The sequence below is a fragment of the Oncorhynchus nerka genome, linkage group LG17 (assembly GCF_034236695.1).
Source record: "Oncorhynchus nerka isolate Pitt River linkage group LG17, Oner_Uvic_2.0, whole genome shotgun sequence".
NCBI classification, from domain to species: domain Eukaryota; kingdom Metazoa; phylum Chordata; class Actinopteri; order Salmoniformes; family Salmonidae; genus Oncorhynchus; species Oncorhynchus nerka.
In genome coordinates, this window is record NC_088412.1 from 34,447,573 (window position 1) to 34,588,394 (window position 140,822).

General features: G+C 43.8%; 9 protein-coding genes across 19 annotated transcripts; 5 read left to right on the forward strand and 4 right to left on the reverse strand.

Annotated features, from left to right (window-relative positions):
• Positions 1 to 12,546: 12,546 nt before the first annotated feature.
• Positions 12,547 to 26,718, forward strand: exoc1 (exocyst complex component 1). Of its 5 annotated transcripts, none has more exons than XM_029686435.2 (19): positions 12,547 to 12,715; positions 13,315 to 13,480; positions 13,693 to 13,823; positions 14,013 to 14,172; positions 14,416 to 14,433; positions 16,352 to 16,539; positions 16,726 to 16,953; positions 17,789 to 18,031; positions 20,495 to 20,644; positions 20,838 to 20,949; positions 21,837 to 21,881; positions 22,529 to 22,692; positions 22,847 to 22,948; positions 23,045 to 23,124; positions 24,481 to 24,709; positions 24,811 to 24,994; positions 25,131 to 25,330; positions 25,513 to 25,707; positions 25,914 to 26,718. In XM_029686435.2, the coding sequence occupies exons 2-19, from the start codon at positions 13,357 to 13,359 to the stop codon at positions 26,064 to 26,066; spliced, it is 2,706 nt and encodes a 901-aa protein (XP_029542295.1). In that variant the 5' UTR covers positions 12,547 to 12,715; positions 13,315 to 13,356; the 3' UTR covers positions 26,067 to 26,718. The 5 variants fall into 5 exon arrangements, with proteins under 5 accessions (XP_029542295.1, XP_029542294.1, XP_029542297.1 ...); XM_029686434.2 differs by having other exon boundaries at positions 13,349 to 13,480; XM_029686437.2 differs by lacking the exon at positions 21,837 to 21,881 and having other exon boundaries at positions 13,349 to 13,480.
• Positions 26,719 to 26,966: 248 nt separating this feature from the next.
• Positions 26,967 to 43,147, forward strand: cep135 (centrosomal protein 135). 5 transcript variants are annotated; one of them, XM_029686441.2, is made up of 24 exons: positions 26,967 to 27,223; positions 27,586 to 27,710; positions 27,825 to 28,015; positions 28,186 to 28,353; positions 28,531 to 28,672; positions 32,756 to 32,969; positions 33,167 to 33,382; positions 33,486 to 33,551; positions 33,753 to 33,903; positions 34,024 to 34,259; positions 34,415 to 34,570; positions 38,290 to 38,508; positions 38,728 to 38,879; positions 38,978 to 39,093; positions 39,210 to 39,364; positions 39,471 to 39,526; positions 39,660 to 39,828; positions 40,008 to 40,118; positions 40,326 to 40,511; positions 40,716 to 40,925; positions 41,663 to 41,865; positions 41,987 to 42,091; positions 42,224 to 42,402; positions 42,556 to 43,147. In XM_029686441.2, exons 2-23 carry the CDS (start codon positions 27,598 to 27,600, stop codon positions 42,381 to 42,383), a joined length of 3,495 nt encoding a protein of 1,164 aa, XP_029542301.1. In that variant the 5' UTR covers positions 26,967 to 27,223; positions 27,586 to 27,597; the 3' UTR covers positions 42,384 to 42,402; positions 42,556 to 43,147. The 5 variants fall into 5 exon arrangements, with proteins under 5 accessions (XP_029542301.1, XP_029542299.1, XP_029542302.1 ...); XM_029686439.2 differs by having other exon boundaries at positions 42,224 to 42,379; XM_029686442.2 differs by having other exon boundaries at positions 40,734 to 40,925; positions 42,224 to 42,379.
• A 109-nt stretch (positions 43,148 to 43,256) lies between these two features.
• chst14 (carbohydrate (N-acetylgalactosamine 4-0) sulfotransferase 14) lies at positions 43,257 to 46,557 on the reverse strand. The gene is made up of 2 exons (XM_029686443.2): positions 46,115 to 46,557; positions 43,257 to 44,437 (listed from the first exon to the last, which is right to left on the reverse strand). The coding sequence occupies exons 1-2, from the start codon at positions 46,406 to 46,408 to the stop codon at positions 43,610 to 43,612; spliced, it is 1,122 nt and encodes a 373-aa protein (XP_029542303.1). The 5' UTR covers positions 46,409 to 46,557; the 3' UTR covers positions 43,257 to 43,609.
• Positions 46,558 to 57,847: 11,290 nt separating this feature from the next.
• On the forward strand, positions 57,848 to 75,887 carry cracd (capping protein inhibiting regulator of actin dynamics). The gene is made up of 10 exons (XM_029686444.2): positions 57,848 to 57,863; positions 58,313 to 58,385; positions 67,575 to 67,746; positions 69,886 to 70,018; positions 70,216 to 70,371; positions 70,535 to 70,795; positions 70,932 to 73,275; positions 73,440 to 73,633; positions 73,776 to 73,935; positions 74,133 to 75,887. Exons 2-10 carry the CDS (start codon positions 58,331 to 58,333, stop codon positions 74,291 to 74,293), a joined length of 3,636 nt encoding a protein of 1,211 aa, XP_029542304.2. The 5' UTR covers positions 57,848 to 57,863; positions 58,313 to 58,330; the 3' UTR covers positions 74,294 to 75,887.
• A 40-nt stretch (positions 75,888 to 75,927) lies between these two features.
• On the reverse strand, positions 75,928 to 81,370 carry aasdh (aminoadipate-semialdehyde dehydrogenase). Of its 2 annotated transcripts, XM_029686446.2 has the most exons (13): positions 80,935 to 81,370; positions 80,537 to 80,657; positions 80,150 to 80,418; positions 79,824 to 80,016; positions 79,495 to 79,736; positions 79,064 to 79,343; positions 78,679 to 78,955; positions 78,414 to 78,532; positions 77,430 to 78,309; positions 76,965 to 77,128; positions 76,760 to 76,885; positions 76,494 to 76,625; positions 75,928 to 76,387 (listed from the first exon to the last, which is right to left on the reverse strand). In XM_029686446.2, exons 1-13 carry the CDS (start codon positions 81,192 to 81,194, stop codon positions 75,995 to 75,997), a joined length of 3,456 nt encoding a protein of 1,151 aa, XP_029542306.2. In that variant the 5' UTR covers positions 81,195 to 81,370; the 3' UTR covers positions 75,928 to 75,994. The 2 variants fall into 2 exon arrangements, with proteins under 2 accessions (XP_029542306.2, XP_029542308.2); XM_029686448.2 differs by lacking the exons at positions 80,537 to 80,657; positions 80,935 to 81,370 and having other exon boundaries at positions 80,197 to 80,412.
• Positions 81,371 to 81,416: 46 nt separating this feature from the next.
• Positions 81,417 to 86,737, forward strand: si:dkeyp-117h8.4 (uncharacterized protein LOC572032 homolog). The gene is made up of 10 exons (XM_029686454.2): positions 81,417 to 81,713; positions 82,867 to 82,924; positions 83,114 to 83,172; positions 83,299 to 83,332; positions 83,423 to 83,469; positions 83,764 to 83,890; positions 84,030 to 86,119; positions 86,213 to 86,249; positions 86,338 to 86,383; positions 86,481 to 86,737. The coding sequence occupies exons 1-10, from the start codon at positions 81,636 to 81,638 to the stop codon at positions 86,509 to 86,511; spliced, it is 2,607 nt and encodes an 868-aa protein (XP_029542314.2). The 5' UTR covers positions 81,417 to 81,635; the 3' UTR covers positions 86,512 to 86,737.
• Positions 86,738 to 86,749: 12 nt separating this feature from the next.
• On the reverse strand, positions 86,750 to 95,236 carry ppat (phosphoribosyl pyrophosphate amidotransferase). Its single transcript, XM_029686451.2, has 11 exons — positions 94,979 to 95,236; positions 90,649 to 90,715; positions 89,982 to 90,188; positions 89,786 to 89,898; positions 89,537 to 89,682; positions 89,003 to 89,075; positions 88,761 to 88,912; positions 88,280 to 88,407; positions 87,863 to 88,084; positions 87,587 to 87,707; positions 86,750 to 87,458 (listed from the first exon to the last, which is right to left on the reverse strand). Exons 1-11 carry the CDS (start codon positions 95,107 to 95,109, stop codon positions 87,289 to 87,291), a joined length of 1,530 nt encoding a protein of 509 aa, XP_029542311.1. The 5' UTR covers positions 95,110 to 95,236; the 3' UTR covers positions 86,750 to 87,288.
• On the forward strand, positions 91,143 to 100,081 carry paics (phosphoribosylaminoimidazole carboxylase, phosphoribosylaminoimidazole succinocarboxamide synthetase). Of its 2 annotated transcripts, XM_029686449.2 has the most exons (15): positions 91,143 to 91,569; positions 92,049 to 92,549; positions 92,640 to 92,693; positions 92,789 to 93,364; positions 93,656 to 93,727; positions 94,378 to 94,529; positions 95,848 to 95,884; positions 96,085 to 96,282; positions 96,922 to 97,100; positions 97,312 to 97,491; positions 97,644 to 97,757; positions 97,909 to 97,992; positions 98,804 to 98,984; positions 99,249 to 99,407; positions 99,525 to 100,081. In XM_029686449.2, exons 1-15 carry the CDS (start codon positions 91,158 to 91,160, stop codon positions 99,689 to 99,691), a joined length of 3,066 nt encoding a protein of 1,021 aa, XP_029542309.1. In that variant the 5' UTR covers positions 91,143 to 91,157; the 3' UTR covers positions 99,692 to 100,081. The 2 variants fall into 2 exon arrangements, with proteins under 2 accessions (XP_029542309.1, XP_029542310.1); XM_029686450.2 differs by lacking the exons at positions 91,143 to 91,569; positions 92,049 to 92,549; positions 92,640 to 92,693; ... (1 more) ...; positions 93,656 to 93,727; positions 94,378 to 94,529 and adding an exon at positions 95,671 to 95,759.
• A 23,546-nt stretch (positions 100,082 to 123,627) lies between these two features.
• LOC115145494 (GTP-binding protein REM 2-like) lies at positions 123,628 to 138,264 on the reverse strand. The gene is made up of 5 exons (XM_029687030.2): positions 137,992 to 138,264; positions 136,692 to 137,007; positions 136,384 to 136,457; positions 126,555 to 126,732; positions 123,628 to 124,541 (listed from the first exon to the last, which is right to left on the reverse strand). The coding sequence occupies exons 1-5, from the start codon at positions 138,043 to 138,045 to the stop codon at positions 124,249 to 124,251; spliced, it is 915 nt and encodes a 304-aa protein (XP_029542890.1). The 5' UTR covers positions 138,046 to 138,264; the 3' UTR covers positions 123,628 to 124,248.
• Positions 138,265 to 140,822: the final 2,558 nt, after the last annotated feature.

Here is a 140,822-nt window from a genome sequence, read left to right on the forward strand (position 1 = left end):
ACCAGTTCGTAGCTGAATTCTTCACCAATCTTTTATACTTTGTCCGGAACATGAAATTTGTTCGTACCTCAAGTTCTGTGAGGTGGAAGAAATTCCTTTGTGCTCTATGAAAATTTACTCTGCCTCTTATACTGTGGGGCCATCTGGCAGGGTCTTCTCAGGAATTTACGACCTCTCTCTGACCACAGCAGCCTAGTTGAAGGAGGCAAGGGGGAGGCAGGGAGAGGGAGATGGGGCTTGCTATAACCAAAGAGGGCAACGTCATGACAGATAGGACGTCTAAACTAATTACTGCGAAGGAGCAAAAAACACGCTCGTAGCAGCATTACATCAAATTACAAAATTATCTAAAACGTATTTTTGTACAAAATGAACACATTCCGCCACCTTGCTTATTGTGAATATTGATAATGGGCACCGATGAAACAATGACAGAGACAAGACACAATTGTGTCTGTAGAAAACAAAACATAGCAACCTCTGCACTACCTTGCTATATTACACTCTCTATCTGACCAACCCACATAATTGATTGAATCAAGCGATGTCTCTGAGGGACAAGTACAGTATGTGGATGGGGTTTACAGATCCCCCTCCCCCAAAACTAAAGATGATGCAGACCACCCACTTTGATTTGGTATATATATATAATAGCTTGTCTAGTGTATCCTGGGCACAGAGACAAAATAATGTGTTTTTGAGATATTTCAATATTCATATTCAGCTATTTGAAATTATAGATAATAAATAAGACATTTGTTATTGTAGATAGTTAACAATATGACATAACCCACTGAGCACACACACTGGTTGAATCAACATTGTTTCCACGTCATTTCAATTAAATTACATACATTGAACCAATGTGGAATGGACATTGAATCGACATCTGTGCCCAATAGGAGTACGGAAACAGATGAATGTTGCCACCTGGTGTTCTTAGACGGTAATTGGGTCCTGTTGTGAGTTATCAGAGGTGTAGGTAGAGAGGTGAGAGTAATGTGTTGTGTCATTTCCACAGGGATGAGCTAGCCCGTAAAAGTGGTGTCTGTTTGGTTCATTCTAACACTTCATCAGAAATCAAACAAACCAGCACCAGGACCATGCCAGTCATAGAGATTCAGGAACAGTCACTAGCACACAACCATACTCAATAAATTATATATTTTGATTTCACTGAGTAACATCAGAGCTACATGTTTGAGGTTTTGCCAGTTTATGAAACCTCCTAATTCCTCACAACCACTGAAATGTGATTCTTCACTAATAACATGGAAAACTAAATAATTCCCACTTCTTTCCATAAATCAATTACAGTATGTGTAAATCTCAATTGGATTAGATTTTCTGGGGATTGATTCCTCACATTGATGTCTGTAAACTACATGTAGGCATATGTAACCTACAGAAAACGTACAGCCTACACACTAAAAATAGAAAATGTCCTACATATTTATTCAAAGTATGTTTCTTCATGAATGGTGGAAAAGGCATCACCAATGGCAAGACTGAAAAAGACAGGTTGTGTCAATGACTGCATATATGGGTTGTGCTGTTGTGCATCAGCAAGTGTTGTCAATTTAGCGACTTTGTCGCTGGGGAGTTTTCAGACCCCTCCAGCGACTTTTATTGGTAAAAGAGTATAGCAACAAATATGGGTACTTTTTGAGGCTGCCCCAGGATGAGAGCTTTCTGCACAAACCGTCTTAGGGAAGGTAATCTGAGTGCTCGTCATCCTCACCAGGGTCTTGACCTGACTGCAGTTCGGCGTCGTAACCGACTTCAGTGGGCAAATGCTCACCTTCAATGGCCACTGGCACGCTGGAGAAGTGTGATTTTCACGGATGAATCACAGTTTCAACTGTACCGGGCAGATGGTGTCATGTGGGCGAGCGTTTAGCTGATGTCACCGTTGTGAACAGAGTGCCCTATGGTGGCAGTAGGGTTATAGTATGGGCAGGCATAAGCTACCCATTGTTGTGACATTCATCCGACGCCATCACCTCATGTTTCAGCATGATAGTGCACGGTCCCATGTCGCAAGGATCTGTACACAATTCCTGGCAGACTGATCAACTCTATGCGAAGGAGATGTCACGCTGCTTGAGGCAAATGGTGGTTACACCAGATACTGACTGGTTTTCGGATCTACTCCCCAACCTTTTGCTTTTAAAGATATCTGTGACTAACAGATGCATATTTGTATTCCTCGTCAAGTGAAATCCATAGATTATAGGGCCTAATGAATTTATTTCAATTGACTGATTTCCTTATATGAACCGCAACTCAATCAAATCTTGGAAATTGTTGCGTTTATTTTTTTGTTTTGTGTAATTGAGAAGGTTATAGGGAAAGTAAAGCTGTCAACCCACAGGATGGTTATCACATCAACTGGCTCCAGGGGTGCAAATTTGGTTTTAGAAGTAGGGGGCATAACCTGGCGGGGGGGTCTGGGGGTCCTCCCTCAGAATTTTTGGGGGCATCTAAAAACAATCTTGGTCAGATTAGTCTTTTCCTGGGCTCCCGAATGGTGCAGCGGTCTAAAGCACTGCATCTCAGTGCTTGGCTTTATCACACCCAGCCAGGCTGTAGGCTGTCATGGCTGGCTGTATCACTGGCTGTATCACACCCAGCCAGGCTGTAGGCTGTCATGGCTGGCTGTATCACTGGCTGTATCACACCCAGCCAGGCTGTAGGCTGTCATGGCTGGCTGTATCACTGGCTGTATCACACCCAGCCAGGCTGTAGGCTGTCATGGCTGGCTGTATCATTGGCTGTATCACACCCAGCCAGGCTGTAGGCTGTCATGGCTGGCTGTATCACTGGCTGTATCACACCCAGCCATGATTGGGAGTCCCATAGGGCGGCACACAATTGGCCCAGCGTTGTCCGGGTTTGGCTGGTGTAGGCAGTCATTGTAAATAAGAATTACTTCTTAACTGACTTGCCTAGTTAAATAAAGGTTGTATTTAAAAAAAAGTATAATCTCAAATAATAAACTTTCGATTAGTAAACATTTTCAAAGGTGTATTTTTCGCTATACACTACCAGTCAAAAGTTTGATCACGCCTACTCATTCCAGGGTTTTTCTGAATTTTTTACTATTTTCTACATTGTAGAATAGTAGCGAAGACATCAAAACTATGAAATAACACATGTGGAATAATGTAGTAACCAAATAAGTTTTAAACAAATCAAAATATGAACTCAGCAACAACAAAAAACGTCCCTTTTTGGGGACCCTGTCTTTCAAAGATAATTAGTAAAAATCCAAATAACTTCACAGATTTTCATTGTAAAGGGTTTAAACACTGTTTTCCATGCTTGTTCAATGAACCATAAACAACGAATGAACATGCACCTGTGGAACGGTCGTTAAGACACTAAAAGCTTACAGATGGAAGAAAATTAAGGTCACAGTTATGAAAACATAGGACACGAAAGAGGCCTTTCTACTGACTCTGAAAAACACAGAAAGAAAGATACCCAGGGTCCCTGCTCATCTGCGTGAACGTGCCTTAGGCATGAGGACTGCAGATGTGGCCAGGGCAATACATTGCAATGTCCGTACTGTGAGACCCCTAAGACAGCACTTACAGGGAGACAGGACGGACAGCTGATCGTCCTCGCAGTGGCAGACCATGTGTAACAACACCTGCACAGGATCGGTACATCTGAACATCACACATGTGGGACAGGTACAGGATGGCAACAACAACTGCTCTAGTTATACCAGGAACGCACAATCCCTCCATCAGTGCTCAGACTGTCCGCAATAGGCTGAGAGAGGCTGGACTGAGGGCTCATAGGCCTGTTGTAAGGCAGGTCCTCACCAGATATCACCGACAACAACGTCGCCTATGGGCACAAACCCACCATCGCAGGACCAGACAAGACTGGTAAAAAGTGCTCTTCACTGACATGTTGCAGTTCTGTCTCACCAAGGGGTGAGATTCACGTTTATCGTCGAAGGAATGAGCGTTACACCGATGCCTGTACTCTGGAGCGGGATTGATTTGGAGGTGGAGGGTCCATCAATGATCTGGGGCGGTGTGTCACAGCATCATCGGACTGAGCTTGTTGTCATTGCAGGCAATCTCAATGCTGTGCGTTACAGGGAAGACATCCTCCTCCCTCATGTGGTACCCTTCCTGAAGGCTCATCCTGACATGACCCTCCAGCATGACAATGCCACCAGCCATACTGTTCGTTCTGTGCGTGATTTCTTGCAAGACAGGAATGTCCGTGTTCTGCCATGGCCAGCGAAGAGCTTGGATCTCAATTTGGTGCAGTCCATGAGGAGGAGATGCACTGCAGTACTTAATGCAGCTGGTGGCCTCACCAGATACCGAATGTTACTTTTGATTTTGACCCCCCCCCATCTTTGTTCAGGGACACATTATTCCATTTCTGTTAGTCACAGGTCAGTGGAACTTGTTCATTTTATGTCTCAGTTGTTGAAACTTGCTTTGTTCATACAAATATTTACACATGTTAAGTTTGCTGAAAATAAACACAGCTTACAGTGAGAGGATGTTTCTTTTTTAGTTGAGTTTATTATATATTTGAGATTCTTCAAAGTAGCCAGCCTTTGCCTTGATGACAGCTTTGCACATTATTGGCATTCTCTCAACCAGCTTCATAAGGTAGTCACTTGTAATGCATTTCAATTAACAAGTTGTACCTTGTTAAAAGTTCATTTGTGGAATTCCTTTCCTTCTTCATGCATTTGAGCCAATCAGTTGTGTTGAGACAAGGTAGGGGTGGTATACAGAATATAGCCCTATTTGCTACAAGACCAAGTCCATAAATAAACAATATACAAAGAGGAATCACAGTCCATCATTACTTTAAAACATGAAGGTCAGTCAATGCTGAAAATGTCAAGAAGTTTCTTCAAGTGCAGTCGCAGAAACCAATAAGCGCTATAATGAAATTGGCTCTCATGAGGACAGCCACAGGAAAGGAAGACGCAGAGTTACCTCTGCTGCAGAGGATAAGTTCATTAGAGTTACCAGCCTCAGAAATGGCAGCCCAAATAAATGCTTTACAGAGTTCAAGTAACAGATGCATCTCAACATCAACTGTTCAGAGGAGACTGCGTGAATCAGGCCTTCATGGTCGAATTGCTGCAAAGAAACCACTACTAAAGGACACCAACACTAATAATAAGAGACTTGCTTGGGCCTGCTTGGGCCAAGAAACAAGAACAATGAACATTAGACCGGTGGAAATCTGTCCTTTGGTCTGATGAGTCCAATTTGAGATTTTTGGTTCCAACCGCGTGTCTTTGTGAGATGCAGAGTAGGTGAACGGATGATCTCTGCATGTGTGGTTCCCACCATGAAGCATGGAGGAGGAGGTGTGATGGTGTGGGGGTGCTTTGCTGGTGACACTGTCAGTGATATTATTTAGAAGGCACACTTAACCAGCATGGCTACCACAGCATTATGCTGCTATATGCCATCCCATCTAGTTTGCGCTTAGTAGGACTATTATTTGTTTTTCAACAGGACAATGACCCAACACACCTACAGGCAGTGTCAGGACTATTTGACCTAGAAGGAGAATGATGGAGTGGTGCATCAGATGGCCTGGCCTCTACAGTCACCTGATCTCAACCCAATTGAGATGGTTTGGGATTAGTTGAACCGCAGAATGAAGGGAAAGCAGCCAACAAGTGCTCAGCATATGTGGGAACACCTTCAAGACTGTTGGAAAAGCATTCCAGGTGAAGCTAGTTGAGAGAATGCCAAGAGTGTGCAAAGCTGCCATCAAGGCAAAGGGTGGCAAAGGGATTCTACTTTGAAGAATCTCAAATTTAAAATATATTGATAAATGATGTTCCTCGTCCCCAGTGAAAGTTGCACCCCTGACTGGCTGGCTCCACACAGAGTAACAGTAATAGACAAAAGCACGCACCACACAGACAGACAGGTAATATTGATGGAAATTAATTGGCAGATATTGTTAGGTTTGGCTTCTTAAGACAATAGTGGCTAACCAGGGGTGGGATAATGTAAAAAGTTGCATTGATTCGATTGTAGCTGGGAGCTTGTGTGGTGGATACTTGTGAGATTTATTTATGAGAGTAATGCGGTGAAATTCGGTCAGTGTGCAGTATAACTGCAGTAAACTCCAGTATACCTGCAGTATAACTGTAGTATGCTGCAAATACTGCATCCAAAATAAATTTAAAAAAAATAAATAATATTTTTTACTGCAGTTAGAGTGCGATTACTGCGTCCAGAAAATCACAGTGAACTGCACTTTCAAACCTGCAATCTTTTTTTTGTAAAGGAACTCTTAAATTGCATGTATTTTTAGAATGTTTTGGTAAGCTAATCATAGGTGGGCTGCGATCAACCTGTTTGAGACCCCTAGGCATTATGAGCCTCCCCCGCCCCTCTTCGCTTTAGCCTCTCGTGCGATGGGGCGCTGTGGGATTATTTAAAATAGTATTTGAAAAGGTAGGGTTTGATGTTTTCAGAATATGTGCAAGGATTCTGCTGTCCTAGCTTCATGGGCAAGCTGGTTCCATCATTTGGAAGCTATTAGTGCTCCTGTGTAGAATGGGCACCCCTTTGCTTGGTGGGCGAAAATACGAAAAGCGCTGCCTGCTGGAGGGAGACATGTTTTTCCACCGAGTTGGGCCTCTCTCAGTAAAGGGGAGCCCATTCTACTCAGGAGCACTTCTAGTTTCCAAAAGGTGGAATCAGCTTCCCCCTCAAGCTAGGGCATCAGAGTCCTTGCCCATCTTCTGAAAACATCAAACCCTACCTCTTCAAAAGAGTAGGAAGACGAAGAGAGAGTCCCAACTCGGTGGAAAATCTGTCTCCCTCCAGCAGGTGCCGTTTTTTGGTTGTTTCGCCCACCAAGCAAGGAGTTTTTGTATGGAGGTCAATGAGTGTCGAATTTGGTCAATAAAAACATTAATGCATATTTGCTACGTGAGATTTATTTGATCGAATATACGTTTCGTAATGCTTAAATTGTTATGGGTGTTGTTTTGGTAATCAGTGGCTGTATTGGAGGGGGAGTGGTTTCTCCTCTCCAAAGCAACTAGTACCGGGAGGTGTGCTCTTGATCTATACTTTCACACACCAAGTAGGCTACTGGGAAGACAGACAGCACTTAAAGTAGTTGGCCCTAGCTAGCAAAAAGACAATGCTAGACAACAGATTAAGACAAAAATGAACCTTATCACTCCTGGAGATATCAGGAGTGTGCTAGCTATAGATTGAAGTACACTGAGTTAGAGCCTGAGAAACTGGTTATAGACTCAAAAAGAGGTGAAATCACTCCCCCTCCAATACAGCCAATGATTACGAAAAACAAAAACAGTCACAAATTGCTTTACCCATTAATCCTGGTTGATGTGTAATACTTGTGTTATACTTATCACTCCTGGAGATATCTGGAGTCCTCTAGCTTTAGACATTATATTTAGTTGTTGGATAATATATCATTGCATGAGATTGAAGGACAGCATAAACATTAAAAAAATAGAATACACAAATATTTTAAACATTCTGTTTAGTTTTGCTTTGATAATTTCTCATTTCCTGAGACTTGACGGACATAATAAACTTGCATAAAATGTGCAAATTAACATTATTCCAGTGGGTTTCTTTGCCTCTAACCCTATTACAGGGGCTGAGTCACTGGCTTACTGGTGCTCTTTCATGCCGTCCCTAGGAGGGGTGCGTCACTTGAGTGGGTTAAGTCACAGATGTGATCTTCCTGTCTGGGTTGGCGCCCCCCCTTGGGTTGTGCCGTGGCAGAGATCTTTGTGGGCTATACTCGCCTTGTCTCAGGATGGTAAGTTGGTGGTTGAAGATATCCCTCTAGTGCTGTGGGGGCTGTGCTTTGGCAAAGTGTGCGGGGTTATATCCTTCCTGTTTGGCCCTGTCCGGGGGTATCATCGGATGGGGCCACAGTGTCTCCTGACCCCTCCTGTCTCCTGGCTGCAGTAGTTTATGTGTCTGGGGGCTAGGGTCAGTTTGTTATATCTGGAGTACTTCTCCTAAGTATGCTCTCTCTAATTATCTCTTTCTTTCTTTCTCTCTCTCGGAGGACCTGAGCCGTAGGACCATGCCTCAGGACTACCTGGCATGAGGACTCCTTGCTGTCCCCAGTCCACCTGGCTGTGCTGCTGCTTCAGTTTCAACTGTTCTGCCTGCGGCTATGGAATCCTGACCTGTTCACCGGACATGCTACCTGTCCCAGACCTATTATTTGACCATGCTGGTCATTTATGAACATTTGAACATCTTGGCCATGTTCTGTTATAATCTCCACCCGGCACAGCCAGAAGAGGACTGGCCACCCCTCATAGCCTGGTTCCTCTCTAGGTTTCTTCCTAGGTCTTGGCCTTTCTAGGGAGTTTTTCCTAGCCAAAGTGCTTCAACACCTGTATTGCTTGCTGTTTGGGGTTTTAGGCTGGGTTTCTGTACAGCACTTTGAGATATCAGCTGATGTACGAAGGGCTATATAAATACATTTGATTTGATTTTGATTTGATTAGGTCACTATTACAAAATGACGTCATCTCGCGACAAATGTAGAAACCAGCAGCCAACATTTATTTTGTTAATAAAATATATAAAGATAATACATTTAAAAAGCAGCAACCAACAGCTAATTTCCTTGAAAAATAGTTGGCAACAATGTGCAGCATTGGGTCACATGACTGGTCCATCCCAAAAACAGGAAACTGTAGGGCAGAGGCTGGGTCTTGGCTCGAAGGGATACTGATTTTGTAAAAGTTACGTCATAATCTCGTTCACTTACATTTACATTTAAGTCATTTAGCAGACGCTCTTATCCAGAGCGACTTACAACTTCAATGAGAGTTTGCGTTTTACACAGCTTCGAGTTCTACAGCAGACTGGACTTGATATATACAGTCATGGCCAAAAGTTTTGAGAATGACACAAATATTAATTTTCACAAAGTTTGCTGCTTCAGTGTCTAGATATTTTTTGTCAGATGTTACTATGGAATACTGAAGTATAATTACAAGCATTTCACAAGTGTCAAAGGCTTTTATTGACAATTACATGAAGTTGATGCAAAGAGTCAATATTTGCACTGTTGACCCTTCTTTTTCAAGACCTCTGCAATCCGCCCTGGCATGCTGTCAATTAACTTCTGGGCGGCCACATCCTGACTGATGGCAGCCCATTCTTGCATAATCAATGCTTGGAGTTTGTCAGAATTTGTGGGTTTTTGTTTGTCCACCCGCCTCTTGAGGATTGACCACAAGTTCTCAATGGGATTAAGGTCTGGGGAGTTTCCTGGCCATGGACCCAAAATATCTATGTTTTATTCCCCGAGCCACTTAGTTATCACTTTTGCCTTATGGCAAGGTGCTCCATCATGCTGGAAAAGGCATTGTTCGTCACCAAACTGTTCCCAGGTGGTTGGGAGAAGTTGCTCTCGGAGGATGTGTTCTTAGGCAAAATTGTAAGTGAGCCCACTCCCTTGGCTCAGGATGCTTTACTGTTGGCATGACACAGGACTGATGGTAGCGTTCACCTTGTCTTCTCTAGACAAGCTTTTTTTCTGGATGCCCCAAGCAATCGGAAAGGGGATTCATCAGAGAAAATTACTTTACCCCAGTCCTCAGCAGTCCAATCCACGTACCTTTTGCAGAATATCAATCTGTCCCTGATGTTTTTCCTGGAGAGAAGTGGCTTCTTTGCTGCCCTTCTTGACACCAGGCCATCCTCCAAAAGTCTTCGCCTCACTGTGCGTGCAGATGCACTCACACCTGCCTGCTGCCATTCCCGAGCAAGCTCTGTACTGGTGGTGCCCCGATCCCGCAGCTGAATCAACTTTAGGAGACGGTCCTGGTGCTTGCTGGACGTTCTTGGGTGCCCTGAAGCCTTCTTCACAACAATTGAATCGCTCCCCTTGAAGTTCTTGATGATCCAATAAATGGATGATTTAAGTGCAATCTTACTGGCAGCACTATCCTTGCCTGTGAAGCCCTTTTCGTGCAAAGCAATGATGACGGCACGTGTTTCCTTGCAGGTAACCATGGTTGACAGAGGAAGAACAATGATTCCAAGCACCACCCTCCCTTTGAAGCTTCCAGTCTGCTTTTCGAACTCAATCAGCATGACAGCGTGATCTCCAGCCTTGTCCTAGTTAACACTCACACCTGTGTTAACGAGAGAATCACTGACATGATGTCAGCAGGTCCTTTTGTGGCAGGGCTGAAATGCAGTGGAAATTATTTTGGGGGATTCAGTTCATTTGCATGGCAAAGAGGGCCTTTGCAATTAATTGCAATTCATCTGATCACTCTTCATAACATTCTGGAGTATATGCAAATAGCCGTCATACAAACGGAGGCAGCAGACTTTGTGTTATTCTCAAAACTTTTGGCCACGACTGTACAGAATAACATGCTAGCTAGCACGGAACCATTGGGGAAAAGCTAGCTACTGAACACACATAAACGCCACATGCAACAATTTCAAAGATTTTACTGACTTACAGTTCATATAAGGAAATCAGTCTACTGAAATAAATACATTCAGCCCAAATCTATGGATTTTACATGACTGGAAATACAGATATGCATATGTTGGTCACAGATACCTTAAAAAAGGTAGGGCGTGGATCAGAAAACTGGTCAGTATCTGATGTGACCACCATTTGCCCCATGCAGTGCAACACATCTCCTTTGCATAGAGACGATCAGTCGGTTATGATGCCAAACTGCAGTCAGGTCAAGACCCTGGTGAGGACAACGAGCACACAAATGAGCTTCCCTGAGATGGTTTCTGACAGGTTGTGCAGAAATTGTTTGGTTGTGCTAACCCACAGTTTCATCAACTGTCCGGGTGGCTGGTCTCAGACGATCCCGCAGGTGAAGAAGTCGGATGTGAAGGTCATGGGCTGGTGTGGTTACACTTGGTCTGTGGTATGTGAGGTCGGTTGGACATACTGCCAAATTCTATAAAACAACGTTGGTAGAGACGGCTTATGATAGAGGAATTTAAAATAAATTATCTGGCAACAGCTTTGGTGGACAATCCTGCAGTCAGCATGCCAATTGCACGGCCCTTCAAAATTTGAGACATCTGTGGCATTGTGTAACGTGACAAAATTGCACATTTTAGTGTGGTCTTTTATTGTCCCATGTGCAATCATCATTCTGTTTAATCAACTTCTTGACATGCCGCACATATCAGGTGGATGGATTATCTTGGCAAATGAGAAATGCTCACTTCTAGGGTAGAAATACATTTGTGCCCAAAATTTGAAAGAAATATGTGTAGCCTAGTGGTTAGAGCGGTGAGTTCAAACCCCCGAGCTGACAATATACAAATCTGTTGTTCTGCCCCTGAACAGGCAGTTAACCCACTGTTCCTAGGCTGTCATTGAAAATAAGAATTTGTTCTTAACTGACTTGCCTAGTTAAATTAAGGTAAAATAAAATATGGAACATTTCTGAGATATTAGGGACTGACACTTTACATGTTGTGTTTATATTTGTGGTCAGTATAGAAGTGCTCCTGAGTAGAATGGACCCCCCCCCCCCCCCTTTTTACTGAGACACAACGTACACAAAATTGTGTAGGGTGCACTATGTATGTCCAATATGAAAAGACGATTGGATTTATGCTTATGGCCACTCTTTAAGGGCCGCAAAATGAGCAGCGACACTCCTCTGGGTGTAAACTCTATGGATTTGGAAACTTGAAGTGCTCCTGTGTAGAATGGACCCCCTTGTACAGAAAAGCATGTACAGTGCAATACATGATAGAAGTATCACACCAAAAACATTTAAGGTTAAAAAAAAATGATTAAAAAAATCACATAACATTTCATAGAAATACATTTACATTTAAGTCATTTAGCAGACGCTCTTATCCAGAGCGACTTACAAATTGGTGCGTTCACCTTAAGACATCCAGTGGAACAGCCACTTTACAATAGTGCATCTAATAGTGCATCTATAAATCTTTCAAGGGGGGTGAGAAGGATTACTTTATCCTATCCTAGGTATTCCTGAAAGAGGTGGGGTTTCAGGTGTCTCCGGAAGGTGGTGATTGACTCCGCTGTCCTGGCGTCGTGAGGGAGTTTGTTCCACCATTGGGGGGCCAGAGCAGCGAACAGTTTTGACTGGGCTGCGCGGGAACTGTACTTCCTCAGTGGTAGGGAGGCGAGCAGGCCAGAGGTGGATGAACGCAGTGCCCTTGTTTGGGTGTAGGGCCTGATCAGAGCCTGGAGGTACTGAGGTGCCGTTCCCCTCACAGCTCCGTAGGCAAGCACCATGGTCTTGTAGCGGATGCGAGCTTCAACTGGAAGCCAGTGGAGAGAGCGGAGGAGCGGGGTGACGTGAGAGAACTTGGGAAGGTTGAACACCAGACGGGCTGCTTATTATTAAATACTTGTAATTATTATATGTATGATAGCTAGTATAAATATCTAATAATAATTGTGCATATTTTCCATCATTTGACCCTCATTATTAATTTACAAAGTATACAGAACGGGACTCTTATTCTGAAGGACTCCAAAAATACGTCACCCGGAAGTAGTTAGTTATTCTTGCCTGTTTTATAGCAGTGGAGGAGATTGCTTAATATTTTGCTTTAATAGCGCTAAAAAAAGATCACGTTTAAATGACAATAAATAGTGATTAAGTGTAGAACATCCCTAGTGCATTAGATTCTCTATCAAAATTCAATTTAAGGTACGTATGTTCTGTATAAGACACCAAGCTAGCCTTACAACTTTGCTAGCTAACCTAGTAACGTTAGCAGTTAGCCAGGAAGAATGGCCTGCTTCTCATGCTTTTCTGAAGGACACTGTCTTCACTTTGCAGAACGATATAGCTAACAGAATGGCCCTTTTGTTTACATGTAAAGCTGGCTGGCCTGTATAGCTAGCTGTCAATCGCTAGACACGTCCAGAACCATTTTGGCTAACTACATCAAGCTAGCTAACCGTTGTTTACTTATTTTGACTGCACCATTGACCAGCAATACTGTGATGTAAACGGTGCAGACGTTCTCACCATAATGTTAATGTATACTGTAGGAAGGTCGGAAAATGACCAGGTAGACTGGTACACATCTTGAGTAATATGGTACTATACTATAGTTGTAATTTATTTGTAAATTATAGTGTCATAGTCTGTGTCCCACTGGGAGGAATAAAATGGTGTGTAAAACGGAATTATATGAAGGTTGCATTGAGTTTGCCTGGCTACCCAGACTTCTTGCTCCTGCCAAACGCTACGCGCACGGACGTTCGTTTCTTGTAGCAGACGAATTTACTGCGAGCCGTCAGGCTAGCATTATGTCTGCCTGATTTGTATTTACAGTAACAACAATGACAGCCATCAAGCACGCCCTCCAGAGGGACATCTTTACGCCCAATGATGAGCGTCTCCTCAGCATCGTCAACGTCTGCAAGGCGGGGAAAAAGAAGAAGAACTGCTTCCTGTGTGCCACAGGTGTGGCATAAATGCCTTTAAAGTCTAACATGAATCAGCCATTTTCACCATCTCACCAGTGTCATGATGTAAACATTCCGAACTTGAAAACCACTGTCAGAGATTTAACATCAGAAACAGTGATTTCACTGATAAGGCTTACAGAAATGGATCCACATATCACTTTTACCCCATTATTAGACTATTATAACGGTTTGATGCTTCTACCTCAGTCACCACAGAGAGGCCGGTGCAGGTGAGAGTGGTCAAAGTGAAGAAGTCAGACAAAGGGGATTTCTACAAACGACAGATGGCCTGGGAACTGAGGGATCTGGCTGAAGTGGATGCAAAAGATGCCAGCAAGGTCAGGGAAAGAGTCATTTTTCTCAACTTCCTCTCACTGCCTGAATGTAATTTCGCATACAACCTTTTCTCTCCCTCTCTTCCTCCTAACGTGGGTATTCTTCTTTTCCTTCCTTTCCTCATATGCTTTATCCTCCTGCTAATTTTATTGATATTCACATATGGCATTTCTTCTGCTCTTGTCATTCAGGAGAATCCAGAGTTTGACCTCCATTTTGAGAAGGTGTATCGATGGGTGGCCAGCAGCACAGCTGAGAAGAATTCCTTCATCTCCTGCATTTGGAAGCTGAACCAGCGTTACCTGCGGAAGAAGGTGGAGTTTGTGAATGTCAGTTCCCAGCTGCTCGAAGGTATGACAGCTCTCTAACTATGGGGGAGGATCAAAAGCATGTATGTTTTTCTAGTGACCCTCGCTGATCCCTGTACCTTGCATCTGTGATACTTTTCTTTCTTGCCTGTTCCCAATCTCCTGAACTCAACCTGAAGTGTTTCCAGATAAATCTATTTAACCTGTGAGTTGACCTTTGGTGTGGCTTTCTGTGGCTTAACACGTCTTTATTCTCACTCTTCTCTCTTAAACTGTCAATGGCCAGAGCTTCCTAAAGCGGAAGGTTGGTAGCACTTAACTTCTTTTCCCATTTCCTCTTCATTGTGATTTCATGGTGTTGATTCACTATTCTCATAGTAGACTCGCACATCTTTGAAAGTTGTTGCTATTGTTTGCCTTATTTGGATATTGAGTGAGTGGCTTCTGAATGGGTGTTACTAGAGGTTTATTACATTTTTTAACATTTATTTAACTAGGCAAGTCCGTATGAATATCAGTCTGTTCTGTTTTTGTATAGACACTTTCTATAGTGTATGCACTACCGGTCTTTTTTTATTTTTAGAACACCTACACATTCAAGGGTTTTTCTTAATTTTATACTATTTTCTATATTGTAGAATAATAGTGAAAACATCACAACTATGAAGTAACACATGGAATCATGTAGTAACCAAAAAAGTGTTAAACAAATATATATTTTATATTTGAGATTCTTTAAATAGCCACACTTTGCCTTGATGAGAGCTTTGCACACTCTTGGCATTCTCTCAACCAGCTTCACCTGGAATGATTTTCCAAGTCTTGAAGGAGTTCCCACATATGCTGAGCACTTGCTGGCTGCTTTTCCTTCATTCTGCGGTCCAACCATCTCAATTTGGTTAAGGTTGGGTGATTGTGGAGGCCAGGTCATCTGATGCAGCCCTCCATCACTCTCTTTCTTGGTCAAATAGCCCTTACACTGCCTGGAGGTGTGTTGGGTCATTGACCTGTTCAAATACAAATGATAGTACCACTAAGCCCAAACCAGATGGGATGGTGTATCACTGCAGAATGCTGTGGTAGCCATGCTGGTTAAGTGTGCCTTGATTTCTAAATAAATCCCTGACAGTGTCCCCAGCAAAGCACCATCACACCTCCTCCTATATGCTTTACGGTGGGAAATACACATGCAGAGATCTGTTCACCCACACCGCGTCTCACAAAGACACAGTGGTTGGAACCAAAAATCTCAAATTTGGACTCCAGACCAAAGGACAAATTTCCACCGGTCTAATGGCCATTAATCATGTTTCTTGGCCCAAGCAAGTCTCTTCTTATTATTGGTGTCCTTTAGTAGTGGTTTCTTTGCTACACTTCGACCACGAAGACCTGATTCACACAGTCTCCTCTGAACAGTTGATGTTGAGATGTGTCTGTTACTTGAACTCTGTGAAGCATTTATTTGGGCTGCAATTTCTGAGACTGGTAACTCTGATGAACTTATCCTCTGCAGCAGAGGTAACTCTGGGTCTTTCATTCCTGTGGCGGTCCTCATGAGAGCCAGTTTCATCATAGCACTTGATGCTTTTTGCGACTGCAAAATTGAAGTTTTCCGGATTGACTGACCTTCATGTCTTAACGTAATGATGGACTGTCATTTCCCTTTGCTTATTTGAGCTGTTCTTGCCATAATATGGACTTGGTCTTGTACCAAATAGGGCTATCTTCTGTATACCACCCTACCTTGTCACAACACAACTGATTGGGACAAATGCATGAAGAAGGAAAGAAATTCCACAAATTAACCTTTAACAAGGCACACCTGTTAATGGAAAAGCATTCCAGGTGACTACCTCATGAAGCTGGTTGAGTGAATGCCAGGAGTGTGCAAAGCTGTCATCAAGGCAAAGGGTGGCTATTTGAAGAATCTCAAATATAAAATATATTTTGATATGTTTAACACTTTTTTTTGTTGTTGGTTAATACATGATTCCATATGTGTTCTTTTGCAGTTTTGATGTCTTCACTTTTATTCTACAATGTAAAAATAAAGAAAAACCCTTGAATGAGTAGGTGTTCTCAAACTTTTGACCGGTAGTGTATGCGTTTTTGATTGTATATTTGTTCAAATGGAAGGGTGACGTTTGTTTGTGTGAATGTGTGTGTACTGTACTGTATGCGCTGTGCACAATGTTAAACCATCCTCTCCGTCCTTGGTTTAGAGTCAGTCCCCAGTGGTGAGAGCCAGAGTGTTGCCGGGGGCGACGAGGATGCTCTGGATGACTACCAAGAGCTGAATGCCCGTGAGGAACAAGACATTGAAGGCATGATGGAGGTGTGCGAGTATGCCATCTCTAACGCAGAGGCCTTTGCTGAGAAACTCTCCAGGGAGCTACAGGTTCTGGATGGGGTAAGTAGACAGCGCCATGGAGACTTGGGTCTTCTTGAGGACAACATAGACTTGAGTTGCCTGACATGCGCAGACTACTGCCCTTTGTGATTTATGGTTGAGCACATTACAGTGTGGTTTGGCTCACCGTGATTTGATGAACAGTGTAGTTAAAGTGACCACCTCCAATAATCCCCCCAATCCCAGGCCAACATCCAGTCCATCATGGCATCTGAGAAGCAGGTGAACATCCTGATGCAGCTGCTGGACGAGGCTCTGTCGGAAGTGGACACCATCGAGGGCAAGCTGAGCAGTTATGAGGAGATGCTGCAGAGCGTCAAGGAGCAGATGGACCAGATCTCCCAGAGCAACCGCCTCATCCAGATCAGCAACACCAACAATGGCAAGCTGCTGGATGAGATCCAGTTCCTGGTGGTGAGCATTGTGGTTGATGTGGGGGGAGGTTTCCTGTTGCTGTTGGTTTGTTTGGATGGATGGTTTGCCTCTATTTGGAACGATTACAATGCAGTACCACAATATATGGCACGTTTTCTTTGACTTGTTGGTTTGGTTTAATGAGGTGATGTTGAATGATGAGGGGTGGACAGGTAGCACAGCGGTTAACAGCGTTGGGTCAGTAACCGAAAGGTCGCTGGTTCGAATCACCAAGACTACTAGGTGAAAAATCTTTTGAGTTGCGCTTGAGCAAGGCACTTAACTCCAATTGATGCTGTACGTGGTTGATTAGAGCATCTGCTAAAGTGGTGGTTCAATGTTTTTTTTTTTTTTTTTTTTTCCAAAAGTCAGTCTGGCTTATAATAGTAGAATGCACAAGGTGCGATTTCGAAATTGGATAGTGCAGCATCACTTCGTCTTGTCATGTTACTCATTGCAAACCTTAGAGAGCTATTTATAACTTGTCAGAAAGTTATAAAGATCAATTAGCACATGTCAGCTAATGTTTTTTTGGCTAGGTTTTTTAGCCCATAGATTTTGTTGTGATGTTTGAGTCACTCAGATATCACATGAATAAACATTAGACATGGAAATGTTATAGAATTGCCAGACAATTAGGTTTAAAACTGCAACATTTTGTGTCACGTATGAACAGTTTATGTCATGAACAGTGCTTGTGACCATACAAATAGACATGGTGCGCTCGCACAGGGGGGACGGAGGATGTTCCCCAATGCTGGAAAGGGGGACTGAGTGGAAAAAGTGTGCTAAATGACTACAATTTAAATGTAAATGATGAATACCTGTCCCTCAGAATTATATGGACTTGTCGAAGGGACACATCAGGGCCCTGCAGGATGGAGACTTGTCCTCGCCCAAAGGCATTGAGGCCTGTATCAATGCTTCTGAGGCTCTACTGCAGTGCATGAACGTGGCACTTAGACCAGGTCATGAGAAACTGATGGCTGTGAAACAGCAGCAGCACCTGTTCACTGAGCTCAGAGATACCTTTGCCCGGCGCCTCACCAATCACCTCAACAACGTGTTCGTCCACCAGGTAATCCACACAACACAGTAACACTTCACTAGTCCTCTAGGTAATTTAAACATGGTCTCAAGATGTATATTCAGATTCGTATTGAACAACATTTATGACTAGAAATGAGGCATAACAGAGTGCTGTACACATTTCTTGTTACAGAATTTGAATGTTTCCTGCCTTTGGCAGGTGGCTTTTTCTGTCCTCCTCATCCACTTCCTAGTTTAAGCTCTGTTTCCTCTGATCGTGTCTCTTCCTGTCTCTATGCTGTTTCCCTCCTGTACTACTCTTGTCCTCCTGTCCTTCACTCTCTGCCTCACTCTGAACCACCCCACTCTGCTCTCTGTCCCTGTCAGTTCAACCACTTCAGTCACTTCAAAATGACCATCCCTCAGTTCTATAGGTCCTCCTGTATGTCGCTCCCAGTGAGTAGTACCCTCACAGCAACCCCATTGACCCTTCCCCTCTTACCGCTGACCTTTCCTACTTATCTACACGCCCCTGATTTCTTCACAAATGCATTACTGACCGCATGAGTTGTGCTGCTCATGACTTCCTAGCTAACCCTCCTCTCTTTCATCTCAACGGGTCTGAACGCCTCAGAAACGTCTCAGACCTTGCTCCACTACCTCCATTGAAGGATTGACCGGGCTCCCCTTTCACTTTGCTTCCTTCCTGTGTCAGAGTGCTGCTGTGACTTTGCTGTGCTGAGGTGCCATGTCATAATACTTCTGCCTGTCTGCATGATTGGTAGCAGCCCTAGAAGCAAGTGAATTAACCTATTTGGGCTGAGATCCCGCTAACGGGATCGATATGACAACAGCCAGTGAAAGTGCAGGGCGCCAAATTCAAAAGAACAGAAATCCCATAATTAAAATTCCTCAAACATACAAGTATTTTACACCATTTTAAAGATACACTTCTTGTTAAACCCACCAGTGTCCGATTTCAGAAAGGCTTTACGACGAAAGCAAACAAAACGATTATGTTAGGTGAGTGCCTAGTCACAGAGAAACACAGCCATTTTTCCAGCCAAAGAGAGGAGTCAAGAAAAGCAGAAATAGAGATAAATCACTAACCTTTGATCTTCATCAGATGACACTCATAGGACTTCATGTTACACAATACATGTATGTTTTATTCGATAAAGTTCATATTTATATAAAAAAAATCTCAGTATACATTGGCGCATTATGTTCAGTAGTTCCAAAACATCCGGTGATTTTGCAGAGAGCCACATCAATTTACAGAAATACTCATAATAAACATTAATAAAAGATACAACTATTATGCATGAAATTATAGATACACTTCTCCTTAATGCAACCGTTGTGTCAGATTTTAAAAAAAGCTTTACCGAAAAAGCACACCATGCAATAATCTGAGTACAGCTCTCAGAGACCAAAACAACCCAAACAGATATCCGCCATGTTGTGTAATCAGAAATAGCATTATAAATAATCACTTACCTTTGATGATCTTCATCAGAATGCACTCCCAGGAATCCCAGTTCCACAATAAATGTTTGATTTGTTCGATAAAGTCCATAATTTATGTCCAAATACCTCCTTTATGTTTCCGCGTTTAGCCCAGTAATCCAAATTCATTTCGCGCATTCACTAGGAGCAGACGAAATGTCAAAAAATTCCATTACAGTCCGTAGAAACATGTCAAACGATGTATAGAATCAATCTTTAGGATGTTTTTAACATAAATCTTCAATAATGTTCCAACCGGAGAATTCCTTTGTCTGTAGAAATGCAATGGAACTCAAGCTAACTATCACGTGAACGCGCGTGGTCAGCTCATGCCTCTCTGGCAGACCTCTGACTCATTCCCTTCTCATTCGCCCCCACTTCACAGTAGAAGCATCAAACAAGGTTCTAAAGAGTGTTGACATCTAGTGGAACCCTTAGGAAGTGCAAAATGACCCCATAGACACTGTGTATGCAATAGGGAATGAGTTGAAAAACTACAAACCTCAGATTTCCCACTTCCTGTTTGGATTTTTTTCTCAGGTTTTTGCCTGCCATATGAGTTCTGTTATACTCACAGACATCATTCAAACAGTTTTTAGAAACTTCAGAGTGTTTTATATCCAAATCTACTAGTAATATGCATATATTATCAATTGGGCCTGAGTAGCAGACAGTTTACTCTGGGCACCTTATTCGTCCAAGCTACTCAATACTGCCCCCAGCCATAAGTTAACTGAGAAAGGGAAAAAAGCTTGAAAATCTACAAATGCCGGGATGTTCTTGTCGATGAGGTTATTTGAATGTTGAGGTTGAATATCTGAACAGTTAATCTTGTACTACCTCAGTGGTCCATCGGGCCACACAAACTGTCCCTATGAATGCAGGGGATGTCCTTAAAGGGACCAAGATGGTTCAAGAAAAAGTCTCTCCCTGCCTGTGTGTGTGTTTGAGAGGGTGTTTCTCTATATGAGCTGTGTTAACTACCTGTGTTCCCTACATCCAGGGCCATGACCAGAGCTCCACGCTTTCCCAACACACGGCAGAGCTGACCCTGCCTAAACACAGCCCCCTGCACAGGGACCTGCTGAGATACGCCAAGCTCATGGAGTGGCTCAAGAACACCCAGAGAGAGAAGTATGATGGCCTGTCCAGGGTGAGTGGCTTCCTCTCAAAGATCATCATCATCATCATCATTATTACTGCCCTTGCCCTAGCTATATTCTATTGTTATCACCATTACCACCACTACTATAACAGCTCCATCACCAGCAGCCCTACCATCATCGCTTACTGTGTCTCATAACAAGTAGACAGGTATTCATGGATTTTTCTCCCTCTGTTTTCAGACCTATGTTGATTACATGACCAGATTATATGAACGAGAAATAAAAGATTTCTTTGAGGTGGCGAAGATCAAAATGGCGGGCACAACCAAAGAGGGGAAGGGAAATAAGTTTGGTAAGACCTTGGCGTGTTTTTAAATGTGTGATGTTTGTGTGATTGTTTGGCTTTTCTTTTCCCTGTGAGAGCTTGTAGTTGCTGTGGGGTTTGTTTGTGGTGTTGTTTAGCCAATTAGGTGCGGTTTTCTTCCCCTTGGGTTTTTGCGTATGGTTTGTATTTGTGGTGTGTGTGTACTGTATTTATGTGATTTGGTTTTGAGGTAAGTGTGTGTAATTCTGTTCAATATTTGTCCATCTATACTGTAACATCACCAGCTTTTTCTGCATGGTTCCCCTTGCGGTATTCCTGGACTATATGGTAACAGCAAACACAACTACATGTAGTTAACTGCCCTGTACTGCTTCCTGTGTCATAGCTTTCACTGCCTAGGAAAGGCCCCTGTGTGATGTCATTGTTTTGCTCAGTGTTGCTAGCTGGTGTTTTGCTCATTGTTATTTCCCTATTTGTCTGTTTACTGTATGAAGAGCCGAAAATTAACCCTGCTACTCATTCTAACTGCAGAGTATGACTTCACTAATTTAGTGTTTTAAGACTAACTGGGGAGCCTAAACATTACATGGGGAATGAAATCCCTCATTTAAGTTTACCTGTAAAGTAAACTGAAATATACTGTATTTAATGCTCTAAAAACAGTCCTTTCATTTGGGAGGAATATAAGGCTCTGCTTCCTGAATTCTGAATTTCAGTCTTAGCTTTTCTCTCTAGAAAACAAAACGAGCAAAACTGTTGTTTTCAAAAAGGCTTTCTTAAGGCCAACCACAGCCTCTGCAGTGCATTTCAGTCTGTTACCTTTGACTCTCACCTCCTTAACGTGCCCCCATTCTTCATGTCATGAGCCTAACATGTCTCTGTCTCTGATGCCTGCCGTTCTAACTGGCCGCCAGCCACGCTTCCACGGAAAGAGAGTGCTCTCAAACAGGAAACGGAAAGTAAGTATCCCATACGGGTCACGCAGTGAGACCCCTGTAACCTGCCACCCACACCCACCCCTACCCACCTGCTCCCCACTACTGTGTCCCTGATACTGTTGCACAGCCAGGGCCCCCTCCCTCAGCCCTCCACCTAGAGTAACCACAATCTGCCATCCATAGAACGATCTACAGGCCACTTTTTAAAGAGCACCTAAACTAACACCGATCAGACATTTAAAAACAATGAGCATGTACATTCTGTATGGCATAGGATCCTACTACTCATCCAGCGAGGTTCTCTGATAATGAATGTCCAACATCCATAATAAGATATTTAATGGTCTTTATCACCGAGCACGCCTTTCAACGTTTCAATGTTGCATATGTTCTTGTCTCTCAATTGTTTTCAGCTGTTCATGTTATGTGTAATTACCGCTAAACTAACATGTTTTAAAGATGCATATTCACGTGGGCTTTGTGGCACACTTTTTTTTGAGATGCCACAAAGTTCTTTATTTTTAACAGCACAGTTGCTCTGCTTTGAAAATAAGTCCATGTGAATGCAGCTTTGGTCTCATGGGCTATAGATAGGGAAATGTTCCACAGACTAGTATTTAGCCTGTGGTTAGAATGTGCCTTCAACTGTTTCCCCTCTGGTGCCCCAGGCCTGCATGGCAGCTCTGGGAAGCTGACGGGCTCCACCTCCAGTCTGAATAAGCTGGCAGTGCAGGGCTCCAGCAGCAGGCGCTCCCAGTCCTCCTCTCTGCTGGACATGGGCAACATGTCTGCCTCAGACCTGGATGTGGCCGACAGGACCAAGTTCGACAAGGTGATGCTCACAGACAGGGCCATACTACAGTCTATATATTGCACATACTACCCGTGTTTTTTTTGTAGATCTCTTTATCGTTTTAGATGCGCCATTTGTTTTGTGTGTTTTATTTATGTTGGATCAATTGATGTAGGGGTCTCTCTTTCTGTAGATCTTTGAGCAGGTTCTTAGTGAGCTGGAGCCTCTCTGTCTAGCAGAACAAGACTTCATCAGCAAGTTCTTCAAGCTACAGCAGCACCCCACCCTGGCTCAGGTGAATTCCATGCTAGTCTGACTGGCTGAGTGTTTGCAAGTGAGATTATGAGTAACTTCTAAATGATTAACCACAGTTTTCTGTTTGTTCTATCAGGGAGAAGTGGAGTCTGATGGAGGGGTGCCCTCCAGACAGCCCCCTGCAGGGGAACACAGACACTCAATGTCATTGACTGAGTGAGTAGCTAGCCTCTCATCTCTTACTGACATTTACTGTATGCTCTGAATGTCCATCAATAGTGCTAGGGCAGTGGTCACCAACTTTCTCTGAGTCAAGATCACTTTCTCAGTCAAAAAGTAAGCCATGATCGACTGCTCAGATTAGATTTTTTTAACATGACTTAAAAAATGTAACATTAACCTAATTATAACAGTTATGTAGGAATGAGGTTTGTGCAGTAGGCCAAATACATTATCACAGCATATTGGCTATATGCCTGGCCTTACAATATTTTTTATTCTCAGATCATATTATATTTCAAAACTCACGCTTTGATAACAAAATAGATCAGTTGGTGTAGCACTTGTGAGGCACAGCTGAGTATAAATTGAAATAATTTGCAAATAATTTGCTTTTTTATTTTACTGGACTGGTGGTACCTGCATCTGATGGTCATGGTTCTTTCAAGACAACTGGGAACTCATGTCAGTGATCTTCAGATCGGAACTCTAGAAAGATGCCAGAGTTTCCTACTTGGAATTCCGAGTTGGATGACCTTTCAAAACAAGTCGGAGATGTCCTAGTTCACAGTTGTTTTGAACACATTATTAGTCTTAGCGGAGGGAGAGCGCAGCAGAGGGTTCGCCTCTCACGGTCCCTGCTCTCTCAATCCTTTCCTCCAGTGAGACTGACCAGAGGGGACACAAGTCTTCCACCTGATGGCAAAACTCGAGTCTCACCGCATCTGCCTTGTGCACAAAATAATACAAATACAGGGCTATCGATACACCTGGCTACTAATTCATTGCAGCGCAAGTGGTAGTATGGAGAACCATGTTTTTTGTTTTGTAATAGTGTTGAATAAAAAGTGTTGTCAATGCTGAATAAAAACACAACATGAACTCACTCTTAAAAACAGCAGCACTTTGCTGTATTCTTCAGTCTCTCTCTAGTCATGGCTTTTAAAATGTTAGGAAATCTTGTGTAGGCTAGTATCACACTTTGCTGGAAGCTGTAGGCTGTGAGCTATCCGATTGGCCAGCGCAGTAGGCACACTTGATTTAGCCACAGAGCTCCCAGAGTTTTGTATTTTCAGACTTGGGGCACCTCCCGCCAGCAGTGAAAAAATCAATTGAAAAAGGAGCGCAAGCCTTTATTGTTGGCTTTTCTACAGAAATGTTTGGTGATCGACTAGGAATGCCTTGAGGATCACAATCGACCGGTTGGTAACCACTGTACTTGGGGCACTAAACATGCGACAAATATGACAAGTCCAAATACCATCTTTCATGGTCCACTTCTATCCTCCTCTTCACTTTTACCATATTATTATCTTTCGTTCTGTGTCTTATCACCCGTCTGGTCCTCCTCAGGAAGGACATGGTGCGATTGATGATGAACAAGATCTTCCAGAGCATTGAGACGGAACTCAACAGCCTCATCGCCCTGGGAGACAAGATCGACAGCTTCCACTCCCTGTACATGCTGGTGAAGATGAGTCACCACGTGTGGACAGCCCAGAATGTGGACCCCACTTCCTACCTCAGCACCACCCTCGGCAATGTGCTGGTCACTGTCAAGAGAAACTTTGACAAGTGCATTGTGAGTAGAATTCAGGTTAACAGTTGAGTCTGTTGATCTGTGTATCTAGTACTGCTACAGACTGTTGGATGTGTGTGTGAAGCTGTTCATGTTTCTCTCAGTCTGGTCAGATCAGACAGATGGAGGAGGTGAAGATCTCTAAGAAGAGCAAGGTGGGCATCCTGCCCTTTGTCACTGGGTTTGAGGAATTTGCTGAGCTGGCTGAAACCATCTTCCGTAATGCAGAGCGCAGAGGGGATCTGGACAAGGCATATGTCAAGCTTATCAGAGCCGTCTTTATGAATGGTAGGTCTAATACTTGCCCTGTGTTGTCAGGAAGATCGAATATTATGATTGGTGAATGTTTTGTGTGTATGTTGAGTAATGTGGTTGGCTGATAGTCTGTGCTGATTGGTGTTTGTCTTGCTGGGGGTGTATCCAGTGGAGAAAGTGGCCAATGAGAGTCAGAAGACGCCCCGGGACGTGGTGATGATGGAGAACTTCCACCACATCTTCTCCACACAGTCCCGCCTGAAGATCTCCTGCCTTGAGACAGAGAGGCGAGAGGCCAAACACAAGTACACAGACCATCTGCAGTCCTACGTCATCAACTCCCTGGGCCAGCCCCTGGAGAAACTCAATGTGAGAGAGGGGGTTTACACTTGACAAAGCTAATGTAAATTTGAATCATGTTTATATGTAACATACATGTTATATGATAACTGTAACGCATTGTGATTTCACATATTACATGGCATGCATACTTGAATGTACAGAATTTAAAAACGCACAAAGTTGATCAAGTACGCCTCTATGCTTTGCAGCACTTCTTTGAGGGAGTGGAGGCGCGTGTGGCCCAGGGGGTGCGTGAGGAGGAGGTCAGCTACCAGTTGGCTTTCAATAAACAGGAGCTGCGTAAAGTTATCAAGGAATACCCCGGCAAGGAGGTGAAGAAGGGCCTGGACAACCTGTACAAGAAGGTGGATAAGCACTTGTGTGAGGAGGAGAGCCTGTTACAGGTTAGTGATAGAGAACCTAGAAGTTTGCAGTGTGTCTATTCTAGATTATTATAATGATCATTTATTGTATTGATCTATTATAGATCTGTAGATATGTTATCTTAACAGTTGGTAGTTTCACTAGTTTCACTTAACAGCTGGTAGTTTCAGTGGTTGATCCTGGTCTTGTTTTTTTGTTGTTGTGTACTTTTCAATTTCTCCAATAGGTGGTGTGGCACTCCATGCAGGATGAGTTCATCCGTCAGTACAAACACTTTGAAGGCTTGATTGGCCGTTGCTACCCTGGGTCTGGTATCACCATGGAGTTTACCATTGGAGACATGTTGGAGTACTTCTCAAGCATTGCCCAGTCCCATTAATTACAAACATACACATTATAACTTTACACATGCTCTCTATTGCTTCATAGTGCCACACACAGAAGAACCACTATTTACTGAAACCAATCCGTCATTGCTGTGTGGCCAATACGAAGTACATGAATTGAAATTGAATTAATGGCACTTGAAATTGTCTGCAGTACTGGTATGGATGGGAATGAATTAACAGTTGTAAAAAGTTTTGTGTGTAGCAGGCACAAAAGCCTAGCCGACTAGTTGAAAATCTGCCGTTGTACCCTTGAGCAAGGCACTTAACCCTAATTGCTCCTGTAAGTTGCTCTGGATAAAAGCATCTGCTAAATGACTCCTATGTAAATGTGTGAGTGTGTGAGTGAGTGAGTGAGATCTTATTTGCACAGAGATCACAATGTTACTGATTTCTTCTGTCTGTGATTTTCCTTTGTTATAACGCACATCGCCTGTACATGATAAACTCTTCAAAATTGTGAGGTTGTGGGCCAAATACATTTTAGCTTGTATGACACTACTCAAAATCTAAAGCCCCTTCATCACACTGATGTCTTGAACTTTGTATAGTCACAGAATGTCAGTCTTCTACTGGAATATTTTTGTGTGATTGCAAACTTTTCAACATAATGCCATATTGCCAAATAAATGTTAAAATGTCAAATTTTTCATGGATTTGTTTAACATTTCTATTTTATAGTTGGCATTAGATTAGAAGCACTGAGCTCATTCATTATGTAGTGATAACTACAACTGCGAAGTAGAACTGAGTGTAGGCTACTACTGAACTCGTTGGAGACTTTGGAGATGTTCACTGGCACAGGTTCAGGTGACATGTGTCTCGTTTCCATGGAGAAGTTAAAGCGAAGTGGGATGAGCTTCGGCGCCATTTTCAAACTACTTTACCGCCGACAGAGAACAAGCTAGCTAGCTAGCTAGTTCAGATCAGGGCGGAGCGAACGACAGCTTTGCATTCATGAAAAATCCATGTACTGACTGACCACCATCGCAAACCTCTACAAGGTGTTCCACCTGGCACATACGTGAGAGTCTCATGCTGTCTTTTCAGCGTTGTTTGTTCGATAACTTTGTTTACAGAAGTCATGTCAACAATCACAGCTAATGTTAGCTAACTAAGTTAGCTATCTAGCTAACCGGACCGTAGATTTGTGAGTATAATTTAGCGACTAACAATTGATGAAAGTTTACTGGCAAGAATATATAAGTTAGCTATAGCAAGCTAGACTGTCAGTGAAATCCTGTTTTCCGTTTGCCATAACTTTACCTGGCCTGAACGACCTAGCTAACGTTAGCTAGCTAGCTGCAGCTTGATAGGATGAATGAGCTGGCTAACGTTACTTGCTCTGGTGCAATAGTAGACCGTTTCAGTTGTCAATGCACTACCAGTCCATCTTTGGCTAGTCCAATAGTATTGGCTAGCTATGTAGTCAATAAACTGTAGTCAGCAAATAAACTAGCTATAACCACAGATGGAGTTGTCTCCGAATCTTTACTATGTCCTGTTTTGTAGACTGCAGCAACAATGAGCACCAATGCAGAGAGGAAGTTTATCAACCTTCGGAAACGTCTGGATCAACTGGGATACAGACAGCCTTTGGGAATCGAGACCCTGCCACTGGTGGAAAGATTGTTCAGGTAAATACATATTCACCTCTGGGACATGATAGTAAATTACCAGTTGTATAGGGAGATGTTATTGCGTCCCATGTTATAGTGAATGAGGTTTGTGTGTTTCTGCCTCTATTGCAGTGATCTGGTCCACACCACAGAAAGTCTGCGCAATGCCAAGCTCAATGCAGGGAAGACTGAGAAAGAAAGCCGTAATCTAGATGCCCTCCTTGAGCCATACAAGACGGAGAATGCCCGGCTGGTCCGGGAGAACAACGAGCTGCACCTTGGACTCCTCAAACTCGGGGAGGAGAAAGAGCGAGTAAGCAGAGGTATCAGTCCACACAATGCCACTCAGTGAAGCAGTAGTCCATTCATATATGAATCCCACTGTCCTCTCGTAACAGAAATAACTAGTCTAACCCATTCATTTTTACTCCTTCTGTTATCACTGGCAATACATATATTTTGATATGAAACCTGTCACTGCCCTTTGTCTCAGAGCTCAAAGCCTACATCAGAAAGCTGGACCATGAGACATCAGACCTGAAGTTCCTTAACAACCAGTATGTGCACAAGGTCCGCTCCCTGGAGAAGGACAGCAAGGCCAAGACTGAGCGCATTCAGCAGCTGCAGGAGAAGAATATGCAGGCTGTGGTGCAGACACCAGGTAGGACATAGACCCAACATCCACTGGCATCCACCTCATACTTCTATTACTCACCCACAAGTTATTCACTCAAGTTCTTAAGCTAGAGCACCACTACATGTCCTGTTTTTCTAACGTGTACATCCAGCCTCTATACAACCACACACCAGGATGTTTCCATTAATGATGATTTGGCAGGAGGGAAAAAGCACAGCATTCCTTTCAGACGTCAGCGGATGCAGATTGATGACCTTATCCCGCCCTCCTCTGGCCCCACTCAACCTGTGGCGCAGCCTGATGACCCGTACATCGCAGATCTTCTGCAGGTGGCTGATGACAGGTGGGATACTCCTTGTAGCTGTTTAATCACTTTCAAGCAATTTATTTTGTATTTATTTAAACATATTAACAATGTACAATTAAGTAGTTATGCTAGTGCTATTCACATCAAGATGCATCAAAGGGATATTTGCAATGTTTTAACTTTGTAATAACTAGGGGTGTAACAGTTCACCAAAGCCACGGTTCAGTACGTATTGTGGGTTTGGGGGTCACGATTCGCTTTCGGTACAGTGGAAAATTCAATGCCAGCCGTTACTGTAGTTAATATTTATTTATTTTAGAAAATAGAAAGTATTGGTGTTCCTGATTGTGCTCTCATCAGGTATATGGAGCCATATCAACTCTTAGTATTTTCTTAAATCTAAATGCAAAATTACTCAATAACAACACTAAAATAATGTGCAATATGCATGTGAAATCAATATGTAAACATGATTCAGACATTGTATAGGCTTATGCCATAATGTTTTCTTACAAAGAGAAAAAGATGTGCATTTGTGACTCTCATAAAGGAGGCGTGTCTGTAGCGCGGTACTTCTCATCTCCCACTCCGGGGTAATGTAATGGGGCTGTCACAGCTTCTCTGTAGCCTTGGAGGTCCATCCATCCATTAGGGGCAGCAAGTTGCCTAGTGGTTAGAGATTTGGGCCAGTAACCGAAAGGTTGCTAGATCGAATCCCTGAGGTAAACCTCTCTAGTTCTGCCTCTGAACAAGGCAGTTAACCCACTGTTCCTAGACGATCATTGTAAATAAGAACTTGTTCTTAACTGACTTGCCTAGTTTAAATTGTATATATAAATATATCTAGTAAGCGCAACACAGGGTGCATTGGCCAATTCATTGATAACCTCGAATTTTGCTTGCTTGCTTTCTAGGCTATTGAGTGTAATACCTGTGTGCTGAAATGGGTGCTAGAGGGAAGTTTATATTCTCAACCACCTAGAATGGGCGTGTATCAACTGCTATAAACATACCTATCCCTCTTGTAATTTCTTTGGCGCAGAATCAACTACGACGAGCTGCTTGAATGCAAAGGGGAAACGAAGCTGTGTTGTTTCCGTCTTGCTCCAGTGGTAGGAATACTGAGATGTAGGCAGCTGCACAATCTATTGTCATTGAACATTGGCAAATACTGTTAAATTTTATCCACAACTCTCTGTCCATCACTGTTGTAATCTACTGGGAAGCCAAAATGTTCCCAAACTGGATATCTAAACGATGATGGAGGATTCTCCTGGTTTAACGACCCCACCACTCGCAATTGTACAGAACTAGTTCCCGGCTGCGCGTCACAAAAGGACAGTTTGAAATGCACCAATTTTAAGATTTTAATTTTTAATTGCAATCAGCACATAGGCTCTAGTTGTTTTAACGGAATAGCCTGAATTGTTTTTATTTTTCAGCTGAGATTTACTCGAGGCATACAAAGGAGCGCACTTGACTATCTAATCTGTTGTCGTGACGTGACTTTCATTAATGTGATGACTGTTATTTATTCAATCCACTAGCTATGTTTAATTGTTACCCGATTAAATGAATCATGTACCAATGAACTCATTAGGAATTTGGGGCACCATGGAAGAAGTTGTTTAACGAGTTACCATCTCCCGAAACTCTAGAAGATATAAGTTAAAACAGTATATTGATAACTGTCACTTATTAATCATTACCTTATATCAGTTCTCATTCTGAACAGTCGTAACCTTCTTGGCTCTGCATGAACCCCAACCTTTGCTGATTATTCAGTACTACACAAATTGGTTTAATTATTTATTTACTAACTAAATAATAATAGAATACACATACACACTTACGATACAAAAGTTCCAAGTGGACCGACGGCTTGTTACTTCATAGATGGGAAGGGGGGGAAAAGTGAGAGCGAAAGAGACACTTATCGTACATTTAGAAACTACGCTCACAGTAACCATTTATATTGCACACGAACCACCGCCTGTTTTGGAATAAGAAGTAATGAATGTATTTACGTGTGGATGTCTTTGTTCGCTGTATATCTTTGTTGAAACCAATCAATTCTTCTATAGGAAGGGGTCGATTTGTGTAAGGCTCTGGTTGTCCACCAGAGGTCACAATGTCCTTAGTTGTCCTGGCTTCAATGGGCTGTTTCCTCAGAGCAGCTACTTAGATGCACCAATGGTTGTCTAAGATGCGATTTTTCTCTTTCACACCTCGTGTCTTTAGTCAGAGTTTGAAGCACTTTACACACGCAGCTGCAGACTGGCGGTACCCTGGTCTGGTAGGTGAGGTTATCTTCTTCACCTTGTGTTGGTTCACCGTTTCAACCATTTCCCACATGTAGCTAACGCTCCATGCTTTTCTGGTCTGGTAGGTGAGGTTATCTCCTTAGAGTTTCCAACCATTTCAACGTATGGACCACGGTCTCACGTCTTCTGATGTGAAATGTTCATTCTTGCCCAGTCCTTTTAAGCGCTCTGGTTGAAAAGGGCGGTTCCATCATGCTGACAAGCTCTCTGACCTTATTCGGGGCATGGCTAGTTGCTGTGCAAAGTATAATCAAAAACTATGATCTCGTTAGAGAACTAAAATCACATTCCTATCTTTACAAAAATAGTTTCAACCTTTTGCATATTGTCTACACCACGTATTGGATGGAATCTTGACATAAACAGTGCGTACACTTTCCAAGTTAGTGTTTTTGTTATACCATATACAATTTGTTAATCGCATCACAAAACAGACATGTTCCATAGACCACTTCCCACATTTGGATGTTAGAAATATTGTTCCAGTGTTCACTTTTGGACGTTAAGAGTTTTTTGGTGGCAAAATTCCACATTCCAATCTTGATACTAAAGAGCGGGTTCTCTGCTGCATAAAATTTACGATTGCCGTGAGGTGTCATAAAACCGGCCCAGCCCCCCCACTTTTGTGGTGAGAGGGGTCTGGTCATCGTCAGCCATTTGCCAAGCTGATCTGAGGCCTTGGATCCCCAGCCAGGAGAGTCATGACACTATCGATCGTGTCCAAAGCATTAAGAACACCTTCCTAATATTGAGTTGCATTCTTTGAGGCATGGACTCTACAAGGTGTCGAAAGTGTTCCCCAGGAACGTTGGCCCATGTTGACTCCAATGCTTCCCACAGTTGTGTCAAGTTGGCTGGATGTCTTTTGGGTGGTGGACCATTCTTGATTCACATGGGAAACTGTTGAGCGTGAAAAACTCTCGCAGCGCTGCAGTTCTTGACACAAACCGGTGCGCCTGGCACCTACTGCTATCCCCTGTTCAAAGGCACTTAAATATTTAGTCTTGCCTATTCACCCTGCCTCTTCACCCTATGAATGGCACACATACACAATCAATGTTTCAATGCTTAAAAATCCATCTTTAACCTGTCTCCTCCCCTTCATCTATACTGATTTGAAGTGGATTTAACAAGTGACATCAATAAGGGATCATAGCTTTCACCTGTATTCACCTGGTCAGTCTGTCATGGAAAAAGCAGGTCTTAGTGTGTGTGTACATACATACAGTGCATTCGGAAAATATTCAGACCACTTGACTTTTTCCACATTTTGTTACGTTACAGCCTTATTCTAAAATGGATTACACACACACGTCCAGCTCTAGAAAGAGTCTTGGTGGTTCCAAACTTTTCTATTTAAGAATGATGGAGGCCACTGTTCTTGGGGACCTTCAATGCTGCAGACAATTCCTTTAATCTCATGGCTTGTTTTTTGCTCTGACATGCACGGTTAACTTATATAGACAGGTGTGTGCCTTTCCAAATCAAGTCCAATCAATTGAATTTACCACAGGTGGATTCCAATCAAGTTGTAGAAACATCTCAAGGATGATCAATTGAAACAGGATGCACCTGAGCTCAATTTCGAGTCTCATAGCAAAGGGTCTGAATACTTATGTAAATAAGGTATTTCTGTTTTTATATTTTTCGCTTTGTCATTATGGGGTATTGTGTGTAGATTGAGGATATGTATTTCTTAATCCATTTTAGAATATCTATCTATATACCCCCCAGTCCAATACAATATGTGTACCATTACACTCCTAGTAATAACTTGTGATTAATTTTACCCTAGGATCCAGGAGCTGCAGCAGGACATAACCAAACTGAAATTAGACCTTGAAAGAGCTCAGGGCGGTATCAAACACCTGCACATACAGGTTGAGGAGCGAGACAAAGAGATTGAGCGTCTTAGTCGAGCACTTGATGGAGGGCGTCCTTATGATGTCATCTCCCTAGAGGCTCAGACCATCAGCAATGAGAAACTGATTGCCCACCTTAACCTGCAGGTAAGAACTGAAACCTGACCCACTTCACACAATGGGTATTACCCACACATTGAATTGATCTCCGCAACCTACCCTCAAATTGAAACTGACCACAAATAACTTACTTGTTTCTGTCAACACCAACAACCATTAACTCAGGCTTGCCAAAGTCCTTTGAGCACTTACCACACATTGACTTCTCGGTGTCGTGTTCCCAGATTGAGTACCTGCAGGAGACTAACAGGACTCTGGAGCAGAAGGTTCAGGGGCTGCAGCAGAGGAAGCAGGATGCATCCACCGAGGTGGCGGACCTCAGTGCCAAGAACCAGGAGTTGTGTCAGGAGCTCACCCACATAGACCACCTGGCCAAGCAGCTGGAGAAGGACAAGGACCTGGTGCTGGAGACTGCTGACCTGGAACTACAGGAGGCCAAGGTGAGAAAGGAGGAAGATGATAAATGGGAACAGGAGGAGTACTGTATAAAGACAGACAGAGGGTTCAATTTGAGGAAAATCTGTGGCCTGTTTTTCTCCTCAGAAAGAAATCCAAAAGCAACACCGAGCCTTGGAGGACTTGGAAGATGTAATCACAAAGTTAAGAAGGGTATGACTTTTTATTTATTTATTGGGCTTATAAAGGCTTGTAGCCTTCACGTTCCTGTTAAAACTTAGACATTCTCTAGTCATTGAGACGTTATCTGTTACAGTACCACATCAGATAGTTGTTAAAGGGAAACTTGAATCTGTGCAGCATTTTACTCACAATATCATAGTTGTATCTGACTCCTCTGACTGGATGTTTTAGGACCACGCTGAGGGAGACTACGAGAAGGACCGTTTGAGGAACCAGCTGGGGGAGCTCGGGGAGCAGAATGAGAAGATGGAGGGACTGATGAACTTCCTGGAGGAAGAGAAGAGGAGGCTTCAGGACAAACTAGAGAAAATGACTGATGCTGGTGAGTAGCAGTGTTTTTCTCCTGTCTCACTGGAACTTTGGGACTCAATCAAATGTCTCTCATTGATTATAGTTGGCCTGAGCTGGCCTAAGCCCAACTGACTCTGGTTGCTGTATCTAGATAAAGAGCTGGTGCTTGAGCTGGAGAGCATGAGGTCTAAACACGGTGTGTGTGGGAAGGACCGCTCCCCATCTCGCCTGGACGCATTTGTCAGGAGCCTGGAAGAGGAGCGGGACTATTACCGACAGGAGGCTGAGCGCTACCGCAGGGCCAGGGGACCAGGCGTCATGGACCACACCAACACCCGCAGCAGCCCAGGCAGGAGCCCCAGGGGGAGAACAGGCTGGCATGGCAGGGTGAAAGAGCCAGCCATTTATACTAATGCAAAGAATACATAGTTCTGTTCTTATTTACTGTATATACGTACATAAACTCATGGTACTAGTAAGCCTCTTATATCATTATTTTGTTTGCATGTATGGTAAATCATTTATTTTTCTGTGTTATTTAGGGGGACAATGTTGATTTGGAGCTCTCCCGGACAGTGAAGGAGAGAGATGAGCTCCAGGCTGTACTGCTGGGTTTTGAGAGACACATGGAGGACATCCAAACCAACGTCAAGGCCCTTACTGCTGAGCGGGACCAGCTTAGTTTACAGTGCAAAAAGGTGAGACAGGCCAGGACATGGCATATCAAATGAAAAAGATTGTTTCAGTGTAGTACCAAACATTTAAAGTCTAAACATACCTATCAATTCAGGTGTCAAATATACATCTTACACCCTCGTCCGTTGGATCAGTATTTGAAAGCCAGTGTCTATGACGGGGGCACTCAAGTACTACTACTGTCCGGTCACACACATTTCCTAGATGGCAGAGGTCTGGATGGATATTGTCATATAATAATAATAATCATGTTTATCAGTATAGTAACAAACTCCAACCTCGCAACCCCAAACTGTTCACACCCCTCTTGTTGGCGAAGAGAATTTTGTTTTAAAGCTAATTTCCTGCAATCTACCCTTTTTTAAATGTTTTTTTCTTTTTACACTTTTTCTCACCAATTTCCCCAACATGAGAACATATGAAAGCTGGTGGTTCAATATTCCCAGTTAACCTCTCTAGGGTAGGTGAGACGCTAACGTCCCACCAGGCCAACATCCGGTGAAACTGCAGAGCGCTAACATTCTAAATACACCATTTGTTATCGTAAACATTCTTGTAAATACATGGATTTTACATCATTTAAAAGATGAGCATCTTATTAATCCAGTCACTGTGTCAGATTTCCTAAAGGCTTTACTGCGAAAGCAAACCATGCTATTTTCTGAGGACAGCTCCCCGCACACACAAATATTACTAGTATTTTCCAACCAAGCATTAGCGTCACAAAAGTCAGAAATAACAATAAAATAAATCGCTTACCTTTGAAGATCTTCCTCTGGTGGCAATGCCAAGTGTCCTAACTACACAGTGAATGTTCGTTTTGTTTGATGACATCCATTTTTATAGCCTAACACGAAACATTTGTAAACCGCTTGCGTCGTGATTTCCGTCTCATTCAACTTTGGACGAAGCGTTCGTGGTAATTACACACACTAAACAAACGTTTATCCAGTCATGGTTGGTTTCATTGCAATCCTCTAGTTGTTACTAACACAACCATACGTGATGGTTCTTTTCCCGGGATGTATTGACCGAAAAACAAACCGATTTGAAGACACCAATCAATGACCTCATTGCGCACCAATGGTAGGACCGGTCTATTGTTGATTGACTGTATTTTGGCCCAATGACCACTGATCATCTTGAAATCTAGCTTGGAAGATAGCCAATGAGTTGAGGTAAACGGCAATATGTAATGGTTATACGTTCGAAGACCAGCCTTTGTCGTAATCTCTGGCATAAAAGAGGTTCATTCGCCATTGCAAATCCTCCTGCATAGCAGTACATAGTCAATTGCATTTTCAGCAAGTTTATATATTTAAATTATGGCGAAATAAATCAGGAAAAGCTAAAACAAAGTCTAGGTATACAGATTTAACCCAAATTATAGAGGAAATTGATAGAGAACGCGAGACCGAGTAAATAGTTAGCCTTGTTATTTAAAAAATAATAATATTTTTATATGTCATTTTTTTTGTGTGTGTTAGAATAGCATTTATGTATTTTGTATATAGTTATTACCTTCAAAATGTATCACTGTACCAATTCGGCCACTTGGGTACATTTGGTTACATTTGTGTGGGACACCTGGGTGACTTCATGCTCAATGTCATGTAGCTCGCTCATTTTTGAAGTTATCTGTCTAAAACTTTGCTCGGCTATTGTTGCCATCTTATGTTGGGGCGGCAGGGTAGCCTAGGGGCTACCCTGCCAAAAGGTTGCAAAGGTTGCAAGTTCAAATCCCCGAGCAGACAAGGTACAAATCTGTCGTTCTGCCCCTGAACAGGCAGTTAACCTACTGTTCCTAGGCCGTCATTGAAAATAAGAATTAGTTCTTAACTGACTTGCCTAGTTAAATAAAGGTGAAAAAACATGTTTAAAAAAAGTTCTTAATTAAAATCATCCCCAGCATCCTATCTATATGTTTGGCTGTTCTTGGTCATTTGAAATATGATGCAGCAACAATAAAGAACAGAAAACATATGTTTATTTCCTTGTATTTTCTTCTACCAAATCTATTGTGTTATATTCTCCTACATTCAATTCACATTTCCACAAAAGTCAGAGTGTTTCCTTTCAAATGATACCAAGAATATGCATATCCTTGCTTCTGGGCCTGAGCTACAGGCAGTTAGATTAGGGTATGTCTTTAGGTGGAAATTGAGAAGAAGGGGGTACACCAAAGAAGTTAAGAAGTTTTGGGTTGTAGTTAATTATAGGAATTATGCATCAACTATTTCTCTCTATATCATTTGTATTTCATATACCTTTGACTATTGGATGTTCTTATAGGCACTTTAGTATTGCCAGCCTAATCTCGGGAGTTGATAGGCTTGAAGTCATAAACAGCGCTGTGCTTCAAGCATTGCTAAGAGCTGCTGGCAAACGCAGTAAAGTGCTGTTTGAATTCATGCTTACGAGGCTGCTGCTGCCTACCACCGCTCAGTCAGACTGCTATATCAAATCATATACTTAATTATAATATAATAAACACACAGAAATACGAGCCTTTGGTCATTAATACGGTAAAATCCCGAAACTATCATTTCGAAAACAAAAATGTTTATTCTTTCAGGGAAATACGGAACCGTTCCATATTTTATCGAACGGGTGACAACCCTAAGTCTAAATATTGCTGTTACATTGCACAAACTTCAATGTTATGTCATAATTATGTAAAATTCTGGCAAATTAGTTCACAGTTCGCAACGAGCCAGGGCGGCCCAAACTGTTGGATATACCCTGAGTTAATATTGCCTGCTAACATGAATTTCTTTAACTAACTATACTTATGTGTGTTGATTTTAAGAAAGGCATTGATGTTTATGGTTAGGTACAGTTGAAGTCGGAAGTTTACATACACTTAGGTTGGAGTCATTAAAACTCGTTTTTCAACCACTCCACAAATTTCTTGTTAACAAACTATAGTTTTGGCAAGTCGGTTAGGACATCTACTTTGTGCATGGCACAAGTAATTTTTCCAACAATTGTTTACATTACAACAATTGTTTACAGACAGATCATTTCAATTAATCCAGTGGGTCAGAAGTTTCCAGAAAATTGACTGTGCCTTTAAACAGCTTGGAAAATTCCAGAAAATGATGTCATGGCTTTAGAAGCTTCTGAAAATTTGTGGGCAGAACTGCAAAAGCATGTGCGAGCAAGGAGGCCTACAAACCTGACTCAGTGGTGATCCTAACTGACCTAAGACAGGGAATTTTTACTAGGATTAAATGTCAGGAATAGTTCAACTGAGTTTAAATGTATTTGGCTAAGGTGTATGGAAACTTCCGACTTCAACTGCACATTTGTGCAACGATTGTGCTTTTTTCGCCAATGCGCTTTTGTTAAATCATCACCCGTTTGGCGATGTTGAAGTAGGCTGTAATTTGATGATAAATGAGCAGGCACCGCAGGACAAGCTAGTTAAACTAGTAATGTCATCAACCATGTGTTATTAACTAGTGATTATGTGAAGATTGATTGTTTTTTATAAGATAAATTTAATGCTAGCTTGCAACTTACCTTGGCTCCTTGCAGCCACAAGGTCCTTTTGACGATGCACTCGTGGTCAGCCTGACACACAGTTTTCTCGTGGTAATGTAATATAATCGGCAGCCAAAAAGGCAGATTACCGTTTTATGAAAACCTGAAATCGGCCCTAATTAATCAGCCATGCCGATTAATCGGTCGACCTCTAATATCTATGTCTTTACTGTAGGTTCAGGAGGAGCTGAGGCGGGTCCGTACAGGATCAGAGCTGTCCACAGAGGTCCTGAGGCTGAAGGAGGAGAGGGAGCAGGCTGATGCTGTCCTACAAAGGATCACCTCCGAGAGGGACACACTCCGAGAGAGACTAAAAGTTGCCCAGACCTGTGCTCTCACAGACCGAGAGGAAGAGGAGCGGAGGATCCTGAACCTGGAAAACACCATCAATACTGTGAGACTGATCAACTTCTCACCACATCAAAGCCAAATGATCCTGTCGCAGTTGATCATATTACTTTTTGTAGATAGAACACCCTACACAGATTTTACAACCACCGTGTACTGCGCTGTCAATCATGTCTGCCTCTGCCATTATTACCACCTCAGCTGATCTTACATGCATGATGTACCAGGAGTAGAGTGTGTTATGGTGTGTGTTTTTGGTCCCCAGTTGGAGAGGGAGCGTCTGGACCTGCGGTCTCAGGTGTCAGTGCTGAAGGATGGCAGGGTGGCTATAGAGGAGGAGCTGAAGGCTCGCTCCACTGCCCTGGTCCACACTGCAGAGGAGACGGCCCAGCAGAGAGCTGAGTCCAGCGCACTACGGTACTGTCTGTCGGTGTCCGTCTGTCTTTCTTTGTGTGGATGTGATGTCATTTATGTAATGTGTGATGGGAAATGGCTAATTCCCACTCTATGTTCAGGCTGTTGCAGGAGCAGATGGAACAGTCTCTGTTTGACACACAACACAGGCTCTCTGTGAAGACCAACGAGCTCCATGCTGCCCACCAGCAGATGGAGAAACTGGAGGAGAAAATAGGTGAGTGGTTTGTGGATGCAGGGGTTAGTTAGACCTGGAAATCTTACACACTGTTTCCCTTTGTTTATTCTGAGATGCTTTTTAAAATATTTTTAAAAATAAATACATTCCATCAGCTGAGCTGAGTCGCCATGGCTCCACCCAGAGAGACGGAGTTACTGTGCTCCAGAAGACTGTCTCTGCTCTGGACAGGGAGAAGGATGCTCTGCAGGATGACGTGGACCAGAAGACTGAGAGCCTGGCCCTGCTGCAGGACGAGCTGTCCAGGAAGGTAGGGCACTAGATACCAGTGACTGGCCTGTACATGTTAGAGGGACTAGAACTATAGGAGTAGGCAGTCCTGCAGAGTGAGCACTGTTCCGTCTCTCGTTCTGCAGGAGAAGACACTGGAGGAAGTTAGACTTACTGTTAAAGACATGGAGAACTCCCTAGAGTAAGTGTACACTCTTCTTGTGTGTTTTGAGTTGTCTGTTTGTGCATTTGTGTGAGAGGCATGTCTACTGAATATATGTGTGTGTGTGTGTGTGGTGAGCGAGTGGATCAGTGATATTGTGTTGTACCTGCAGTCAGCTGAAGGGGGCATTGAGCAGCCGTGAGCGGGAGATAGCCAGTCTACGCAGACAACTTGACTCTGCCCAGGAGGAGCTGTCTGGAGTGGGGAGAGACCGAGAGATCGCCCTGCGAGAGAACCGGAGACTACAGGATGACCTAGCCACTATGACCAGGGAGAACCAGGTACAGAGCACAGTTGGATAACGGAGCTTTTGTGAACAGAACAAAATTCTGTCACCCACAATAGACGTATCTAACTTGGGGGCACGTTTACCCTACAAGTTATTTAATTTAATTGGGATGCAAACATTTCATACATACTCCGTTTTCATGGGTCTCATTTGCACGTGTTGTGTGTCCAGGCTGTGCATGCCGAGATGGAAGAGGCCTTGCATGAGAAAGACGAGCTGAAGATGAGAGTTCACTCCTACATCTCAGAAGTGGCCAGGATAGAGAATATAATGCTTGCGAAGGTAAGCAGTAACACTCTACACAGCAGTAGTATATTCACACTGGATGTTTCCCTCAAAGGGATTGTAATTCTAGTGTAGATATTACAATTGGATTATGATGTATCTACTGGAATTGATAATGGCTGTTTTCCAGTGTTTAGCCATCCTCCAGTTTCTATGGAGTCCTTCCAATAGTTTTTAACTGATTTAAATAATGTTGTCTTCCAGGAGAAGGAGAACAGGGAGATGCTGGAGCGGTTCCGGATGGCCCATGGGGAGTCAGAGGACCGGGAGCAGAAGCTGCAGCACGCTGAGGGCCTCAACAACTCCATCCGCCTGGAGCTGCTCTCTTCAGACACAGAGAGACGACACCTCAGAGAGGCTGTGGGACATCAGGAGAGAGAGATCCAGGAGGTGAGACTGGGGGAGGGGGGCAATGTGGGTGGAGAAAAATGCTGTAGATAAAGCTTAAAATGGGTAGAGTTTGAGTTTTGTTTAAAATGTCCAATAGCCTATGATATCGGTTCTTGCCTACCTCTACCCAATATCTACTGTACTGAATTCACTTGTATTGTTGCAATTGGTGATGAGGATGCCTGTTCTGTCCCAACCTTATAGCACATGAATGCCCTGCAGGCATACGAGGCCCAGGTGTCGTCCCTGGCCCGGGGCATGTCCCAGCTGGAGGAGGAGCTGCAGGCGGCCCGGGGGGAGAAGACTGTCCTGCTGTCTGACCTGGCCTCTGTCAGGGAGCTCTGTGTCAAACTGGACTCAAGCAAAGAGCTCAGCACCCGCCAGCTCACCTCCAAGAGCATGGAGCTGGAGAGGGTGAGCAAACTGACTGCATCTCAGTCCTCCACCCTTTTCTTTTCCCTTCATGAATTTAGCAATGGTGGAAATGTACACCACACGTGTGTGTGTGTGTGTGTGTGTGTGTGTGTGTGTGTGTGTGGTGTACATTTCCACCATTGCTAAATATATATATATATATATATAATTGTTGTTTTTTTGTTTTTTACTCAGCAAATATGGACTTGGTATTTTACCAAATAGGGTTATCTTTAGTATACCACCCCCTGAACTTGTCTCAATACAACTGATTGGCTGAAATGCATTAAGAAGGAAAGAAATTCCATAAATGTACTTTTAACAAGGCACAGCTGTTAATTGAACATATTTCCAGGTGACTACCTCATGAAGCTGATTGAGAGAATGCCAAGAGTGTGCAAAGCTGTCATCAGTGTGGCTACTTTGAAGAATCTAAAATATATTTTAGATTTTTCAAACACTTTTTTGGTTACTACTTTAGTCCATATGTGTTATTTCATAGTTTTGATGTCTTCACTATTATTCTACAATGTTGAACATAGTAAAAATAAAGAACCCTGGAATGAGTAGGTGTGTCCAAACTTTTGACTACACACACACACACACACAATGCATGTACCAATAAGTTGCGATACAGGCCTTACAGGCTAAATGCAGGAACCTCAGCTATAAGAAAATGTGTAGTGTTGACTCTGCCTTTCATTATGTCTGTTTATGAGCTTGTGCTGCTCTCGTAGGTGACAGGAGAGCTGGAGGACGTGCGCTCGGAGGCAGAGCTGATGAAGAAGCAGCTGGCCAGTGAGAGGCTGACTGTCCGTAACCTAGAGACACTTCTCTCCTCCAATCGGCAGAAGGAGTTCCACACGCATTTGAGCGCCAGCGAGAGGGAGTCGGAGCTGAAGGTTCTGCGGGACAGACTCGCCCTAGCTGACAGCAAAACGTAAGAGAAGGTCCTAAAGAATCCTCGAGCCAACAAATGTACTTCTTCACAGACCCACTGATTACACACAATCTTGAGTCTTCCTGATTTAATAAAGATAAGTAACTGTGTGCGTGTGCAGGGCAGGGCATGCCAGGGAGGTTTCACTACTCCGAGGGAAAGTCTCTCAGCTGCAGACAGAGATGGACGTGCTGAAGAGACAGCTGACCACTGAGCGCTTTGAGCGGTGAGCTGAATGACTCTATGTGCCCAGCTTATCAGTCACCTACCTCAATAATCCAAATGTTTGTTTGTGTGTAATTGAAAAGGCTGAGAGCTACTATCTGTCCCTCATGCCCTTGTTGTCTCTCTACCTCAGTGAGAGGGCTGTGCAGGAGATGCGCAGGCAAGGTATGTCTTTCTCCTCACTGCGGAGCTCCTCCCCCCTGAGCAGATCTCTGAGTCCCCGTCCCCCCTCCCCGGAACGGTCCATCCTGCGAACTCCAGAGCGCTCTACCGACCGGTCACCAGAGAAGTGAGTTACACTCACAATACTACGTACGTGCTTGCACAGACACATCACACCACTTCCTACTTTTATATCCATTCTGCAATCAGTGCGATCCCCTAGCATCTATAAAACAGACTTCATAGATCACACTGATTTGTATTCAAGCCTGTAATTGATGCGACTTCCCTTTTCCTCCACAGAATTGTGAGCTTTAAGGAGTAGAGACACCCGACAGACAGGGAAATGAAGGAGCTGGAGTGAGTGCGTGAGAAGCCTGTAAGGGTATCAGTTTGGACGCATCACACAAACGATTCACACACAACTTAGCAACTCTTGTGTCCAACAAAAATGCTTCTAATGGTCTAAAATGCCACCGTCCTTCTCTATGAAGGATGCAATAACTCGGATCAAAGTTGAAATCATGCCGTCCTCTCACCAAAGTTAATTCCAGTGCCAATTGTTTGAAGAATTTGGTTGTCTATATTATGTTTCTCCATGGAAAAAAATAGACTAATTGAGCTACTAATAGTATTGTCAAATTGAAGTGTACCTTGGAGGTACTGTACATTTTCTGCTTATACTTGGGAGATCCATAGGTGATTTGACTGAGATACTTTTACCAAATGTATTTATAAGAAACTGGACTTGGTTATTAGACCACTGATAGGAGAATAGGTCATTAGTTCAGCTTTGTGTTCTGTGGTATTTTTTTACATGTTTAATGTTACATATTATTCCCATTATGCCTAAATTAATAACTTATTAATTCAAATAAAGTTTTGTACAAACAAATTCACTGCACTCGTCTGTACCTTACATCAGAGACAACACAACAGCCTTTAAATGACCCATAAGAGATTTCCATAAAAGTGTAGAGGAAAATGTATTTACAAAATACAAATGTGTTATTGGGGCTTTAATACTTTGTTGGGTCATTGTTTGGTTGAAGCCCAGATGGAGTGCACAGTAATTAGAGCAATTGGACAGTAACAGTTTAATTTCTTAATTGATTTGATTCTGTAACATCCTCTTTCCTTCTAAAATACCATTCCTTTTGAGTTTTAGTGGTTTTATGCATATACTCAAACACACAATTCATATTTCCCAATGCTGTAACATCTAATGTAAAAAGTAACATATCAAAATACTGCTTGTTCCCTCAGAATAATACAAAATTAAAAAAAAGACATGGCAAATGTGTAACAAGATGCTGTAGAAAAATAATATTTCCAAATATAAAATACCATCTTGCAGTTAATGTCTGCAGTACTCAGTGGTTGTGTTGGGGAAGGGGTAAGTAAACAGGGAAAAGTCTAGAATATACTTGGGCAGGAGTTCCCTGAGAAGCTTCTGAGGCAGACTGCATAGGTAATAGTGCAGCGTCTCCTTGGTGACAGGCTTGTACCACGTCTGTCGCTCAGGGAAGTGGACGTGTGGAGGTGCACTAATACGCTGTAGCACATAGTCCGCATCACTCTCCAGATGCTCATAGGAGCCAATGAAGTCATAGGACACGGCACATGGCTGACACAGGTTGTAGATGGGCATCCAGTGCTCATTCATGCGGTCCACATCCTCATCCAGCAGGTAGCGCACAAACTCAGCAAAAGTCACATCATCCCCAGCCACTGCTGTATCCTTGGCATGGCCCTTTCTGTAGCGCCTGATGATCTCGGCACCGTACTTCTCCTGGTAGGCCTTGATCTCCCCGAACTTGTTCCTGTAAGCGGAGAGAAGGCGCTCCATAGGTTCCCTGACAAACATGAACTTGAAGTAGTGTTTCAGCCTATAGCGGATCTCCTCAGGCTTCAGGGAGGACAGGAAGAGCAGGTCACTCTTGTGGTTCATCTTGATGTTGACGTCCACGTTCTCTAGAGCCCCACTCAGGACCTTCAGAACCCTCTTCCAGTTGGAGCAGGCCACCTTGGGGACGTAGCAGTAGAGGAAGCGGTGCTCGTCGTTCACCAGGATGTGCTGCAGCAGGGTTTTCCTCTGCAGGGGGCTCAGGGACCACACACTGTGAGGCATGTTCTTCTGACCACACATGGTCCGGATGGTGCGGTTACGGATCTCCTGGAGAATCTGAATGGGGTTTGGGGGAGATGTAAAAGAAAAAAGACATTTAAAACTAAACTCAGCAAAAAAAGAAACATCCATTTTTCAGGACCCTGTCTTTCAAAGATAATTCGTAAAAATCCAAATAACTTCACAGATCTTCATTGTAAAGGGTTTAAACACTTTCCCATGCTTGTTCAATGAACCATAAACAATTCATGAACATGCACCTGTGGAACGGTCGTTAAGACACGGACAGCTTACAGACGGTAGGCAATTAAGGTCACAGTTACGAAAACTTAGGACACTTAAAGAGGCCTTTCTACTGACTCTGGAAAAACACCAAAAGAAAGATGCCCAGGGTCCCTGCTCATCTGTGTGAACGTAAAGGAGGCATGAGGCCAGCAGATGTGGCCAGGGCAATAAATTGCAATGTTCGTACTGTGAGACGCCTAAGACAGGACGGACAGCTGAGCGTCCTCGCAGTGGCAGACCACGTGTGACAACACCTGCACAGGATCGGTACATCCAAACATCACACCTGTGGGACAGGTAATGGTCTGGGGCGGTGTGTCACAGCATCATCGGACTGAGCTTGTTGTCATTGCAGGTGTAACAGTATAACTTTAGACCGTCCCCTCGCCCATACCCGGGCGTGAACCAGGGACCCTCTGCACACATCAACAACAGTCACCCCTCGAAGCATCGTTATCCATCGCATCCTGCAGGCTCATCCTGACATGACCCTCCAGCATGAGAATGCCACCAGCCATACTGCTCATTCTGTGCATGATTTCCTGCAAGACCGGAATGTCAGTGTTCTGCCATGGCCAGCAAAGAGCCCGGATCTCAATCCCATTGAGCAAGTCTGGGACCTGTTGGATCAGAGGCTGAGGGCTAGGGCCATTCTCCCCCAGAAATGTCCGGGAACTTGCAGGTGCCTTGGTGGAAGAGTGGGGTAACATCTCACAGCAAGAACTGGCTGGCAAATTTGGTGCAGTCCTTGAGGAGGAGATACACTGCAGTACTTAATGCAGCTAGTGGCCACACCAGATACTGACTGTTACTTTTGATTTTGACCCCCCAGGCTTTGTTCAGGGACACATTATTAAACTTCTGTTAGTCACATGTCTGTGAAACTTGTTCAGTTTGTCTCAGTTGTTGAATCTTGTTATGTTCATACAAATATTTACACGTTAAGTTTGCTGAAAATAGACAGTTGACAGTGAGAGGATGTTTATTTTTGTTTGCTGAGTTCATGTAAGACATTTAAGATAATAGTACAATATCACCCGTGTCAATCTAATACCTACACAACATGTTATGATATGCATTCCATCAGAGTAGACCACTAAGATAATGGAAATTATGTAGCAAATGCTTCCCATGAAATGTTCATGGGCAAAAGGCACTTGATTTCTATTAAATATCTGTAGTGCTCAAGCAAGGCCTAACATTTCATCACGAGATGGCATCATGTACTTTTATATAAATAAAAATGACTTTGAAGTTATAGCCTACATTATTTGTTTACACAAAGTGTCCTGTGACAAAAACATTAATGGAGTAATAAGTCCTTTAGTTATTTGGTTATGAATACATTTTGTCGGCCTAAGGTATTTTAAAGTCATATTCTTCCAAAACATGTCCAGACAAATCAAGTGGTGGGCTACTGGGAATCTACACACCGTGGCTTAAATTTACCTGGGATTCTGCGTCCACAGCTGGATCGAGATTTCGGGCTTGTCTGAGGTAGCCTGACCTCTTGCTGTATCCCAGAGGTGGTGGTGTCTCCATACTATTCAGCATTCCTTTCTCTATCATGAGCAGAAGGCCCCCGGACGCCACGATCACAGCGAACGTCAGCACCGATGGCAAGACAGCAGAGCTGCGGCGTAAAGATCCGGAATTCACCGTTTTTCTGAAGTTTATCACGGACCCGCTCCTGGCCCCTCCAGCCTTTTTCAGTCCGAAATCTTGGTTTCGCGGAGGCATCATCGATCTCTGAATGATGTCCGTTGGATATGTGATATATTGTTTTTATGAGGAGAAAAAAGTGTGTAAACTACCACGTACACATAATATCGTATTCTCAGTAAGTAGGCTGCTACTACCAAAAATACTCCTGTTCCTGTAAAAAGAAGAAAGCGTCAGTGGGGATTGTGGGAACTGTAGTTGTGGAGTATATTTTGTCCCGCTGGGTTTGGAAGGGAGCAGGGAAGGACTTTACGAATCCTATACCGACTCCTACTGGAAGCCCAGCCTACCTACAGTTGTAACTAGTTTTCAGTTTATGACTGCATTGTGAATGTCTGTCTTTCCAACAGCAGTTTTGCACATTGATCTGATAAAGAAGTAACATTTTTGTATTATTTTAGGCCTATTTTTTTTAGGGTGGTGCTAAATCATTGGAATCGTCTCCAACTATGGAGGCCTTTATGCTTCGTGAATTGTGGAAGCACCCACTCATAGGTCATTTTGCAAGGGCTGGCTCAAGATGCACAAAGAAGTCAGTCATGCCATTCTTGCCCCACAGCCAACGAACAATAACGGTGTCACGTATGTCCTCCATATATAAATACAGAGAGAGCGCATATTCGTCGCATCAAATTTTAAGCCCATATTTGAGATCCATTGCACTGCGGCTAATTGAAGTGAGATTTTCTATACTAATATAGTAATCATTTTCAGACCGAATGTGATAGGCCACTTCACTGTGACAGACCGTGAAGACTGTCAATGACAAACAAGCACCTCCACTCCGAATCAAATCAAAGACATATACTATGCCTATCCAGACATTATTTATACTAGATCAATAGCCAAAGCTATTGTGTGAACATATACTATATAAGGCTAGGCAACGATTTTTAACAAACAGGAGAGTGGCATCGTAGCCTTGAGGAAGGAGATCGCTTGTGGACGTTAGGTGATTTTTGTGCCAAGCGCAGCCTCCGCCAGCCACACCCTCACGTGCGTGCAACTGTGCGGGACTCTATTTCTCACCAGAGCCGTCTGTACGCTTGGCCATGCGTGCTTGTCTGTCGCGAGCACCCGCAGCATCAGCAACACAAAGAGGGTCGATGAGCTGTTAGATTGGAGATACAAGGCGCCGCCGGCAACTTCAAGGCCGATTTGCGGGGGAAACGAGATCACTTATAAGGTGGTGGAGCTTGTTCTTTATTCTGGCATATTTTCTTTGTCATAAATGGTGTCTTTATTTTCAATAGGCTGCTGACCTTGTCACAGCCTATCGTTTTCATTGACCTGCTGACGATTGCTCCATCCTTTACAGATGTGTTTGTGCGCTGGAAATGGACAATGTTGTTTTATTTAATTATAAATGCGTGAACATATTTGGCATGGCTCGAATTGCGCCGATAATTGGCTATGTGTCATTTTCATTATCATATTTTCGATGATTGCATCAATTGGATGTTGATCCTACAGCTTTCGTTTGTTGGCTACTGTCTCAATATACAGTCGGCATATTTGTGATAACATATTACATAAAAGATAGATGCTTTGTGCTCCATATCATGCTTACATGCGCCTTCTTATAGCAATGTATATATAACCAAGAATGCAGCGCCTCTGTTATAGTGAAAATCTTTACTATGTTGCCGACCCCCCGCGGTCTCTTGGGTCCATCCCTGCATCACTTCCATGACGTAGGGCCTACCTGTGACATATCTTATTTTGCCATGGACCCGAGAGATGCCATTATGCATTTCACGCACTATTGTTTCGATCCTTATCCCCATATATTAGATGGAATGTATAAAACAGAAATCATTGTCTCAAACGTAACAACGGATCTGTGGTGTTTCAGTCAAAGATTTTGGCCTCGTTCTTCAATGCAGCATTTACCGTTATGTATTGCAATTTTCCTTCGATTTTAGTCCATGAATTTAGCCAGAAATTGACATTCAGGTTTATTATCTCTAGTAAAGATACCGTTGGCTGATGCTGCTGGCTTCTTTCAAGTATCTCATTAGCTTACTCATTGCAGAATGAGCAATAAGAAGATCCAGTAAAGCCCCATGCCTTGATGTGTAGACGTTTTTTTTTTAAACTGCCCAGACTTGCTTGTCTCCCAGATGGGGAGCATTGTTGACAATAGACCTCTGCAAGGGTTACATATCTCATAGCTCATACATCTAACCCTAAATGAGCTCCGAGTGCCTACTTCCATGTCTTAAATGAGACCAAAGTGGTTTGGCAAAAAAATAATTATATCCCTGCTCAAAGTCTATGGATGTATATGGTTGGGTAGGTGATAAGTGGGCACATAGACAGATGGATGCTCCCCTCCTACTGTAGCACTGAATGTTTGGAGTCATCAAAATGAGTTGCTGCATTTTGTAGCCCTGTAGTCTGTACGGTACCCTTTGCAGTGGGAACTAGAGAAACAATTTCCCAAAGCGTCACTTTCGCTGTCAATAATTCATGGGGCAGGGGATACATTTTTTTTTTTTAGAAAGAACATAAAATACTGCATTGGTATTTGGCACCTTGCCACGGTGTAAGGTCCTCCGCTTTTGACAAGTTTTTGTGGTTTCTCAGATACAGTAGCTTAGTCAAGTCGTCTCTTGCTATAGACAGAAATCAAATCCGTGGTCAAAACCATACCGTATTGATATGTTGTTTGTTTATACATTTGGCTTTGCCATATAAACAGTGTGTCCTCCCTGTAATCTATGGGGAGAGAGATTACATGTAACAACAAGTATTGTTGATATACTGTAAGAAATTACAAATGGAAATGTGCTCAAACAGCATCTTTTTGGGAGGATGAGGACATGTCTCTGTGTCACACAGTGTAATCGGTGATGTTTAATCACTTGAATCACTTGATTCCTTCCCAGGTCTTTCCAAATTGTCATTTGACCCTCTGGCCTGTAAGTACAGTATGATAGTGCATTTTCACAGATTTGGTTCAAGCTAAAATAGCAGTTAGAGAAAGTATCCTCGAGGGAATTCTAGGAATGAATGAATGGCATGAATTGATATGCATCCTGTTTTCCCAGCGTTGTCGACAAACTACTCTATGAAGGGTTGTTTTTGTCTGCATTCAGTACAGGCTTCCTCTTCCATGAATGGATCTGAGCCATTCCTGTAATAGATTTTAGTCAATTTTCACAATAATTTTATCCATGAGCCTCTTACCACAGCATCCGATCCAATCACACTATTCAAACACTGCACAATTCCTGTAGCACCACATAGTTCAATCCATCAGGACATGACATTCCTGGATAAGAATTGGACCAGTTTTTCATAAAGCACCATCTAACAGGCCAGTCATACTGGAGGAATTTCATTCCGATCAATACACATTTGCATTCAAATTAAAAGCCACATTTTACGATATACGAGCAATGGCTGCTACTGTATGACTGAGAGTCATCGCTGCAGGCTGTTGATAAATCTCCCTGCTCGTATAATGTTAAATGATTTAGACTTATTTCTCCTCACATTTCCCCTGTGTGTGTGTGTGTTTTTGTGGGAGTTTCTATTAATAAATCCAGTCAGAGAGCAGTGAGTCTTTGATGTGTTATACTGCTGTAATGAAGCCAGCCTCCAGGCTGGTAAAAGCCCCAACATTACCATATCCTTATGAGACTACAGTGTGATAATACTGCCAATGCTCTGAGGGGCTTTATAGGTGAATCATACATGCCTATTAGGCTGTAACGCAACACCCCATTATGCTGCTGGAGGAGACCCTTCTGACTTTGAAATAGTGATGGCTAGTCGTCTGCTAGCCAAATACAATTATTTTTTATCTGATGCGATTACTGTACATGATCTCAGATTACAATACAACATATTTCTCAATAAAACTTGTATAGCTTTACCCTAATATAACATTTGGATTTTAGTCCAATAAAGCCTCCTCATTTTATGATCATCCAATGATATCTCTTTAGACCTAATGGTTTCTAACCCTCTCGGATGTTTATAATCCTATACAATTGATCTTGTGACTGTTAGAACCCTCTGACAACATCATAATTCCACCAGACTCCTCTATGAAGGAGTCCACAAATACTGCATTCCTCAAGACTGCAAGATGGGTCTCCTGACATTAGGGAAGTGCTCTGAGATACTGCTACAACACGAGACCCACTGTATCACATGTACTATAATAGGCACACACACAGTCACACACGCACATTTGCAGTTCATTCACAGTGATCGGCTTTGTGTAAGTCAGCCAGTTGAAATGACAAAATGCCACTCTGTTCTCCTCCTGCACTGGTAGATCAGGCTAGGAAACAAAGTATCACTTTGTGCCTCCTTAGGCTCGCAGCAACTGGCACAGCAGCAACTGACACAGCAGGACACCCAGCGTCTCTCCTATCACAGGCTGACAGGCCACCCCTTCCTCACGCCCTTCCCTCAGAGAGACACCTCCACTTAAACATGAACGTGTCCACACACAGTCCCACAGAAAGTTCTATATGCATGCAAACATACTGCAGATGCCATGTGCCGACAATCACAACAAATAGCCACTGCGTGCACTTGCAGTCTTAACATTTGGAAACAAAAACACACGGACACACTCAAGCCCTCACTGCATCTGCGCAATGACACCTGACTCCAGGTAATGCCCTAGTTCCACAGTGACAGCAGGCAGGTTGAACGGCCACGCGCACACACACCACTCGCATAGAGATACAATATCTCTGCACACAGACACAATAGCAGCAAGGTAAGACTGCATTCTTACACAGCAACGAACACTATTTCTCTTTAAACATCCATTGTGTCAATTGTAAAGTACATGTCCTGTATGTGTAGTACTGGAGCACAATGGTAGAATGATATAATTACTGTTAGCTTGCTCCTGACGGAATTCAACTTGTAGCAGGTTGGTGTAATGCTCATCACCCAAAAACATTCAATCATATTTCATTGGAACAGCATTTTACATTTCTTCCTGGTAAATGAATAATGCTATACTGTATTGTCCAAGTTTATAGGATGCAAATATGCTTCAGTAGGTAACATGAACAGTTTGCACATGATGTGTCAGCCACACATCACTGTGCCATTGTGAGATGGCAAGTGTGAGGGGGAAAAAAGGCCAATTTGTTTAGTTTTTTTGTTATTGCATGGCACAGGATGGAAGCCTATTACCTCACTAGTGGTCAGTAGGGTAAGTGTAACCCTGTTGGTCATGTGACTACTGCTTTGTGTATCTCTACGCTCTGTCCCACCATCCAACCTTGTCTCCTCTGTCTTCTGCTACTCTTCACATCTAGACTTCAATTTGGTCCATCTTCTGTTTGATCCCTTGTATCATCCTCTTTTTCACTCCAACTCCTGCTGTCATATTATAGCTGATGTTGTTGCTCTCGGTTTTATAGATGATATATTCTTGCATATGGTAAGACTTGCAGTATGGTGACAGGGAACATCATCTGGCCATCATGTTCCTGCCGATCTCATTGTGACGTCAGCTTCTATGTGTTGATAGTTGAGTCTTCCATGGAGTGAGGAGGGACAAGCCTCTTTGTGGTGGTAGATCCCTTTGGCGTCTCCTTCGGTTCTGATTTGCCAAGACTCTGTTGCCATGGGAACCTGTGGCTGCTAAACTTAAGATATTTGTCATCAGTGGATGGAGAGAAGAGAGAGTGAGACAAAAGAGAGGGGTAAATGTGACAATAACAACCCTGTTGTAATGCATTGCAGACGTTATTGGCACTCTAGTCAATAACAACCAATATTCTGTAACCAACTAGAGGCCCTGACCTGAATCTATGGATTCTATGTCCTTGTCCCCCACGCCCACCTTGCTATGTAGTACTACTTATTAGGTTTGCTTCCTCAACATAAGGGACATTTGTAATCCAATTAAAAACTTGCCTTGAGGCTACAGGTATCTGCTAAAGTAAGGGAATTTGGCTCCAACCCTCATCCTCATCCATACCTTCAAATACCTTAGTTGCCCTCCATTTCATACCTGATCGCCATCCTATATTTTTAATAACAACCCCAAAGCTGCTGTTTATCTTTCTGTTTGTATTTTATTTCCCTTTGTTTCTCCCAAAGCCGCAGAGAGAGGAAGCAGCAGCAGCAACACCACTGGTCTGGGTAAAACATTGTGCAGAAGGGCAGATCGATGTTCCCTAAGGTTTTTCTGCAGTGGTGCGCAGCCCTGTCAAGTTGTGCCGCTAAAATAGGTAAAGGGTTGCACAGTTCCACCTCGTCTGTCTGCTTCGACAACAAGCTGTTTACGCTGTCAAGCTACGACACTTTAGCCAACCCATTGCGCTATTTATCATGGCACTGAGCTATGCCATTGAGCTATGGCAGTTAGCTGTTAGCTGTCCCACTGTGCTTATGACAATGAGCTGTGCTATGAAGCCATTGCACAGGGCTGTGTCACAGTGGAGTGATGTTGAGCTCTTCAGTGGCTACACAGCAGCTCCACTGCAACACAGCATTGTGATGCTATGCCACTGTCACACTGTGTTGCAGCTGTACCCTTGTCAAAGGCATCTCTCTCTCTCTGCTTCTGCAGAGCACATGGCCGCTCCTCGTGCTTCTCTCATCCCATCTGCAGCTCTGCTCTCAAGTCTGTCTACCACAGCATAGACAGACAGGCACACAGACACACAGACACACACACACACACACACACACACACACACACACACACACACACACACACACACACACACTGCCATGCAGACACATGCTCAACATACACCCATATGGTCAGCTTAGCTAAAGCTATTCTACTCACACACCCAAAATATGCCCAGTCACATACAGTGCCTTCAGAAAGTATTCACATCCCCCCCACATTTTGTTGTTCTACATCCTGAATTTCAAATGTTTTGTCACTGGCCTACACAAAATATCCCGTAATGTCAGTGGAATTATGTTTTTTGAAATTTGTACAAATGAATAAAAAATGAAAACTGAAATGTATTGAGTCAATAAGTATTCAACCCCTTTGTTATAGCAAGCATAATTAAGTTCAGGAGTAAAAAAAATAAAACATCTCTAACAAGCCACATAAGTTGCATGGACTCACTCTGTGTGCAATAATAGCGTTTATCATGATGACCACCTAATCTCTGTTCCCCACACATACAATTCTCTGTAAGGTCCCTCAGTCGAGCAGTGAATTTCAAACACAGATTCAACCACAAAGACCAGAGAGATTTTCCAATACCTCGCAAAGAAGGGCGTAGATAAAAAAATGTTTTTTTAAAAGCAGACATTGAATATCTGTTTGAGCATGGTGAAGTTATTAATTACACTTTGGATGGTGAATCAATACACTGAGTCACTGCAAAGATACAAGCGTCCTTCCTAACTTAGTTGCTGGAGAGGAATGAAATCAAGGATTTCACCATGAGGCCAATAATGACTTTGAAACAGTTTCAGAGTTTAATGGCTGTGATAGGAGAAAATGTAGGCTGGGTCAGCAACATTTTAGTTTATCCACAATACTAACATAAATGACAGTGAAAAGAAGGAAGCCTTTACAGAATAGAAATATTCCAAAACATGCATCCTGTTTGCAACAAGGCACTAAAGTAATACTGCAAAGAATATGGCAAAGCACACAGTGTTATATTTGGGACAAATCCAATACAAAACGTTACTGAGTACCACCATCCATATTTCCAAGCATAGTGGTGGCTGCATCATGTTATGGGTATGCTTGTAATCATTAAGTACTGGAGAATTTGTCAGGACAAAAAAGAAACAGAATGGAGCTAAGCACAGGCAAAATCCTAGGGGAAAACCTGGTTCAGTCTGCTTTCCAACAGACACTGGGCGATGAATTCACCTTTTCAGCACAACAATAACCTAAAACACAAGGCCAAATCTACACTGGGGTTGTTTACCAAGAAGACACAATGTAACTGAGTTACAGTTTTGACTTAAATCTACTTGAAAATCTATGGCAAAACTTGAATGTGGCTGTCTTGCAATGATCAACAACCAACTTGACAGAGCTTGAAGAATTTTGAAAAGAATCATGGGTAAATGTTGCATAATTCAGGTGTGGAAAGCTCTTAGAGACTTACCCAGAAAGACACATTATGTAAATGAGATATTTCTGTATTTCATTTTCAATACATTTGCCAAAATGTCTAAAAACATGTTTTCAAATTGTCATTATGGGGTATTGTGTGTAGATGGGTGAGGACAAAATATATATTTAATACATTTTGAATTCAGGCTGTAACACAACAAAATGTGGAATAAGTCAAGGGGTATGAATATTTTCTGAAGGCACTGTACATCCATAACAACGCACATACGGTACACGTATGCAAACACTCATACACACTTCCACACCAATTACATGAATACCGGCATACACTAACACAGTCACTACTCCCTTACGACCAATAGCATACTCTCACCCACATCAATACACACAATATACACATTCCCTCTTATACATCTCCACACGTGATTGCTGGCTCCTTGTCCTGCCCTAACTATCGTCAGTCAGGACAAAGAGCCATTCTTGGTGAGACATTTCTGAGAGGCTCTGTCAGACCCTGTCACCCTCAGAAAGGAGAAGCATGTAGCAGAGAGAGTACAGCACATTGTTGATCTCACTCTCTGTCTATCCCTCCCTCTCTCTCTCTCTCTCTCTCTCTCTCCCTCGTGCTCTCTCTGTCTATCCCTCCCCCTCTCTCTCTCTCTCTCTCTCTCTCTCTCTCTCTCTCTCTGTCTATCCCTCCCCCCTCTCTCTCTCTCTCCCTCGTGCTCTCTCTGTCTATCCCTCCCCCTCTCTCTCTCTCTCTCTCTCTCTCTCTGTCTATCCCTCCCTCTCTCCCTCTCTCTCTCTCCCTCGTGCTCTCTCTGTCTATCCCTCCCTCTCTCTCTCTCTCTCCCTCGTGCTCTCTCTGTCTATCCCTCCCTCTCTCTCTCTCTCTCCCTCGTGCTCTCTCTGTCTATCCCTCCCTCTCTCTCTCTCTCTCTCTCTCTCTCTCTCCCTGTGCTCTCTGTCTATCCCTCCCTCTCTCTCTCTCTCTCCCCCTCGTGCTCTCTCTGTCTATCCCTCCCCTCTCTCTCTCTCTCCCTCGTGCTCTCTCTGTCTATCCCTCCCCCTCTCTCTCTCTCTCCCTCGTGCTCTCTCTGTCTATCCCTCCCTCTCTCTCTCTCTCTCCCTCGTGCTCTCTCTGTCTATCCCTCCCTCTCTCTCTCTCTCCCTCGTGCTCTCTCTGTCTATCCCTCCCCCTCTCTCTCTCTCTCCCTCGTGCTCTCTCTGTCTATCCCTCCCTCTCTCTCTCTCTCTCTCCCTCGTGCTCTCTCTGTCTATCCCTCCCTCTCTCTCTCTCTCCCCCCTCGTGCTCTCTCTGTCTATCCCTCCCTCTCTCTCTCTCTCCCTCGTGCTCTCTCTGTCTATCCCTCCCTCTCTCTCTCTCTCTCCCCCTCGTGCTCTCTCTGTCTATCCCTCCCTCTCTCTCTCTCTCTCTCTCCTCGTGCTCTCTCTGTCTATCCCTCCCTCTCTCTCTCTCTCTCTCCCTCGTGCTCTCTCTGTCTATCCCTCCCTCTCTCTCTCTCTCTCTCCCTCGTGCTCTCTCTGTCTATCCCTCCCCCTCTCTCTCTCTCTCCCTCGTGCTCTCTCTGTCTATCCCTCCCCTCTCTCTCTTTCTCCCTCGTGCTCTCTCTGTCTATCCCTCCCCTCTCTCTCTCTCTCCCCTCGTGCTCTCTCTGTCTATCCCTCCCTCTCTCTCTCTCTCTCTCCCCTCGTGCTCTCTCTGTCTATCCCTCCCTCTCTCTCTCTCTCTCTCTCTCTCTCTCCCTCGTGCTCTCTCTGTCTATCCCTCCCTCTCTCTCTCTCTCTCTCCCCTCGTGCTCTCTCTGTCTATCCCTCCCTCTCTCTCTCTCTCTCTCCTCGTGCTCTCTCTGTCTATCCCTCCCCTCTCTCTCTCTTCTCTCCCTCGTGCTCTCTCTGTCTATCCCTCCCCCTCTCTCTCTCTCTCCCCTCGTGCTCTCTCTGTCTATCCCTCCCTCTCTCTCTCTCTCTCCCTCGTGCTCTCTCTGTCTATCCCTCCCTCTCTCTCTCTCTCTCTCTCGTGCTCTCTCTGTCTATCCCTCCCTCTCTCTCTCTCTCTCTCCCTCGTGCTCTCTCTGTCTATCCCTCCCTCTCTCTCTCTCTCTCTCCCTCGTGCTCTCTCTGTCTATCCCTCCCTCTCTCTCTCTCTCTCTCCCTCGTGCTCTCTCTGTCTATCCCTCCCTCTCTCTCTCTCTCTCTCCCTCGTGCTCTCTCTGTCTATCCCTCCCTCTCTCTCTCTCTCTCTCCCCTCGTGCTCTCTCTGTCTATCCCTCCCTCTCTCTCTCTCTCCTCCCTCGTCTCTCTCTGTCTATCCCTCCCTCTCTCTCTCTCTCTCTCTCCCTCGTGCTCTCTCTGTTCTATCCCTCTCGCTCCCTCTATCTCTACCCCCCCCCCCGTCTTTATATGTCTGTCTCTATTTCTCCCCATCTCTTTCTCAGGACTGTCTCACCATGCCAAGGCTTCTGGCCCAAGTGCTTCGAATTTTACACACCGTGTGTTTCCACTGTACATCTGAAAATCTGTGGCTCAACAACGTGATGGTGTCTAGAGACTGACTGGTGTTGGATGAGAGGTGTTGCAGCCAGAGAGCTATGTGTATGATGGAGGTGTTGCAGCCAGAGAGCTATGTGTATGATGGAGGTGTTGCAGCCAGAGAGCTATGTGTATGATGGAGGTGTTGCAGCCAGAGAGCTATGTGTATGATGGAGGTGTTGCAGCCAGAGAGCTATGTGTATGATGGAGGTGTTGCAGCCAGAGAGCTATGTGTATGATGGAGGTGTTGCAGCCAGAGAGCTATGTGTATGATGGAGGTGTTGCAGCCATTCTCTGGTGCAAGATAACACCAGCATCTTTCATGTCCATACATTATGTTTCTTAAATGGTGTCTGTTAGAAGTGGCGGTGGTCTTGGTGGGTGTACCATGTGGTTTTGATCTGAGGGAGCACTGCAGTCATGTGTGACGAGTATTATCCACGTTGTGCTTACGTGGAGGGTCTGTAATCAAATGCAGGTCTGGAGCAACAAAGTGCTTCCCTGCTGGGTTAACACATTATTCACAGCTGCAGTGGGGCGAGGAGAGGAGGAGAGGAGGAGAGGAGGAGAGGAGGAGAGGCGGAGAGGAGGAGAGGCGGAGAGGAGGAGAGGAGGAGAGGAGGAGAGGAGGAGAGGAGGAGAGGAGGAGAGGAGAGGAGAGGAGGAGAGGAGAGAGGAGGAGAGGAGGAGAGGAGGAGAGGCGGAGAGGAGGAGAGGAGGAGAGGCGGAGAGGAGGAGAGGAGGAGAGGCGGAGAGGAGGAGAAGAGGAGAGGAGGAGAGGCGGAGAGGAGGAGAGGCAGAGAGGAGGAGAGGAGGAGAGGAGGAGAGGCAGAGAGGAGGAGAGGAGGAGAGGCAGAGGGAAATGATACTGTGAGTATCCTGTGATTTTGTTCAGTTGGGATTATATTGATTTGAAAGGTGCGTTAGGTGTCATTTGAAAGGTGTGTTAGTGTCATATAATTGCGAAACTTTTCCCAGCTATCTTGGGTGTGTGTTTGGCTTCATAATAGCAGTGATGTTTGTACACAAAATGTGTGTGTGTAGCACAGTGGTCTCTGAGCGGTTCCCCTTGCCATTAACAAGCTAGTCACCAAGGGACTCTCCGAAAGAGGGGAGAGAGGAGCATAGCTAGATAGAGGAGAGCAAGGGACAAGTGTGCCATTCAAAGTGCGCCCTTTGCGTGAACTCTCATGTTTCTCCCTTCACTCAGTGAGTGCTGCTCTGTCCACAGCATTTTCTCTTTTTCTCTCCTGACAAGGGACTCTCCCACTAAAGACAACTACAACCCCCATGTTCACTCCCTTTTTCTCTCACCACAGACAAGGTGTGCCGTTACCATGGCTACGGACGCCAGTGAAACTCATTTAGAGGTAACCGTATCCGAAAGCCCAGGTAAATAAGGAAAACAAGAGTGATTTTAGACACAGCCTTAAAGAGACAGGACTTAGACTAGAATGAACGATAACGTCAGGATTACATTTAGAGGTCTCTTTAAGTGTCTCTTTAAGAAAGGCATGGTGTGATGATGTGGAGTACAGTAACTGATATCAAAAGCTTTACATAGGCCTGTCTTAGATGTGTGTGATGTGCTAAGGCCTCTGCTTTGACCCTATGTGTTCTCTGCACTTATGCTCTCGCTCGAAGAGCTGCTCTTTTATCTCCTATTGATATTTACCATGGTGAACTGATACATTCTGAATTGATTGAATTGTCAGGACAAAAACAAAAAGGGACGAAAACAACATGAATCAGGACAGCGAGCAGTAAATGGCAGTAGATTGTTGATATACGAGCTACGGTAAAATAACAAAACTGGATCAATAGGATCGTTTTAGTTGACTATGGTTCAGGCCTTGGTAAATCAATACACGGCCCACATCTCTCCACTTTATGCTCGGGCTTTAAGCATTTCCTTTCTCCTTTCACAAACAGTCTAATGTAATGTTGCGCTATAGTTCAAAATGTCAGTATGTGTTGGGAGCAGAATATTAGTAGTAATACCTTTACTGTGTACAAGATGTTTTATGTGGACCATTCATAGACTTAACCCGGGAGTCGGCTAGCTATAGTAGACGTGTGGAGTGCTGCTGAGTGTTCTACTCTGCAGAAAACGTGTCCTTTACAGTTTCACGCATGAGTGTGTGAGCACGCCAGAGGCAGTGAGTGCAGTATGGGGCCGGCTAGCGAAACAGAGCAGAAGCAGTGCAGGACAGGTCCTGATGCTGAGAGAGCAGAGCACGTTGTGGGGAAATAGGATATCAGTGCCACAGTACAATGACACTCAGCACTTCCACAGAGGGAGTGAGAAACAGTCTGACAGTCAGAGATAAATAGGCTCGAGAAGCTCATCAGTTTACTCAATAACACACGCTAAAACACAGAGGCTGAGTCCAGTAGACTCTCAGGGTTGGCTCAGTCAGCAGTCTGGTTCAACAGACTGGCACACTGTTGACATCCTGTTGGTAAACGGTTGGTGCACTGTTCTGTTAAGGCCTTTGTTTTTCTAAATTGCACCATTGTTAATAAATGTTAAGGTAACACTAATTCTATGATTGATTTATACCACTGATGTGGTGGATTGGATACGAGGACAGATTATGATTTGGCTGAGGTCTTGGTAAAGGTGGACATTTTGATAAGATTTACATGGTCACGAGTGAAGAGTCAACATACAGTATAGTATTTGAATCACTAAGGATAGATGGATGTAGTTGCTGATGCTTTTAGCATAACACACTACTCAAACTCACACAGCTGCCAGAGATGATGATATGGAGTTTACTGTATCATTTCCCACAATGCCCCTGTGCAGCAACACACACTGAGTGAAATCCCACACTGGTTGCTACTTATAGCCCTGAAAGGGATACTCAGAGAGCCCAGAAAGTGTTTGTCTTCACAGTGGTGTAGAGTAGCCTGGTAACTCTAACCCACTTCAGTTCATCACAGGACCTCCCACTAACACACACACAAACACAGTCTTGTATAACTAACCTTGTGGTGGGACACAATTCAGTCCCATTCAAAATCCTAGTTTCCCCATTTATTTAACCTTTATTTAACTAGGCAAGACAGTTAAGAACAAATTCTTACTTACAATGACGGCCTACCAAAAGGCCTCCTGCGGGGGCGGGGGCTGGGATGACAGATAAAATGTATTAAACAAAAATATAGGACAAAACACACATCACATTAAGAGAGACAACACAACATTGCATAAAGAGAGACCTAAGACAACAACATAGCATGGCAGCAACGCATGACAACACAGCATGGTAGCAACACAACATGACAACAGCATGGTAGCAGCACAAAACAGGGTACAAACATTATTGGCCACAGGCAACAGCACAAAGGGCAAGAAGTTAGAGTCAACAATACATCACGCAAAGCAGCCACAACTGTCAGTAAGAGTGTCCATGATTGAGTCTTTGAATGGACAGAGATAAAACTGTCCAGTTTGAGTGTTTGTTGCAGCTCGTTCCAGTCGCTAGCTGCAGCGAACTGAAAAGAGGAGCGACCCAGGGATGTGTGTGCTTTTGGGACCTTTAACATTTAATGTGACTGGCAGAACGGGTGTTGTATGTGGAGGATGAGGGCTGCAAGCAATAGCTATCTCAGATAGACGGGAGTGAGGCCTAAGAGAGTTTTATAAATAAGCATCAACCAGTGGGTCTTGCGACAGGTATACAGGGATGACCAGTTTACAGAGGAGCATAGAGTGCAGTGTCCTATAAGGACCATTGGTGGCAAATCTGATGGCCGAATGGTAAAGAACATCTAGCCACTCGAGAGCACCCTTATCTGCCGATTTATAAATGTCTCCGTAATCTAGCATGGGTAGGATGGTCATCTGAATCAGGGTTAGTTTGGCAGCTGGGGTGAAAAAGTAGCGATTATGATAGAGGAAAACAAGTCTAGATTTAACTTTAGCCTGCAGCTTTGATATGTGCTGAGAGAAGGACAGTGTACCGTCTAGCCACCCTCCCAAGTACTTCTATGAGGTGACTACCTCAAGCTCTAGAGGTAGTAATCACACCTGTGGGGAGAGGGGCATTCTTCTTACCAAACCATATGACCTTTGCTTTGGAGGTGTTCAGAACAAGGTTAAGGGCAGAGAAAGCTTGTTGGACACTAAGAAAGCTTTGTTGTAGAGCTTTTAACACAAAATCCAGGGAGGATTTGAACCCCTAACCTTAACCCGAAAACCTTAACCCTAAACCTAACCCTAGCTCCAAACTCTAACCCAAAAAACTAAGCTTAGCTCCTAACCCTAAACCTAATTCTAACACTAATTGTAACCTTAACCCTAAACCCCCTAGAAATAGCATTTCATCTTGTGGGGACTAACAACATGTACACAGTATGTCGACAACAAAAAAAAGTGTACTATTCTAGTATAGTTCCACACACACGGACATAGATACACACATAGCTGCTCGTACAGACACATGGCCGCTCATAAAGACCTAAGGGTCGAAACCTTGTAACAATAAAATCACCTGGGAGCATGAACAGCAGCGTTTTCCTTGTTATTTTTATGAATTCAACCATAACTTCAGCACATACAAAAAAGTACCTGGATGTGCGTATGTTCTTCAGCTTTTGCTCACTAATCCAGGAAAACACACCCCCTAACCACCCCTGATGTGGGAATGTTTAGATTATATGGCTTAAAGTTAATATCTGACTGGCAAGGAAAGCTAACAAGGCGATAAAGATTGGAATCAAAGGTCCTCGTCTTATCTTCAATTCAACCCTGTGGCATTTAAAAGTGCTCTGTTGCCATGACTCAATCATGACCAACTGAAATCATGCCCTATCAGTGTGAGCCAGTGGAGGGGTTTGCATCGTCCGTGGTTGTGTGGTAGGTAGGTACACTATGATTTATGTTTTGGACAAAGGTAATTTACTGAATCAATATTTCAAGCCTGGATACTGGTCTATAATTCACATGGCCAATACCAGCAAAATTATATTGTAATCAGTATGTTGTTATAGTAGCAGTAAGCAACTGCCTTGTAGATAAATGAACAACAAGCTTCCTTGTCCATGAGACTTTCTTGTCCAGAAGTGCATTATGAGGTTAGGTCTCAGGGTGCGAATCTCTAATGAATTTTGTAGAGAGAAGAAATTAGATGTACATTGTAATGTGTCCTTTACACACTGACATTGACATTTCCAGAGATAAGCTTCGGCACTCAGGGAACCGCATTTTATACTCTGATAAACAGGACATTCTCTTGAGCATAGCTGTCAATGTCATTTCCTGTCTTCGCTGTAGTAGAGCTTCATCATTCAATATTATAGTCGGGGATTCTGTAGATATCATATTGGTTTGTTTTGTTTGTGGCCTAGCTGGTCTGGTGTGCTAGCATTCTACCACTTGGTAGATCTAAAATGCTCTGTGGGCATGCTGAGAACCAATGTTCACATTAGGAGCTCCCTACACTTTAATAATGTTGCATTTACACTGAGGATTTACCTTAGTGTTTTACCAAAAAGCCTCAGACTTTTGTGTTTCCACCTCCATGGCCCGGCTCCTGGAACTCACTGGGCCATGGCCTAAGTGGACCTGCACTATCTTGGCATAATGGATCATCAAATAATTGGCATATACCTTACTCTTACAGAGTTTCCATGTGGGAAAGGATATTGGAACTTTAATCAAAGCCTGTTGGATGATAACTTGTTTTTAACTAGAACAGAATCATTTGTAACTGACCTTTTCCGACATAACATAGGTACAGCAGATCCCCTTATTGTGAGGGACACTTTTAAATGTGCCTTTAGAGGCCATGCAATTCAATACTCATCTTTAAAACAAAAGCAATTTAGGTCAAAATAGTTCATATTAACGAAGTAAAAAGGACTAACAGTACAGACAGAGAGCAATAGAGGCACAGAATACGTTATAGAAAAAAAGGAATAGAGGAACTTATTCAAGAAAGATCAAATATAACATATTATTTAAAAAACGAAGTGAACTGGATGGAATATGGGAGAGGAAAAAAATGAATCCAAAAATAATTTACTGGAACTTGTTTGCGAATGATGGAGTCACCCATGATTCATCAAACTATGTTTTTAAAGAGGAAGCTAATTATTTTAAGCATATGTTTTCATTTCAGTCTCCTCCATCTTCACTAACTGAAGTTAATTGGATGGATTTGGATTTTTTTTCTGTTAATAATGTAAAATTAACAATTGTACAGAAAGACTCATGTGAAGGCCAAACTACAGAGGAGGAACTTATTGATGCAATTAAAGCATTTAAGTCTGGGAAAAATCCAGGGATAGATGGCATACCAGTTGAGGTATACCAAACAATTTTTGATGTACTCACAGGACCGTTTTAACCACTCCTATAAAAATGGTAGATTATCAGATACTCAACCAGGTCTGATTTTCATAACTTCTGAAACAGGACCCAAGTGGTAAATATAAAGATCCAGTCCATAAAAAAAATGGGAGGCCCATTACAATTCAAAAATTGCAAAATTCAGACAAATTCCATGGCGTATAGAATTAAAAAGGTGTTTAAAAAATGTTGGATATTATTCATCCTAATCAGACAGATTTTTTACATGGACAAAACATTGGAGGTAATATAAAACAAGTACTGGCAAAAATAGAACATTATGAAAAATCAGGGAAACCAGGCCTGGTATTCATTCATAGCTGACTTAAAGGCTTTTGATAAAGTAGAGCAGGAATTGATATATAAATAGCTGGAATACAGTGCATTCAGAAAGTATTCAGACCCCTTTCCTTTTTCCACATTTTGATACTTTACAATATTATTCTACAATATATATATATTTTAAATCAAATCTAATCAGATTTATTTATATAGCCCTTCTTACATCAGCTGATATATCAAAGTGCTGTACAGAAACCCAGCCTAAAACCCCAAACAGTAAGCAATGCAGGTGTAGAAGCACGGTGGCTAGGAAAAACTCCCTAGAAAGGCCAAAACCTAGGAAGACACCTAGAGAGGAACCAGGCTATGAGGGGTGGCCAGTCCTCTTCTGGCTGTGCCGGGTGGAGATTATAACAGAACATGGCCAAGATGTTCAAATGTTCATAAATGACCAGCAGGGTCAAATAATAATAATTACACTGGTTGTCGAGGGTGCAACAAGTCAGCACCTCAGGAGTAAATGTCAGTTGGCTTTTCATAGCCGATCATTGATGATCCTCATCAATCTACACACATTACCCCATAATAAAAAAATTAAAAAATTCATCTTTGACATTTCTTTTAACAAATATTGTCATGTGACAGGGTTGAGACTAGGGTGATGGTTGAATACTGTAACAGGGTTGAAGAGACACATCGGTTTCGATATAAACTAGTTTAGTTTACTATCAAAATCCCTTCAAGATTTACCCGGAAACATTGCACTTCATTGGATGCAACCATGTAATAAGGACATTTAGATATATTTAGAACAATCTGGTTTTTATTAACCAAACTGCAGTAAATATCTAAAAATGAATTAAAAAAACATCCATCCTTTAGAGTAATTAATAACATTCAACACGTTTCATCAGAAAAGTTCAACGTGCAATCAAACTGTAGGAACATTTTCCAAGGGCATTTAGAATGTTAGAACAGCTGTAACTACAGCACTAGTGTCAACATGACTATCCTTCTTCTCAGGAGCACCATAGTCACTCATTCATGGTTTTCTTCCTGAGAGTCTGGCCCACACGTCTCTCTCAACCTCTACGTGGCGGGATGTCACACGCTGTGGGGGTGGAATCATCTCAAGGACTTCATCAAACTGATACCAGTGGATGTCGTCTCCAAAAGGCCAGGAAAAATGTTTTGGTCCTACACGATGCATACATTTCACTTGTACACTCATTTCATCCATGCAGAGGATGAAGCCTCGTATTCCACTATACACCACTGCCTAAGAAGACCTGGATTTCCCCACTGGATTTCGTCCACAGGTTGTGGATTTTCCTCATTGGCTGGCTGTTCTGGAGCAGCCAGGACCTTCTGCCTGAAACTGAAGTAGTGTGTGTTAAAGCACGTACAGTTTCGGTCCTTCTTTGTTGAACAAAGGCAGCTGACATCACGAGACATCAGCTCACCAGGAGCACGGGTGATGACCTGGTCTATTCTCATGGTGGAGGGCACTGCTTTTATCGGGCTTGACATCATCGCCATCGCACGTACGACATTGGCACACTTCACAAAGAACAGCTTCCCTGACGTGTTTGTCTCACGGAGGGCTTTGTAAAGCTCCTGTGCATCACTGATATCACGGCCCTCAGCCACCAACCCGTCCTCCGTTCTCTCCAACGTTCCTCCCACACCATCAGGAGCCCCTTTTCCATGGCTTGAAGTTCCATGTACCATTGCCACATTGCCCTGACCTTGAAGATCCTGTCTGTGGGGACTGCTCTGGAACATGATCTGGACTTTGTGGAGGAGTGGTCAAGTTCCTCAGTGCTCCTTTCCCCTCCTTGCTTCTTTTGTATGCTGTTCTCCACTGTTTACGCTTCTGACGCTGGTCTCTCTCACTTTAAATCACTGATCTTTTCCTTTTTCCCTGCCTCAACATTTCTTTTCCATCTCTGACGCTCTCTCTCAAAGTATTGTTCCTTTTTTTCTGGGTCAGCATTTTGACGTGCTCGACACTGCCTTTGTCTCTCTGCTGTTGATGTGGGTGCCACCATTCCCTAGATGTTTCAGTGGATAACGTAAAATCAAAGATTCTTAGAATATATGCATGTATACACTATAATCCTTGAGTAATTTAGGATCTAGAGCGACTTAAAGGAACAACTGTAGTTAAGAGCCTTGCCCAACTCTCCTACCCCCTAGGCTACCTGCCTTAAAATATATGTTTTGTTCACATGGAACACATTACAGCATGTTTCATAAGTGAATATAAACTATATATAATGTATAATATATTGAAAAGTGTATTTGTTTAGATGCAATATTCATAAATAAAGTATATAACTCAACCCTGTCACAGGTTTGCAACCCCTGTTACTGTCACTGCTGTCGTTGAAGGAAGACCAAAGCGCAGCGTGGTGAGCGTACATTTTTCCTTTATTTAAAATGACGGCAACAAAACAATAAACCATACAAAACGACCGTGAAGCTTAAGTGCTATAGTGCCACAAACAAATAAAACTTCCCACACAGAAAGGAGGGAAAAGGGCTACCTAAGTATGGTTCCCAATCAGAGACAACGATAGACAGCTGTCCCTGATTGAGAACCATACCCGGGCCAAACAAAAAAATACAAAAACATGGAAAATAGAACATAGAATGCCCACCCCAAATTACACCCTGACCAAATAGAGACATAAAAAGGCTCTTTAAGGTCAGGGCGTGACAGTTACAATGAAACGTGTGTATGGGTTGAGTGTGACATGGTTTCATTTTGGGGGGGGGGAGCTCAAAATGGCCTCCTTTGGGGGCTCAAAATGGCTCCTCATGTGGTGAAGGACAGGAGACCACATGGTGTGCAACGAAATTAATGTATTGTATATTTTTATGGGTTAAAGTATCATTTTGATAAGTACTAGTTTTCCATCTGTATTTCATGTAATGGGGTTGTGTTGGTCTGCTCAACAGTCCCCACCTGTCTTTAAAAAACAATAAAACAAAGATGTAAAAGAATGTGATTACGTATCTGTTTCTGTACCATGCAGTTAAAATAATGGTTGAATAATGTCACTTCCTGTTAATGATGGCACATAAGGGTGGACTGACCATTTTTATTGGCGGAGTTTGGTTGGCGTAACGGGGTTGAGTGTACACTGAGGGATAGAGATCAATTGTGTGATTTTAATCAATAATAATGCATTTAATTTGATTTAAAAAATGCTTCCTCAACAAAAGAACACAAATATACAATACCAGCCAAAAGTTTTAGAACAACTGTGGATAAAATGTTTTACTTTATTGTTCACGGCTTATGCATTGCAAGAATAAAAAATGCACCGTTGAGGCTACAACAGCCATTTTGTTTTATAGTATTTCTGTTTTATAATATTTCATCCCTTGATCAAAGATCACCTCATGGATGAACTATAACCAAAGGAGTGCTCCTCACCTGTGTCTCTACATTATCCAAAGAGCGTTTGAGTATTCAAGTGAAACACGTGATATTACATGCAGACATACGGATTACAGTATATGTTTGGATATGGGAAGGACAGAGTCAGTCAGTCGGAGTGAGTGATTTACTGAGTGACTCCCAAAGGTCCAGTCAGGACAGAATGATTCAGCCTGTTATGTGATCAGAATGTTGGTTCTCAACCATGTCCTCCTGAGTAGTCCTACTACTGTACATAGGCTTTTAGATAGGCGTTCACATAAACGTACTGTTGTTGAAGGTAAGTATTATCAACCGAGCCAAGGTTTTCTCTTCACTTCATCTGCTGCGGAGTTCTTTTGTATCCGTTCACACACCTTGTGTAAATTGCACACATTCACACACACACATTTATATGTAATCAAACATGTTCATGGGTGTGATATAAAGAGAGATAAGCTGATAGTGTGTGGCTAGCGGCTTTGGTTATCATTTCCCTTTCTGCCTGCAGAGAGGCGACGGCAGGGCAAATTCCAGCCGTTCCGACGCCTGTTCGGGAGGAGGAAGAAGAGGGAGGCAGCGGGGAGGGGCTTTGATGCAGTAGAGCTGAAGGCTAGCTTCTCCACAGGGGAAGTGTGCAACGGAGTCGTCTCAGATGATGAGGAGACCAATCAACATCTGAGGTAAACATGGACATTTATGCATTCGGTTTGATGCTGTGAAATACTCCAGCAGTCAAGATTGCATTTATACATTGCTCATAATGTTGTCATAAAGAGTTGAATCGCCATTGCAGTTTCCCCCACCTATTGCTTGTACAGGCCTCCACCTCAAAATGAAACAAACTCTAAACACAGGTCTTATCAATAATTTAGTCTGCATGGCCTTGAGCACATTATGTCTTTAATCCCTTTCAGTAAAGACACACTTACCCAGACCACAGAGAAAGCTTATGATACTATTCCCACGAAGACCCAACTTATATCCCACATATACACAGTGCCCTCAGAAAGTATTTACACCCCTAGACTTTTTCAACATTTTGTTGTTTTACAGCCTGAATGTAAAATGAATTTCAATTGAGATTTTGTGTCACTGGCCTACACACAATAACCCATAATGTCAAAGTGGAAATATGTTTTCAGAAATGTTTACTAATTAATTTAAAATGAAAAACTGAAATGTTTTGAGTCGAGTATTCACCCCTTTTGTTATATGTCAAGCCTAAATAAGTTCAGGAGTAGAAATGTTCTTAACAACTCACATAATAAGTTGCATGGACTCAATAATAGTGTGCAATAATAGTGTTTTTCATGATTTTTGAATGACTACCTCATCTCTGTACCCAACACATACAATTATCTGTAATATTCCTCAGTCGAGCAGTGCATTTCAAACACAGATTCAACCACAAAGACCAGGGAGGTTTTTACAATGCCTCACGAAGAAGGGGGCACTTATTGTTAGATGGGTAATACATTTAAAAAAGAAGACATTGAATATCCCTTTGAGCATGCTGAAGTTATTAATCACACTTTGGATGGTGTATCAATACACCCAGTCACTACAAAGATACAGGCATCCTTCCTAACTCAGTTGCCGGAGAGGAAGGAAACCGGGTTTAATGGTTGTGATAGGAGAAAATTGAGGATGGCTCAACAACATTGTAGTTACTCCACAATACTAACCTAAATGATAGAGTGAAAAGAAGGAAGCCTATACAGAATACAAATATTCCTAAACATGCATCCTGTGATTCCTGTTTGTAAAACTGCAAGAAATGTGGCAAAGAAATGAATTTCATGTTCTGAATACAAAGCGTTATGTTTGGGGCGAATCCATCACAACACATCACTGAGTACCACTCTTCATATTTTCCAGCATGGTGGTGGCTGCATCATGTTATGGGTTGCTTGTCATCAGAAAGGACTAGGGAGTTTTTTTAAGAGTAAAATAAATGGAAATGAACTAAGCACAGGCAAAATCCTAGAGGAAAACCTAGTTCAGTCTGTTTTCCAACAGACACTGGGAGACAAATTCACCTTTCAGCAGGACAATAACCTAAAACACAAGGACAAATATACACTGGAGTTGCTTACTAAGATGCTATTGAATGTTCCTGACTGAATGGATTAGTTACAGTTTTGACTTAAATCTGCTTAAAAATCTATGGCAAAGACTTGAAAATGGCTGTGTATCAATGATCAACAACCAACTCGACAGAGCTTGAAGAATTAAAAAAATAATAATAATGTGCAAATATTATAAAATCCAGGTGTGCAAAACTCTTAGACTTTCCCAGAAAGACTCAGCTGTAATCGCTGCCAAAGGAGCTTCTACAAAGTATTGGTTCAGGGGTGTGAATACTTATGTATCTAAATGAGATATTTCTGTATTTCATTTTCAATAAAGTTGCAAAAATGTATAAAAACATGTTTTCCCATTGTCATTATGGGGTATCGTATGTAGATTGGTTAGATTTTTTTTTTTTTACATTCATTTTGAATTCAGTCTGTAACACAACAAAATGTAGAATAGATCAAGGGGTATGTATACTTTCTGAAGACACTGTATTACCATGTGGCTTCTCGATTGCAATGGATCTGGTTATCTATTTTCATGTCAGCAGAGTCGATTAAATCTCACGGTCTGGTGAGAAAGGGGTGCGGTTCAGTTGAAATGTGGTCTATAAACTGCTTGACTGACTTTTAGCTTTTAATTTATGGAGTTTAAGAGTGTGTGAGGGACACTACACCCTGTCAGAAATGAATGACTGACTGTAATAACATACTATATCTGTAGAGTCCGTTTTGTCTTTGCAGGGAGCTGAACCCCATTGGCTCCCGAGCCCTCTCCCACGACAGTGTGTTTATCCCAGAGGAAGCAGTACAGGAGCCCAGTCCAGAACATACCATGTCCCAGGAAAACGTCTCCGATAAAGTCAGGAACCTGCAGGTGGGACTTAAATACACACATGCACGCACACACACACACAGTCAGATGTATGTTCACAGTCTTGGTTGATGACTCGTAAGTCAACCGTTGCCCCAGGTAACAATCAATTACACTCTAACAGACACTTTAGCGTTCCTGCTCTCGTCAATGTCTAACACCAAACCCAAAATGTGTGTGTGTACGTGTTGAATGTGCAGAGGCAGATAGCACAGAATATCAAGTTTGGCCAGAGGCCCCCCTCTCTGAGGAAGAGTGAGGGAGACGAGGGCAGCTCAGATGAAGAGGAGGTGCCCAGGAGCCCCCTGAAGGTCTTAGCCCAGGTGGAAGCTGAGCCAGTGGACACAGAGACAAAGGTAAAGGCAGGATTATTAATGGCAGACTGGGCACCATTGGTATACATACTAATTGCATACTCTTTGGTTCACTGTTAGCTTATAATGCTACAGTAGTAACCTAAAGAATTAGTTTTGGAAATATAGGAAGAGATTGACAATGTATTCTTTCCATGACAACCAGGGGGCCAGCCTGAGCCAAGGGCCCAGCCAGAGCCAAGGGCCCAGCCAGAGCCACGGAGCTGCCCAGGCCGGGACTCCAAGTACTCCATTGAAATCTCCTAGGTCCAAACGAGTTCTTCCAGCCACCGGTACCATCGAGTCCATCGACCTAGACGGAGTCCCCCAGTCTGTCCCTAGACTGGACAACACCGCTGCCAAGCATAAACTGTCAGTCAAACCCAAAAACCAGAGGATCTCCCGCAAGCACCGCCGATTCACACTGGTGAGAGGGGGTCAGGTTCCTTACAGTTGGTGGTCTTTCTTTGGTATGAATGTGCAATGCATAGAATTGTCATGTAGATGGAATAGAGTGAGATGGAGCTCAACAATAGAAATCAAAATACATACTTTTTTCCCAGGATTTGCAAGAGGTGGATATCCCTGGCATACTGCAGGAGGAAACAGATGCCGCCGACGTCCAATACAGAACCGCTGAGGAAGAGACACCCCCAGAGAAAACTAAGAAGCAGAAACTGCAGGAGGACGAGAGACAGGAGTCCAGGAGGAAGAGAGAGCTGGCAGAACAAAGGCACAGAGAGGAAGAAGAGGATAGGAAGAAGAAAGCAGAGGAGTGGAGGCTGCGTGAGTTAGAGGAGGAGAGATGTCGCCAACAGGAGGAGGAACTTATTCGCAAAGAGGAGGAGGAAAGAAGGCAGGGAGAGGAGATGGAGAGGAGGATGAAAGAAGAAGAGGAAAGGAGGATTAGGGAGGAAGAAGAAAGGAGACAGAGAGAACTGGAAGTGATGAGAATCAGAGAGGAAGAAGAGAGGACACAGAGAGAAGAAGAGAGAAGGATGAGGGAGGAATTGGAGCTTATGCAGCGAGAGGAGGAGCAGAGGACACTGGAGGAAGAGAAAAGGAGGAAAGAGGAAGAGGAAAGAATGAGGAAAGAGGAAGAGGAGAGGAAGCAGCACGAACTGGAGGCAGAGCGTCTCTGTGTCGAGGAGGAAAAGAGACTGAAAGAGGCAGAAGAAGAGGAGGAAAGGAAGAAAAAGCAGGTGGAAGAAAAGAGAAAACTGCTTGCAGAGGAGGAGGAGGAGAAGAGACTGTGTGCAGAAGTGGCTGCGAGCAGCTCTGACCCTGAAAGGAAGAGGAGGGCGGAGGAGGTGCGCTGGAGAGAGATGGAGGAGAGACAAAGGCCGTTCACCTTCAAAGTGTCCTCTGGGGAGAAGCAGATTCTGTTCCAGAAGGTCAACCTGACGCCTGTTACGCCGGCCTCCAGCCAGCAGGGGGGCGCTGTGACTGAACACAAAGAGGGAGTCAAGGCCTCGTCCCCTGGAGGAGCTGACTCCCCATCCCTCCCGTCCTCTCAGTATGTCCCCCACACAGCCATCCTGGTGACGGGTGCCCAGCTCTGTGGGACTGCTGTCAACCTGGACCATATCAAAGAAACAGCTTGTAAGTCTCTCCTGGGTCTGGCAGATGAAAAGAAAGCTGCCATGGGCACCCCACCACCAACCAAGAGCAAGACTTCACCAGACCGCAAGTCTGGGAAAACCAAATCCCTCAGCGATTCCACAGACCAGTCCAGTGCAGCCGTCCTTGCAGAGTGGGCCAGTATCCGCTCCAAGATATTCAAGGGGGCGGGGGAGGGAAAGTATGAGGAATACCCAGACCACCAGAGCCAGAGCCGACCCAGCAGTGAGGACCAGAGTCCGTTCCTCCATAGCAACCTCAGGAAGACCATGTCCGCCAGCGCCAAGTTCTCCATCACCCCGGCCAGGAAGAAGTTTGCCGACTCAAACAGGAACTCTGAGGTGTTGAGTCAGGAAGAGAAGGAAGGAGGAAGGCCAGCATCTGCTGTCTCCGACACCTCCTCCAGTGCCTCTGTTCCCCCTGCAGCTTCACCAGCCCCAGACAGCAAGACCCAGAGCCGGGGCGGTAAGACTGTCCGGATTGCAGATGGAACAGGGGAGTGCATGTTTGCCAAAGACCTCCCATCTTTCATAGTCCCCAGCTCTTCCCAGGCCTCACCCAGACCCAAGGGCTCTGAGACAGATACTGGGAGCCTGGGAGGAGAATCAGAGGACTCTGATGGCCGGGAGGAGGGGGAGGAGAAGGGCCAGCCATCTCCGTTTGGGATCAAGCTGAGGAGGACCAACTACTCCCTCCGCTTCCACAGTGATCAGTCGACAGACAAGAGGAAGAAGAGGTACAGTGCCGGCGACAGCTTTGACGGGGTCCCCTCACCTCTGACCCCCATTGACCGCGACTCTGACGCCTCAGTGTTCTCTAATAGCTCCAGCCCTGCATCTCCACTCAGAGAGAGCATTCCTGGGGTCAAGCCTGGACATGTGATTGTATCTCTTCCAGAGCCCCGGGCCAAAGCAGGCAAGTCTCCCACCCCTTCCATGCACAGCGAGGGGGAGAAGCTGCCGTCCAAACCCTCACTTTACCAGAGACCCAGCACATCCCCTAAACCTGCAACCCCTCCCCCCTCTCCACTCCCCAAAGTGGGCAGAGAGAGTTCCAGTGACACAGTGGTCCAGAGGAGCTGGGTGGAGGCTGATTCAGCTGGCCATGAGGAGCGAGGTGAGAGGAGGAGGGAGGAGACCTCAGCTGTGGCCCAGCTCCACAGGAACGGCCAGGGACAGAGCCAGGGCCAGGGGGAGGGGGAGCCCAAGGAGAAGAGGTCCTTCTTCCCCTCCATCAGTATCCCCTGGAGGGAGAAGGCTGACAGGAAGACGGAGCTCATCAGAAGAGGTCAGTGTCTCCTTGGGAAACGCCTGTGCTGCTAGTCCAAGACAGAGATTTGATGGATTTCTTTTTTTAAGCGAGTAGGAAAGTCACTCCTGCATTTTAATTACTTGAGTCATTTTGTGTGAATGTCCCAGTATATGATAGTTGTCTCGTCTCGCCCCTTACAGAGGGAAAGCCATCACTGCAGAGTAGGCACTCATTGGACAGTACGCGGGTCCAGGACAAGGAGTCAGGGCCTCTGTGGATCACGCTAGCGCTGCAGAAACAGAAAGGCTTCAGGGAGCAGCAGCAGAGCCGAGACGAACGCCGCAGCCACAGAGAGGCCAAACTGTCTGAGAAGCAAACCAAGGACAAAGACAGCGTATGTTACTGCACTTTAACATACACGAATGCCGTACATACACACACATGTGCTTATGTAGAGAAAAACATGCACGTTCTCAGTAGTCACCTGTACTAATAACAGTAGGAGAGCACAGCTGAAAGGTAACTGTGTTCCATAGGATGTGTTGCTTAGTCCTATGGAGGGTAAGGGGAGTAGAAACACCAACCCTCCCAAACCACAGACACCGGAGGAAGCTAAGAGACCAGACACCCTCCTGGGCCGCTTGGAGCGCCGGGACCTCCTGAAGAAAGCCAACACCCTGCCCAGCTCTGTCACAGGTAAGAGCTTGCATATTCACAAGTGTTTGACATCACACTTTCCCAAGATCGGATCGGACAGTTAGGATATCTCACATCTATTACATCTGGATCATCATAATCAAACCAATCTGTTATGTAAATTGCATGGATGACTGCACTTTTATGGCGTCCTCGGCGTGCTTTATAACCCTTTCTCTCTGGGTCTTGTGTTCCAGTTGAGATTGCAGACCCCACTCCATCGCCCCCTGCGGTGAAGGAGTTGACCAAGCGCTTCCCATCCACTGACTCTCCCCAGGTGTCCACTGAGCCGGCCTGGCTGGCTCTGGCCAAGCGCAAGGCTAAAGCCTGGAGTGACTGCCCTCAGATCATCAAATAACCTCCTCTCTAACCTCTACACTGCATCAGTACAGTACACACACTGCCCATGAACTATGACCCCTGTCCCAAACCATCCCCTGACCTCTCCTCTCTGGTGTGCACCTGACCCTGCATTCTAACCTCAGCCACCAGACCAAGTCATTCTCCTCCCATGCCACAATAACCATGCACTTGTTTGATTATGTCAAAAGTGTGTTTCACATTCATAATATAAATATGATCACACGTTTACAAACATGAACACTTATTCAAGCATGCTCCTACACGAAAACATGAACACAAACTCAATTATTTTTTCAAGATTACCTGGCTGTATACTATCAACTATATAATATCTTCCAACAAGTCAAAAGATCCTATAGCAGCCAATCATGGCCACTGCTGGCCATTGCATTAGCCAATCCCAACCCTTCCTTCCCTTCAGTAGCCAATCAAAGCTCCACAGCTGTAAATAGATCATACACTAAACATAATACAAGATACAAAATGCTGATGTATTGGAAAGATGTGTCTTGACAGGTCTGAAAAAGGATAAAGATTCTTCATTTCAAGAGTACTTTGGGGACAGTGTTTTAAGGGCTACCAGTAGCCAATAACCCAACATGATCACCCCTGGTTTATCTCCCTTAAAATAAAATAAATTCCTTATCTCGTGGGGTTTATTTCAAGCACTGGTTTTAACCATGTTGAAACAATATATTTGTCATCTCTGAGCCTTGTCTGCAATGTACAGAATAAGCTTCTTTTTTTCTTAAAAAACAAACAAACATGTAATTCAAAAGCAGTACTTAGTATAGAACTATTCCCACTGTGTCCGTGATGACTGTGACAGCTGTCAAAGATGCTATATTGTAAAAAAAAAAGATAAATACATTGCCATGACAGAGTTGTTTTGAATCTCACCGCAGTTTGTAAAATAACACTAGATCTGTCATAATCAAATGTCGACTGTACTGAAACCAACCATTAAAGACCAGGTGTCAGGTGGTTGTGAATTGCACAATGTTCTTACCACTCTAATTGTGTCCTGTATTTTGCTTTGCTGTGGAAAGAAGACAACCTACCGGCTGTAACATACATTCTCCTGTCATGTCACCGCTAATGTGTTGACCTATAATAAGGCCTTTTCTCCTCCAGCATTTGGAAAATCCCATTCTGTGAATCCCATAATGGGATAAGCTTACAGCTATATCACATCCTCTTCCATTTCCCTCAATGTCATGTGAACCAGCCAGCCTTGCCATGAGAACATCTGCTGGGCTGTCTGTTGATGACAGACATCCTATGGCTATTTCTCCCATCACTACCTTGCTCTCACTACTCAATGTAAAGACCTGTATGTGTGTTGTTAGAGGCGGTTTTTACCGGAACGTTGGTCAAAAAGAGGACCCCAAGGCTCAGTCACTTTGGCATTTTTGTTTAACTTTGATTGTGTGCAATAGTGTAGTGTACACAGTGTTGTATGTAACAACATATTGTTTGATAATATTTGCACTTTTTTTGTCTGACTTAAAAAGGTATTCATGAGAACATCTTAAAGTGATGCAAATGTTATGAATTATGTAAATTAAATACTGATGTCTGAACTCAAAGCTTAGAATCATATTCCTCATTCAAATGAGTGTCAACACATTTGTTTCCTATCTTATTCTTTAATATTATAAGAGGGTACAAAAACACAATATCATATCTCAGGAATCTATTTGAGCTCCCCTGTCGGCGCCACACAATACACAAAGTCATTGCGACATCCCACCACCAGGGAGCGCTCCCACACCACAGGAGAGGAGAACAGCTCCCCGAGCAGAGAGAGAGATGCTCTCAAGGTCCCATCCTCTCCATCCAGAATACACAGGGTCCCGTCTGTGGAGGCCAGGCCGACCAATGTACCCTCCTTACCCCAGGCTGACCCGTCAAACACACAGGGGCTGGAGTACACCCTGCTGGGGGTCTGATAGCGCCACACCAATGAGCCGTCAGTACAGTTCAGACAGTACACACACCCGTCATGTGACCCACACACAACCCTCTGCTTGTCTGGTGTGATGCAGGGGGATGAGAAAACTGGTCCATTGGTCACATACTGCCAGACCTGCGAAAACACAAAGCATTAAAACAAATGAAACACTTCAGTGAGGAAAATGAAGATGATAAAGACACTAAACGGCCATTATCTTAGTGCCAGGTCTTCCTCTCACCATTTCCCCTGTGTGACTGAAGCAGCAGATGTTTCCATCCACAGAGCCGATGATGATGTGACCTGAGGAGCAGCTTGGTGAGGAGAAGAATGGAGTCTTCCTGGAATATGTCCACAGGACAGCACCAGTGTCCTAACAGAAAAACGTTGAGTCAGTCGGTTGTCTTCACTCAAACAGTGCTAGTGCTTCTGAGCCCATGTCAGTAAACAAGCGCGGGTATTACTACTAAGTGCAATTTGTGCAGGTAAGGAAGCATGGACACTCACAGGATTGAGACAGAGGAGATGTCCTCCGAGGGTGGCTACATACAGCTGCCTGAGAGAGGGGTGGAGACAGGGTGAGGAGAACACCGCCCCACACCCACAGTGGCGCTTCCAAACACACTGCCGAACCTAGAATACACACAAAAACACATAACTATTAAGCATGTGATGCAAGATTTACACTGGAAAGGTATGCACATACACACACCTGTGGGTCGAGGGCATAGACGTGGCCATCATGCGACCCCACCATCACTAGGCCTGTGAGAGGGTCCACAGTAGGACAGCTCTTCACTGCGTCTCCAGTCTCAAACACCCACTGTGTCTCCCCAGACTCCACACACAGGAAATACACACCACCATCATAGCACCCTGAGAACAAACACACAACATAGACCCTCAATATTTATTTATTTAACTAGGCAAGTCAGTTAAGAACAAATTCTTATTTACAACGACGGCCTAGGAACAGTGGTTTAACTGCCTTGTTCAGGGGCAGAATTACAGATTTTACCCTTGCCAGCTCGGGGATTCGATCCAGCAACATTTTGGTTACTAGTCCAACGCTCTAACCACTAGGCTACCTGCCGCCCCCAAATATACACTGTAGAGTAGAATAGACTAAACAATTTATCATAACCAAAAAAAGCAGATGCTTTATGTGGATACTGACCAACCACGACGAGTCTTCCACATTGGGACACAGCAGAAGAGGACTCGATCCTGTCCCCTAAAACCCTTTCCCACAGCAGACCCCCGGTGGTCAGGTCCAGGGCCTGCATCCTGTGGGAATGGGAGCCAATGAACACTGTGGCCCTGGTGCCTCCTGAGGACCCGTCCGCTCCTCTCTGGACCAGCAGGACTGGAGAGGCGTCTACACACCTCCCTGTGTCTGACTCCCAGCTCACCACCAGCCCCAGACCACCAGCCTCTCTGGAGGGAGGGGTAACACTGCTAGCACTGGGATCATTGGTTTCCACAGCCTGGGAATGGTTGCTTTCTGTCCACTTATTGGATCCAAATGTCTGGGAGTGGTTGGATTCTATACTCTCATTGGCTCCTTTTTCCTGTGTATTTCTCGTTCTTTTGATTGGTCCCTCTGAGTCTGAGTAGGAGTTTTCATTGGTCCTCAAAGAGTCTGACTGACCCATCTCTACAACCTCCCCTGCTCTCCTTACCACTGTACATCTTACAGCCTTCTTCAAAGAAGAAACTACAACTCCCAGAGGCCATTCTGCAGCTGTTGTAGAGTAGGGGTCTGTATGCTGTCTCTTGGGTTGTGCTGAGGAGACAGGGTCTGCTAGGCGTTTCATGGACACAGGATGGGATGTCCGGCTGTGCTCAGATGGGAAAGCCAGTGTTGCTATGGTAACATGGCGCAGTATGTCTGAGAAGGATCCGTCCAGGATAACCTCCAGAAGCCCTGATGAGGTCACTCCAACGACAGTGGTGATGTCATCACAGAGACGCAGGGCCTGCAGAGAGTCGCCTCCACTTAACAGGAAGTTGGAGTCCTCCTGGATGGCTTCATCCTCCGTTAGACCTAAAGTCTCCTGACACACACAAATATACAGGTACAAATATGTAAACTCTTGATGTAAAGGGGATACTGACTTGTATGTGACCATAATAAAACAACATAATGGCTTGTCTGTACCCTCCACAGAGACTGGAGTCTCTCTCTCAGTGTCTCCATGTCCCCCAGTGCACTATGGGACTCTGAACCTGCTCTCTGTCTCTGGTAGATCTTCATAAGTTCACCCATAGACACTTTCCCTGAAGAAACACCATTTAATTTACACCAGACTTCAGATACTACCATGGTCAAAAAACGAATGGTAAAACCCTGATAGAAAATGTTTTAGAATGCAGCATCTACAGTAGTCTAGCGATGCTCAGCTACTGAGGACAGTGTCACTCACCATGTGAGGATAGTGGTAGGGCCGGGACCAGGACTAGGGTGTCTGGAACACTGTGACTGGGTAGGACCTGAGACAACCTGTGGAGGATGGCCTTCTGTAGGCCTCTAGTTGAGGGGGCAGTCTCTTCAAGATGCTCTACCTGGTGCTCTACAGGGGAGGAGGAATGGGTTGCCTTTTGTTCTCCAGACGTAGAGCAGGCTACGACAAAGGCCACCAGCCGAGACCCCTCATACAGACCCACAGCACATGCCTCCACCTGGGGTAGACTCATTACAACCTGAAGGGGGATATGGAGGATTGAAAGATCAATGACTGGAGGTGGGGATAGCACAGGAAAATTGGTGATATGTGCCTGACATGACATGCTGTCTGAAATGGTACTGACTTGCTGTAAGGTGTCCAGATGCAGCCGCTGTCCATGGCGTTTGACCAGTCGGTCCCGCCTCCCGAGGAAGTAGAGATGTGTGTCTCTAATCTGCACCCAGTCTCCTGTGGACCGCATTGTACCAGGAGCAACAGTCACCTCGTCATCTAGAAGGCACACCCTGTCCATCCCACCTATAAACACCTGTCCTTCCCCCTGAGTGATGACGCAGCCATCCTCATCTCTTAGCTCCACGGTGGTCTCCATCAGGGGAGGACCCAGCGGCACAGAGGATTCAGCCCTGTGAAATATCCATCCCGGTAAACAACAGAGTCAAATCAATTATATGTCCAGGGTGCAGAGAATTGGATAAAAGGTTCATAAAATGAGTTGCTGGTTTAGGCAGCAGTTGGATGCCACAGTCAGGGTTTTAGGGTTCAGTGGTCACTCACATGTCAGTAGACTGCAGGAGGCTCTCTGGTAAGTGGTAGCAGCAGGCCCAGCAGGAAACCTCAGTGATGCCGTAGATGTTGTAGATGTGAGTGCAGTTCCCCTGCTGCCTCCAGCTACGGAGCAGGGCTAGGGAGGGACAGGCCTCGCCCCCTAGTGCTAACACACGCAGAGAAGAGCCAGCAGAGAGGACCTCTTCCTGTAGCACACGCCTTCTAAAACGCCCAAGCAGAGTAGGCGTCACCTGAGGGAGACAAAAAAATTAGCACATGCAACAACAAAAAGCAACAAAAGGCTTGATAAGTTACTCTCATCCCACTGTCATAGTTACCTGTAAGACGGTCGTTTTGTGTTTCTTAAACAGCACATGAGCCAGTCTGTTGGGCATTCTCTTAATCGCAGTGGGGACGATGAGGAGACGTGCCCCTGATGACAACGCCAAAAATATCTCCACCACTGAAGGGTCAAAAGTCAGGGGAGAGGCCAGGAACACCACATCATCTGGTGTCATCTGAAACAGAGATCTGAAGAGATAAAGACAGAATGCTGTTTAACAAACAACATTGAATGAAATTCTTAACCTTCATTGCAACCAGTAATCTGGACATTGATATACAGGAATACATGCATTACACCAATCCAACCAAAGGGACATACCGGAGGTGCAGTATATTGGGCACTATACACTTATGTGGTACCCTTACGGTCTTGGGAAGCCCTGTGGTTCCAGATGTGTGTAATATATATGCCAGTGCCCCCTGGCTGGCACTCTCTGGAACTGCAGCAGGAGTGAAAAGGTCAGCATTCGGCTCTTCTTTACGTGCTGCATTTGGTCTGTGCTGTACTAGTACGAGGGTTAGGTTGTGAGCAGACCACACTGCACACACCTCTATAGACATGAGGTTGGAAAATGCCATCTGGAATTGCTAGGGAAAGAGAGAGTCAAATAGTCAGAAGGTGAAACCTGTCAGGAAGTAATCATAATTGTAAGCCACAGTTGTAATATAAACCACTCTCATAATGCTCTGTGAAGTCCACTCTTACCTGCAACAGGTCACTCTGTAGAACACAGTACTTCAGCCCACACTGCTTCATGACACGGGCAGACAAGAGTGCTGGGGCATCTGGGTCCAGTGGTACATACGCAGCAGGTAACTGGAGGATGCTGACAGACAGAGGATCCCCTTGAGAGCTGTGTTTACAGTAGTCCAAGCCGAGAACTTACAGTAGACTTGGGTAATACTAATCTATGGTATGCAACAGCTGATCAAATGGATCAACCCCCATTGAGAGTCATTAGCTATCTGCACACCATTAAAAAGAGAGCAGTGAATAATATCTTGCCATAGAGATGGATCTAATTTGGGCTAATTGGATGGTGCTGTTCCAGATCATCTATTGTATAAATAGACAATTGCTTTGATTTCCAATAATAAACTTACCCCAGAATCCACACAGGAAGGTTGATATCTGGCTGACAATATAATGCAATTGCTCTTGTATTTTGCACACACTGTATCTGTAGAAAAAGTGTTAATTCATTTCCAAGAGCAACAAGTTCGTGGTAATAAAGCAACATAGGACCTCCTTCTGTTATTCCCTTGTCAAATGTGACAGCTATTTTGCCACTATGCAAAGAGGAAGCTGCGAGCACCATGTCTTGTAGTGTTTTCGTTGCCATCTCCGGGTGAATACGGAACATCTAAAGTATGGCTATTCACTATCAAATTCGTGTTACATAGTTACTTTACATAACTACTGATTTTGTTGTTGGCTGGTCGATGTTTTGTCGCATGAAGATGACATCACACCATGTAGAAAAAAACGTGTCACATTGTGAAACATCCAATCATAGTTCAGTATTTTGTTGCGGGAAATTTAAATATATTTTCGTGACTAGATGGAGTACAGCTACGACCGGAAGGGACTTTTTGCATCAGGTTAGGAGATCAATTTAGCTAACCATAAAACCTAAAACCTGTCTCCTAACCTACCACATGAATTATCCTAACCTGCTACAAAAAACGACTTCCGGTCGAACCTGTATTCCGGTAGTCAGAGCCCTTGACCCGGAGAGAAGCAAACAAATAAAGGGAATACATTTTTTTTCGTTTTAGTGTTTTGATTGATAAAGACCGACAACATGGACGACTTCGTAAAAAATAAATTTCAGAACAATGTCAAGATTTACACTGATCATCTGGAGAGAATCGTTCAGAAGGTAGGTGGAAATGGACTGGTAGCTAGTTAACGTTAGGGAACGTTAGTTTAGCTAACGTTGGCTAACGTGTAACTCTGCGGTGAGCCGTGGCTGTAACTAGAAGTTTGCTTATTTTGTAGACCGTATTCTTCTGACGATTTTGTATGATGATCATAGTTAGAAAAGACACCCTCTTTTAGTGTTAGCCAACTAACTAGTAGTAGCAGAGCAGATGCAGTTTTCAAACCGTATGTAGCGACTCACTTTGGTAGAAGCTAGTCTTTCTCGCCAATCCCCCTTATGGCCACGGGACGAAATGCTCCAACATTGCACACCCCTCATCAATGGCACTCAGGACTACCAAGTATGTACCAAATCAAATTCTATTTGTCACATGCTCCGAATACAACACGTTTAGACCTTAGTGAAATGTTTACTTACAAGCCCTTAATAACCAACAATGCCGTTTTAAGAAAAATAAGAGTTAAGTAAGTAAAAAAATAAAAATGGATGAGTAAAAAATAACAACAAATAGAGCAGCAGTAAAATAACAGGTTAGTCGAGGTAATATGTACATGTAGGTAGAGTTAGTGACTATGCATAGATAATGAACAAAGTAGCAGCAGTGTAGAAGAGGGGGGGGACGACGACAATGCAAATAGTCTGGGTAGCCATTTGATTAGCTGTTCAGGAGTCTTATGGCTTGTGGGTAGACGCTGTTAAGAAGCCTTTTGGACCTAGACTTGGCGGTACCAGAGAGAACAGTCTATGGGTGGGGTGGCTGGAGTCTTTGACAATTTTTAGGGCCTTCCTCTGGCACGCCTGGTATAGAGATCCTGGATGGCAGGAAACTTGGCCCCAGTGATGTACTGGACTATACGCACTACCCTCTGTAGTGCCTTGCGGTCGGAGGCCAAGCCATTGCCATACCAGGCAGTGATGCCCTCGATGGTGCAGCTGTAGAGCCTTTTAAGGATCTGAGGACCCATGACAAATAATTTCAGTCTCCTGAGGGGGAATAGGCTTTGTCGTGCCCTCTTCACGACTGTAGTCCTTCGTCTTGATCACATTGAGGGAGAGGTTGTTATCCTGGCACCACACGGCCAGGTCTCTGACCTCCCCCCTATAGGGAAACATCCAAATGTGCCTGTATTTACTCTTTCTGACTCAACAGTATTCAAAGCTGCATAATGATGGGACTGAGGTGAACCTGGAGGACATAACTCCCCAAGGTAAACAAAAGTCAGTTTATGGTGTCACTGTGGACCTTCAGTGCTTGAAGAGTAATTGTTTAGTCTTGTCAACAACAAGTAGCCAGCTTTATGTTGATGGGTAAACCATCTGGACTCAGAAGAATTGGCTCCATGCCTTGATGTTTTCTTGTTTTGTTTTTTTATGTATCCTGTCATTGGATGGAGAAGATGTGAGCCGTTGCATGTTCAAGTCAGAGTTGGCGCTGTCAAAGCTGGACTTGTCAAAGGTTTGTAAATGATCTGTGGCTAATTATTTTACATCCACTTTGTACATTTTCTGTTTATGTTGACTTTACATTTTTTCTGAGGAATCTCTTCCTGGATCACACCTCTTATATCCACCTTCTCTTTAGAGTGATGCTGGGCTGGCAGAGCTGTCACTAGGAGGTAGGGAACTACAACATGTTGTTTCTCTGTGAGATGTGCACTTGTTCAATTGATCTAAATCTGTATTCAAGTTATGTTTTGTTATTTCAGATATTTCTGAAATACACAGGCCACATGACACCACTGGAGACTTCAAGGTAAATTGCTTTTACTTAATCTAATTGCAGTTCTCCCAATCTGGGGCGGCAGGGTAGCCTAGGCAGCCAGGCAGTTAACCCACTGTTCCTAGGCCGTCATTGAAAATAAGAATTTGTTCTTAACTGACTTGCCTTGTTAAATAAAGGTAATATTTTTTTTTTAATCTATGGAGTAATGACCTACACACACAGAAAACTGATTGTGGGCAGAACAGATCTATCTGTTTAGAGACTACACATAACAAAACCATATGGAAAAATAAATCTTACTGTACTTCTCATGGTTTCCAACAGATGGACATCTCATACCACCAGTATGATGCCAGCAGTGATTGTGTCGATGAGGGTTCTGTAGACACGAGTGCTGTCACTGCCCCCAGTAACGATTCTGTTATGCATCAGGCTGCCGAGAACAGCCACTGTACGTTAATTATTTCAACATAAACCCCAGTGACTTATGAATTGAACATTTTAAAGTTAACATGAAATACAACTGCAGCACTTTTTTTTTGTTTTTGACATTTCTGATGAATAAATTGGATTTATATCGCCTCCAACAGGGGTGGACAATTCCAAGGTGAATGAGACTAGAAGTAACATGTGGGGTGCACCAGAGGAGCAGGATGGGGAGCTGGAGCGCTCTCTGAGCGGTCAACGGAGCACTCTACGGGAGCTGTATCCCAGCATGCTCAGTCAGATAGGAGAGGCCTGGAGGCGCCAACATGTGTCCGACGCGGCTGTAGGGGTGCTAAGGAGGTACCACAGACTCAGGTGGTCGTCTAACAGAAACCTCAACCGCACCTTCAAAAGCACCCTGAGACCAGCTCACAGAAAACCTGACCTCAACATTAGCCAATCTATCCTCCCAACATCTCAGAACACCACACTGAATGTGAGTAACCCCAAGAGTCCAAAGTTTAACCTCAAAAGGACAAACGGCACCCATCCTCCTCCACAGACCAAGGTCATCCTCCAGAAGTGGCCAGCAGAGAGGCAGTCACCCAGGAAACGGACAAATTCAGGAAACGGACAACCGTCTCGCCCCTTTCCACTGATGGACTTCTCCTCTTGTCCTTCCTCGGCAGGCTCCAGTCCTGCCGCCTCTGCTCCTCCCTCTGCAGCCTCCTCCCCTCCCTCTGCAGCCTCCTCCCCTCCCTCTGCAGCCTCCTCCCCTCCCTCTGCAGCCTCCTCCGCTCCCTCTGCAGCCTCCTCCGCTCCCTCCTCCCCTCCCTCTGCAGCCTCCTCCGCTCCCTCCTCCCCTCCCTCTGCAGCCTCCTCCGCTCCCTCCTCCCCTCCCTCTGCAGCCTCCTCCGCTCCCTCCTCCCCTCCCTCCGCTCCCTCCTCCCCTCCCTCTGCAGCCTCCTCCGCTCCCTCCTCCCCTCCCTCTGCAGCCTCCTCCGCTCCCTCCTCCCCTCCCTCTGCAGCCTCCTCCGCTCCCTCCTCCCCTCCCTCTGCAGCCTCCTCTGCAGCCTCCTCCGCTCCCTCCTCCCCTCTCTCTGCAGCCTCCTCCGCTCCCTCCTCCCCTCCCTCTGCAGCCTCCCCCGCTCCCTCCTCCCCTCCCTCTGCAGACTCCTCCCTACAGGAGAACCCTGAGCTAAATGAGGCCCCCCTAAACCAAACCTTCACGGTGTCTATGTCCTCTGCCCCACCCACCAGGGTTAGGTATACTACCCTTGTCTTCAGTCCTGACAGATCTGAAGGCCCTTCCACAGCAGGAGGGTTGAGCAGCCCATCTCTGAGGTGTGCCGTCCCCAGTCAGAGGATTTTCACAGCAGTACGCCCTGTGGTCAGTATGGACATGTCTTCAGACACAGAGAGGTCTGTCTACCGCTCCTCAGCAGCACAGAGTCCCTACAGAGCCAGACTGCTGAGCTGGGAAGGCCAGCGTGCATCTCCTAACACTGGCCATAGAAGCCTCAAATCAGGCGTTGCTGGATATCATCAGAGAAACATGGTGACGGTGGAACCCAGATCTTCCCCTGCGTTTTCCCCTTCTTTTCAGAGTCCTCTGATGTCACCCAGGAAGCTCCACCACCTAGACACCTGCAGTACCTCCCAACTGAAAGTCCACTCATTTCGAGTCACCCATCAGGAGTCTACTGCTGGGGCAGCTCAGCCAAAGCTCCAGCGACATTATTCCCTGGATTCATTCTCCCCATCCATCAGTCTAAGGAACTCCACTAAGCAGATCGATGAGGACTTCCAGAAGCTCTACCACAAGCTTGTGTGTCAGGGCAAATCGGTCCCCTCCTGTCGCATGTGTGAGAGGAGAGCAGAGACCACCAGAGGCCCCTCCTCCTCTGCTCTGGCTGCCCTGGCCCTGTCTCCTCACCACTCTGTCATGAGGAAGCGTCGCAGGGAGCTGGTCCAGAAACATTCCCCAGAGTCCAAACGCTTCAGAGACAACTCCTGCGTGTACTCACCAGGATCTCTCCGCCAGAGGAGAGAAATGATCAGGTGCCAGAATCGCTTAGACAGCCACTTGTCCTCCACCCAGAGGGACATCTTCTGTGACTCCCACACCTGGAGCCCGCATAGGGCCAGCCTGTCTCAGATCCGCCACAGCCCCCATCACCACTCAGACGCAGCAGTCAGGAAAGCTGCAGGCTCCTGGTCTGGCCTGCATGTTGATCAGCCCTCTCCTGCTTGTGTAAGGGTCTTCCACAGAAACAATGTACATACAGAATACCAGTATTTTGTTTCCTTATATTTTGTAACATTGCTGTCCTGTCTCCTGTTTTAGAGAGCGAAATACAACGGATTTGCAGGGATTCATCCAGGTTCGTTTGCTTTGTTTCTTGGAAAATAACATTCGGAACTTTGACCACCGCAATGAATGTATTCAGTTGAGACCATTTCTCCCCCCAGGAAAGTCACCTGTCAAGGCAGAGTGCCAATGTGGCTGTTCGCCAAGGTAACCATGACCTTATTCAGTCTGTTCTGTGTTGTCGTTAATCTTTCATAGAAGATTCATTTTGTTTCATGTTAACCAGCCTCCCTTCTTTCCCCAGTTTCTCTAGGAGACAGCTTCTGTATAAATGATGTCGGCCTGCACCTCTAGATGATATGCCTGACTGTTAAATATGTTGCTGTTTTATATATCAGCTTTTAAAACAGTTCTGATGTTCCAATTACTCATTTGTTACAATGAACAGTGTTCACACAAGGTCTTTTTATGCCCCCGTGGGATAACAATAACTGTTTTTTGAATGGATAGATGCATAAAATACATACTAAATTACTTTGTAATAAAATAAGTTTGATTTTTTTTTTGGCTGTATGGATTTATTTTATCACTTTAATTTTCTTACATATCACAATAGGGAAAATCTAATTATGTTCAACATAGACAATAATCTGAAATGTACTTTACAGGAGGATTCATGTAAATAAGGGAGACAGAGGATTCAACTACTTTAAACAGGTCTGCATATGTATTGTCCTATTTAAAGATATTTGGCTATATGAAATGAAGGCAAGTTGTTTCCACTAAACATTGTTTAGTCTTGTGCGTCTTACAGCTGATAAGGCAACTTGTAACATCTCTCCCATGAGAGGATAGAAATAAGGGGTTGTAAACACAGCTACTTTCACCTCACAAAATGTTGCTTTTCAGTAACAATGGAATGTACTCTTACGTGGAATGAAAAGGCTGGGTTCAAATGTAATACATTGACATGCATACGGTTGTGTTGCCAGAATGGCAGCATTAATGCCCCCAAATGATTCAAGGTTAAGTACAATAAACAGCAGTGGTGTGATCATCTATGGCAGCTTCAGCTGTGTCTGATGACTTGTTGAGAGGGTTGTGGTCAACGGTCACCACTCCAGTTCCACAGGGTATTTGCCTGTGAGGCAGGCGGTGCAGTGGCCCACTCTCCTGCTGGCATTGGTGTTGATCCTCTCATCCTTCCCTTGGAGGGAGGGGATTCCTCCCTGCACCGCTGATAACAGGCCCTCAACCGACAGATACCTCACACTGGTTGCACCTACAGAACACATCAGTTTGACACACACACAACTGGTGTTAGCCAACTATTTCTCAAGTCACATCAAAATGTGAATCTAGAGGGGACTACTCTCAAAAACATGAACTTTGTAGCGTTCCAAATCTCACCAATGTAGCCCGCAATGTCCTCAAACTCTGGCCTGTTAGCGATGAGCTCCTCTTTTGTGGGGATGTTGATGCCCATGTAGCATGGGAACCTGATGGGTGGTGAGGCAACACGGATGTGAACCTATAGGAGGGAGGTAAGCAACCAAAATGAGTGGTCATTACAGACAATGCGAGACCAAACTTAGTATAGTACTCAGCCATTATAACAAGGAGAGATTACCTGCAGTATAATTGATAGAAAAGGGGCTGATAACGATCCAACTCTGGGCCACTCACCTCTGTGGCTCCTGCTTCCTTTAAGAGCTTTATTATGGGGGAGATGGTGTTGCCCCTGACGATGGAGTCATCAACGAGCACCACTCGCTTGCCTGTAAAGTTGTCTGTCAGTGCCCCAAACTTCTTGGCCACCCCCAACTGCCTGAGGCGTGTGTTTGGTTGAATAAACGTTCTCCCAACATAGCGATTCTTACACAGAACCTCCACGTACGGCAGTCCCGACTGCAGAGATGGAACAGCATAGTACAGACTGAAGCCCAAGAGGAGCACATGCATACATACCCAGCATAAAAAAAATATGAAAGAATAGTCAAGACATGCAACTTATCAAAACGTCCTATAGGCGACTACATAGAACAAAAATGGTCATGGAAAACGCAGACAGAAGACCTGATCAGTGTGTTTTTGCTGCCTCACCTGTTGAGCATATCCCAGTGCAGCCGGTGTAGCAGACTCGGGCACAGTGCTGACCACGTCTGCCTCTGTAGGGGCCTCAACGGCCAGCTGGCGTCCACAGCGCTGCCTCACCGTGTACACCATCTGACCTGAAACACCAGGAGGAAACTATAGGTGCTCTGGCATCAGGTCAAAGGCAGGTAGCCTAGTGGTTAGAGCGTTGGGCCAGTAACCCAAAGGTTGCTGGATCACATCCCCGAGCTGACACGGTGAAAATCTGTCATTCTGCCCCTGAACAAGGCATTGTTCCCCAGTAGGACGTCATTGTAAATAAGATTATTGTTTTTTTTAACTGACTTGCCTAGTTAAATAAATGTTAAAAAAAAATAAAAAAAACACATTGTATCCCGTAATCTCCCAGTCAAACTATTCACTACTCTCACTGACTAAGTACTAAATCAGTTTTAGTGTTATTAGCTGGCCAACTTCTAAATATGCCTACCTTCAAATATGGAATCTGGTCTGGCAAAGTAGACATATTCAAAGATGCAGAATGCAGGGAGGTCTCCCTCAGGGCGAGGGACGATGCTTAGGGACTTCACACCGTGTTTGGAGATCTGGACTATCTCTCCAGGCATCACCTCTCTGTAGTACCTGAGGACCAGACCGAGCAGAAAGAGGCTTGTGAGCCACACATTGCCATGGCAATAAGAGAACGGTAACCATGGTGATGAGAGCACTCACTTGGCACCGATGGACTGGAAGCTGCAGGACTCTGATGACACCACCCAGCCCTCTGTCTCCCCCTCGCCAGCACCTGACAGTGGACAGAGTATGGCCTGTCAATCATCCATCCGCTTCCACCTCTTTATACAGTTGTGGTCAAATATATTGGCAGTGGCACCCTTGCACAATTCACCATTTCTTCTAAAATGAGTAGACTTTTTAAAATAAAAATGGTGTTCACACGTGAATTTGCTTGATTTACTACTGCACAGCACCAAGAAAGAAAAATTCTATATTGAAATTTAAATTTTGACTGAAAGTGAACAATGGCCTGAACTAAATTATTCAAAATTCAAATGAAGGCAAGTGATTCTCATTCATGTGTAATTTATCTTACCTGCCATTCAACCAGTTTTGAAAAGAGAACACTCTGCTCCATTGCAAAGTGCAAGGGTGCCAGTATATTTGATTATAGATTAGTAACCCTGCTCATAGATAATGCACAAATCAAGAGATCCAAAAATACCATGCAGCGCTAAGGACCAAAAATACCTGCAGTGTGGAGTTTAGAAATGGGGACGAGGCGCCCAATACTGAGGGGTCTGTTTCCATACGGGTCACGGATAGCATAGATCACATCTATGTACATCACCAGCAGCGAGTAGGATGTCGGGGTCTCATGCATCAGGTTCTTTATCCTGCAATGGCGAGAATAAACAATCAATCAAGATGAAGAAGAGTGTCACAGGAGGTAAAAGAGGAGATGGGGGTATTATTAGAATAGAAGGTTCTAGAACCAACCTGGCCACCCAGTCAGGGGCATCCAGCTCCTCCATGGGTGGAGTCAGAGCCAGCAGCTGGGTGATGAGCTCACTGTCTGAGCTGGTGGACAGGCCCACGCCGTGACGCATCACCTGCCATACACATAACACACACAGTAATGTACCTTTAAAACAAAAAAACACACACGGTCGGTGGATATGACAGCACAACCCACCTTCTTACGCAGTGCGGCTGCATTGACCAGCTCCCCGTTGTGTGCCACAGCGATCTTGCCGTGCAGTGTGTCCACCACAAAGGGCTGGCAGTTCTGCAGCTCAGAGATGCCCGTGGTGGAGTAGCGCGTGTGCCCGATGCCCAGGTTACCGTAGCGCAGCTTCAGAAGGTTCTCAGGTGGGAAGGCGTTGTTCACTAAGCCCATTCCCTGAGTTGGGAAGAGACGTAGCGAATCACAACACATAGGCAGACAGGGACATCTTGGGTACACACCCACTGAACTTTGCTCTCCTGAAACCCTGTGCATTAAAAATACAAATGTAGCCAAACTGTGACTAGTAAAGCTTTGATAGTGATGATATCACATGCCTGTTTTTATGCTACAAGTGTCTCATTTCTAGTGTGTTCTCTCCTTGTACTTCTGAGATTTTAGTTAACTAATAGGACTGAAACTTCCACAGATGGAAGGGTTTAAAAATGTGTTTTGCTGTTTGGGGGGGGGGGGGGGGGGGGGGTGTTAGTATTATGCCTAGTTTGAGGCAACTGATGGGATGTTGTGTAAATTAGAGGACAAGTTGAGTATCTTTGTAATCTAGAATGAGTAGGATTGTAGCCATTTCTCTTTCATGTTTCCATACTGAATGGTTCTGTTTGTCACACATTTGTACCTTGAGGGTGTTGTACGTTGGTGGGTTGACTCCATTGCTTGTGACAATCCCAGCACTTTCCTGACCCCTAGGTAAAACAAAAACAAATAGATTGCTTGAATGAGTTTTAGTGAGGTGGAAACACTTGCAACAATGACACAGCGGTCCTTAAATCTCTTACAGCCAAACCTACTCGACTTTGCTTGATGCAACATGTTTGAGGCCAGCTTTTATGCATGCATAATGCCTTGGGGCAGACTAAACCGTTTGGTGAAGGAGAAGTGGTGTAAGGGGGGGGTTGTGTGTATCTGCAGTGGAGTTTCCTTATATGGAGTGGCCTTGCGCTGCAGACGATTTGCCAAGCTGCTTCTCGGATTACAGTCCATCCCTCCCCCACATCACAAAGCTTAAGCCAGTAGTGAGGCTGCGTGGGCGTTCCTCTCAGGCTTAAACGCCTGGTTGCCTAGGGAACCGGGCAGCAGAGGAAGGGGGGCTGGGAGAGAAAGAAGCGTTTCCAGGTCAGCTCAAACATGGAGAGAGGAGCAGGGAGACAAAGAAGAGGTGAAGAAGAGACGGTAGAGGTAGAGGAGACAGGAGCAGCAGGTCAGTGGGGGGAAGCGGAGGTGCTGGCTCTTCTGTCAGTGTGGGGGGAGCTGGGAGCAGCTCAGCATTCAGGCGTCAGCAGCAGAGCCACATTTGAATGCATCTCAGAGCAGCTGAGAGGGCTCAGCGTGCTGCGGGACTGGAGGGAGTGTCAAGCCCAGTGCAGGAGGCTGGGACTGCAAGCCAGGAAGGCTGAATCACCAGGCACATTCAACAACTACAATCAGGGGGCAGCAGCCATGATGGACACCCAAATGACCCCAAGTGACTTGGTGGAAGAGGAGGAGGATCTGACCAGTGAGAAAGAGGCCCACTCTTCCTTAGTCACAATGCAGGAAGGTAACTCGGAGTTACAGGAACAGTGTTATATTGGGAGAGAAATATACAAGTGCTTACAAAATATTTGTATACGGAAACTTTGAAACAATTAGAGTATATAGCAATTGGCGTAGGTTATAGGAAGCAATGAAATAAAACGATCTGCGGCATCCCAACACACTAGCTGTGAGTGAAGGATTGTTAAGATAATGTCAGAAAAACAGTGGACCATAGACTATGCCTAATAAATGTAGTACCAAATCTTAAGTTGTTTAGTATATGCAGCAGTAGTCTAACTAGCAGTCTTTAAATGATTCCTCATCTAAATAAGAAGCCTCAGAGGCTGCTCTGTGACCAAGATGTTGACTCGGACACAACTGGAGTCACATACCAGTAGCCTAGAAAAAGGATTACTGAGTATCTGTAACAGACCATATCAAAAAAGTATCCCTTGATTCACATTCCTTTAAAAATGTAAGCGTATGTGTGTGTTCGTTTAGGAGTCCCGGGTCAGATTCTTCATGGGGCTCTCCCCTACGCCCAATGCGTGGGCCCGGAGGGGGGCCGCCACTGGACAGATGAGGAGGTGCGGGCTCTGCTGTGCGTCTGGTCTGACCGCCACGTCCGGCAGCGTCTGAAAGGGACGCTACGCAACAAGGCCATCTTCCAGGAGATGGCCCGCCGCATGCAAAGAGGTTTCGGAGTGGTGCGCAACTGGAAACAATGCCGCACAAAATATAAGAACCTCAAGTATGAGTACAAGATGGCCAAGAGCGCCCAGGCCGCTGCAGGCAGCAGCGGCAGTGGCCCAGGAAGGTACATGAAATTCTTCGACGAATTGGAGGCCATATTGCTGGACAGGGGACTTGATGGGAAGGATGGGACCCATGATATGCAGAGGAGAGGACCTGATGTTGACCAGGGAGCTGGGAGGCTGGAAACTCTTGGAGGTCAGACACAGTCAACAGCACCTGCAGGAGACCTGGTCATTGAGATTGATGGTGAGGTTTTAATGAATGATGATACTGAATGAGTACATTGCCTAGTCTTAGTTCTACTTTTTACAGTCCTGGAACAAATGTCTCTTTCAGATGACAATAGTGACGATTATGAGCTGGACACAGACCCAAATCAAAGGGAATTAGGTATGTGTAATCAAATAACCTACAGCAGAAATGCCTTCTGAAATTTAACAGCTATGCCCGTTGCCCACTCACTATTCTGTCTCCCACCCTAATAGAGGCCCACATATCACCACTGGACCAGTCTAGCGCCGAGCAGTTCCACGTGGTAACGGTGTCCGACACAGGACGGAACTGGAGTGACCAGGAGGTGCGTGCACTGATCCAGGTGTGGTCTGAAGAGGGCGTGTGCAGGCAGCTGCAGAGCTCCACCAGGAAGAGGGACATCTTTGTGCAGATCTCCTGCCGACTACTGCAGCAAGGGGTGGAGCGTGACTGGAAGCAGTGTCACACCAAATACAAGAACCTCAAGTACCTGTACCGCTCCTTACAGAGGGGAAGGGCTGACGGCACGGACCCGCGCCACCTTATGAGGTTCTATGATGAGGTGGATGCCATTTTGACCAGGTCGGATAGTGGACCTGCCATGAGATATGAGGAACAAACAGAGGCTGGTGCCATTTTGGCTGGGGCGGCCATGATGGGGTACGAGGATGGCAAAGATGCCATTTTCATGTCATCAGATAGAGCAACTGCAAGAATGGGACATGAAGAAAGGACTCGTCCAGTTAACTCTTACACAGCTCAAAGTTACGAGGTTATCCCCAGGAATGAGGACAAACGAGCATACACAGGTAAAAAAAAAAAAAAAAAAAGTGACTCAGATAGCAATTGTAGATAAACCGAAGGTCACTCAATATAATTTAGTGGTGACCATATAAAAGATAACAAACAAGCCATTACATCTTCAGACATATCCCACATCTCTATGTTATAGCCTATAACAAGCTAATTTCTCAGATTAAAAATGAACCCCCATCAGCCCCAAAGCTGGTAGTCGGAGACAGCAGAACTTGGTGAAGGAAAAGAGGTTCTGATATTGTGCATTAACACTGATTTGTCATGTGCCTATTGGTTTCTTACAGGCAATGCCGAGATGGATAAAAGAGAGGACGCGACAGCAAAAAGAGGGCTGAAGAGGAAAGCATTGGATCAAGGTTAAATTGTACCTCCTCCATCAACAATTATGTTTGTCACATCACGAGAATGTCTTATCTCATTTTAAAATCCACACATGACCAAAGGCTCAGTAACAGACTAATGATGGACAGTGTGACTGGGTGAGTCAGTCCAGTGACTTGCCAAGGAGTCTCCTAATCAAATCACGAGAGGGTGGGTTGGTAAGGAGTCAGGAAACTGCTGAGAAAAGGCTACAACATTGGCCTTTACAAAACTGCAATATGGCTTATGTGTGTCCCATCTGTTCAAAAAGTAGAACAGTGTTTTCAGTCAAATCAAGATCACAATCTGTCATCAAAATCTGAAGAGATCACATTCTTTTGTACACATTTTGAAATATTCTTCGAGCACATTAGCACGATCAATTTGAGAGGACCACGGTCAAGAATCTGCGCCAGATAGCTCTTTTGTACATCATGGCAGCCCCAATTCTGATATTTGTTTTCTCCACTAAATTGGTCTTTTGATCAACCACATCAGATATTTGGTCAGATCCAAATTGGTCAAAAGACCAATTAGTGGAAAAAATATCAGAATTGGGCTGCCTATATGAACACAACCCATGTGTTCATTTAACCCCTCAACTCAATCTCTGATGTACTGACCCTATCGATTCCTTGTTTTATAGATACACATAGACCTGTGAAAAGGCATGACACTGGGGGCAGCTGTGCTGAGAGTATTGACTTCCAGTACAAAGAGGAGGATCAATACATTCCTATTATAGAGATCAACTCAGTCTGTTCCATGGCAGCCTCTGACTCATTCCGAGAAAAACAGGTAGGCGTCAGAATGTGAAAAAGTATGTTTTAGCATCATAGTAACCAGTTGACTGTTGTATACAATAAGAGTCTGAAAGTCGTGGTACACAATACCTTCACGAAATATATTGAGTTGAGTCTCCATTGGAGAAATGTATCAGCGCTAGTCTGGAATCCAAGGACGAGATGTCCATACTTTCACGGGAAACAAAGTAACACTTAAAATGTCCAATTTAGCAAGAAGTGATCAAGAAAGTTTGACGTCACATCATGTGTTCTGAGAAATGGACCGCTCCCTCCAATGTATTTTCTCAGTGAAAGTTGCATAATGGGGTTGAGGGTTTGATAAAAGCAAGTAAGTGTATAATCAATTATGGGAAAGATAATCGGAATTTGTGCTTAGCGGATGAGTATACAAAATAGTTGACGGCGCTATGTAAACGTGCTAGCTAGAAAACATCAACTCACCTGTGCTGTAGCGCTACAAGACCCAAAGTTAACACTTTGGCAACTTCTAGTTGTGTTGGCCATTCCCCTGCTGCAACACAGCCAAATACTCCGCACTCTTCTCCGATGCCAGATTCTTCGAACTCGCTCATTCTTCAGTCCCTGCGCGTCTCAGCTTGTATACTTCACACTCAGAGCAGTGCAATTCCACGTTTTACACACTGACCACGTGTTAAAAATAGAGCTCGCGGGAAAGTATGCTTCCTCTTGTTGGTTAGCGTCTACACACAGACGGGCTCAACCTAGTACAGGGCTACAAAATGGGGATGCTTGCTATGAAGCCTATTGAATTGACTTGCTAAAATGTAACGTTTACATCGAGTTGACAGCCCCTGACAAGCCGGAATCATCCGTGGCAGATTGCGAAAGTACTAGGCCGACAATTTACAAACGAAAAAAAAGTATATAGATTTGATGACTGCCTGATAATGTCAGCTAAGTCCAAGATTTCCAATCATTCGCCCTGTTTTTTTTTGTGTGTGATAAAGGTGCAATGAGATTTATTTGAAAGTATTCAAGAGATACTAATCAAAAAACGACACTTGGCATTTCAGACAAATAAGCCATTGTATCGCTGATATATGTAGTGATGAGGCATAACTTCCCCCCACGTGGAGAGGCCTTCATTACTTTGACCGCGTCTAAATCAACAAACCCCGCCCACCCAGTGAACCAGGCCATGCACAACGAACTCGCACAGTGCAGAGTCCTCTTTCTGTGCTGACTTTTCTACGGGTTGCGGGTGAAGTTGCGAAAATTATAAACAAGATATTTTGGGTGTACATTTCCCACACTTGATTTAATCTATTTTTGCTTGCTTTACTTTTCAGGGTTGCAGATCGTCTTCCAACATGGCGTCTCCATCAGGTATGTTTTCCACCAAAGTACAACTTGTAGGCCTATTACTTATGTTTGTTCATTTGCAAAAGGGCCCATCAAGTAATTTGAAGATGGATAGTTGAAATGATGATTCAATCAGATGTCTACTGTCAACACGCGTTTATCGTAAAAATCGATTAAGCAATATTTGGGGTTACTCACTGTTTCTTTGTTTTCTGGTTTTGAAGAGCTGAAACTGGGACAGAAACTAAACGAGGGAAAGACCAAGCAGATTTTCGAACTCGCGGATGAGCCAGGCCATGTTTTGGTCCAGTCGAAGGACCAAATCACAGCAGGGAATGCAGCGAGGAAGGACCAGATGGAGGGCAAGGCCGCGATAGCAAACAGAACCACGAGCTGTGTTTTCAAGTTGCTGCAGGAGGCCGGTGAGTCGTCAGGCTACACTGTTATCAATTATGCAAGTTGGTAAATGCTAATGACATGTAAATGTAATGATTAGTTTGGCAATGTATGCATGTGTGGGTGCTTGTGATACTTTCTTTAGATGTGCCCTCTCATCCTTTCGAGTGTCGAGAACATCCGATTTTTTGGTAATCAATTCGAAAGCTTATTGGACCTGTGAGAAATATACATTGTCCTGGGACATTTTAAGTGTGCCAACAATTCATGAATGGATTCGTCTGCAGGCTAGAATGCAATCGAACAGCTATTATCAGGGATTGTTCTGTCTGTAACTGAGCACAGTGGCCAGCTGTCCTGAGTATCCAGGCCATGTTACATTCCTGTGTTTGACATTGGAATCACAGTAGTCTGTTAATAAACACTACTTGATCAGAAATAACTCCCATGTTGGCGTTTATTTTTAAATAAATGTTGTAAGCCTAACTGTGGAAATGAAGTCCTTGCAACTCAGAATGTGTCCCTCTCTAGCCCTCGTTCCTCCCCTTCATCTAAGACAATGGCATATCTGACTGGCTGTTAATTGGCTCCGTGGCCTTAGTAGTAGTGCATTTGATTTAATCATCAGTGGCTGAGTAAGACCTTGTGATGTCCCTATCCCTCAGGCATTAAGACAGCTTTTGTGAGGCAGCAGTCGGAGAAGGCGTTCGTGGCGGCCCGCTGTGAGATGATTCCAATCGAGTGGGTCTGTCGGAGGGTGGCCACCGGGTCCTTTCTCAAGAGGAACCCAGGGGTCAAGGAGGGCTACAGGTTCTACCCTCTGAAAATGGAAATGTTCTTCAAGGTGTGTGTGTGTGTATTTCTCTGTCCAATCATGCCCAGTAGAAACACATCCTCTCCCATAATCCAATCTTCCAGGTTTGATTTGCACACATTCATTGTCCGCTCAGGGGACAACATTGAAAGTTAGGTGCATCAACTCATCCTCCTTCATACAAATATTGCTGTGTTTTACAATTTACATGAATCTTGGTCACCATTTGTGTTTGTCCCAGGACGATGCCAACAATGATCCTCAATGGTCAGAGGAGCAGCTGCTGGAGACTAAGTTATCTCTGGCTGGGCTCACCATTGGCCGCTGTGAGGTGGACATCATGAACCGCAGCACTGTGGCCATCTTTGAGGTCCTGGAGAGGGCCTGGGCCACCCAGAACTGCACCCTTGTGGACATGAAGGTATGCAGCTCAGCGCCGCCCTCTGCTGGTCATGTGGGGTAGCACAGTGCTACAAGCTAGATGTGAAAGTCATGTTGGGGCATGTTGAATTTAATGTCTTCCCGTAAAACATTGCTTTTGAATGTTTTTTTGTATTTTTTTGTTGTTGACAGATTGAGTTTGGTGTGAATGTGAGCACTAAAGAGATAGTGCTTGCTGACGTGATTGACAATGACTCCTGGAGGCTGTGGCCAGCGGGAGATCGGAGTCAGCAGAAAGACAAACAGGTGAGGTGATCTCCCGCATTGCTCTGTTCAATTCTCCCATCCTGCCATCCCTTTATGGAAAAAATCTAATGTTGCTGTTATTTAACCACATTTTTTGAGTTACACCACATTAGCTGTAGTGTAAACCTGTGTGCTCTCCTCTTCTCTGCAGGTGTACCGGGACCTGAAGGAGGTGACTCCTGAAGCTATGCAGATGGTGAAGAGGAACTTTGAGTGGGTCTCTGAAAGCGTGAAGGTAAGCTAACCTTGTGTATCCCACTACTCCTGTGCCCTTTTGCTCTCTAGCCTAAAAGAGCCTAAGCTGACCAGCTGTATCTGTTATCAGGAGGACAAGCACTAGTGTTTGTGTTGAATCAACATACCATACTGATAGAGAATCAGGTAGTTTAACATTAACTGGTGGCCTCCCGGGTAGCGCAGTGGTCTAAGGCACTGCATCGCTGTGCCACCAGAGATTCTGGGTTCGAGCCCAGGCTCTGACCGGGAGGTCCATGGGGCGACGCACAATTGGCCCAGTGTCGTCCGGGTTAGGGAGGGTTTGGCCGGCAGGGATATCCTTGTCTCATCGCTCACTAGCGACTCCTGTGGCGGGCCGGGTGCAGTGCATGCTGACCAGATCACCAGGTGTACGGTGTTTCCTCCGACACATTGGTGCGTCTGGCTTCCGGGTTGGATGTGCGTTGTGTCGAGAAGCAGTAGGTTTGGTTGTGGTTCGGAGGACGCATGCCTCTCGACCTTCGCCTCTCCCGAGTCGGTATGGGAGTTGCAGCGATGAGACAAGACTGTAACTACTACCAATTGGGGAGAAAAAAAGGGGTAAAGAAAATGTTAAACATTAACTGGTTGTGTCTGTTGATTGTGTTCCAATCCAGTGTGATCTCTTAGACATTCTCAGGTGAACCATTTGTGACCTTCACCTTCTGTCAAATTAACCAAGTTTGTTTTAATCTGAAATGACATGCAGACCCGGTACAAGTACATCCCGTAGTGGAATAGGTTAGTCCAGGCATTCAGTAGAGGCTAACAGGCAGTGTGTTTTTGTCTAGCGGCTGCTGGAGCCCCAGGCCAGTGGCAGAGTGGTGGTTCTGATGGGCTCCATCTCTGACACGGCTCACTGTGAGAAGATCAGGAAGGCCTGTGGCTCCTACGGAATCCCCTGTGACCTCAGAGTCACCTCGGCACACAAAGGACCAGATGAAACTCTCCGCATCAAAGCTGAATATGAAGGTGGGCTGAGCTCAGGCTTTTAGCCCTAAGCTTACTGGGCACCTCTACAAATATAGCTACCCCTCTATGTAGATTGTTCATGCATTGTAAAAGCCATTGCTTGCTTAATATGTTTATTGAGAGTGGAAGATTCTGATATATGCATTTTTTTCTGAAATTGTTTTAAATAATGGCTTGGTATGTGGAGTAACTGTGTAGTATAGTGGCTATCTAATATAAAACATTATATTAGGATGGATGAGCTAATGTGCAGTATTTTCCCAGGTGACGGAGTACCAACTGTGTTTGTGGCTGTGGCGGGCAGAAGCAACGGCCTTGGTCCAGTGATGTCAGGAAACACCGTCTACCCAGTCATCAACTGCCCTCCTATCACCCCCAACTGGGGGGCACAGGACATCTGGTCATCCCTTCGCATGCCAAGCGGTGAGTACATCCCTGCATGCGGTCTTTCTTGCTGTGTGTATTCAGTAATGTGTGGTAATTCTCCCGTTTTATTGTATCTGTGTGTTTATCTTAACCCTGTGAGCTCCTCTCCCGCAGGTCTTGGCTGCTCCACCGTCCTCTCCCCAGAAGCTGCGGCCCAGTTTGCTGCTCAGATCTTCGGGCTCAGTGACCACCTGGTGTGGTCCAAACTGCGAGCCTCCATGCTCAACACCTGGGTGTCTCTGAAGCAGGCTGACAAGAAGCTGCAGGCCTGCAGCTTGTGAGGAGCCCCAGTACCATTCCAGACCCTGCCAGGCCTCCAAGATGGGAACTATCATGGGTCCCTGCCTGGCTGTGTGTCATGTCTCATGAAATGTTTACCATGATAGTTTACTAACTGTAAAATCAGCACTACAGCACATTCCTCTAATCATTCCCTTAATAGGGCAGTTAACCCACTGTTCCTAGGCCGTCATTGAAAATAAGAATTTGTTCTTAACTGACTTGCCTAGTTAAATAAAGGTAATAAAAAATAGATTAATATAAACTGTGGTGTCTGTTTTAAGACTTTTTCTACATGTACAATAATATTACATTATTTTGAAAATGTGGTAATATGTAGCAACATTACATCCTGTTGGACATAATACAATGTTGATAAAGTATTAAAACCATAGATGGATGGGGTTCTTTTTTTACACTGAATATCAATTTGATGAGCAACATTCACATACTCTAAGCCTTTATTAATGAAACCGTAATGTTTCCTCAAATATATAATGCGCCAGAATTAAGTGGTGACTCGTGGGCGTTCGTAAAAAACTGCAAGCTAATCTTAGCCCAAATTACACATTCAATTGATTGGGGGAAAATGATGCCTTGGGGAAATCTTTGTCTAGGGTTCCAGGATAGATGTTACTTTGAACTTGGAGGCAGGTGCCAGATTGCGAGTGATGTCGGTGAGGGATCTCTTATCGCTCTTCATTCCAGGGGGATTGTAGTCTTTAAACAAAGCCTTCAGATCCCTCTCATCATTCGGAATGGTTCTCATAGCTCTCACCACAGACCCAACAGTACACGTACCTCGATTGTGGGAATGCTATAGTAAACCATTTTTCCACACGGAGCTCCTCTGAAAGGGATAATGTCATTATAGACTGAAGTACCATAGCTGTCGGCATTAACAGTTAACTTATTGGTTCCATTGTAATACATTATACAATTACATTCTAGTTCACCCAAATGATTACCTCCTCTAATACACCAAGGGGTTGTCATCACTCCTGCTACTGAATTAGGTGGGAGTTAAGTATTATCTGTCCTAGCCAACAACGGTGGGACTGTGTGGTTGTGTAATGCAGAGAACGTCATAGGGTCAGGGTTACGTGGCATCTCCACTAAGAATGATAAGTCCTATGGGAACTCCCACAAGCGGTAAACCTGCTCCTACCTTAACTGGCCCCAAACCACACACTCAACACTCTTTTTGTCCAGATGTAAGATTAGCAACTATTTCTGCTCTAGAGAAGAAAAAGTTGTCCTCTTTGTTGTGGGCCTTGCAGGGCTCTCTTTCGATGATGACCATCTCCTTCTGGGCCACAACTACAGGCCGGCGTTGGCCCCTTTGGCTCAGGACTTTTCAACCTCTGTCAGGTCTCCAACAAGAGGACAACCTACTGTTCTTATTAGCACTCCTGTGCTAATGCAGAGAAGGGCCAGATTGCACCACTGGAACTGGTGAGGGCCAATCATCTTCTGGATCAGGAACTTGTCTGTAGTGTGACACGTGAATCCAGGAATCTCTCTCAGCAACCATCACCGCAGTGAGGGTGGTCAGAAGAGCATGGTACAGGCCTCTCCAATGGGGGTCCTTCCAACTCTTTTTCCTGAAGTCTATCACCACCACGAAATCACCTGGGTTCAAACAGTGTTCAGCTTCACCTGCTAGATCTGGCTAAGAAGCATTCTGGGGGAAAATGTGTATTTGTCATCCGCATGGGACAGCTAAACATTGGTTTGCCCTTTCTACCGCACCCCCTGATCGGGGATGATAGTTAAAATGGTTTCTCAAGTCAATCTGCAACCATTGTCAGAATATATTTTTGATGGCAGACCCCACCTGGGTGTATGATCTCTCTCACGTGTGCTTTTGCAACAGCGCGAGCTGTGGCTCTCCTGCAACGGAAAGCTTCAATCCATTAAGAAAACATGTCAACAATCACCAACCAATACCTATTCCCCCCACAAGGGGTCAATTCAGTGAATTCCATCATTAAGTGCTCAAAATGTCCTTCAGGCCTTGGCTGGGACGCAGGGAATATTGAAATGCCTCGACATACAAATCAAACACAGTAAAACCTACATCAATATTTATTTACAAAATTCACCATCCTTACTTTTGACACATGTTCTTGACCATGTGATAATTTTGCAAGAGAATGGAATGTACAACGGGGCATGGGCAGGTCTGCTCCACTCATCAAGCCATACACCCGAGGCATCTTTATGACAGCACGCAACATTTCTCTGAAGCATCAGCCGTGGCCTGTAAAACAACAATATCATTAACAGAGAAAAAGTTGGTGGGAGCTGGAACTGCTGCCATCTGTAGGAGAGGGGAAACAGAAGAAGATGCAGCCAGTTTGTTTAGCTGCAGTTAGCCTTGGCATTCCCCAGAGAAATGTTATCTTTAGAGGGAGTATGGGTCTGACACTTTATCACGAGATTGACGAGGGGAGTTGAACATGCCTCCAACAGAGAGGACACAAGCTTACCGTTAGCAATTTGTTTTCCAGAGGAAGTCAACATCCCTCTATTCTTCCACAATGTTCCAAAATCATGCACTACACCAAATGCATATCTACTGTCGGTGTACAGTGCCTTGCAAAAGTATTCATCCCCCTTGGCGTTTTTCCTATTTTGTTGCATTACAACCTGTAATTTAAATAGATTTTTATTTGGATTTCATGTAATCGACATACACAAAATAGTCCAAATTGATGAAGTGAAATGAAAAAAATTACTTGTTTAAAAAAATAAAAAACGGAAATGTGGTGCGTGTATATGTATGCTATGAAGCCCTTAAATAAGATCTGGTGCAACCAATTACCTTCAGAAGTCACATAATTAGTTCAATAAAGTCCACCTGTGTGCAATCTAAGTGTCACATGATCTGTCACATGATCTCAGTATACAGTGCCTTGCGAAAGTATTCGGCCCCCTTGAACTTTGCGACCTTTTGCCACATTTCAGGCTTCAAACATAAATAAATGCTCTCTGCGCTTTTAACGGACCTCTGAGACTATCACAGTGCAGGTGCATTTATACGGAGACTTGATTACACACAGTTGGATTGTATTTATCATCATTAGTCATTTAGGTCAACATTGGATCATTCAGAGATCCTCACTGAACTTCTGGAGAGAGTTTGCTGCACTGAAAGTAAAGGGGCTGACTAATTTTGCACGCCCAATTTTTCAGTTTGATTTGTTAAAAAAGTTTTAAATATCCAATAAATGTCGTTCCACTTCATGATTGTGTCCCACTTGTTGTTGATTCTTCACAAAAAAATACAGTTTTATATCTTTATGTTTGAAGCCTGAAATGTGGCAAAAGGTTGCAAAGTTCTAGGGGGCCGAATACATTCGCAATGCACTGTATATACACCTGCAAAGGCCCCAAAGTCTGCAACATCACTAAGCAAGGGACACCACCAAGAAAGCGGCACCATGAAGACCAAGGAGCTCTCCAAACATGTCATGGACAAAGTTGTGGAGAAGTACAGATCAGGGTTGGGTTATAAAAATAGAAAACATTTGAATATCCCACGGAGCACCATTAAATCCGTTAAAAAAATATGGAAAGAATATGGCACCACAACAAATCTGCCAAAAGAGGGCCACCCACAAAACTCACAGACCATGCAAGGAGGGCATTAATCAGAGAGGCAACAAAGAGACCAAAGATAACCCCGAAGGAGCTACAAAGCTCCACAGCGAAGATTTGAGTATCTGTTCATAGGACCACTTTAAGCCATACACTCCACAGAGCTGGGCTTTAGAGAAGAGTGGCCAGAAAAAAAGCCATTGCTTAAAGAAAAAATAAGCAAACACATTTGGTGTTCACCAAAAGGCATATGGGAGACTCCCCAAGAATATGGGAGAAGGTACTCTGGTCAGATGAGACTAAAATGTAGCCTTTTGACCATAAAAGAAAACACTATATCTGGCGCAAACCCAACTCCTCTCATCACCCCAAGAACACCATCCCCACAGTGAAGCATGGCAGCATCATTGTGTGGGGATGTTTTTCATCTGCATGGACTGGGAAACTGGTCAGAATTGAAGGAATGATGGATGGCATTAAAATACAGGGAAAATCTTGAGGGAAAGCTGCGGTTCACCTTCCAGCAGGTCAATGACCCTATAAGCATGGGCAAAGATCCCAGTAGCTAGATGTGCCAAGCTTATAGAGACATACCCCAAGAGACTTGCAGCTGTAATTGCTGCAAAAGGTGGCTCTACAAAGTATTGACTTTGGGGGAGTGAATAGTTATGGACATTTAAGTTTTCAGTTTTTTTGTCTTATTTCTTGTTTGTTTCACAATAGAAAAATATTTTGCATCATCAAAGTGGTAGGCATGTTGTGTAAATCAAATGATACAAACCCCCCCAAAAATCTATTTTAATTCCAGGTTGTAAGGCAACAAAATAGGGAAAATGCCAAGGGGGTAAATACTTTCGCAAGCCACTGTATATGTTAACAGAGCTTATCTTTAGCCAAAATACAAGATCTAGTCAAACCAAATAATTCTGCTACTTGAGCTGACAAATGCGATGGGAGCCTTGCACTCTCCACCATCTCCGAACTAGTCACAACAGAATAGCCAACTAAAGGATTTATCATCACCTTTATCATTACTCTGAGCAGACCCATCTACAAAAAAATCAAAATCCTGATTTTCTAATGGGGTGTCTCTCAAGTCCAACCTAGTCCTACAGTCAATTTCAATAGCCAAGTCACAATCATGGTCTTCAACAGCCTCTGCTGTGGGGAGAAGATTATAGTGTTTCAGAGTAACATGGGACATGGTCAACAGAATGTATTGATTGTCTAGCATTCTCGCAGGCGTCAAAGGAGCCATTCTTGCCAGTGTAATAATTACTTGCCCAGCATGAGTCACATGGATGGTTAGGGGAGACATAGCCACAATATCAGAACATGCCAAAACAGCAGCCGCTACCGATCTCAAACAGGAAACCATTCCCCTGATGACACTATCCAAACGTTTAGAATAATAACCAACAGGTCTATATCCCACACTGTGTCAAAACTGCTGACATAAACCCACCCATCTCGGAAACAAATAAATGAAAACATTTCATATGGTCGGTCTGGCAGGCCAAGGCAAGGGGCAGACATCAGAGTTTCAATTTTACCAATGCCGTCTCAGCCTCATCCGTCCAGACCACAACTTCATTCACCTCCATCTTTCTCCCATAAATACAGTCCTGCAATGGTGGCGGCAGGTAGCCTAGTGGTTAGAGCATTGGCACAATAACCAAAAGGTTGCTAGATTGAATCCCCAAGCTGACAAGTTAACAATCTGTCATTCTGCCCCTGAACAAGGCAGTTAACCCATTGTTCCTAGGCTGTCTTTGTAAATAAATATTTGTTCTTAACTGACTTGCCTAGTTAAATAAAAAACTATCTTTGCATAGTCTTTCAACCATGGATTACAGTAACCAGCCACATCCAACAAAGACATCATGTGCTGCTTAGTAACAGGTTTAGGCAAAACTTTAATTCTCTGTAATCTTTCTTTGGAGAGGGCGCGACTCTCAGAAGTAATGTCATGACCTAAATATTTAACGGAGCTCCGGCATAACTGCATTTTATTTGGGGAAACTTTATGAGCATTTTCTGCGAAAAAAATCAACAATGCTCGAGTGTCCTTGTGAGAACTCTCCTCTGATTGTGAGCAAACCAACAAATCATTGACATAATGAACCAAAATGCTTCCACCAGGGGCAACATAGATGGCCGGTGATTCAACATAACCCTGGGGCATCAACGTCCAAGTCCATTTTTTTTTTACCAAGAAATGTAAACGAGAACCACTCCATTGACTCTTCAGCTACAGGATACTGAAAAAAGCATTTGCCAAAACAATCACACAAAAAAATAACTACCTGGAAGCAACTGGGATAAAATGGTTACAAGTGTTAGGCACCAGGGGTGCTCTAGGATGTACAGCATCGTTTACTAGTCTAAGGTCTTGCACAACACAATAACACCAGATGGTTTACTAACAGGTAAAATTGGTGTGTTACAGGGTGAATTTCAGACAGGGAATCAAAGCGCCTCTTTCAACCAATGCACTATGAATTCGGGGTGCTTTTTGGAATGACCACAACTGGCGCAGCTCCTTTAATGCTTCCGATGTCCGTCTTTAATTTAGCCCACAGTTCTTCAGGTATGTCTTTTAGCCAATCAATGTGTGAATGATCTTGTAATACCACAGGCATGGTTTCAATGGGAGTTGGTTCTTTTCTTGGTCATGTCATTGCAATAGCCCAGAATGAGGAATAGAAAGTAGCTGTTGAAGCTGACCACTTTCCTTCTCCTTCCCAAGCCACCCAATCAGTTGCTTCCATCACTGTCTTCACCCAAACACCCACATCTTTCCATTGCTTTCCAGGAACTTTTGATAAGCTATGATGGGGAACAGAGCCAGGGACTTCATACAGACTCTGTCAATACCACTCCAGCTGTTGCGAAGTCTACCCCTCTGTATATCCCATTCATGGATTTCTCAACTTTCTTTTTTTTGTTTAACAATCTCTGTTGGTATTCAGGGTCTCTTTCGAATGAGGGAACAGCAGCAGTACAATGTAGGTGTTCAGACACTTCCCAGTTAGCATGCACTGGGGAAGAGAGGAATTGCTCTCTCAGCTGACCCTCAACATGCTGATCATTCAAGTGCCAGGCATAGGAACAGTTCATTAGGTACGGGAATATTCCATTTTCTCTCAATCCCAATGACAATCCTTCTTCAGTACATGCAACAGATTTAAATTAATTTTACACATCAAATTTACCGGGCAGGTAGATGAATATAGGATTCGGTGTCTCCATTTCCCCTCACCCCACTCCACATCTAGGGGTAAGGTTAAACATTCTTCTGGGGGAATTCCAGAAGCTCCAACTGTGCACATTGTTTTCTTTGATGGAGGAACCAGTCAGGGCAGGGATTTTCAACACTGAGACCGCGGCCCCAGTGTCCACCAAAAATATTATTTTATGGTTGTTATCTTAAACGTCAATCAGGGGCTTTTGGGTTGACAAGGTGGTCAACTTGAACTTTTAACAGGTTTCTTCTGGTTCTTCATCATTGTTTTCTTCATTAGTTTCTTCTTCTGTTTCCACCTCATCCTAAGTTTGGTAGGCCCTTTGACCTCCTCCTCCAAATGAGTTGTCAACCTGTACACCAACAGGTGGGCTAGGCCAATCGTTTTGTTTTTCTCCTCCTTCAGGACAGTTTGTTGAGAAATGCCCTAACTTCCCACAGTTGTAGCAGCTCCAGTCTCTCCCTATGTCAGCTCCAGAAGGGGCCCCTTGGCCTCTACCTCTTCGGTTTCCACGGTTACCGCCATTTCATTGATGTTCTCTTCCTCTTCCAGAGTAGTACATCAGCTGTGCCTTCTTCAGTGTCATTCGGTCCCTAGTTTCATTTTAATTCGTCTTTCTTTTCTCTCAAGTTGACTTCTCACTGACTCCAGTTTATCAGTGCTCAGTGTCCCGTCAGTTGGGAAATCTCCATCTGTCCATTTTGTCCAATCTTCTATTTGGTTCAGTACCCCCCTACCAAATTTATTAGCCATCTTTTTACAAAACCCCGTTGGTTCCCAGCTCGGATCGTCCGTCCTGCTCTTCCTATTTCCATTACCCATATTTAAAGTGTTAAAAAAAAACTTCTAGAAATGTTTCTCAAATGAACACTTACATTCACAACCACAACTCTCACGCTGGAGCTAATCTCCTGTTAATCTCCAGTAAATTAGTCAAGTACACAATACTCTCATACCTTGCTTTGTCAAATTCCTCTGATACACTATTTGTTCTTTCCTTCATCAATTCCTCCTTTAGACTAGTGTTCTGTTCATACAGGGGTTTAGATATTTACACTAGTTGCTCTATTTAACAGCACATTTGGGAATAGTACTTTCTCCTTTCATATCTCCAATTACATAATAACATTATACCATCAAACTCCACTGATGAGTCATGTTATCCTCATGTCATCTAAAGTCATGTTACCCTCAGAGTCATGTTACCCTCAGAGACATGTTATCCTCGTTACTAATGAGATGTTATCTCGTTACTAATCGAGACATGTTATCCTCTGAGACATGTTATCCTCTACCTGGAGATCCAACGGGCATTGGTGGACAAAACCCTAGAGAATGTTGCAGATCGAAAAACGTATTTATAGCTACATTTATTATGATCTTGTTATCAAATTTCAATCAGTTTAATATTCAAATTCCAATAAATCTCATCCAAATGTCACTCTTGTTATCCAAATTCCAATCTTAATAGTAATAATTTCAATCCTTTTATTATCCAAATTTCAATCAGCTTAATATATAATATCTCACAATCACACAACTTTCACATCCACATTCACTTAGTATTATTCTCAAACACACTAGGTAATCTTCTTCATTTCCCCATGTGCATCTTCAACAATTCTCTTGTCATTACTTGCTATGCACCATATGTACAACTGCTATACATATAAATAACAACCCATATTCAAAAATACCTTGTGTTTGTTGTGGCTGCAGTCCACTGTGGCGTACAGCAGGTCAGCCACCAGGGGGAGACACGTCGAGGCCTGGTGACAGACTGAGTCTACATCTCAAGGCGATGGCTCCCTCTGCTGGACATGCCAGGTCTCTATGGGCTCTCCTGCCAGGAGTAATTGGGGCTGATTGTGCTAGATGAGTAATCAAGTGGCTGATTGGGGGAAGAGAGGTTACTCCCGTATAGTCGTGCTCAGTCACAGGGATAACGGAGGGAGCTCAGTTTGGTTCCCCCAGGATACAGCCCGGAAGATGGTATCACGGAGGAGGTCTCCTATTCTTTTTCTTTTGTTTGTTATTTAAATAAACACAGTTGAAACCGAGCTAATCCAGCTCTGTCCGTGTCTGATCTGTGTAAACGTCTTGACCAAACCCCCTGGTCTGCCACACCACGTAGACATTTCTTATAAATGCCTACAGACAGCTGTCAGCGGGGCTTTTCATGGTACCGTTACGTCCTCGCTCTAGTCTTCTCATAAAACTAGTGAATAGCCTTCTCTCTATAAGGCTATGGGTGCCTTTTTGGGTGTTACTTGCTTACATTATTTTTTACAGATTAATTTAAATTGACTTACTGAAATTCAGAAGACATGTCCCTCAGAGGTTTGCGGATCAGGCATCTTCAGGTAAAGTCTGGTCTGGGCGGGTCCACGTCGTGTTTGGTCAAACAGGACATTTCCTTTATGCTTTCCCACTAGGGCAATGGTTCCCAAACTTTTTATAGCCCCCTACTTACACCGTCAAACATTCAACCTCCAGCTGCGTAGCCCCTCTAGCACCAGGGTCAGCGCACTCTCAAATGTTGTTTTTTGCCATCATTGTAAGCCTGTCACACACACACTATATGATACATTTTTAAGCATAAGAATGAGTGTGAGTTTTTGTCACAACCCGGCTTGAGGGAAGTGACAAAGAGCTCTTATAGGACCAGGACACAAATAATAATATAATTGTAATCAATAATTTTGCACTTTATTTAGCCATATTACATGTAAAACTTTATTTGTTCATCGAAAATTGTGAATAACTCACCACAGGTTAATGAGAACGGTGTGCTTGAAAGGATGCACATATCCTGTCTGTTGTCTGTCCAGGGGTATCGTCAGACGGGGCCACAGTGTCTCCCGACCCCTCCTGTCTCAGCCTCCAGTATTTATGCTGCAATAGTTTATGTGTCGGGGGGCTAGGGTCAGTCTGTTATGTCTGGAGTATTTATCCTGTCTTATCCGGTGTCCTGAAAATCTTGGCAATTTTCTGTTATAATCTCCACCCGGCACAGCCAGAAGAGGACTGGCCACCCCTCATAGCCTGGTTCCTCTCTAGGTTTATAATCTCCACCCGGCACAGCCAGAAGAGGACTGGCCACCCCTCATAGCCTGGTTCCTCTCTAGGTTTATAATCTCCACCCGGCACAGCCAGAAGAGGACTGGCCACCCCTCATAGCCTGGTTCCTCTCTAGGTTTCTTCTTAGGTTCTGGCCTTTCTAGGGAGTTTTTCCTTGCCACCGTGCTTCGACACCTGTATTGCTTGCTGTTTGGGGTTTTAGGCTGGGTTTCTGTACAGCACTTTGAGATATCAGCATATGTAAGAAGGGCTTTATAAATAAATTAGATTTATTGAAATAAATTTGAACTGTTGGGTTGTATTGGAGAGAGTCTCAGTCTTAAATCATTTTCCACACACAGTCTGTGCCTGTATTTAGTTTTCATGCAAGTGAGGGCCGAGAATCCACTCTCACATAGGTACATGGTTGCAAAGGGCATCAGTGTCTCCAGAAATCTGGCAGTGGCTTCTGATTAAATTCAATTTTCACAGATCTGCTTGTTTCAATTTCGATGAGGCTTTTTTGTTCAGATATCGGTAAGTGGACTGGAGTCAGGGCATGAATGGGATAACGAATCCAGTTGTTTGTGTCATCCGTTTCGGGAAAGTACCTGCGTAATTGCGCACCCAACTCACTCAGGTCCTTCACTATGTCACATTTGACATTGTCCGTAAGCTTGAGTTCATTTGCACTCACACAATCATACAATGATGGAAAGACTTGTGTGTTGTCCTTGTTAATGCAGACAGAGAAGAGCTCCAACTTCTTAATCATAGTCTCAATTTTGTCCCACACATTGAATATAGTTGCAGAGAGTCCCTGTAATCCTAGATTCAGATCATTCAGGTGAGAGAAAACATCACCCAGATAGGCCAGTTGTGTGAGAAACTCATCATCATGTAAGTGGTCAGACAAGTGAAAACTATGGTCAGTAAAGGAAACTAAGCTCGTCTCTCAATTAAAAAAAAAAACATGTTAATACTTTGCCCCTTGATAACCAGCACACTTCTGTATGTTGTAAAAGCGTTACATGGTCGCTGCCATAATCATTGCATAGTGCAGAAAATACACAAGAGTTCAGGGGCCTTGCTTTAATTAACAAAGTTAACCTTTTTCACCTTAGTGTCCAAAATGTATTTCAAGCTATCAGGCATTCCTTTGGCAGCAAGAGCCTTTCGGTGGATGCTGCAGTGTACCCAAGTGGTGTCAGGAGCAACTGCTTGCCCACGCGTTACCACTCCACTATGTCTCCCTGTCATGGCTTTTGCTCCATCAGTACAGATACCAACACATCTTGACCACCAAAGTCAATTTGATGTCACAAAGCTGTCCAGTACTTAAAAAATATCCTCTCCTGTTGTCCTGGTTTCCAGTGGTTCGCAGAAGAGGATGTCTTCCTTAATTGACAACCCATAATTGTCACGTCTGTTGACTCATCCAGCTGTAATGCATAGAATTCACTGGCTTGGATGCGAAGCAGTAATTGTTGAAACAAAACATGCCAATTTGAAAAATAAGCCACAGGAGTTTATTGAGCGAGAATTAAGTTGACTTTCGAGCAGTTAGACATATATCAAAGCAACATATACCAGTAATAAGAAGGGGATAGAAGCGTCTTATATGGTGAGCTAACAAGTGGCTAGGACAGGCAAGCCCCCTACCATTGTGGAGAACTTAGTTCCAACGTCCCTGTCTGTTATTCAATGCTTTCCCGGGTAAGGGGGCAATAGCTCTTCGGCTGCATCAGATTCACAAATGTCAGTTTCCATGCTACCTGGGCTAACAACAAATGTAGAATTACTGATGCATTGGATGGGCTCGTGGAAGCAGAACAACTTGTGTAGTCGACAGGTGCAGGTGTAGTACTGCTGGTAGTAGCAGTACAACCAGTAGAGCTGGTATGTGTCTCTGTGGACGTGGGCCTTACTTTTTTTAACCATTTTTGAGCAAACGGAATGAGCAGCAGCTACATTTGGCTACATACAAACCATTAGTGGATTTCCTGCGAGAGAGTAACGGTTAATGTGATTGAATGTTAATTATTTGACTAGGCTACCTGTTTTTTTGACATTGTGTTGTTATTTCACTGAACACTAGAAGGTTTAATTTTATTTTTGGCAGTGAAATGAGGCTACTCATGTGAGAAAAAAACCTCACTGAAATGTATAGCGCCGTTGGAAAATATAAATGGACTTTTTGAAAATGTGAAGACATTAAAAAAATATAAAAAAATCAAATTCTTATTTGGCGTACCCCCGACGGCATTGCTCGTACCCTAGTTTGGGAATACCCGCACTAGGGAATGCAGCACCGGTGTCTCCCTTGCAGACCTTCACCGGGTCACTCTTTATTGTCAGTAAGCTGGAAAGTTCACAGTCAAACTTAGATGCATAAAGTAGTGGTCTGAAGTGAGCTCTAAAACGGCGTTACTTCCATAGAGCCTTATATACGGCTACCTAAACCTACATAAACATGATTCATTGGATTGGTTCCTACATGGGACTGGCTCCGTCTCATATCTTAACTTAAAGAACATATTTTGGGCGTTCTGCCTCTCATATCTTGACCAGACACAGGCAGGAACCAAGGACTGTTTTATGACACCAACGATAAGATGCACAAAATACAATTCCCTTTACAAGTACACAAAATAAATGTGAGTTATTTGATTCTTGTGATCTGTGAACTGACACTTAAACCAGTGTAGGCAAGTATAAAAAGCAGATACAGTTGAAGTTGGAAGTTTACATACACCTTAGCCAAATACATTTAAACTCAGTTTTTCCACAATTCCTGACATTTAATCCTAGTAAAAAGTCCTTGTCTTAGGACTGTTAGGATCACCACTTTATTTCAAGAATGTGAAATGTCAGAATAATAGTAGAGAGGATTTATTTAAGCTTTTATTTCTTTCATCACATTCCCAGTGGGTCAGAAGTTTACATACAGTCAATTAGTTTTTGGTAGCAGTGCCTTTAAATTGTTTAACTTGGGTCAAACGTTTCAGGTAGCCTTCCACAAGCTTCCCACAATAATTTGGGTGGAATTTTGGCCCATTCCTCCTGACAGCGCTGGCGTAACTGAGTCAGGTTTGTAGGCCTCCTTACTCGCACATGCTTTTGCAGTTCTGCCCACAAAATTTCTATAGGATTGAGGTCAGGGCTTTGTGATGGCCACTCCAATACCTTGACTTTGTTGTCCTTAAGACATTTTGCCACAACTTTGGAAGTATGCTTGGGGTCATTGTCCATTTGGAAGACCAATTTGTGACCAAGCTGTAACTTCCTGACTGATGTCTTGTGATGTTGCTTCAATATATCCACATCATTTTCTTTCCTCATGATGCCATCTATTTTGTGAAGTGCACCAGTCCCTCCTGCAGCAAAGCACCCCCACAACATGATGCTGCCACCCCCGGTGGTTGGAATGGTGTTCTTCGGCTTGCAAGCCTCCCCCTTTTTCCTCCAAATAATGATGGTCATTATGGCCAAACAGTTGTATTTTTGTTTCATCAGACCAGAGGACATTTCTCCAAAAAGTACGATCTTTGTCCCCATGTGCAGTTGCAAACCGTAGTCTGACTTTTTTATGGCAGTTTTGAAGCAGTAGCTTCTTCCTTGCTGAGTGGCCTTTCAGGTTATGTGGATATAGGACTCTTTTTACTGTGGATATAGATACTTTTGTACCTGTTTCCTCCAGCATCTTCACAAGGTCCTTTGCTGTTGTTCTGGGATTGATTTGCACTTTTTGCATCAAAGTACGTTCATCTCTAGGAGACAGAACGCGTCTCCTTCCTGAGCGGTATGGCAGCTGCGTGCTCCCATGGTGTTTATACTTGCGTACTATTGTTTGTACAGATGAATGTGGTACCTACAAAAAAAAATTCTGAGGTCTTGGCTGATTTCTTTTGATTTTCCCATGATGTCAAGTGAAGAGGCACTGAGTTTGAAGGGAGGCCTTGAAATACATCCACAGGTACACCTCCAATTGACTCAAATTATGTCAATTAGCCTATAAGAAGCTTCTAACGCCATGACATCATTTTCTGGAAGCTGTTTAAAGGCACAGTCAACTTAGTGTATGTAAACTTCTGACCCACTGGAATTGTGAAGTGAAATAATCTGTTTGTCAACAATTGTTGGAAAAATGACTTGTGTCATGCACCAAGTAGATGTCCTAACCGACTTGCCAAAACTATAGTTTGTTAACAAGACATTTGTGGAGTGGTTGAAAAACGAGTTTTAATGACTCCAACATAAGTGTATGTAAACTTCCGACTTCAACTGTATATAGAGAGGGAGAGTGGGGCGAGAAGATGAATAGAGAGAAGACATCGGGATGATAGGACAATGGGAAGAAGACAACTTACCTGGTGGGATTCAGAATCTGATGGAGAACTGAAGAGGTGGTTTGGAGTGTGGCTCAGGAGCTCTACCTGGCAATATCCCTACGCTTATATGAATCACTTTCCTCCTCTACTCTTTTTCTGAGAGACAAGGCTGTTGCCCCGAATTCTGACGTATGGCCCGCTGAAAAACCAACCACTACCTTCTGGTCTGTCAGCTTGAACAAGGGCCAAGGCACTAGGATTTCGTCTGTCTGGTAAAGCTGCAGCTGATATGGTGACTAATGGTGGGATAAGTACCTAATTGTCATATGCGAGTAAAAGTAAAGATACCTTGAAAGAAAATTATTCAAGTAAAAATGAAAGTCACCCAGTAAAATACTACTTCAGTAAAAGTCTAAAAGTATTTGATTTTAAATACACTTAAGTATCAAAAGTAAATGCAATTGCTTAAATATACTTAATATATATCATTTCAAATTTCCTACATTAAGCAAACCAGATGGCGCCATTTCCTTGTTTTTATTTATTTACGGAAAGCCAGGGGCACACTCCAACACTCAGACATCATTTACAAACAAAGCATATGTGTTTAGTGAGCCCGCCATATCAGAGACAGTAGGGTGGACCAGGGATGTTCTCCTGATAAGTGTGTGAATTGGACCCTTTTCCTGTTCTGCTAAGCATTCAAAATGTAACAAGTAATTTTGGGTGTCAGGGAAAATGTATGGAGTAAAAAGAAAATTATTTTATTTAGGAATGTAGTGAAGTAAAAGTAAAACTTGTCAAAAATATAAATAGTAAAATAAAGTACAGATACAAAAAAAAAACGACTTAATTATTACTTTGAAGTATTTTTACTTAAGTACTTTACACCACTGATGGTGACCATGATTTCTCAGTTCATGTCTGCTCAGTGGGAGGTTGCACCAGCAGTCCTGAAAGTTCCTGATAAGGATTAAATCATCTGCTGTCCTTCATCATATGACTCTGTCATGAAAAACAAGTTGTTGACAAAGTTTCCGAGTCCTGTACATTAGGATTGCATATTCTTATACCATGGCATTGTTGAATACTCATTTCTGATTGGCTTGATGGTCATTCTAGAGCGTGCATTATTTCCCTTCATAAACTGAGTGGTTAAAGCCCTGAATGCTGATTGGCTGAAAGCTCTGGTTTATGAGACGCATAAATAACGCCGCAGCCCGTCTGGTGTTCAACCTTCCCAAGTTCTCTCACGTCACCCCGCTCCTCCGCTCTCTCCACTGGCTTCCAGTTGAAGCTCGCATCCGCTACAAGACCATGGTGCTTGCCTACGGAGCTGTGAGGGGAACGGCACCTCAGTACCTCCAGGCTCTGATCAGGCCCTACACCCAAACAAGGGCTCTGCGTTCATCCACCTCTGGCCTGCTCGCCTCCCTACCACTGAGGAAGTACAGTTCCCGCGCAGCCCAGTCAAAACTGTTCGCTGCTCTGGCCCCCCAATGGTGGAACAAACTCCCTCACGACGCCAGGACAGCGGAGTCAATCACCACCTTCCGGAGACACCTGAAACCCCACCTCTTTCAGGAATACCTAGGATAGGATAAAGTAATCCTTCTCACCCCCCTTAAAATATTTAGATGCACTATTGTAAAGTGGCTGTTCCACTGGATGTCTTAAGGTGAACGCACCAATTTGTAAGTCGCTCTGGATAAGAGCGTCTGCTAAATGACATAAATGTAAATGTAATGAGACCATATACCACGGATATGACAAAACATACACAAAATACATTTAGCTTTCAACAGGGGAGATTTGTATAAACCTTGCTGTCTGTCTCTCTGACATTTGTAACAAGACAGGCAAGACAGGCAGGCAGCGTTTCTCAGCCAGTTGAAATCATGAAACAGCTAGCATAATTTTTATGGATATACAGTGCCTTCGGGAAGGAGTCATTTTTATAAATAAAAAATGTACCTCAGCAATCTACACACAATAGCCCATAAAGACAAAGCAAAAACAGGTTGTTAGACATTTTTGCAAATTTATAAAAAATTAAAAACAGAAATACCTCATTTACATAGGTATTCAGACCTTTTGTTATGAGTCTTGAAGTTGAGCTCAGGTGCATCCTGTTTCTACAACTTGATCGGAGTCCACCTGTCATAAATTCCATTGATTGGACATTATTTTGAAATGCACATAACTGTCTATAAAAGGTCCTATAAAATTTCTGCAGCATTGAAGGTCCCCAAAGAACACAGTGGCCTCCATCGTTCTTAAATTGAAAAAAAGCTTGGAACCACCAAGAGGTGGTGACCAAGAACCCGATGGTCACCCTCACATGGCTCCAGAGTTCCTCTGTGGAGATGGGAGAATCTTCTAGAAGGACAACCATCTCTGCAGCACTCCACCAATTAGGCCTTTATGGTAAAGTGGTCAGACGGAAGCCACTCTTCAATAAAAGGCAGATGACAGCCCTCTTGGAGTTTGTAAAAAGGCACCTAAAGACTCTCAGACCTTGAAAAACAAGATTCTCTGGTCTAATGAAACCAAGATTGAACTCTTTGGCCTGAATGCCAAGCGTCACATCTGGAGGAAACCTGGCACCAACGCTCCCCATCCAACCTTTCAGAGTTTCAGAGCATCTGCAAAGAAGAACGGGAGAAACTCCCCAAATACAGCTGTGCCAAGCTTGTCGCGTCATACCCAAGAAGACTCGATGCTGTAATCGCTGCCAAAGGTGCTTCAAGAAAGTGCGGAGTAAAGGGTCTGAATACTTATGCAAATGTAGTTTTTCAAAAAAATGATTTGTATAAATTAGCAAACATTTCTAAAAACTTGTTTTTGCTTTGTCATTAAGGGGTAGTGTGTGTAAATTGAAGAAGACATTTTTTTTTAAAGATCAGATTTAGAGTAAGTGTAACGGCTCTCGTCGAAAGGAGTGGACCAAAGCGCAGCGTGGAAAGTGTTCATGATACTTTATTCAAAAACATTCAAAGAAAAATAACAAACGCGAAAACAAAAGTGCACAGTTCTGTCAGGTACAGACACTAAACACAAAACAAGATCCCACAAAACCCAAAAGGAAAATGACAACTTATATGTTATCCCCAATCAGAGACAATGATAGACAGCTGGCTCTGATTGGGAACCACACATGGCCAAAAACTAAGAAATAGAAAACATAGACTTTCACACCCGAGTCACACCCTGACGTAACCAAACATAGAGAATAATAAGGATCTCTAAAGTCAGGGCGTGACAGTAAGGCTGTAACATAACAAAATGTCAAGGGGTCTGAATACTTTCCGGAGGCACTGTATACAATAAATGTCAATTGAAAAAATGTCAAATGAAACAGCAAAGTGCAGCTAGTTTGCAGTCTTTCCAGTAAGTTAGCCATAGTTGGTTAGCTAGCAAGCAAGGGATAAGAATGTTGCCAGCCACTATGGCAATGGAACATTTAGAACGAACGTCTGGGTCGCGTCCATAGATACAAAACAAAAAGACTGAATGACTAGATCGTGTCTCTGGCAACCCAACGGATAGAATGAACCACCAGCCGGCTTGGGTAGCAACCCTAGATTTGTGTCGGGACTATATCTTGTGGAAAGATGAAATAGCATTAATAAATTCATCAATAATGTAAAGTTTTTAATGAAAATGCCACTCATTATTTTAATTTGTTGGTACACGTTGTATAAAAGTGATAATGCACTTGAAGCCCGTGTTTGGAGGATATATTGGCAGTTTGCCGGACCTCTACTTAGTCTCGGGCCTAGCAACACCCGTGCCAATATCATACAGAGTAGTATCATCATGAGTTGGGATTATTGTTCATTTTTTAGATAGCTAGCTAGCTACATATCTTAACAAAAGACTCCACTATGCAAGTAACGATTTCGGGTGCATTCGTAAATTCAGTCTGGCGATCTACTCCGTTTTTCAGAGCACTCTCGTCTGAGTGTGCCAGAGCGCAGAATAACTGATGAATTTACAAACGCTCAACACCCATTGAATATGGCTGGTGTCAGTAAACATTGGCAAAAAAATGTGATTAAATTGTTGACAATGTCACGTGTGCTCACTCTCTGGCCTCTAGGTCACCAGGCTGCTTGTTATGGCACACCTCACCAAAGGGAAGGACACGGAGTGTTTTTTTTTGTGTCAGTGGGAAAGACGTCAGGTCCGGGAGCCGCTACAGTCTCTCATGTCTCAACCAGATTGCCAAGCTCCCCTGCCTCAGCCGGTCTGCGCATCAGCAGGGGTGACCGGTCCACTCCTGATCCCCGGGATCGTCCCTTTGGTTGGCGTCCCGCGGCTGGAGCCGAGTGTGCCGGGGAGGGGGTATCGTCAGGTATGCTCTCTCTCGGGCACTCTAGCTCGCCATGTTCCTGCGTCTCAGCCAGATTGACAGGTTTCCCGCGCCTCAGCAGAGGTGACCGGTCCGCTACTGATCCCCGGGATCGTCATTTTGGTCGGTGTACTGTGGCTGGAGCCGCTCCTTGGGGAGAGGGTAAGGTCACATGTGCTCCCTCTCCGGCCTCTAGGTCACCAGGCTGCTCGTTATTGAGCACACTTGTCACCATCGTTAAGCGCACCTCGCGTCATCAGACTCACCTGGACTCCATCACCTCCCTGATTATCTTCCCTATAAATGTCACTCCATTTGGTTCCTTCCCCAGGCATTATTGTTTCTGTTACAGTATCATGTCTATGCATTGTTTGTGTTTCTTGTTTTGTATTTAGTTGCATTTATTTATTATAACACTCACTCTCTGAACTTTCTTCCCGACTCTCAGCCACTTGTTCTTTTTTTCTTTTTTTTTCTTTCATCTTTATTTAACCAGGTAGGCCAGTTGAGAACAAGTTCTCATTTACAACTGCAACCTGGCCAAGATAAAGCAAAGCAGTGCAACAAAAACAACAACACAGAGTTACACATGGGATAAACAAATATACAGCCAATAACACAATAGAAAAATCTGTATACAGTGTGTGCAAAATTAAGTAAGGAGGTAAGGCAATAAATAGGCCAATAGTGGCAAAGTAATTACAATTTAGCAATTTACACTGGAGTGATATATGTGCAGATGAGGATGTGCAAGTAGAAATACTGGTGTGCAGAAAAACAAAAACAAATATGGGGATGAGGTAGATAGTTGGTTGGATGAGCTATTTACAGATGGGCTGTGTACAGCTGAAGCGATCGGTAAGCTGCTCTGACAGCTAACGCTTAAAGTCAGTGATGGAGATATGTCTCCAACTTCAGCTATTTTTGCAATTCGTTCCAGTCATTGGCAGCAGAGAACTGGAAGGAAAGGCGGCCAAAGGAGGTGTTGGCTTTGGGGATGACCAGTGAAATATACCTGCTGGAGCGCATGCTACAGGTGGGTGTTGCTATGGTGACCATTGAGCTGAGATAAGGCGGAGCTTTACCTACCAAAGAGTTATAGATGACCTGGAGCCAGTGGGTTTGGCGCCGAATATGTAGCGAGGACCAACCAACGAGAGCATACAGGTCGCAGTGGTGGGTAGTATATGGGGCTTTGGTGATAAAACGGATGGCACTGTGATAGACTGCATCCAAGAGTGTAGAAACAGGAGAAAGGGAATAATAATACATTTTGGTAGGCAGAAGGTGCTCTTTGGTGAAAGGGGTGAATTGGTCATCAAAAAGAAAGGAGGACAAGGCAGGGTAGCCTAGTGGTTAGAGCGTTGGACTAGTAACCGGAAGGTTGCAAGTTCAAATCCCAGAGCTGGGATTCTGTCATTCTGCCCCTGAACAGGCAGTTAACCCACTGTTCCTAAGCCTTCATTGAAAATAAGAATGTGTTCTTAACGGACTTGCCTAGTTAAATAAAGGTATATTTAAAAAAAAAAATACTCTTCAATTAATTAAAATGCCTTTATTTGTATGGCATGTTCAATAGAAACAAGGTTTTAAAAATCTGACGCGTTTTGGCTTCATGGCCTTCGTCAGGGAGTACAACGAAATAATACAATGTCCTCTTTTGAACAGCTTTTCCAATTAGCCCTAATTTGAAGAGGGAGTGGTTACAAAATTGATTGGACACACCTAGTAAGCAATAATATACACATTAAAAAGTCAAATACTGTAGCTATGTTCTCATAAAAATACAACTCCAAGCTAGAAGTATCAGAACACTTAGAAAGGTAGTTCTAACCTTAAATATGACTGGGAGAAGTGTCAAGAATAAAAAAGCAATATATCCCATAGTACACTAGAACACAGCAAAACATGAACAACAACAGTCTAAACATAGCTGAGGGAAATTGAGTAGAGTGTTGGAGGCTATTTTGTAAATTGCATCGCCGAAGTTAAGGATCGGTAGGATAGTCAGTTTTACGAGGGTATGTTTGGCAGCATGATTGAAGGAGGCTTTGTTGCGAAATAGGAAGTTGATTCTAGATTTAACTTTGGATTGGAGATGCTTAATGTGAGTCTGGAAGGAGAGTTTACAGTCTTGCCAGACACCTATGTATTTATAGTTACAGCCAGCAGCACAGTTACATTCACCAAAGCTCTGGATAACATGAAAAGCCTAACCAGCTCTGCTAGGGTGAGTAAAATGGTCAGAGTTTGCGTGGCGGCTAAAGCTTAAGAGGGTGTGAACGATGCTGAATGGGTGTAGACAAAGAAGAGCACTCTAGTAGGTACCAAAACATTCAAAGTCCATTTTCTCAAAAGTGAGGTTACAAGTTTATCAACTTTAAAAGCAGAAATACTTCCCCATTGTTCCTCAAATGCAGTATATGATGTACAATTTTGTAACTCTGTGTCTCTGCTTTTATCCAATGTAAAAAACACCATTTCAAATTTTGCTACAGACCAAATCCATTCCAAACACCGGCTTCAAGGGCATTATCACTTAAATATTTAACTGACTTCAGTTGTTACCGTGGAGTGGTCCGTTTATGATAAAAACACATTTGTAAGTGGAAACCACTTTATATTATTAGATGTGATTGAAATGTGGCATTTATCTGAGTTGACTGTAATGTTTAATACATCTAGACAGTTATTTTTAGATTAGTTGGCAGTTGGGCAGTGACTTTGTCAAGTGACTGAATTTCTTGCTTGGTGACTCAGCGGTGGCTTGCAGCTTCTACAATGATTAGATGACAAACTGTCTTTTTCGAAATTGTTTCTCATATTAAATTAAGAAAATACTTGTACAAGCCACCTTCCTATGATAGACTTTGGCAATGTAATGTATTACATATGCATGCTGCTGCTTCCACATGACATATTCAATCTTCACAGTTTATCATGTGCTCTTTTATTACTAATGGGTCTCACCCACCATTGTGTCTTACACCAGAGTGTAGGCTGGACCTCACTAACCACAAGAAGGTTACAGCACTGGTGTCTGGCCATTCTTCCGAAGCCTCCGCCTTTTATGAAATGTAGCCGCTTTCAGACACGTTCACAGGATAGGCTATTTCTCAAAATCTCACATCGATGCACAAACATTGGAAAACCAGTGTTTTGCTTTTAAGGCCTATGGTCCTACAATAACCTACAGGGTAAATTGAGACTGGACAGTATGAATTCAGGGCCTTAAGAGCTTGTTTGTGGAGTAATGTAATTGTTTTGATCTCCAATTTGGACGGTTCCACACTTTGATTAGAAACCTTGTTATGTATCGGCCAGCTTCATCACACAACATATCTGCAGTGGTTGTTTTTATTTACATTAGTCTTGAGTTAAAATGGTACCATTTTAAGACAAAACAGTATGCTGGTTCAGTGTGTTATCTGCCTATGTTCCAGGTATCCAGTAATGTAAAGAACTAAAGTAAAAATACTTTAAAGTACTACTTAAGTCATTTTTGGGGGTATCTGTACTTTACCTTACTATTCTTTTTTTTACAACTTTTATTTTTACTTCACTACATTCCCAAAGAAAATCATGTACGTTTTATACTCTATACATTTTTCCTGACACCCAAAAGTAATCATTACATTTTGAATGCTTAGCGGGACAGGAAAATTATCCCATTCATGCACTTAACAAGAAAACATCCTTGGTCATTCCTACTGCCTCTGATTTGGCAGATTCACTAAACACAAATGCTTCGTTTGTAGATTATGTCTGAGTGTCGGAGCTTGCCCCTGGCTATCCTTAATAAACAACTCTTTTTTTAAATTTATTTTTAATCATTGTACTTTTACTTTTGATACTTAAGTATATTTTTGCAATTACATTTATTTTTGATACTTAAGTATATTTAAAACCAAATACTTTTAGACTTTTTTCTCAAGTAATATTTTACTGGGTGACTTTAACTTTAACTGGAGTCATTTTCTATTAAGGTATCTTTACTTTTACTAAAGTATGACAATTGGGTACTTTTCCACTATTGCCAGTATCCATTATCCACCCCCACTGCTCCCAGCCAGGGGTTTGGATCCAGGGGAATGAGTTACAGTGAAATGATTATTTCATGCCACCATTTAAAGGGGGGGGATTTTTTCCAATTCTGTTTCTCCCTGATTACAGCAGTGTTCTCCACTTCTTTTTGATGAGGTCCATGAAAATGATATGATGACCCATGATTATATACTCTGTTTCAATGCTTGCTCTTCAATAGCGTGGGTGTGAGTGGGAGTGAAAGGAGAGTGGAGTAAAGGGTGGTAGAGTGATGTTGTGGGATACTGATATCTGACAGAGTCCTCTTCTCAACAATAAACATAAACACATTCGGAAATCTCATTCACTCCCCTTGAAGTGTACCCCAATTTTGTATGGGAAAATGTTGAACACAAATGTATATGGCACAAAGATCATAGGTCTCCTTGACAACAGTAACCTGGCAACGATAACTCTACATACAATAAATCCTGGCTGCATTCTCCATCCCCTCCCTCCTTATCTCTTATGCCCTCTCTAAGTTCAGTCTCTCTCTGGCCCTTTCTCTACCCCTTCTCTGCATCCCCATGGATACAAGATTGTCTGTATACTCAAAAAAGCAAGTGAAGAGCTCACGAAAATAATCAAAACTATGTAATATCAGGGCTGCTACTCCGACTGCCCTTATTGCACCTGTCCTGGAAACCTATGGGTAACTGCCAAAAGAAAGGAAACCCCAACAGAAAGTGTGATAAGGCGTTAATAGGGCACCAGAACAGCTTCAATGCAGCTGCAATGTGTCTTGGCATAGATTCTACAAGTGTCTGGAATTCTACTGGAGGGATTCTTACACAAGAAATTCCATAATTTGGTGTTTTGTTAATGGTGGTGGAAAACGCTGTCTCTGGCGTCGCTCCAGAATATCCAATAAGTGTTCAATGGGTTGAGATCTGGTGACAGAGACACACACAAACACCCTTTAAAGCCCCACACTCATTTGAGGCCCCTCTTTCAAAGTCACTAAAATCTCCTTCTAGCTATGGTAGCCAAAATAATCTGCAACTGGAAATTTTTATACAAGACCCTAAGCATAATGGAATGTTAATCGCTTAATTAACTCAGGAACCATACATGTGGAAGCAGCTGCTTTCAATATACTTTGTACCCCTCAAATACTCAAGTGTTTCCTTTATTTAGGCAGTTACCTGTATCTCTACAATGCGAAGAGCATTCAGGGAAGTTTCTGCACTATAAAGTCTCTCAACTGTAACAGAACACACAGAGACAAATACATAGATAAAAAGAGTCACCTTCCTTTCTCATGACTTCTATAACTATTTTATTTGATCCTCAATGAAATCACATTGGAATAGAGGTGGATAATCAATTCCGCCACTACAGTATGATGCTTTGTGTTGTATTTACAGGTGTTTAGCTAATGAATGGTTTTCTATCTATCACCTATGGTTCTCTAGTACAACATTTTTACACAAATAAACCCAGATACATCCATCTCTTCTTTAATGCAATTCTCTCTTCCTGCTCTTCTCTGCTTTATGCATGTGTCATCCCCCACAACTGTGTCCTCTTCCCATCACTCACTTTTACACTCACACATTGACACTCACTTTTCTCGTCACCATAATTTACCTCTTCGAATCATCTCTATTTTGCGATTACTTACATCTTATTTCCCTCTTGCTCTCTTTCTAGCCACCCCTCTCTTTCTAGCCACCCCTCTCTCTTTCTGTCAACCCCTCTCTCTTTCTAGCCACCCCTCACTTTCTAGTCACCCCTCTCTCTTTCTAGCCACCCCTCTCTTTCTAGCCACCCCTCTCTTTCTAGCCACCCCTCTCTCTTTCTAGCCACCCCTCTCTCTTTCTAGCCAACCCTCTCTCTTTCTAGCCAACCCTCTCTCTTTCTATCCCTTCCATCATCCCTGATCACAGGGCACCCAGGTCATGGCAGGACCGGGACTTTTGTCTAAAGAACTTGCCCCCCTCTCGTTCCCTCTCGCGGGGGTAGCGTGGGACCAGGCTAGTGAGGAAACGCTTGGCACGGTGGGTGATGCTCTCCCGGCCGCCAGCCATGTCGTGCCCACAGGCCCCTGGAGGCACCGGGCTGAGGCCCCTGGCTAACCTCACAGCATACTCCAGGAGCTCTGCCGTGCGGTGATCCAGAGAAGCTGACATCTCTACATATAGACAGTCAAACAGAGAAGCGCTGGTGAGGGCCTCTGAGAGAAGAGAGAGAGAAAAAGTGAGACGATGATGACGATAATGAGGGAAAAAGAAAGACACCCATAAGCACAGTTGTCAGTGGTAAACACATTTTGGATGAGAACATTTTGGGTGGGTACACAGTGATGTGCTGGTGTCACAGGTTCATTCATATTAGTTACATGATAAAGCACCTCTTATTATGTCATTGTCCTGTGACTCAGCCCAGCTCCTCTCTGGTTGACATCAGATACACTACAATATCAATATCCCTGCCTCTGTGGATTTATTGTGTCATTACAGACTAGTATTCCCAGGACAAATACACACACATCGAAAGCATTTCTTAAAAATAAGTATATAGCACATATAGATGTCACGACTTGCGCCGAAGTCGGTCCCTCTCCTTGTTCGGGCGGTGTTCGACGTCACCGGTCTTCTAGCCATCGCCGATCCACTTTTTATTTTCCATTTGTTTTGTCTTTGTTTTCTACACACCTGGTATCTATTTCCCAATTACATGTTCATTATTTAACCCTCTGTTTCCCACATGTTAGTGTGCGTGTTTATTGATTGTTCATGTCGGTACTTGTCGGCTGGTATGTATTTACACCCGTTATTTTCGAGTGACCGGTATTTCTCCGCACCTTGAGTATTGTCTGTATACTGGTGCTGTTGTGGAATTAAATACCTTGTACACTCATTTCTGCTCTCCTGCGCCTGATTCACTGCACCAGTTACCCACCGCCTGACAATAAAATATAGAGTGCAAGACAGAGATCCCGGGAATGAGACGCCAGATGATGAAAGACGGTGAGAAGCAATTGCCCTAATTGGTCCTAATTAAAACTGTGTTTGTTATTAGAGTGGAAGAGAGGAAGAGAGGTATGGTAAATGTTTTTTTTTTCTCCTGAGGGAAATTTCAACCGATGCCTGTGAAAAGCAATTAATCAGAATGCCTTACTCTCTGCCTCAGGCCTACTCAGACAAAGGCTCTTGGCTCTGCGATTACATAACACTGAATCCAAAAACGTCTAGGTCTGCATTCTGGAGAAACACTTATCACACAGAGAAGGGTGGGGGTGAAATTGAGAAAGTTTGAAAGAACAAAAGTTTTGTGTTTTACAGGTTGAGGGATCCAAACAGCCGAGCTCAGGCTGGTCCTCTGAACACACCACACAGCCATATCCTCAGTTGATATGTACGTTTAGATGAATAGGGTGTGTGTTCTCAGTATCTCATGCACAGTTCTCAGCATGCACATCCCCTCCCCCCATACTCCCACACTGCACTGCAGCTGAAACGCTGTGCCACTTTCCGTCTGTATTCCTGTAAATCTCCCCCCACAGCAGTACCCTGCAGAGATACAGTACAGAACTCAACCTGACAACACGCAGGGTGGAGATGGCAGGCAGGAATAAGGCAATGAGAGGAGAGAGCATCTATAGGGAGAGATAATCTTTAGGGAAAGGTATAGGGAGAGATAATCTTTAGGGAAAGGAATAGGTAGAGATAATCTATAGGGAAAGGTCAAATCAAATCAAAGTTTATTTGTCACGTGCGCCGAATACAACAGGTGTAGCATTTCACCTTACAGTGAAATGCTGACTTACAGGCTCTAACCAATAGTGTGAAAAAAGGTATGTGTGTGTGTAGGTAAGTAAAGATACAAAACAACAGTAAAAAGACATTTGAAAATAACAGTAGCAAGGCTATATACAGACACCGGTTAGTCAGGCTTATTGAGGCAGTATGTACATGTAGGTATGGTTAAAGTGACTATGCATATATGATGAACAGAGAGTAGCAATAACGTAAAAAGAGGGGTTAGCGGGTGGTGGGACACAATGCAGATAGCCCGGTTAGCCAATGTGCGGGAGCAAAGGGAAAGGTATAGGGAGAGATAATCTTTAGGGAAAGGTATCCGCTAGGACAGTGCAGGTTATACAAAGCATCTTAAGGTTGCAGAGACAATAGGGGACATCATTCTATCGCAGTCCTGTAACAAAGAGAGGGCCAAGCTGCCTCACCTTGAGTGCTGACCTCACGTGAACGGACCAGGTCGCTCTTGTTGCCAACGAGGATGATGGGAGTTTGCGGTTGCGTCTCCCTGAGGAGGAGGCGGAGTTGGGCGGTGCGGTGGAAACTCCGCCTGTCTGTCACAGAGAACACCAGGACACACACCTCACACTGGAGATCAGACAGGTCCTGAGAGAGAGATCACCACAATCATACCACTTTACCTTCCATTTTGTCATATGAATTTCAATAAGAATACACTCCTATTTACTGTATAAGAAAGGCCATACTTGTACTTGTATAGAACAACCAAATCTACACTATATATACAAAAGTATGTGGACACCCCTTCAAATAAGTGGATTTGGCTATTTCAGCCACACCTGTTGCTGACAGGTGTATAAAGTTGGGCACACAGCCACACCATCTCCCTAGACAAACATTGGCAGAATGACCTTACTGAAGAGCTCAGTTACTTTCAACGTGGCACCGTCACAGGATGCCACCTTTCCAACAAGTCAGTTTGTCAAATTTCTGCCCTTCTAGATCTGCGCCGGTCAACTGTAAGTACTCCTGTTGTGAAGTGGAAACGTCTAGGAGCAACTACGGCTCAGCTGCAAAGTGGTGGGGCACATAAGCTCACAGAATGGGACCGGCGAGTGCTGAAGTGCATAAAAATTGTCTGTCCTCGGTTGCAACACTCACTACCGAGTTCTGAAACTGCCTCTGGAAGCAACGTTAGCACAAGAACTGTTCGTTGGGAGATTCATGTAATGGGTTTCCATGGCCGAGCAGCTGCTCACAAGCCTAATATCACCATGCACAATGCCAAGCGTCGGCTAGAGTGGTGTAAAACTCGCCGCCATTGGACTCTGGAGCAGTGGAAAAGCGTTCTCTGGAGTGATGAGTCACGCTTCACCATCTGGCAGTCTGACGGACACATCTAGGTTTGGCGGATGTCAGGAAAACACTACCTGCCCGAATGCATAGTGCCAACTGTATGGTATCGTGAAGGAGGAATAATGGTCTGAAACTTTTTCATGGTTCGGACTAGGCCCCTTAGTTCCAGTGAAGGGAAATCTTAACACTACAGCATAAAATGACATGCTAGATGATTCTGTGCTTCCAACTTTGCGGAAACAGTTTGGTTAAGGCCCTTTCCTGTTTCAGCAAGTCAATGGCTTCGTGCAGAAAGCAAGGTCCATACAGAAATGGTTTGTCGAGATCGGTGTGGAAGAACTTGACTGGCCTGCACAGAGCCCTAACCTTAACTCCATCGAATACCTTTGGGATGAATTGGAAGGCTGACAGCGAACAAGGCCTAATTGCCCAGCATCAGTGCCTGACCTCACTAATGCTCTAGTGGCTGAAGTCCCCGCAGCAATGTTCCAACATCTAGTGGAAATCCTTCCCAGAAGAGTGGAGGCTGTTACCGCAGCAAAGGGGGGACCAACTCCATATTAATACCCATAATTTTGGAATGATATGTTCGACAAGCAGGTGTCCACATACTTTTGGTCATGTAGTGTATATGTTATTCCTATGAATAAGAAAGCGGTTAACCCTGCTGCCAGGTTTTCAAAATTATAGGAACATTTGGCGACACATATTTTTATGTGTCTTAAAGTGTGCACATTTTTAGAGCCTTGTGAATGAGGGTCAGCAGCAACATTTCATTAGGGACAGTTCAAACTTTACTGAGGTGGTCCAAAATAGGGAAGGGTTGTCTTACTTTTTTTGTTGCTTTGGGGAAGGTTGTGTGTTTTTTTATTGGGCACAGAGGAGGGAGGTTTCCCTGGTTTACATTCGCTCTTTTGAAGGACTTACTATATAAATTCTTCCATTGTAGACAAATGTCGTCATCTGCTTGCATGCGCCTCCCCTATATCAAGGTGTTTTGGTACTTCCCTTATGCACTACGCTTCAACGCATGCTAACTTTTACTACACCATAGGTCAATATCTTCTACCAGTCTAACTTCCTATCCTGCCCTCTATCCAGATCTGCAATAGGCTAACTAGCAACCTTACCACACATAAAATCTGCATACATTTTTTAAACCTTAATTTAACTAGGCAAGTCAGTTAAGAGCAAATTCTTATTTTCAATGACAGCCTAGGAACAGTGGGTTAACTGCCTTGTTCAGGGGCAGAACGACAGATTTTCACCTTGTCAGCTCGGGGATTCAATCTTGCAACCTTTACGGTTACTAGTCCATTGCTCTAACCACTAGGCTACCTGCCGAATCCACAAAAACAAATAGGAGTAGCTGATAGGCAGCAGAGAGCCCAGCTGCAACATTACACATGAAAGAAAAGTTAAGCGAAGAACAGTGAAGAACACAGGGGCCCCACAGGGGTGTGAATAACACAGGGGCCCCACGGGGGTGTGAAGAACACAGGGGACCCACAGGGGTGTGTGCTTAGTCCCCTCCTGTACTCCCTGTTCACCCACGACTATGTGACCAACACAACTCCAACACCATTATCAAGTTCACTGATGAAACGAAGGTGTTAGGCAACGATGAGTCAGCCTACAGGGAGATCAGTAACCTGGCAGTGTGGTGCCAGAGCAACAACCCTTCCCTCAACATCAGCAAGACCAAGGAGCTGATTGTGGACTACAGAAAAGGGGGGGGGGGGGGTGAGCATACCCCATCCACATCAACGGGGCAGCAGTGGAGCAAGTAGACAGCTTCAAGTTCCTCATTGTCCAAAGCACTAAAGACTTGGTACAAACAATGGTACAAACACACACAGTCATGAAGATGGTGCGACAGTGCCTCTTCCCCCAGGAGGTTGAAAAAGTTTGGCATGGGCTCTCAAATCCTGAAAAGGTTATACAGCTGTACCATTGAGGGCATATTGACTGGCTGCATCACTGCTTGGTATGGCAATAGCACCGGCCTCAATCGCATGGCACTACAGAGGGTTGTGCGGGCAGCTCAGTACATCACTGGGTCCGAGCTCCATGCCATCCAGGACCTCTATATCAGGCGGTGTGAAAAGAAGGCCTGGAAAATCGTCAAAGACCCCAACCACACAAGCCATAGATTATTTTCTCTGCTGCTTCACAGCAAGAGGTAGCAGTGCATCAAGTCTGACACAAACAGGCTCATGAAAAGCTTAAGACTGATAAAGACTGATAAAAAGCTAACAAAATAGCTACATGGACTGAGTTTACCTTATATCCTTATTTACCTTTTATTTCAATATTTGTCTCTATGCACACTCACAGGGCCCTAACACACACAAACAATCGCTCCATAATTTGCTCACTCACACATAATATGCACATACACCTGCATAACCACTCACATGCAAGCTGCTGCTATTCTGTTTATCCTGTTGCCTAGTCCCCTTACCCCTTATACATATCTACCTCCATCACTCCAGTATCCCTGCACATGTAAATATGGTATTGGATCTGACTTTTTAAATATTTCCTGTCTATAGTATGCTCACTTACTTTATTATGCGATTTATATTTCCTATTCTTATTTCTTGTGTGTGTTTTTTTTTCCTAGTAATACATTGTTATTGATTATTGCATTGTTGGGTTTTGAGTTTGCAAGAAAGGCATTTCACTGTAGTTGTGTATGTGACATTAAAACTTTAAACTTGAAGACGAGACACGCAGCTCAACAAGCTCCACCATTGATCTTGTTTAGCGACAATACAATTATCCTACCTAGATTAGCCTACAACACCACAATGCAATGAATAATTGCATTATTGTTTTTAAGTGAGTACAAAATTCTAGTGATTCGCTGTCTGTTGCAGATCATCATTCTCCCAAGTCGTCCTATAATAATGTGGCCACATATGCTCCAGGCAGGCCTAGTTATTCAGGAAAGCTTAAAGCAGGCTCTGCCTCCTCTCCAATTCGAGTGGCTAGCCTGGCGCACCTAGAACCTAATGCTTCAATATAGCTTAAATATTTGTCATTTATCTTTTTAAATGTATTACCTTTTATATTTGGCATAAACACAACCAGTCAATGTTTAAATCGGATTAAGCTACTTCAAAAATATAATTCCAGCATCCTCAAAATGGCTTGACATTAACCAGGTTTCCATCCAACCTTTTAATGCCATTAAAATGATCTCACACTTTTGTCCATAATAATCTCATCATGTAGGCTATACCCACGCTGTAGCTGAGAGCTCTTGGCTAAAGTGGGCACATTCACTATACCAAAACTTTTTTTTTGCAACAAAACCATCAGTAGGCACTAGAGTTGTAAACCCATTGAATGTTTTTTTAAATATTCGGTACTTGGGAATTTGACTGCAAAAGATATTTGCAGATTTTTGAATATTCACATGAAAATCATGCACTAATTGGATGAAAACCTAGCTATAGACACCAGTGGCGGTCGGTGCCGTAAGATGAGGGAGGATGATAAAAAATGTTTATTTATTTATAATACAGCATACTGGATGACTATCATTCATATTTCATTCACCCAGCTCAATGTAACATCATCAGGTTAAGGCTACTACACGATACTCAAATGTTCCCTGTACTCATCATGAGGTTGCTACAACCTAGCCTATGAATGAAAGTTAACAACGTAGGTGCACAGGTCGAGAGAATTATGAGTAATCAAGCTGTTAGACAGTGACACATTCAATACACATTCAGTACTTGCACACTCTTACCTACATCTAGCTGATCTAGGGTGTAATCATTAGTCCAACAGTTGCAAATGAGAGTTTCTACTGGACAAATTCAGTTGTTTATCCTTGTTTTGTTCAATTTGCTTCCGTTTAAGAATCATTTTTCAACAGAATTGGCGCAATAAATACACCTCTGATCACACTCAAAACATTCACAGTTCATTTTCATACCAGGCACATACAAACAGCTTGTTGTATATATAATTCCTTCTCGCATCTATCTATGCCCTCTCCTCCTCTCACCTTTTTCCTTCGCTTGTGGACTTCAGTGCCGAACACATCAGCTGTCTGTGACCAGGCGAAAAAACCTTTCCATGCCAAACCTTCATATCATGACTGATAACTGCTACAAACCGCCTACATCGTTGTCACGCCATATTCAAAATAGGCATAGCTACTAGGAACTAGAACTAAACCCGCTACTAGAACTAAACCCGCTACAATCATATAGTACAGTTTGGTCAGTTTAGCGGTTACACCGGCAGGCCCAGGTGGCTATAAATTAATTAATCCAAAAGCTTATGGAAAAGTTCCAGTGTTGGATAGACATAGCCCTCTAGCTAACATAGCATTCCTCTCTGTTTGAGCTGGGTGTTTGAGTATGCTAAACTAGCTAGCTGCATTTGTCACTAGCTAAGTAAGTGAAAGTGAAAGTGTAACAAAATCTACTACGAAGTATAGCTATCTTTCTCTTTCTCTCTACTCCTTAACTTTAGAAGAAATTAATTTGTTCAAAACTGTTAAACTATTGTCTTTCTCTCTCTTTGAGTCAACTATCACATTTTATGCACTGCAGTGCTAGCTAGCTGTAGCTTATGCTTTCAATACTAGATTCATTCTCTGATCCTTTGATTGGGTGAACAACATGTCAGTTCATGCTGCAAGAGCTCTGATAGGTTGGAGGACATCCTCCAGAAGTTGTCATAATTCTATCTATGGAAGGGGGTGAGAACCATGAGCCTCCTAGGTTTTGTATTGAAGCAAATATACCCAAAGGAGGACATAAGCTAGCTGTCCTCCGGCTACACCATAGTGCTACTCCGGCTACACCATAGTGCTACCTCAGTGCAGCTGAGGCTACTGTAGACCTTCATTGCAAAACAGTGTGTTATTTGGTGACGTGAATATATTTAGAATAGTTTTATTTAAAAATGATACTTTTTAAAATCTTCAACCATTTGACTTTTTATGAAATTCACTGAGGAGGAGCCTCCACTGATAAACACCCTAAAGACTCTGGCAAGTGCACTAGTCCAGTGTCACTTTGATTATGCCTGCACATCACGGTTCACCAGCAGCCCCAAACATCTAAACAATAAGCTACAGACCAGCCACAACAAGCTTGCAAGAATTTTACTTAAACTCCCCACTCATACCCATCTGAAGGTTGAACATTTTAATAAATCAAATCAAATCAAATTTTATTTGTCACATACACATGGTTAGCAGATGTTAATGCGAGTGTAGCGAAATGCTTGTGCTTCTAGTTCCGACAATGCAGTAATAACCAACGAGTAATCTAGCTAACAATTCCAAAACTACTACCTTATACACACAAGTGTAAAGGGATAAAGAATATGTACATAAAGATATATGAATGAGTGATGGTACAGAGCGGCATAGGCAAGATGCAGTAGATGGTATCGAGTACAGTATATACATATGAGATGAGTATGTAAACAAAGTGGCATAGTTTAAAGTGGCTAGTGATACATGTATTACATAAAGATGCAGTAGATGATATAGAGTACAGTATATACGTATACATATGAGATAAATAATGTAGGGTATGTAAACATTATATTAAGTAGCATTGTTTAAAGTGACTAGTGATATATTTTACATCAATTCCCATCAATTCCATTATTAAAGTGGCTGGAGTTGAGTCAGTGTGTTGGCAGCAGCAACTCAATGTTAGTGGTGGCTGTTTAACAGTCTGATGGCCTTGAGATAGAAGCTGTTTTTCAGTCTCTCGGTCCCAGCTTTGATGCACCTGTACTGACCTCGCCTTCTCGATGATAGCGGGGTGAACAGGCAGTGGCTCGGGTGGTTTTTGTCCTTGATGATCTTTATGGCCTTCCTGTGACATCGGGTGGTGTAGGTGTCCTGGAGGGCAGGTAGTTTGCCCCCGGTGATGCATTGTGCAGACTTCACTACCCTCTGGAGAGCCTTACGGTTGTGGGCGGAGCAGTTGCCATACCAGGCGATGATACAGCCCGACAGGATGCTCTCGATTGTGCATCTGTAGAAGTTTGTGAGTGCTTTTGGTGACAAGCCAAATTTCTTCAGCCTCCTGAGGTTGAAGAGGCGCTTTCCTGACACCACACTCCGAGGGCCCTCACCTCCTCCCTGTAGGCCGTCTCGTCGTTGTTGGTAATCAAGCCTACCACTGTTGTGTCGTCCGCAAACTTGATGATTGAGTTGGAGGCGTGCGTGGCCACGCAGTCGTGGGTGAACAGGGAGTACAGGAGAGGGCTCAGAACGCACCCTTGTGGGGCCCTAGTGTTGAGGATCAGCGGGGTGGAGATGTTGTTACCTACCCTCACCACCTGGGGGGCGGCCCGTCAGGAAGTCCAATACCCAGTTGCACAGGGCGGGGTCGAGACCCAGGGTCTCGAGCTTGATGACGAGTTTGGAGGGTACTATAGTGTTAAATGCTGAGCTGTAGTCGATGAACAGCATTCTCACATAGGTATTCCTCTTGTCCAGATGGGTTAGGGCAGTGTGCAGTGTGGTTGAGATTGCATCGTCTGTGGACCTATTTGGGCGGTAAGCAAATTGGAGTGGGTCTAGGGTGTCAGGTAGGGTGGAGGTGATATGGTCCTTGACTAGTCTCTCAAAGCACTTCAGTTACCTTAGCTCAGTTACCTTAGCTTTCTTGGGAACAGGAACAATGGTGGCCCTCTTGAAGCATGTGGGAACAGCAGACTGGGATAGGGATTGATTGAATATGTCCGCAAACACACCAGCCAGCTGGTCTGCGCATGCTCTGAGGGCGCGGCTGGGGATGCCGTCTGGGCCTGCAGCCTTGCGAGGGTTAACACGTTTAAATGTTTTACTCACCTCGGCTGCAGTATTGTCCTCAAAGTGGGCAAAAAAGTTATTTAGTCTGCCTGGGAGCAAGGCATCCTGGTCTGTGACTGGGCTGGTTTTCTTTTTGTAATCCGTGATTGACTGTAGACCCTGCCACATACCTCTTGTGTCTGAGCCGTTGAATTGCGATTCTACTTTGTCTCTATACTGACGCTTAGCTTGTTTGATTGCCCTGCGGAGGGAATAGCTACACTGTTTGTATTCGGTCATGTTTCCGGTCACCTTGCCCTGATTAAAAGCAGTGGTTCGCGCTTTCAGTTTCAGAATGCTGCCATCAATCCACGGTTTCTGGTTTGGAAATGTTTTAAGCAGCTAGGCTTAGTCTGGTCCACATAATTATTACAGCCTCAGTCCATAGGTACCTATGCAACAATTTTTCATTTATTAAAGATGTCCACCAGCATTATACCAGAGCCAGAGACACTAATATTCATTGTTTTAAATATAAGAGTCTATCTGGTAAGAACACATTTTAACTACCACAGCAACTCAGAGCCATACCAACCATAACCACTTTTAAAAAGAATGTCAAAAGCTGGCTAATGTGTGAACAGTATAATTTTTTCTCTGTATCTCTGTAATGTGTTTGTATACTGTATATGTAATTATGTATGTATTTTTGTAAAAAAATATGGACCATACTGGAAATAAGTCCCCGACTTTATTATGCAATCCCGGTCACTTTAAAAAATATTTGTACTGTGTGCATATATATGTATTTTTTTACTGAGAAATAAAATCAATCAATCCAAACTGTGCAGCGACCATTTGATGACTAGAAAGTGACATCTATTACAGAACACCAAAAAGTTTAATGACATTCGGAGATTGTCAAGCCAAACCTTCGATACTGGGTTGGCCGACAAGGTAGGGAGGGATGTATTTTCTGTTTGTCGAGATTGACATAGTCTATTTATTGTGGCGTTGAAAATGCAAACCATGATATTGAAGTGCCCGAATTCAGTATGCTTTGTATATTGGCTGTGTGGTGCATTGTCACAGAAACCTGTTGGTAGAAATTGTGTTGCTTATATTTAAAAAATATATAAATATCAATATCAAAATGTTGAAAATCAGATTCCCCTTAGCTGATCATTGTCTGCAGCCGCCACTGATCGTAGTATAATGAAACAGGCAGGGAGAGTGCGCTTGTCCGTGGTGGTCGGCGAACCTTCAACCTTCTGGCCCATTGCCCTGACCGTGTGATTGTGTTTTTTCAAAAATTTCAAACAAATGATTGCATATTGTTCTGGTAGTATGCAGTGAAAGTGTGCTGCCTGCAGCAGTCAAGACTTGAGAGTGGAGCCCTGTGCTCTTTCATTCTACGAGTGCCCGCTGCCTAGAGACAAATTACCATATCACACCAACTGGGAACCAAGTCAATTACTGATGACACACGCAGAGAATACGATCACACACACACACACACACACACACACGCACACTGGATGCCCTTCGAGTGAATCGTTCATAAGTCACTGAAAATTATTCAGGGACACTCAGTGAGCAAAGCTAAATTGGAATTCTAAAATCTGATTTGAAGATTCCAATCTTGAGACTGGACTGCATCAAAAGGCTAAAACATATTCTACTGAACATAATAGACTGAGCAGCATCACCGACATATCTTGGTCTCTCACACAAGACAACCAGAGAACAACGTCAGTGATGCAATTAGATAAGCAGAATCGCAATAAAATAAATCTATATAAGGTCAACAAAAATTCACTAAATCTTGTTATTTCAGACTGGAGAGCTACTACAATACCCAACCCCCCAGCTGGGTCAGGAACAGCAGAAGGAGAATATGTCCCCAATATTGTACATCTGCTCAGTGAGCAGCTCCCTCCCGTACACATCCATGAACACGTTTGAAGAATACCCAGGGCAATAGGGGTAAACCTCTGGAAAATAACATGATAAGAAGCTTCCAAGCCAGTCAATAGCAGAGTCCCACAGGGGAAACTCCCATATTAAGAGTTAGTCCATGAGGAAAGACAAAGGGTAAGGAGTGGGAGAGAGAAGGCTGGGGTAGAGTGCGACCACATATGTGCTGTTAGGCTCACCTGCCTCCAGTTGTCGTAGATAAGGATGGTGCAGTCCTCGTCGTCCACGGTAACAGTGTGCACATAGCCCTCCCCTGAGGGAGAGAGAGACATATCAGGCAAGTCCCAGGTGGAGATGGTGGAAATAAGGTTTTCAGTTTATGTTTTTTTTTACAAGACATACAAAACGTTGGGGTGTTTTGCCAGGCACAATTAGTATCATAGGCAATTTTTTTGTAAAAACAGTGGTCAGTCTGAGGGAAAACTAGACGGGTCACAAGCAGATATATCTTTCATATATTTTTGTCAACATCCAAACACCAATGCACCTTCAGAATCCACAGATGCAGTTCGATCCAAATCCCCAGCCAAGGCGATAGCAAGGCATGACTTGCCCACCCCATTCTGACCCAGCAGGGCAATTCGAAAGGGCCCTTCAGAGGGGGGTCTCCCCTCTACCGCTGAGGTGATGGTCTCATCCTTCGCCAGGCTGAAACTGATTGGAGGAGGAGAAGGTCCAGCCAACCCTGATGTCCAATCACAATCATCATGAACTGCTTCTTCCCGTCTGAGCTGGTGTTTGATTGGCAGAGGGGTACTTCCTCTGCGTAAAGGCGGTGCACTGGACAGAGTCATACTATCACACTAAAAGAGAGACAAATAAATAAATATACACAATATTTAAGCAATAATTCCCAAGAGGGTGTGGTATATGGCCAATATACTGTACCATGGCTAAGGGCTGTTCTTATGCACGATGCAAGGCTGAGTGCATTATTGCTATTATAAAATGGTTACCAACATACCAAGTTTTTTCTTGATTTACCCATGGCTTTCAGCCAATCAGCATTCAGGGCTCAAACCACCCAGTTTATAAATTCCCATAGAACATGGACCAACCAGGCTCTGACTTTGAGTCCACATTTCCATCAGAATTCCACACTCTGTAGCAGCTTACCATACACACATACAATTGTATAGATAGCAAGGATTGTGATGTGGCTTGAATGTGCAATGCTGCGCTACCTAGTGTACTACCACATCCTCAGCTGTCTCCAGGAAAACTTGAACCAATTTGACTGTAATAGACAGTGGGCTAGTCACTCTGTGCCTGACATGTCATCACTTTTAGTGTGATCTGAAATAAAAAGCCCTAGGCACATGCATGACATTATCTCACTGTGTCTATCACCCTCATTATTGACATCTACACTGCTTCTGCCTCCCTCTATCCCCCTTTATATCTCTCCATCGCTTTCTCTAGCTTCATCTCTCGATTTATGTCTGTCTCTTTCTCTCTCACACAAGCACACACGCTCACGCACAGGCTCTCACACACACACACACACACACACACGCACAAATAGACGCAGAGAACCTTTAAGAATGGCTCCTGCCCATGAACAAGTTCATGTCAGTTACATTTGAAGCTCAAAGAATAAACCAAATCAATTTGAGCCCTTCTGTTATGTCATCAGCACTTCCCGCATCCTGTCACAACGCGTGCAAGCGATAGACGTTCTTGACAATGTCTTGTGAAGCAACCGTTAAGTAATGACATATTTGCATCCATATAAACTGTTAAAAAGGTGGCTGCCCAGCACATTCTCTTTCAACATCTTCGCCTACCTTCACCAGTGTTTCCTCGATACTGATACTGTCTTTGAGCGCATCTGTCGGCATCTGCAACTTGAAATACAACCAGTCAGAAATCGACTTTTAAGGAATCCCGAGTGTTTTCCCGCCCTCACACTCTTCTTACTCACGCGCTCTCTGCCTCAAGCCACACCAAAAACGGTTCTCTCTCTCTCTCTCTCTCATGCGCAATCACAAACACTACACGCACACAGACTCTGCTACATAGGCAACTGGAAACACTTTTCTCTCCCCCACAGTGTGCTCTCCTGTACAGTAAATTCGGTCCTCCTGCAGTGTCCTACCCAATTCTCGCTCTTCTGCATTTATGACTAAATTAAATGACGTGAATTGTCGTTGTCAGCTTTTCATTTTCTAAGACAAAATGTGTTTAGGCTCTTGACCTACATCTGCGTCGACTACATTTTCCGTGTAGAGAAAAGTTCATGCGAAAGAAGAAGCTAATTTTACTCCGCTCTAAATTACCTTTTGGATGCTCCAGGATAGTTACACTAATATGTTTACATTTCGCCACTAGGGCGCAGCAGATTCGTTTTCTTTTCTCCAATAACTCTACCATGCATTGCCTTTTGTGTGCGCGCGCGCGCGTGTGTGTGTTTGTGCATCCGTTGCGGTCAGTGCCATTTAAGATTAGGGAGGACGATTTTTTTTATGAGCATGGCCTTATTTCTATTATAGAATATTGGATGACGGTCATTCATATTCCATTCACCCAGCTCAATGTAACATCGATAGGTTTAGACTACTACATGATACTTGCATTTTCCCTATAGCCTAGCACTCATGAGGTTGCTACAACCTAGCCTACTAATGAAAGTTTATAATGCACACTTCCATTCAAAACTTTGGGGTCAATTAGAAATGTTCTTGTTTTTGAAAATAACATGTTTTAAAAAATTGTCCATTAAAATAACATCAAATTGATCAGAAATAAAGTGCAGACATTGTTAATGTTGTAAATGACTATTGTAGCTGGAAATTGAAGATTTAGAGGCTTCTAGAGGCCCATTATCAGTAACCATCACTCCTGTGTTCCAATGGCACATTGTGTTAGCTAATCCAGTTGTGCACCGGGGCCTCCCACTCCTCTTTCTATTATGGTTAGGGCCAGTTTGTGCTGTTCTGTGAAGGAAGTAGTGCACAGCATTGTACGAGATCTTCAGTTTCTTGGCAATTCTCGCATGGAATAGACTTCATTTCTAAGAACCAGAATAGACTGACGAGTTTCAGAGAAAGTTATTTGTTTCTGGACATTTTGAGCCTGTAATCGAACCCACAAATGCTGATGCTCCAGATACTCAACTAGTCTAAAGAAGGCCAGTTTTATTGCTTCTTTAAACAGCACAACAGTTTTCAGCTGTGCTAACATAACTGAAAAAGGTTTTTCTAATGATCAATTAGCCTTTTAAAATGATAAACTTGGATTAGCTAACACAACATGCCATTGGAAAACAGGTGTGACGGTTGCCGATAATGGGCCTCTAGACGCCTATGTAGATATTCCATTAAAACATCTGCTATTTCCAGCTACAATAGTCATTTACAACATTAACAATGTCTACACTGTATTTCTGATCAATTTCATGTTATTTTAATGGACAATTTTTTTACAAACCTAGCAGCGTTGCAGGTCTTGACACAAACTGGTGTGCCTAGCACCTACTACCATACCACTTTGAAAGGCAGTAACATATTTTGTCTTGCCCATTCACCCTCTGAAGGGCACCCATACACAATCCACATCTCAATTGTCTCAAGGCTTAAAAATCCTTTGTTAACTTGTCTCCTCCCCTTCATCTACACTTATTAAATTGGACTTAACAAGTAACATCAATAAGGGATCATAACCTGGATTCACCTGGTCAGTCTATGTCATGGAGAGAGCAGGTGTTCTTAATGTTTTGTACACTGTGTATTTAGTATAGTTTTATCTAAAACGAATACTTTTTTTAATGTTTCACTATTTTTATTTGTATGAAATTCACTGAGTAGGATGGTCCTCCCTCTCCTCCTCTGAGGAGCCTCCACTGATGTGCATATTTAAGTCTTTGGGCATACAACCTACTACTACTGTACATGTGCTAATATTTGTGTGTGTTTCTGCAGTCACCTTATCCCTGAGGCTTGGCCTGATAACGTCTAAATTCTAACATATTCTCTCTCTCTCTCTCTCTCTCTCTCTCTCTCTCTCTCTCTCTCTCACTCTCTCTCAATCTATGTTTGTCTCTCTGTGTCCAGCTGTCTGTCTCTCTTTCTCTCTGTTTCTCTCCTCTCATATTATCTAAATCTCTAGCGTCCAGCCGCGAAATTAGTCATCTGGAAGCCCCAGGCAAATGCCAGTCTAATAAAGCCATGGAAACTGCCTGTTTTACAAACAGTGGGCCCACCACATGGATGGGTTTAAAATTCCATTGCGGACCAACATAGTAGGCTACACCCCAGTCTTTTTTTTGTGTTTTACAAATGGTAGGCCTACCACATAGATGAGCATTCCTAAAATTCAATTTCAGGTAACACTGTAGGCTATAGGCCTACTTCAGCAAGCATGCAATCTTTATTACATTTTAGTTTAGATTTAGTTTAGATTTTATGCAGTCTAGATGGATTTTATCCAGTCTAGACCAGCCTTTATTTGCTCCAAACATAGATTTCTTTAAATGACGTCTTTTCAACTTTTATTCAGAACTGTAAATTAACTTAATTTCAACTCCCGAAAAATACGGATTTTCAACGTCTGGAAAATATTTATTTTCACCTTTCAATCAGAACCTAAACCTTCAACGTCTGGGAAAATAAGTATTTTA

Coding starts and splice junctions, on each gene's coding strand:
- cracd (XM_029686444.2), top strand. CDS start 58,331: ATGGCTACGGACGCCAGTGAAACTCATTTAGAGGTAACCGTATCCGAA. Junction 70,372..70,534: donor CAGTGGACACAGAGACAAAG/GTAAAGGCAGGA, acceptor CATGACAACCAG/GGGGCCAGCCTGAGCCAAGG. Junction 73,276..73,439: donor GACGGAGCTCATCAGAAGAG/GTCAGTGTCTCC, acceptor CGCCCCTTACAG/AGGGAAAGCCATCACTGCAG.
- cep135 (XM_029686439.2), top strand. CDS start 27,598: ATGAGCACCAATGCAGAGAGGAAGTTTATCAACCTTCGGAAACGTCTG. Junction 33,904..34,023: donor AGAGAAAATGACTGATGCTG/GTGAGTAGCAGT, acceptor TGCTGTATCTAG/ATAAAGAGCTGGTGCTTGAG. Junction 39,829..40,007: donor CTATGACCAGGGAGAACCAG/GTACAGAGCACA, acceptor TTGTGTGTCCAG/GCTGTGCATGCCGAGATGGA.
- si:dkeyp-117h8.4 (XM_029686454.2), top strand. CDS start 81,636: ATGGACGACTTCGTAAAAAATAAATTTCAGAACAATGTCAAGATTTAC. Junction 81,714..82,866: donor TGGAGAGAATCGTTCAGAAG/GTAGGTGGAAAT, acceptor CTGACTCAACAG/TATTCAAAGCTGCATAATGA. Junction 83,891..84,029: donor GGCTGCCGAGAACAGCCACT/GTACGTTAATTA, acceptor CGCCTCCAACAG/GGGTGGACAATTCCAAGGTG.
- ppat (XM_029686451.2), bottom strand. CDS start 95,109: ATGAGCGAGTTCGAAGAATCTGGCATCGGAGAAGAGTGCGGAGTATTT. Junction 90,716..94,978: donor CTTGTAGCGCTACAGCACAG/GTGAGTTGATGT, acceptor TGTTTTACCTAG/GGGTCAGGAAAGTGCTGGGA. Junction 90,189..90,648: donor CAACGTACAACACCCTCAAG/GTACAAATGTGT, acceptor TTCCCAACTCAG/GGAATGGGCTTAGTGAACAA.
- exoc1 (XM_029686435.2), top strand. CDS start 13,357: ATGACAGCCATCAAGCACGCCCTCCAGAGGGACATCTTTACGCCCAAT. Junction 20,950..21,836: donor GGGGAAGGGAAATAAGTTTG/GTAAGACCTTGG, acceptor ACTGGCCGCCAG/CCACGCTTCCACGGAAAGAG. Junction 25,708..25,913: donor AGGAGGAGAGCCTGTTACAG/GTTAGTGATAGA, acceptor TTTCTCCAATAG/GTGGTGTGGCACTCCATGCA.
- aasdh (XM_029686446.2), bottom strand. CDS start 81,194: ATGTTCCGTATTCACCCGGAGATGGCAACGAAAACACTACAAGACATG. Junction 76,886..76,964: donor TCTATGCCCTCGACCCACAG/GTGTGTGTATGT, acceptor TGTGTATTCTAG/GTTCGGCAGTGTGTTTGGAA. Junction 76,626..76,759: donor ATCTCCTCTGTCTCAATCCT/GTGAGTGTCCAT, acceptor TTTTTCTGTTAG/GACACTGGTGCTGTCCTGTG.
- paics (XM_029686449.2), top strand. CDS start 91,158: ATGGAGAGAGGAGCAGGGAGACAAAGAAGAGGTGAAGAAGAGACGGTA. Junction 95,885..96,084: donor CAACATGGCGTCTCCATCAG/GTATGTTTTCCA, acceptor CTGGTTTTGAAG/AGCTGAAACTGGGACAGAAA. Junction 97,758..97,908: donor GTCAGCAGAAAGACAAACAG/GTGAGGTGATCT, acceptor TCTTCTCTGCAG/GTGTACCGGGACCTGAAGGA.
- chst14 (XM_029686443.2), bottom strand. CDS start 46,408: ATGATGCCTCCGCGAAACCAAGATTTCGGACTGAAAAAGGCTGGAGGG. Junction 44,438..46,114: donor CTGTGGACGCAGAATCCCAG/GTAAATTTAAGC, acceptor AACCCCATTCAG/ATTCTCCAGGAGATCCGTAA.
- LOC115145494 (XM_029687030.2), bottom strand. CDS start 138,045: ATGCCGACAGATGCGCTCAAAGACAGTATCAGTATCGAGGAAACACTG. Junction 137,008..137,991: donor TCGAGGAAACACTGGTGAAG/GTAGGCGAAGAT, acceptor TCTCTCTTTTAG/TGTGATAGTATGACTCTGTC. Junction 124,542..126,554: donor ACGTGAGGTCAGCACTCAAG/GTGAGGCAGCTT, acceptor CTCTTCTCTCAG/AGGCCCTCACCAGCGCTTCT.